This window comes from Eulemur rufifrons, chromosome 7 (genome assembly GCF_041146395.1).
Source record: "Eulemur rufifrons isolate Redbay chromosome 7, OSU_ERuf_1, whole genome shotgun sequence".
Lineage (NCBI taxonomy): Eukaryota > Metazoa > Chordata > Mammalia > Primates > Lemuridae > Eulemur > Eulemur rufifrons.
Genome location: NC_090989.1, coordinates 144,742,119 through 144,886,297, shown reverse-complemented (window position 1 = coordinate 144,886,297; position 144,179 = coordinate 144,742,119). Strand labels below are relative to the sequence as shown.

Below are 144,179 nucleotides of genomic sequence, written 5' to 3'. Positions count from 1 at the left end.
AAATCTTATTCGGCCATCCCCGTTTGAAGAAAAAAGAAAATCAGTGGCTTTTATTCCCCTCAGAACAAAGTCCAAGATTAGAGACGTGGTCTTACCTGCCCCACCTGTACCTGGTCCCTCAAACTCCCAGAAACCTTCCAGCTGCAGCGCTGAGAGCCCTGCTACACCCCTGCCTGCCCTCTCTGCACCTGGCCTCAGCTCCCTCCTTGACGCCTGTCCTCAGCGGGGCCTTCTGCCCTGTACACTGGACCAGCTGGCTTGTTTGACACCACAGTGTCCGCTCCTCTTCGTCTGTGGCACTTCTCCCTAGGTTCTGGGGAGCAGTTTGATAGCTGCGGATGAATTGCAGCTCTCTGGGCCCAGCATGCAAAGCAAGTGACATGGGGTCTTCCTGGCAGATCGGTGAGCGGGTGAACGGGTAAGCGAGGGAGGCAGCCCCAGCGTGTGTGGGCCACGGCCCATCTCGCAGACTCAACCCTGCTCTGTGCCTGGCAGTGACCTGGGGCACATTGGGGTGGGGCTGCAGCCTGGCGTGTCTTTCCTATCTTCTTGGGCCTTGGGGGCAGACTGCTGGACCCCCTTGCCTTTCATGCCTAGCCAGGGCACCCAAGATTAGAATCCCCGAGGATTAGGGTGAAGGGCACTAGAAAGTCGTGCACTCTAAAACGGGAGGCTTGGGGGGGCGCTCCAAGTCTTGAGATCTGAGTCCTGCACCAGCCCCCACAGAGCTAACCACGGCTCTCAGAAATGTGTCCACGGCTAGTGTGTCCCACAAATCTGGGCTGCTGTATGTTCAATGACACCCTTTGGAGGACAGCCACAGCTCGGCACATGCTGGCCACTGCCTGGCCCAGTAAGGGCCCTCCCTGTGGCACGTCTCTCCTCTGGGGTCCCAGAGGTCTCAGCTGCTGGCCTTCTATCAGCTACTGCTGAGAGACATTTACCCATTAACCAGATCAAGCCGCAGGATGCTTTTAAATACACAGAGAAACATCTTTGTCCCCAACTGCCTGCAATCCTAAAGAAAAAACCTCCGAAGACTCACGCAAAGCAACAGGTGAATCTTTGCATTCATGCTTCTGTCAGTGAAGGGTGCGTTCAAGTCTCTTCCCGGGGATGATGGTCATCCCACCTCCCAGAGAGCAAGGGTGCCCCTCTTTGAGGAAGCAACTGCCTTCGGCTTGGAAATGGCCCTTTCCCTACTTCTACCCAGCCTTTTTTTTCCCCCACACTGTGGCAGCTTCAGCCCAAGTGACACATTGTCCAAGAAAGACTTGTGAGTGTTCCCCAAGAGGGACTCTGTGCATGGGTGTGCAGGAAGCTAAGTAGAACTTTTGCCCATCACTGCAGAGCTGAGACCTGCAAGAAACATCCGTGTGAAAGAGGGGTGCTGAGCTCTTCCGTGCTGGATTTATAGAGACTGGTCCAGCACAACCCCCGGCCCCCACGCTATGTAAGAGAACGTGGAAAGCGTGAGGGAGGGAGTTTCCAAAGGAGCCCTCCTTGGGCTGGGGTGCCTGTAGGAAGGGACATGAAAGCTTCTGCCTGGTGGGAGGTTAGCTGGAGCCAGGGGACAGTGGCTGGGCAAGCTCGTTTCCCACCGTTTGGTGGCACAAAGATGAATGGTGTTCCTGTGGGCCAGGCAGATGCTGGGGAAGGTGGTCTGCCTTGAGGTCGATTGATGGGAGCCCACGCAAGAAGGCCGTCTGTGGGGGCAAGGGGATGCCAGCATTAAGAGAGGAGAGGTGGGTCCCAAGAGGAGCTGGGAACACGTTGCCCATATGAAGGCACAACGCAGAGGCTCGGAGAGGATCTTTGGAAACTCCGTGGAGATGCCCCATGGAAGAGCCAGCTCTTAGAAAGCTGACAAAACGCACTGATGGGTGACAAGCAGTGTACTCCTGGAAAGAGCTATGGCCAGCAGCCGCTGAGTGCAAAGACCCCTGGCCTTTTCCCTTACCCTGCAGGGGCCCTGCATGACGCAGAAGCAGCAGAGCCCACGGGTGGGGAGGAGCAACAGAACAAACGCCCCTGCTGCCCCACTCAGGCTAGGCATGGGCTGAGAGTGGGGCCGAGGCTGGGGAGGTCTTTGAAGAGAATGCAAGGTGGCAGCCTGGATTGCCACTGAGGGAGGCTTCTCTCTGTGGGATGGAATGACCTATGGGGCCACTCCTTAGCCAGAGGGTCTCACGCACCCTTCACCCACAGCCCTTTCATCTGCCGGCCTGGGCAGAGTCCACAACTTCACATTTTTGTGCCTCCCCTCCTGTCTCAAACTTGGAAAGGCCTTACCTAGTGTTCTTGTCTGGGTCTGACTGTTTTGGGGGCAGAGCCAGCTGGCTTGAGGGGATCCGAAGAGCCATACCCCGACAAGACTATCGAAACACAAGTGAAGCCCAAGACGCACCCGAGACCCTGGCACAGACGGGGTTGGCGGTGGGTCTCTGGAGGTGAGGAGGGTGAAGCAGGGAGGAGGTCCTGTCCCAGACACTCCTGGGGTTGGGCTCGGTGGCGGGTGGTAGGTGCTGGGGCCAGGTTGTGGTGTGCTGCCTCTATAAGCAAGGCTGGTCTTGTCCCTGTGTCCTTGTGGGTCCTGGCCACGTCCAGGGGGATGTTTAGGCAGCTCCCTGGTGCTGGTGGTCTAGCTCTTAGAGGCCTCCATCAGAAATACGTGCTGCTCACAAAGGCCACCCCTGGGCTGGAGGTTCTTCCTGTGGCGTCCATTTCCTTTGCTGGGGGCACTGACTTGGGGGCCCTGGAGGAGGCAGAAGGCTGTCACTGGCTGTCCAGGAATGGTCCCATGGCAGTGTCTCCCACCATCCCCTGCCCCAAGGTAGGGGGAACCTGACCCATAGCCGACCAGACGTCTATGGGTCTGGAGGGTCCCATACTGGCCTCTTAGCAGCCATGGACTAATGGCGAGGCGGAGGCCTGGGCATACGGAGAGGGGCCTCTGGTGTGAGGCCCAGGGCCTGGCTTCAGAGCAAGCAAGCAGCTCACCGTGGGTGGGGCCCCTGCTCCACGTCCTCAATGGAGTCCTTCAGGGCCTGGCCACGCGTCTCTGGCAGCAGGATGCAGAGCAAGCCGGCCACGATGGGGATGATGCCGTAGATGAGCATGGGGAGGGCCGAGTAGAACTCCTCCAGCAGGATCACGAGTGGCGTGAGGATGCCCCCGATGCGTGAGAAGATGCCCACCAGCCCCATGCCTGTCTGCCTGGGGAAGGCCAGTGCAGGTTGAACAGACACGGTCCCACCTCTGGGCCACAGCTCCGCCCCAGTGTATTCCCTCGGGGGAGCCCAGACCCATTTCCTGCCAGGTCCCCAGCCTCCTCCAGCCCATCCTGCGATCCTGCGCCCTGCTCCTGGCTGCTTCTCCCACTTCCAGGCCTCTCCCTCTGCCTGCTACCCGCCTGCTCACCCCCCAAGTCCCAGGTCAAAGGCTGCACCTCCTGACCACTTTGTCCCGCTGGGCCATGCACAATTAGACGTCTTGGCAAGGCCAGGCCATGGCCTACTTCCATCACGTGTCCTCCACCAGCTTGGGGACAACTTGAGGACTTGGGCTCGATTTCTAGTTGCCCTGTGCCTGCCCCGTTGGCTATTTGTGAAACGGTGGTGGGGGAGGGACGAACAAAGGCAGGGTGTCGGGAGCAGAGGAGCAGGAGTCACAGGGCAGCTCTTACCGGACGACGGTGGGGAAGAGCTCGGCAGAGTACACGTAGACGATGGTAAAGGTGGCAGATGTGGCGATCTTCCCCACCACGGCCAGCACGGTGACCACCACAGGCAGATCTTGGGGACAGTGCCGGTCAGCCTCGGGAGGCTAGATGCCCCAGAACCTAGGTCCTGCCCCCGGGCTCCCACCCAAACTCCTCATCCCCGGGAAGCCCTTACTACTGAAAGCGGAACTGTTGGTCTGGGGTGAGGCAAGGGGAGGGGGCAGCCAGCCTGGTACCTGCTGGGATGAAGATGATGCTGATACACATGAGCCCACCCAGAATCTGGGTCCCCAGCTGGCTCCATTTGCGGCCCAATCTCTGCATCATGAAGATGCTGGAATAGCGGGCAGGCACCTCAACTGCTCCAAAAATTAGCTGGGTCATGTAGATGTCCAGGCCGAAGTCTCCCACTTTCAGGCCCAGGCCGAAGTACACCACACTGGTCGAAAACCTACAAATTACCGGAGGGCTCCGGTCACTGCTGGGTGCTGAGACAGCACTGCACCCAGAGGGAGAGGCTGCCTTAGTCAGCAGTCACAACAGGGACACTGGTGCGGCTAGGGGAGCCTGTCGCAGCCAGAGGGAGCCGCCACTGCACTGACACACACCAGCGAGTGGCAGGCCTCTGGCTCTGTCCACAGGGAGGGGCACGGGCCCTGGGCACTCACCAGACGCAGAAGAGAACCAGGGTCACCTTCCGGAGCTGGGGGTGTCTGAACAGATCCAGGGCATTCCCCGAGGGGCCTGTTTTCTCTGCGACCAGCTGGGAGGAAGGTGCAGAGTGAGGCCCAGGGTGGGTCTCACCTGGGGACACGGCTGGCCAGGGCCTGCTGGAAGTACCTGGCTCAGGAGCTCTGGGGAGAGTTTCTGCCTGTTGACCAAGGCTGCTTTCCGGATCACTTGTTTAGCCTCTTCTATCCTCCCCCGGGTCAGGAGCCACCGTGCAGACTCTGGCAGAGCCCTGTGGGCCAGCAGTGGCCGTGACCTCGGGGCCGGGAGTCCTGCGGAGCTTTCCCAGCAGTTCCAGTGCAGACTGAACCCCACCCCGGCCCTCCCGGGCTCCCTCTCCCAGCCCAGCCTGTGAGCATCCCACGAGTGTGAGTGCTGCACTCCAGCCCCACCCCACACAGCACAGCCAGCCCGGCCGGCTGCTCCCGCCAGCGTCTGCTCACCAGAAGTAGAAGAAGAGCAGCAGGACAGGCGCAGTGCCGGCGATCTGGAAGAGCCTCCAGTTGCGGACGCCATAGGCGAGTCCTGCCAGCGCCATCTGCCCCAGGGCAAAGGGGCACAGGGACAGGACCACGGCCTGCGTCCTCCACGAGGGCCCCACCCACTCTGTAACTGCGGGAACAGAGGGTGAGACTGGGCCAGCCCCTGCCCTCTCAGTCCCTGTTACTCCCAAATGCCACCACGTCAGGCTCAGCAAACGAAGCTGTGGTGCGACCGCCTCGGGTGCGGGGTGCCTGACAAGGCTGGAGGCCCCAGGGCCCAGATACTCACGCAGGGTGACATTACTGAAGGTATATCCAGAGACGGCGGTGGCCACAGCAAAGCGCAGGGCCATGTAGAGCTCAAAGCTGGGCACGAAGGCTGTGGACACGCCGATGATGGCGAAGAGCAGCAGCTGCACCAGGATGGAGGCCTTGCGGCCAATCCTGAGGGAGCAGGGCGCAGGTCAGGGAAGGGCCCCCCTGGGAACCCACCTGAGCCGGGAGCAAGGGAGCCCAGCCCTGCCCAGGGGGCTCCTTCTGACGGAGGGGGCATGGCCTTATCCTAAGGCCAGTGGGAGGGCACAAGGGGGAATCGTGGGCCGGCGCCAGGAGCCTAGGAGCACGCTAGGGCCGGGCTGAGCTGGCCAAGCTCTTACCTGTCGCAGAGGGGTCCGAAGATGAGGGCCCCGACCAGGAGCCCAGACATGTACACTGACTGGGAGGTCTCCTTCAGGTACTGCCGATCGCACACGAGGTTGAACTGAGGCACACACAGGCAGACGTGAGTCCGGGGGCAGCACTGAGGGCAAGTCCTTCCCCACTCAGCCCCCCACAAACCTCTTAGGGCAGATGCCTATGGCTCCCAAAAATGTGCACCATGGCACCCCCGCGTGCCCTAGTGAACTCACTGGGTACAGCAGGATGTTTAAAAGTCAGACGGGAAATACAACAGTACTTGACATTGGTCTGACATCATACAACTACTCAGGAGAGTTCACGGTTTCATCATGAGATCATACCACTTTCCTTTCAATGACATCGTATCTATGGGAAGTCCTGTTTTTGCCGTTGCTGTGAAATACAGGCAAACCGCATATGAAGGCAACGTGGGACAGGAGAAGGTGGCAGCACCGAAGCGCTGGGAGCTGTGCAGAGCCAGGCAGGTACACAGTGTACATCCTATTAGCAAGTAACCGTGTTTATTCAAGGATGAAATGAAAATACTTTTTCTTTCAATTCATGTGGTTTTTTTTAAATAATTCCTAAATCGTTAGTACATAATCACTTGTTATTTGGAGTTCATTCCTTAATACGTAGAACTGTTAGGTATTTCCTTTGGCCCAGGGATGCCATGTGGAATGACTGACACACTGAGGATGCAAAGTGTGGAAACCTCTGACAGACCATTTATTGCTACTTCCTGAGAAAGGGGCCTCTTCCCCACAGCCAGGCACCCTGTGACCCATTTGGGCCTCTCCAAGTTTTCCCGTGTGACTGCAAAATCTCCCTGAAAAGCCCACCATGCTCAGGCAATCAGAATGCTAAGGTGCCTCACACATGCCTTGAGGGAGGCAGTTAGGACAGGGGAGCACACAAACACACACACACACACACACACACACACACACACAGAGGAAGGGAGAAAAGGAGAGAGCAAGAGAGAGCAGCTAGCAAGCAGGAGAGACAGAGAGGAAGAGAGCGTGCACCAGAGATGCTAACCCACTTAGAGACTTACAGAGAGAACCCACTAGACAGACTGGGAAACCAAGAGCAGAAAATGTCCAGGTCCGCCAGCTCTGTGCACATGTCTATGTTATGTGCACACACAGTACCCTTGGCCGCTCCTCACCCCCACCGAGTTCTGGGTCCTGGGGCGGAGTGGGGGGTTCCATACACAAATGTGTGTGCAGGAACATGCCATGTGAGCTCTCCTCCAGCTCCGCAGCCGTGACTGATGCCTTTGAGTGCTTACTCTGCACGGGTACTATGTTAAATGCTTTACAGGCATTGTCTCGTGGAATTCTCACATGGTCCTTGACTTAGTTTCCTGGAGGGAGAAAAGGTTAAGCAGGCAATCCCAGGTCCCACAGCTGGATGGCAGCTGGTGAAGTTGAGACATCTCTATGCCCTAGACAGGGAATGAGTCTGAGTGAAGGCTAAGAGAATGTTTGCTGAATGAATGAATGAACTAATACCTACAGCTAGCTAACTAGCCAATCACCATCAGTGTATTATAATAACCGTTAGCAAGCAATTAACCAATCCAGGAGTTACCATTGTGCTCATGCTTCTGTTCTCCAGGACAACTGTTAATTTTTAAGACCTTCCAATATGTGCCAAAGGATTAACTGACTGCCCCTGGGAACAAGGTGGGGAAGGACAGGAGGCTTGAAATTGTTCCACCCTGTTCCATCCTGTTTGGTTTCTGTCTAGCTACCACAGATTTCCTTTGTAGTAAGATGCCATTTAAAATAACTAATAAGTAAACACTTGCTGCTGTCAGGCTCTGGAGTCAGAATTGAGTGGCTTTGTGTGACCTTGAGCCTGTTGGCTGATCTGTCTGTGTCCTGGTTTCCCACGTACAAAATGGGAATAAAACACGCTACATAGTATCATCTGATGCAATTAAAGATCAGATGGATTAAACACGTAACATGCTCAAGTCGGTGTTTGTCCACGGGAAGCTCTCAGTTCATGTCAGCAAGGATGAGGGTGTGCTGGCCCCTGTGCCCACGAAGGTCTCAGCTGGTGACATAGACACCTCAGACACAAGGGCTCTGCAGGAATGAGTGCCAAGCCACGGGAGTCTTCCAAGGTGGCACCCGTGGGTAACAGCCACCATTTACGACCTCCCTGAGGGCCACATAGCCTTACTCATTAAATCCTCATTCTAACCTCATGGCGGCTTATTTCCACTGGGCAGCAGCAGAGACTGAGGTGCCGAGTTGTGCTCCAGCTCACCTGGTGGTGTCACCTGGCAGACGGCACAGAGATGAGAGGGCTCCAGCTTGGGATGCCAGTCATCACCCTCCCCAGCCCTAACGCCCACAGTGGCTCTGTCTGGGGCCTGCTACGCGGCCTACACAATTCCATCTTCACTTTGTGAAGCACAGTGTATGGTCCCTCCCCTACTCCAGAGCCCTCAGTGGCTCCCTTTGGTCTCTAGGACGGAGCCCACATTCCTCAGCACTATTTCCGAGACACTTTAAGAGGCGGCTCTTGCCTACGTCTCAGCCGCTTCTGTGCTGTCAGCATTGCTCACACGCGCCAGGCGTTTTCATGCTCCACACCCCGGAAATGTCCGTTCTCTCTGCTTCTCCTTCCACGCATTCCTACCTCTTCTTTGGTCCCCGGACAGATCACACTATCATTGCTATTCACTGATGGTCTGTTTCCCTGTCCCCCAAGATTCAGAGTCCGTGTGGACAAGGCTGGGAGTCATTTTGTGTTTTACCAAGGACAGGCACCCAGGAAATGCTGAGCAGGTAGGGTGAGGAGGAGAAAGCCACCCTCACCTTCAAGAGCACACAGTGTATAAGGAAATGTGCTCTTTTCTTTTCAAATGCATATTGTTTGTATTTCAGTTTAAATATGAAGCTGCTATTCATAATGAGGAAACTGGGGTTGTCAGCTCAGCCAGGGTCCTCTGCGTCGGTGTGCAGAGCCCCTCCTGATAGACAGGAAGTAGAGGCAGAAGATCTCACACCAAGACAGCTCCACTCTGGGACCGAGCTTGGGATTATCATGTGATGCAGGGCACAAAGTACCAAAGGTGGACATTCCCTTGGGAGTCACATTCCTTGGGAGGGTGAGGGTGGCAGGGAGCACATCAGGGTAACACAAGAGGGCCAAGGCCCAACCCCAGTGCAGGGACAGTCTAGGTTGATGACTGAGAGTAAAGAGAGGTTCCTGAGTGCTGCCAACACCCCACAGAAAGGCTGAGGCTGACAGTGCATTTGAAATATTTAAAGTGGGCACAAAACTATTTCAGCAATGCAGACAATTAAGTGTGTTGTTGTGAGCAATTGTGCATTGGGAAAGCATATCTCCTGATAGCCTAAAATACAAACAAATTTCCATCTGAATATGCACCATTTCTGACAACCACGCAGTCACAGCTATGATTGGTGCCGAGCATATACACTTGGACTTTGTACACTGTAGGACAAGAGGACCATGGCAGATTGCAACTACTGAGTATCCACAGATATATTTCTAGTTAGTTTTTACTGTTATCTCTGCCCTCATTTGAAAATGTAAAAGAAAAGTGGGTGCTGAGATAACTCACCCCTGCAAAGACTCCTTTCTTGCTTGTCAGGACCCAAAGTGATGTCAGAGATGTCCCCTGTACTACTGAGAAACTTGCCAAGGACAACCAGAACAGACGGAAGCCTGTCACTGCAGAGACTGCGGGAAAGCTGGCCTCCGGCTGAAGGCTGCTGCGTGCAGTTACTGCTCTGCACTCACTCCAAGAGGCCCGAAGGGTGTGCTTGGCAGAGCAGCACCGGCCCCCTGAGCCTGCAGAACCGAAGCAGAGCCACAGGCGTGTGCTGCTGGAACGTCTCTGCACAGCCCTTTCTGCCCAGCTGCTGCCAGCATCACACTGAAAGCAAGGTTTCAATCAAACTGAAGATTCAAAGTTGAAGTTCATTTTCTGGAATCGTGGCAAATGCCCTGCACCGACCCACCTGTCCTCATGCAAGTCAAGGCATATAGGTGTGCCTCCCCTTCCCTCTCCCAGTACTAGCTAACTTTGAGTCATCGTCTATTTGCAGAAAAGCGATCACTGCTAGTTCATTTTGTTGTTTCCACGAAATATTTGTTTGTTTAAAAGCAAGGCACGCTTTTAATCATTGTCAACCATTGTCTTACATGCCCAGTATAAATGTGCAGCTTAATAGCGTGTGATATGGTGAACACAGCCCAAGAGCTCGTATGGACAGGAAATGTGAGGGTGGCGCTACAAGACAGGCATCTCTGGAAGGACTCACGTGCTCTTTCCAGTTAGGGACGTCTGCCTCATCAGGAAGCTGGGGCTGGACTGGGGCGGGGAGGACACTTAACAAATGGGGACATCCCTTATTTCTGTTTTGCATACGGGGAACCCTGGAACAGCCAGTTAAGGCTCTCTAGTTTAATAAAAATCATGGAAAGAGTCTTATGAAGACTCTTGATAAGTGTTAATAGAGATTTTATCGGTTTATTTGGGTTGCAGTTTCCGATTTTGAAAAATGTTTAGCTAATCTCTTCCACCTCCCCCAAATCCTAATTCTTATAGATTCGTTAGTGTTAACCAATGCTTTCTCATGTGTCAATTCTATGTATATGCATTTTTTCAGATGTATTAAACACACAAAAACCAAAAAAAAAAAAAAAAGAGGTCCCAACTCCTTGAAAACATCCCATCCGATTCCTATGCCCTGCCCACCCCTCGCAGGCACACGAACCTGCCTCCTGCTCCCCAGACATACCACCCCCTCCCTGCTGCCAGGCCTTTCTCCTGTACTTCTCTGCCTGCAAAGGCCTTCCTCTCTTCTCTGGCAACATTTTCCCAGTATCTTGGTACCCAGCTCACATACCACCTCCTTTAGGAAGTTGCCTCCTTTAGGAAGCAAGTTCTGGGCCCCAGAGCCTACCCAGCCCTTCATTCTTTGCGAGGGGTCCAGCTCTTGCCCAGACCACCAGGTGTTCTTGTATTATAGAAAGGGAACTAAGTACCTCCTTTCTCTGACTGTTCCCTACATAGCTGAGACTTAGGAGGCTGTGGCTGAATAAAATTGTATGAACAGTCCACATGGGGTGTGAACAAGGGCTAGAGCAGGGTCTGAGAAATCTGGAAGGTTTTCTGGGCTTTATGGCTGATGACGTTTGGTCGGGTTGGCAGAGAGTTGATGAGCACATACAGGCATACCACAACATTTTAGCGCTAGTGAAGGCTGCAGCCCCCCATGGAGGTGATGACGGAGAGGCCACTGAGGGTCAGAGGAGGCTGGGCTGGGCTAGATCCAGAGACAGGAGAGTTCATAGGTTACCTAGCTCTCCCTGTGCGGAAGGGAGGAAGACAGGAGTTCAGGCAGGACATAGCCTTGAGCTGCCAGGGTCCTGGGGGCAGGTTTATAGTCACACATTAAAAAGTGAAAGTCAGACTTTGGCTAAAACATTGTCCTTGAAAGCCTTTCAAAAAATGCTTTTTAAACCATAGGGGTAAAAAAAGTAAATGTTTAATCTCTGGGTGAGAACTGCACAGATATTCCTCAACAGCCCATATGCCTCAGGTTTCTGGACTATCTGTGCTGCCTCCCACCCCTGCAGGGACCTGGACAGCAGGCGTCTGGCATGACAGCCTCAGCTCCACAGTCAACTCACCACGTTGCCCTGGCCAAGTCATCTCCCCACTCTGTGCCTCAACCCCGCTATCTGGGAAGCAACAGAGTGAGACTAGATGTTTTCAGAGGGCCCCTCTTGCTCAGAGGCAGCTGGAGTGGGAATCTTTCTGTTTGTCTGCCTGGATCTCTCCTAAAGGAATGAAGTTAGCAGAACAAATGCTTAGTTATCCACAGGATAAGTCCCAGAGTCATGGGTGCTCTCCAGCACCCCACAGGTAGGCAGGCAGGACCTAGAGAGAGAAGCTGAAATGTAGGAAGCCCAAGTCAAGCAAGCAGGAAGGCAGGCGTGTGGACAGGGAGAGGGATAGCGTGAGAGTTAGGAAAGCACAGAAGATAGGCAGCCAGGCAGATGTGCGGGGCAGACTGAAAGACACAGGAAATGGACGACAGATGAGAACACTGGATAGAGAGAAAGGCATAAAGAAGGAAAACAGGAGAGGGCAGGAAGAAAGGCAGGAGACTGGATACAAGCAAAGAGAGGGACAGACCAAAGACAGGCAAAAATGGACAGACATATAGGCAGGCAGACCAGACAGAGAAAATGACAGAGAGGTAGATGGGAGGCAGGAGGGCCGACAGGCAGAGGACAAAAACAGGATAACTGGCAAAAAGAAAAGCACGCATCCTGATGGCCAACCATGTGAGCATCGGGGCACAGACAGAGACACAGCCAGTGACCGACGGCAAAGGGTCAGGCAGACAGGCAAAAGGACAGCCCTACCTCTTTCGTTAGGGATTGGGGCCTGTTCTCAGGATAGTCCCAGCCCATATCACAAGGCTGCGTCTCGTTGAAGCGGTGGCTGAGGATGTCCTTCAGGCTGGCACCATCGGGGGGTGGCCGGAACATGAGGCAGGGCTCGGGGTTGCCTGCAGCATCCAGAGGCACCCCCAGCGCCAGCTGGTCCGCAGCACTCAGGTTAAGAGTGTGGTTCTTGACCCAGGCCACTGAGCAGTGGTGGGGCTCATCCAGGACCATGAAGACTTGGGCAAAGAAGTAGAAGGCATATAGGAAGTTGGGGATGCTCAGCAGGATCATTAGCCGTATCTGGAAGCGACCAAAGTCACCTATTTCAGCCAGGACCTGCGCAAATTGAGACATGTCTGCTGGTCACCACCTCCTCAGCCTGGAGATACCAGGTAGCTCTGCAGCTTGGCTCTGGTGGCACTGGCTCCTCTGGGTTGTGGAAATAGCTGCATTAATGTTTAATCCAGCCTTGCCCAGCTCCACCTGTCACACTGCGACTCACTAGGTATGGCCTGGGAAGGATAGAATATGATAAAAAACCGAAATAGTCCACTCAGTTTATAGCATCTGAGGATGTTTTATTGACTGTAAGAGATACAGATGTCCAAAAGAGGAACCAGGAGGACCTTCTCAGGCCCAGCGCTTAGGAGTGAGCTTTAGCCAAATGTTATATAGCTTACAGCAGCTCCCAACCCCCTACTTCCAATTACAACATGCTAAACAATCCCCACCCTGCTCAAATGCCCCCCATTACTGTAGAACCAAATTCTAAGAGAAGTCCTTGCAACACAGAGTGACACAGAGGTCCCTTCTAGGGACCAGCCCACACTAGGCAGCGGGGGGAGTCAGGAGAGCAGCAGGCACCCAGCCTGCATGTTAACTTTGGTGGTCTTTCCCCCGCGGGTCTCTGCTGTGTGCTGGTATGCAAAGCAGCCAATCCCAGGAGGCAGCGGGCCAAGAGACACACCAAATGCACAAGTGCACTTCCTTTCCAGTGCCAAAGACAATCCAGGAATACAGAGTCATTACAGAAGAGCCAAGAGTTTCATTTTGAGCTCTACTATAATCAAGATTAGAAAGAACAAAGTAAGAAAACAGGAACACATTACTAAGATAAAAAATAATGATGATAATAATAATAAAAGGATTCAAGTTGTCCCAGAGTGGCCCCAGCCTCCCTAAGCAATCTCAGTGATAACAGAGGAACACAGGACAAAGTCTCCCTCTGCCACAGCGTGTGCGCATGTACACATACACATCTATATCTGCTTGTATATGCATAAGAAACCATCCACGCGTTCTGAATTTTGAACTATTTTAAGAGATGAGCATGGGAGGAGGGAATACAAGGAAGGAAGCAAGGTTGTTGGGGGCAGCCCTGGATGGAGTGTGCCTGTGTCTGACCACCGGGCTGGCATAGCTGCTGGCGGCCTATTCGCCAGCCAGCCCGGGGTGCGGGTCCAGGCAGAGCAGACGGCGGAGGGCAGAGGCCAGGCCAGCCACGTTGTATAAGGAGAATGCTTTGTTCTTGGCCCCATCCCACGCTCTCCCACAAGGCTCGCCGCTGTCCCCTTTTTTCCTCCACCTACCTTCCTTGAGTGTTTCCACTCTCTGAATTGCCTCTGTTGAACTGCCAAGAAAACGGTCACTATCAGTTGCCACTGTTCAGTTTAATGTTCCCCTCATGGGGGAAAACTGAGGTGGAGACACAAGCCTTGTCCTCAGCCTTCATCATCTCCTCACTCAAGTCAGGAAAAGCATTTCTGCTTTATTCGTCTCCAAGTAGACAAGGGAGCTACACCTGGGAGGTAGGAAAACAGCCACGCATGGTGGTGCATGCCTGTAGTCCCAGCTACTCGGGAGGCTGAGGCAGGAGGATCGCCTGAGCCCAGGAGTTCGAGGATGCTGTGAGCTGATTGCATCACTGCATTCTAGCCTGGGTGACAGAGCAAGACCTTGTCGTGAAACAAACAAACAAAGAAAGAAAGACAGAATGATCAGCAGACTCCCAATAGAGGAGTGAGACAGGACCAAAGACTTTCCTAGAGTCAATCTTCAGTTGAAACTATGATCCCAAAATCTTGGCACTCAGGCACTGAATGTCACTGACTGCACTTTACATTCCCTAAATCCTAATTTTTTCATTTACTTCATTCTGTCCTTACCCTCCCTGCTCAATCCTGAGAAGATTGTCAAAGGCTCCCCATGATGCTTAGAGTTCTCCTCTTTGAAGACTCCCAGGATCACTGCAGCTCCAGGGACCTCTCTGTGCTCTGCTGTCTCCCGGACCTGGGAGGCTGTGCCCAACGCCAGCATGCACGCTGGTCTCTGCCTTCCCCGTGCAGCCTAGTTCCCCCTACTGAGTGCCTGCGGGACAGGGTTAGGGTTGTCTCTGGTCCATCAGGGAGAGCCAGGGACTGTCTTCCTCTCCTTGTACCTGCCTTCGTTCAAGGCCACAGCTAAGACCAAAGAGAGGTGTCACAGAGTTTTCTAACCACCAGAGCAGTTGTAAGTAGAATGAATATACTCTCCACATAGGAAGTCTCGGGAAGATCATGGGCAATCATGTCCAGGAGTTCAGGGAGGTGTTTGTGTGTCGCGTGGGAGAGGGAGGTATCTTTCAAAGATCCCCTGTAGGGATGGACTAGAAGGTGTCTCAGATATCTTCCAAATTTGCCAATTAATGATTCTTGTAAATAAAAACTTGTGGTATGATATGGTCTGGATGTTTGGCCCCTCCAGATCTCATGTTGAAATGTGATCCCCAGTGTTAGAGATGGGGTGCAGAGGGAGGTGTTTGGATCAAGGGGCGGATCCTTCATGAATGGCTTTGTGCCCTCCCCGCATTAGTGAGTTCTCTCTGCTCACGTGAGAGCTGGTTGTTCAAAAGAGCCTGGCATCTCCACCTCTCTCTCTCTCGCCACATGACATGCCTGTCCCCCTTCGCCTTCTGCCTTGACTGAAAGCTCCCTGAAGCCTCCACCACAAGCCACATGCTGGCTCCATGCTTCTTGTACAGCCTGCAGAACCACAAGCCAAATAAACCTCTTTTCTTCATAAATTACCCAGCCACAGGTATTTCCTTTACAGCAACACACAAAGGACTAACACAGGGTACGACTTCCGGTTTCTGGTCTGGCACATACAGAGCTTGGAAGTCACCACTTCATTTTAACAAGTAAAAAGCTGAAGGAACTGAAAAATGAACATCTCTTCTTCAACCTGCCAGAAGTCCAGTCACATGGGAAATTGTACCCCCAAAGTTAGAGAGACAGATGGGTGAATACAGAGAATTACAACTTACCAGACCAGAAATCCACAAGAAGAAATCTCTGCAGGAACCAGTGGGGGGATAAGAGCACCCGAATTGTAACAGACTGCTGGAGGCTCAATGTGAACAACTCTGAGAGTTAAAAACTCCAGAGAAAGGACCCCACACTTCTGTGAGTTTTACTTCCAAGATCTGTACTGGGTCCACAAAGTGAAAAATCAAAGAAAAATCCCCTTGTGCTTCCGGCATGGGGAGGGCAAAAGTAACCATTTGAAATAAGCCAGACCATTCTGGTTTTTTTTTTTTTTTTTTTTTTTGAGACAAAGTCTCACTCTGTTACCTGGGCTATAGTGCTGTCATCATAGCTCATAGCAACCTCAAACTCCTGGGCTCAAGCAATCCTTACCTCAGCCTCCAGAGTAGCTAAGACTATAGCTGTGAGCCACCATACCCGGCTAATTTTTAAAAAAAAATTTTGTGGAGATGGGGTCTTGCTCTTGCTCAGGCTGGGCTTGAACTCCTGGCCTCACGTGATCCTCCCACCTCGGCCTCATTTTGTTCTTCTTAATAAGGCCTGCCCTTAACTGGCCTTAACCTAACTGGGAGAGAAATACCCAACTCAAGCCCATTCTAGCCATCTTGTCCCACCTAAGAAGGGGTGGGATACTGAGCAGCACTGGGGAAGTTCACAGCCCGGAGACACAGGCTCACTCAAAGGCTGAGACCAAATCATTGGACTACAGAATGCTTTCCCTCTCCCTACATCTTACCAACGCATCACTAAAGGCCTATTTACTGGAATTCCTTTTACTCAGTACATCATGTCCAGCTTTCAACAAAAGATCACAAGGCATACTAAAAGGCAAAAACACAGTTTGAAGAGACAGAGCAGATATCAGAACCACATTCAAATATGGCAGGGATGTTGGAATTATCAGACTGGGAATTTAAAACAACTATGATTAAAATGCTGTTAGGAAAAACTCAAACTGTTTTCCTCTGCTCTGACACCAACACAAAAACAACACCAAAGACTTCTGTGACCTCAAAATATGTGGGGATTTTTCCCCACCAGCAAGCACGCAATCAGTCCTTCAGGAGACGCCAGCTGGGTTAGGTGTTCTCCAATTCAATTCTAACACTATACCTGGAAACAGCATCAGATCCCACGGGCTGAGGGCTTGGTCCCCAAGACTTCCCCCTACCCCCAATGCAAATACCAGTCACAAATCTAGGCCTCCAGAACTTCTGACTAACTGGCTTCAAGTTAGGGTTCCCATGATCCCTCTTGGGGTTTGATTAATTTGCTAGAGTGGCTCATAGAACAAAGGGCAATACTTACTTACATTTACTGATTTATTACAGAAGTTATTTTAAAGGATACAAATAAATAGCCAGATGAAGAGATACGTAGGGTGAAGTCTGGAAGAGCCTTGAGCACAGGAACTTCTCTGTCCCTGTGGAGTTGGGGTGCAACACCCTCCCAGCGTGTGGATGAGTTCTTGTTCACCTTCCTGTCAGCCTCCACATGTTTAGCTCTCTAGAAGCCCCTGAACCCTGTCCTCTTGGGCCTTTTTATGGAGATTTCATTGTATATGCATAATTGAAGCATGGACACCAGTGTTGAAATGTGATTGGACAAAAATGGTATGATCTAAACCCAGCAAGGCCTGTGTGTTCAGATTCTTCTTGGCCTTTCTGTGCAGCATTCTTTCCTCCAGGGTATACAACAGGACTCCCTCTGGAATGAGGGCAGTTTGACCCACAATCAGATTAGAGTCCTGCTGTGTGCAGGTAAAAGGATGGCAGGAGAAGATCAGAGAAAGTCTGTTTATTGTAACAAGGGCTATGTTACAGGAGACAGGGTTAACAGATGAAAACACACACGTGTGTGTGTGTGTGTGTGTGTGTGTATAGACATATATATCTCTCATAATATGACAGATGCTAAGAGCTCTAGTGGATAAAGCAGATAACATGCAAGAACAGATAGGCAATGTAAGCAGAGAAAGGAAAATTCTAAGAATGAACCAAATAGAAATGCAGAGACCAAAAACATTAACAGAAATAAAGAATGCCTTTGCTGGGCCTATTGGTAGACTGGACATACTTAAGGAACTTTATCTGAGCTTAAAGATATCTTCAATAAAAACTATCAAAACTGAAAGCAAAGAGAAAAAAGGAAAGAATTGGGGAAAAAAACCAATAGAGTAAAATAGCAAAGAACTATGGGAAAATTACAAAAAGTGTAATATATGTGTAATGGGAATTCTAGGAGAGGAAAGAGAGAAAGGAACAAAAGAAACAATGGAAACGACGACTGGGGATTTCCCCCAATTAAATTCAGATACGAAATCACAGATCTAGGAAGCTCAGAGAACACCAAGCAGAATAAATGCCAAAAACTATACCAAGGCATAACATTTTCAAACTACAGAAAGTAACAGATAAAAAATCTTGCCACCTGGCCACTGTGGCCCTACTCCTCTGCACACCTCAGCAGCCCTGCCCACTGAGTGCCACTGGGCCACAGCTCTGCCCCCTGGGTGCTGTCATGGTCCTGCCTTCCATGCACCATGCACCTCCATGGCTCCATCTGCCACTGTGGCCTGATCACCTCAGCTGCTCCCTGCTGCATGCCACCACTGCACCTGGACCTGGGTAGAGTGAATGCCCACAGCCCTGGCACCCCTGGCCACTATCTAAATAGGCTCACCCAACCACCACTGCTACTGCCATGGGGAATCCCAGGTGGAGCAAACTCTCATGCCACCCACCTCTGTGGAGAGGGACACAGAGAGCCCTCCACCTGAGCTTCCAACAGTAGCCTGGGGACCAACCCACCATTCTGCATGAATATCCCCCAGCACTGAATTGGACGGTGACAACCACAGGGATCCTCCTCTCCTTCTGAGTCAGTCCTCCAGAGTACAACACAAGTACACCATCCAGGGACCTCTCCTTCTTTGCACTAAGTAGGAGAGTTCTCAGCAGAGAAGAACAGGTGAACTGCAAATTTATCTGTTTTGAGCTGAGAGAATATGTTTCGGATGAGAAGGAACTAGCATAATAACTTTGAAAACATGAAAAAACAAGCTGTTTCAACACCCTCAAAAAATCACAATAGGTCTCCAGCAACAAAACCCATCCTAAAGGAAAACTGTTGAAATGGCAGAGATGGAATTCAGAACATGGGTGAAAATAAGATGAATGGGGTTGATGACAAAGTTGAAAACACAATGAAACCAAAAAACAATTTAGGATATGAATGAAAAATTCTCTAATGAGATAGATAACATAAGAAAAGATATACTAGTACTTAAAGAAATGAAACAGTCATTTAGGGAATTTCAAAATACAGGCGCAGATAGCTTTACCAACAGACTAGACCAAGCAGAAGAAAGAATTTCAAAGCCGAAGACAAAGCTTTCAAATTAACCCAGTTAGTCAAAAATGTAGAAAAAAGAATAAAGAATCACTCAGAGAAATATGGGACTATGTAAAATAAACTAACATAAGATTTATAGGTATCCCTGAGGGAGAAGAAAAAGCAAAAAGCATGGAAATACTTGAGGAAAACTTCTCTGGTATTGCCAGAGACTTAGCTATTCAGATATAAGATGGTCATTGAACAACTGGAAGATTCATAGCAAACAGGACATCACCAAGACACATAGTCATCAGTCTGGCCAAAGTCAAAATGAAGGAGAAAATCTTCAAGCTACAAGAGGAAAGCTACAATTAACTTACAAAGGAAAATCCTTTGTAGGACTAACAGCAGACTTCTCAGTACAGACCTTACAAGGCAGACAGGATTGGGGTCCCATTTTTAGCCTTCTTAAACAGACAACTGCCAACCAAGAATTTTGTATCCCACAAAACTAAGTTTCATAAATGAAGGAGAAATAAACTCTTTCCCAGACAAGCAAACACTAAGAGATTATGTCACCTGCCCTACAGGAAATATTCAAAAGTGAGCTATACATGGAATAGAACAATTGATACCCACCAGTGTAAAAATACCCCTAAGTTAAAGCTCACAGCTCTTATAAAACAATAGCACAAGGGGGGAAACAAAACAGCAAGCAATTGTTCAACAGGATGAACAGAACAGTATCCCATATATCAATACTAACACTGAATGTGAATGGTCTTAATACTTCACCCAAAAGATATAGATTGGCTGAATGGATGAAAAAATACAACATAAGTATATGCTGTCTCCAAGAAACTCATCTAACCTGCAAGGACTCTCACAGATTCAAGGTACAGGGATAGAAAAAAATATTCCACACAAATGGAAACCAAAGTGAGCAGGAGTAGCTATTCCATCAGATAAAACAGACTTCAAATCAACAATGGTTAAAAAAGATAAAGACAGCCATTATATGATGATACAGGGAGCAATTCGGCATGGAGATATAACAATCCTGAATATATATGCACCTAACACAGGAGTTCCCAGATGCAAAAAATAAATTCTACTAGATATAAGCAAAGAAATAAACAACAGCATCATTATGGCCAGGAACTTCAACATTCCATTGACAGAACTGTACAGATCATCCAGGCAGAAAATCAATAAGGAACTTAATTAGGACTCGAGAACAAATGGATCTAACAGATATTTATAGAACATCTTGGGCCGGGCGCGGTGGCTCACGCCTGTAATCCTAGCATTCTGGGAGGCCGAGGCGGGTGGATCGCTCGAGGTCAGAAGTTCGAGACCAGCCTGAGTAAGAGCGAGACCCCGTCTCTACTAAAAATAGAAAGAAATTATTTGGCCAACTAAAATATATATAGAAAAAATTAGCTGGGCATGGTGGCGCATGCCTGTAGTCCCAGCTACTCGGGAGGCTGAGGCAGGAGGATCGCTTGAGCTCAGGATTTTGAGGTTGCTGTGAGCTAGGCTGAAGCCACGGCACTCACTCTAGCCCGGGCAACAGTGTGAGACTCTGTCTCAAAAAAAAAAAAAAAAAAATCTTAACCCAAAAACTACAGAATATACATTCTTCTCATCAGCACATGGGACATCTTCCAAGGTACGACACACGTTAGGTCACAAAACTAGTCTCAGAAAATTCAGAAAAACTGAAATCATACCGTATGTTTTCTCAGACCACAGTGGAAAGAAACTAGAAATCAATTCCAGGAGGAACTCAAATCTACACGGTCATGGAAATTAAACATCCCGCTGCTGAATGATTCTTGGGTCAATGATGAAATTAAGATGGAAATTAAAAGATTTTTCAAACTGAATGACAAAGGACACAAGCTTCCAAAATCTATAGGATAGAGTAAAAGCAGTGTTAAGGGAGAATTTCATAGCCTTAAGTTGCTTACATGGAAAAGACAGAAAGATCACAAATTAACAACCTCATGTCACACCTCAAGGAACTAGAAAAAGAAGAATAAACCAAACCCAAAGCTGCAGAAGAAAAGAAATAACAAAGCTCAGAGTAGAAGTAAATTAAATGGAAACCAAATAATAATAATAATACAAAGGATCAACAGAACAAAAAGTTAGTTCTTTGAAAAGATAAGCAAAATTGACAGAGCACTATCTAGATTAACCAAAAATAGAAAAGAAAGAACTCAAATAAGCTCAATCAGAAATAAAAAAGACATGACAACTGGTACCACAGAAATACAAAATACCACCCATTGACTATTATGAAAACCTCAATGCACACAAACTAGAAAAACCTAGAGGAAATGGATAAATTTTTAGAAATGCACAATCTCCTATGTTTGAATCAAGAAGAAATGCAAATCTTGAACACACCGATAACAAGTAGCAAGACTGAAACAGTAACAAAAAAATCTCCCAACAAAAAACGCCTTGGACAGATGGATTCACGGCCCAATTCTATAAGACCTACACAGAAGAAATGACATCTATTCTACAGAAATTGTTCCATAACATTGAGAAGAAGGGAATCCTTCCTAATTCATTCTATGAAGCCAGCATCACCTTGAAACCAAACCAGGAAAGGATACAACAAAAAAGAAAACTATAGATCAATATCCCTTATGAATATAGATGTAAAAATCCTCAACAAAGTACTAGCAGACTGAATTCAATAACATATCAAAAAGATAATTCACCATGATCAAATGGGTTTCATCCCAAGGATGGTTCAATACATGCATGCCAATAAATGTGATTCATCATATAAACAGAAGTAAAAACAAAAACTGTATGATTATCTCAATAGATGCAGAAAAAGCATTTGATAAAATCCAGTACCCATTCATAATAAAAACACTCAACAAATTAGGCACAGAAGGAACATACCTCAAAATTATAAAAGCCATAGATGACAAACCCATGGCCAGCATCATACTGAATGGGGAAAATTGAAAGCATTCCCCTTAAGAACTGGAACAAGACAAGGGTGCCCACTGACAACAGTTTTTTTTTTTTTTTTTGAGACGGAGTCTTACTCTGTTACCCAGGCTAGAGTGAGTGCCGTGGCGTCAGCCTAGCTCACAGCAACCTCAAACTCCTGGGCTTAAGCAATCCTACTGCCTCAGCCTCCCAAGTAGCTGGGACTACAGGCATGTGCCACCATGCCTGGCTAATTTTTTCTATATATATTTTTAGTAGTCCATATAATTTCTTTCTATTTTTAGTAGAGACGGGTCTTGCTCTTGCTCAGGCTGGTCTCCAACTCCTGACCTCGAGCGATCCACCCGCCTCGGCCTCCCAGAGTGCTAGGATTACAGGCATGAGCCACCGCGCCCGGCCTTACAACAGTTTTATTCAACATAGTACCAGACGTCCTAGCCAGAGTAATCAGGCAAGAGAAAGAAATAAAGTATGCTCAAATCAGGAAAGAGGTGGTCAAACTATCCCTGTTTGCTAATGATATGATCTCCTAAAGACTCCACGAAAAGTCTCTTAGAATTGATAAATAAATTCAGCAAAGTCTGAGGTTACAAAATCAATGTATACAAATCAGTAGCATTTCTATATACCAAAACAGTCAAGCTGAGTGTCAAATCAAGAACTCAATACCATTTACAATAGCTGCAAAGAAAATAAAATCTAGGAATACACCTAACCAAGGAGGTGAAAAATCTCTACAAGGAGAATAACAAAACACTGATAAAAGAAATCTTAGATGAGACAAATAGAAAAACATCCCATACTCATAGATTTAAGAATCAACATTGTTGATATGTCAATACTGTCCAAAGTGATTTACAGATTCCACACAATTCCCATCAATATACCAATGTCATTTTTCCCAGGTCTAGAAAAATAATCTTAACTTCATGTGTAACAAAAAATAGCCTGAATAGATGAAACAATCTTCAGCAAAAAGAGCATACCTGGAGGCATATTATCTGACTTCAAATTATACTACAAGGCTACAGTAACCAAAACAACATGGTACTGGTATAAGGGTAGAGTCACAGATCAATGGAATGGAACAAAGAACTCAGAAATAAAACTATATAGCTATGACCAACTGGCTTGCAACAAAACAGACAAAAACCTACACTGAGGAAAGGACATATCATTCAATAAATGGTGCTGAGAAAACTGGATAGCCACATGCAGAGGAAGGAAACAGGATCCCTATCTCTTGCCATATACAAAATTAATTCAAGATGGATTAAAGACTTGTATAAATATGAGACCTGAAACCATAAAAATTATAGAAGAAAACATAGGAAAATGTTTTTTCATAGGAAAATCAGCCTAGAGAAAGAATTTATAACTAAGACCACAATAGCAAATATAGCAACAAGAAAAATACATTTTAATGGGACTAATTAAAAAGTTCCTACACAGCAAGGGAAATAATCAAGAGAATAAACAGACCACCTACAGAATGAGAGAAAATATTCATAAACTATACACCCAACAAAGGACTAATATCCAGAATCTACAAAGAACTCAAATCATCAAGGAAAAAAACAAATAACCCCATTAAAATGTGGGCAAAAGACATGAACAGAGTTCTTTCAAAAGAACAGACAAATGGCCAAGAAACATGAAAAAATGCTCAACATCACTAATTATCAGGGAAATGCAAATTAAAGCCACAATAAGATATCACCTTACCCCTATCAGAATGTCCATTATTAGAAAAGTCAAAAAACAATAGATGGCATGGATGAAGTGAAAGAGGAATGCTTACACACTATCGGTGGGACTGTAAGTTACTATAACTTCCAAGGAAAGTAGCATGGAGATTCCTGAAAGAACTAAAAGGAGACCTACCATTTGATCCAGCAATCCCCCTACTGGGTATCTACCCAAAGGAAAAGAAATCACTGTATCAAAAAGATACTTGTACCTGAATGTTTACTGCAGCATAATTCACAATTGCAAAGTTATGGAATCTACCTAAGTGCCCATCAATTGATGAGAAGATAAAGAAAATGTAGTCACACATACACACACATATATGTATGTATTATATATGCACACATGCCATAGAGTATTACTCATCCATAAAAAGGAATGAAATAATATTTTTTGCTGCAACTTGGATGGAACTGAAGAATATTATCCTAAGCAAAATATCTCAGGAATGGAAAAACAAACACCGTATGTTCTCACTAATGAGTGGGAGCTAAATGATGGGCACACGTGGTCATATAGTGGTGTAAAGGACACTGGAAACTAAGAAGTGGGGAGGGTTGGAGGGGAGTGAAGGATATAAACTTATCTATTGAGTACAATATACACTACTCTGGTGACAGGCACACTAAAAGCCCTAACTTCAGCATTATACAATTCATCCACGTAACAAAAACACTTGTCCCCCTTTAATATTTTGAGAAGGGAGGAAGGAAGGCAGGCAGGCAGGCAGGAAGGCAGGCAGGCAGGTAGGCAGGCAGGGAGGGAGGGAGGGGAGGAAGGAGAGGAAGGGGAAGGGAAGGAGGGAGGAAGGGAGGAAGGAAGAATCCTGAAAGAAACCAGAGGGGAAAAACACACCTTACCTACAAAGGAGCAAAGATAAGAATTACATCTGTCTTGGCCGGGCGCGGTGGCTCACGCCTGTAATCCTAGCACTCTGGGAGGCCGAGGTGGGCGGATCGTTTGAGCTCAGGAGTTCGAGACCAGCCTGAGCAAGATCGAGACCCCATCTCTACTAAAAATAGAAAGAAATTATATAGACAGCTAAATATATATATATAGAAAAAATTAGCCGGGCATGGTGGCACATGCCTGTAGTCCCAGCTACTCGGGAGGCTGAGGCAGGAGGATTGCTTGAGCCCAGGAGTTTGAGGTTGCTGTGAGCTAGGCTGATGCCACGGCACTCACTCTAGCCCGGGCAACAGAGCGAGACTCTGTCTCAAAAAAAAAAAAAAAAAAAAAAAAAAAGAATTACATCTGTCTTTACCTCAGAAATCATACAAGCAGTAACAGTGAGTGAGATATTTCAAGTGTTGAGAGAAAAAACCCACCAAGTTAGAGTCCTGTAACCTGTGTAATTATCTTCCAAAAGTGACAGAGAAATAAAGACTTTCTCAGGCAAACAAAAACTGGAGGAATTTGTTGCAAGTAGACGCTACCTTGCAAGAAATGTCAAAAGAAACTCTTCACAGAGTAGGAAAATTACACCAGAAATTTCTGCATAAAGGAATATTGGAGAAGAAATAAGTAAAATAAAAATGTTTATTTTCCTTAACCTTAATTGACCTAACAGATAACAATTTGGTCAAAATAATAATGGCAACAAATTAGATTATCTTTGTTTATATATGTATATGCTTGTGTATAACTGAAATGAATGCATATAACGCAATACAAAGGATGGGAGAGAGGAAATAGGATTATTTTGTACTGGTACTACCTGTGAAGTACCAGTGTTATCTGAAAGTGGACTTAAATTAATTATAAATATTATTGCAAACTCTAGGGCAATTACTAAACAAAGATAAAAAAGTATATCTGGCATATAAAATGGAATCACAAAAAATTATCAAAACTACAAAAGATAGAAAAAGAGAAGACAAAAATAGGTACAAAGAACCAAAGGCAACAAATAGAAAACAGTAACAAATATGCGTTAATCCAACTATATCAATAGTTGATCACTTTACATGTCATTGGTCAAATACATCAATTAAAAGGCAGACTGTCAGAAGGGATTTAAAAAACCCCAAAACCAATTATGTGTTTTCTAAAAGAAACCCCCTTTAAATATAAAGACATATGGATTAAAAATGGAGAAAAATATACTGTGCTAAATGCTAATCCAAACAAAGTGGGAGTAGCTAATTAATATTAACTTCAGACAGAGCAGACTTTAGAGCAAGGAAAGTTATCAGGGACAAAGACGGGCACTGTATAATGATAAAGGGGTCAATTCCCCATGAAGACACAACAACCCTTAATGAGTATGTGCCTAAAAACAGAACATCAAAATACGTCAGGCAAAAACTGATAGAAATGCACGGAGAATCAGGTGAGTCCACTATTACAGTAGACATTCACATGCAAAAAAACTGAATCTACAAACAAATCTACATCCTTCACAAAAATTAACTCAAAATGGATCTCAGACCTAAATATAAAATGCAAAACTATAAAACCCTTAGAAAACAACATAGGAGAAAACCTAGATGACTTTAGGCATGGTAATGCCATTTTAGATATAACACCAAAGGCACAATCCATGAAATAATTGAAAAGCTGGACATCATTAAAATTAAACACTGATGCTCTTTGAAAGACACTGTTAAGAGGATAAGAAGATGAGCCGCAGTCAGGGAGAAAATATTTGCAGAGGACATATCTGATAAAGGACTGTTACCAAAAATGTATATAGAACTCTTAAAACTGCAACAAAAGCAACTGATTTAAAAGTGGGCAAAAGTCTATTATCTATAAATGCGCCTTTAACCTTTCAACCTCACATACAACTAGAGAAATCAAAGCAACACCAGGGTATCATTTCTCCCCTATCAGCCCAGCAAAGTCTGTTTGGCAAGTCTAGGCTTATATAATAAATAATTGAATTCATACGTAGTGAGGGGGAAAGGAAAACTCTTCCTCACAGAATTCCAATTAATAAATATAGAAGAAAATATGGGAATACAAAATCCCCATTTGGCAAATATCACAATAATAACTGTGTTAGGCAAGAATCATTGAAGGATGCTAAGATTAGTGGGCAAACTATGAGTAACAGGATATTTACAGTCTCAAACTATCTCCCCATAAAACAGTAATTAATTACGACAGGAAAAAATAGTAATTTTACAGTGGAGAAACCAAGTAGACACCCTTTAATCCAGTGATTCAAGTTAACATAACCAGCAATGAGACATATTTACAGCATGTGCCTCTTGATGATGCAGCGAACAGCCTGGTGCCAATTTTGTGGTTTTCTTCCTCAAAAGGCACAACCTGAATTTTTTTTTCCTTTTTTTTAGAGATGAAATCTTGCTCTGTCACCAAGGCTGGAGAGCAGTGGCACAATCATAGTTCACTGCAGCCTCAAACCCCTGGGCTCTAGCAATCCTCCCATTTCAGCTTCCTGAGTAGCTGGGACTACAGGCATGCACCACCATGCCTGGCTAATTTCTAAGGTTTTTGTAGACATGAGGTCTCACTATATTGCCCAGGCTGGTCTTGAAGTCCTGGGCTCAAGTGATCCTCCTGCCTTGGCCTCTCAAAGCGTTGGGATTACAGGCGTGAGCCACCTCGCCCTGTCTGTAACCTGAATTTAATCATGAGAAAATATCAGACGAACCCAAATTAAGAGGCATTCTGCAAAATAACTAACCATTACTTTTCAAAAGTGTCAAGGTTACAAGAAATACAGACAGAGGAAGAGTTGTCCCAGGTTGGAGGAGACTAAGAAACTGTAACAACTAAATACAATGTGGGATTGAATCTTGGGACCAGAAAGAGTAGTAGTTGGGCAACTGACGACAAGGTTTAAGGATCAGTCAATAATATACTATGAATGTTAATTTCCTGGTTTTGATAATTGTATGCAGTTATGGAAGATGTTAACATTTGGGGAATCTGGGGGACAGATACAGGGAAATTCTTTGTACTGTTTTTGCAATTTTTTTTAAGTCTGAGATTATTTCAAAATAAAAAGTTAAAATATGGCAGGGAAAAAAAGGGCCAAAAACCTGAACACACCTACCTCACCAAAGAAGATATAATAAATAAGCATATGAAAAGATGGACATCGTATGTCATTAGGCAATTGCAAATTAAAAAGAGATACCACTGCACACCTATTAGAATGTCCAAATCCATAATACCAACAACACCAAATGCTGTTAAAAATGTGGAGCAACAGGAACTCTTATTCATTGCTGGTGGGAATGAAAATGGTACAGCCACTTTGGACAAGTTTGGCAGTTTCTTACAACACTAAACATACTCTTACCATATGATCCAGTAATTACACTCCTTGGTATTTAACCAAATGAGTTGAAACTTCTGTTCACACAGAAACCTACACACAAATGTTTATAGCAGCTTTATTCATAATTGCCAAATCTTGGAAGCAATCAAGATGTCCTCCAGTAGGAGAATGGGTAAACTATGGTACAGAAAATGATATATTATTCCCTGCTAAAAAGAAATGAACTATCAAGCTAAGAAAAAATTGAGGAAACTTAAATGCATATTACTAAGTAAAAGAAGTCAATCTGAAAAAGCTACATACTATATGATTCTATATGACATTTTGGAAAAAGCAAAAGACAGTAAAAAGATCGTTGGTTCCCAGGGGGGAGTGGGGGAGGGAAGGATGAATAGGCAGCACACAGGATTTTTAGGGCAGTGAAAACTATTCTGTATGATACTATAATGTGGGATACATGTCATTACACATTTGTCAAAACCTACAGAATGTATAACACCAAGAGTGAACCCTAATGTAAACTACAGACTTTGGGTGATAATGATGCAGGTTCATCAGTTTTATCAAATGTACCTCTCTGATGGTGAATGTTGGTAGCAGAGGAGGCTGTTCGTGGGTAGGCTCAGGAGATATGTAGGAACTCTGTACTTCCTACTCAATTTTGTTTTGAAACTAAAAATGTTCTAAAGTATAAAGTTTATTTCTAAAAAACACACAAAAAACTTGGGCTAGATGACCTGACCCAAAGGAGGCATCCCGGAACTGAGTATTGCTGCTATACAGTAAGTAAAGCTAAGGAACCAAGCCTTGTGATTTGATCTGATCTTGTTAGAAAGAATGGTTAAGTAGAGAGGCTCAATTTATTCTTGACGCTGCCCACTTCCCTCCACATATACCACAGTCATTTTTAATTAACCAGCACCTCCTCCCGGTCCCCACAATTGTCAGAGTCCACTTTTATAATCTGCTCATCTTAAAAGCAAACTCAAGCAGCTGCCACACGGCATTGTCAACTCCAAGACTCCATAGCCCTGAGCTCTGAAACCAGGACCCAGAAGCAGTTCTATCATGATCCAAGGCCACTGCTGTTGGGAAAGATTATGATCAAGCAGATTACTCATCCAGGAGAATGACAAAAGTACAGAGGACCCTAGAATCTTACCTGAAACCCCACCATTGCAATATCAAAGCCAAGCAGGGACAAGTTCAGCTCTGCTGTGAGCTTTCAAAAAGGGACTGCCAAGGGCTTGAATCTGGCATCCTTCACTTGCCCAACAGCATGAGCAGAACTGAAGATTTAGAAAAGATCAAAGCCATCCAACGAGTTTCACATCCTACCCTACCAAATTTCCTTGGGATGACCTCGTATCTCCCTTTTGGGGTTTCAGTTTCTCCAACTATATAATGGTTTTAAGCTGTTCTAGACAATTTGTAGATCAATACACATATTTTATAATTTATATGTATTTTAGCTTCTATTCACATGCAAAATTAAAGTTAGTACTGATTCCTTGACCCACAACCCACAGCTCCTCACCAACAGCCACTAAAATAAAGCATCCATATACTACTAAGGACAATTTATTCTTTATTGATTAAAAATGAAAGAAACATGCAGTAAAATACAAAGTTCAAAAAAAGGAGGAAAAAGTTGAATATTTTACATCTTCCAGAATCTAGCATGTCATAAGGAGGAATCTCCATTTATTGATACATCATTATTCTATCTTCCAGATTATTAAATAGTATCAGCTGGCTCTAGAATTTGGTTCAAAACTTAAGCAAAAAACCCAAACAAATCCGTTAATCATTTAGAAAAACCAAACATTTCACAAATAGCATTGGCACATATTACTTTGTGCTATAGTTAGTCCCTACTCCAGGGACAAGGGCATCCTGGGGACCTAGCAACAGAGGTGAACCGTAAACCACCACTCCTGGAATGGAGTGAGGTCGCTCACCAGATTACCTGCTGCCCCACCTGGGTAGTTTCTGTTCACTTATTTTCTCAGCATCACTGCACAAGCCAGCAAAGGGAGTCCACCACACATGATGCAGAAGAAGAAATAACACTGTCCTGGGACTTGGTATCTGTCTTCTAATTCCCAGCAGGGCAAACAATAAACTGAAAAGAAAAAGAAAGCCCCAGCCCACTTCTATTTGTCATGCCTGCGCCACTGCAGTTCAAAGGTAATGGCAGGCTGGAGAAAGTGAATGGGGGATGGGCTGCAGCTCACTGCCAGCTGGGTGCCAGACCCCTCCACATAGAAAGGTGTAAGAGTGATGCCACCACCCCTTGGATTCATAAATAAGTAGATTGTGATGGGCTTGTTTGAAACCAAAAAAAAACAGACTCTAAGGTAAGCCACTCACTAGCTGTGTGCCAAAGAGGACACTATCTCTTTTCCATACCTCATTCCCACCTCCCTGTCCTTGCTTCCCCCCACTATGCCTATTCCACCCCGCCCAGTAAAAAAGAGAAAAAGAATAGCTAATGTTTTTCTAGCAAGCTGGTTAATCTTCCTTTCTTCCTCCAGTTCAACAGGCTCTCACCTTTTACCAAGTCTGCTGGGACCTTGAATTTTGATGTCTGGTCTTCTAATCTACCCTCCTCTCAACCCTCATTTGAAATCCATCCCCCATCTCTTCCTCCCCAACATCCATCCCTTTCCCAAATGTTTCCGCACCTAGGGCAGGTGAAGAAAACCCATGACTAAAACTACAAACTCAGAATGAAACAAAAGGTGTGACAAGTTAGTTGTGGGGAAAGCTTTCAGATATGTTCCAAGAGAAAATTAGGTAAAGCAATCTTGTTTATCAGACCAACAATTCTGGAAAGGGCTTGAGTGATTCTATAAAAGGCAACCCTACCCTTTCCAGGGCCCACAGCCTACCTTTGTGTGTCTTTTTAAGGCCAGATTGAGTATTCCATTCATATAAAACTTAGTAGGATTATTAGCAGTTAGACAAAGGCTGACTATGAAACAGTAGGAAAAAAGAAAAGTCAACCGCACTGATTATTCACATATTGCATTATGAGTGCTCTTTTTAAACCAAAAGAATAATTTATATTATTTCTGTAGAAAATCAAATGAACACTGTCTAATCATAAAACCTAAAGGTCACGGCACATGTGGTTTCACTTTCCATCTTGAGTCAGCTTCAGCGCACAGGGACCCCCTCCAAAGGGTCAGTGCAGGAGAGGGGACAGAAGGCAGGCCTCTCTGGCTGATTGTGAGTCTCCTTTATTGCTGTAGAAATCTCAGCCTTGCGCACCCATTTCCTCATGACTTGGAGGCCAGGTAACTTGATTTTCATGGGAGGATCAAGGAGTTTTTCTTTAATTTAATTTGAATTATGATTCCTGTTCAAAAACCACCTCTGGCAAATTCACTTTTATGAGCCATTACTTGTTGTTTTCTCTAATAACAGTCCTAAGTTCCATGTTGAAGGATCCGATGGCTGAAGTTTGGCTACAGTCAGATGTTTTGCACCAGCTGAAGTTAAGGCTAGCAACCCTTTCTGGAGGGAGCAATGAAGAACCGGGTGCCTGAGAGCAGCTTCAGCAAAATGCTTAGAAACACCACGAACAAAACAAGAACACAGTTTAGGCTGCCTCCATCTGAGGCTGTGCTTTTTCCTAAAAAAGGTTGCTAGAATTCACATCAGGTTCAAAGGAAAAAAAAAAAACCACTAAATTAAATTCTCTGGGCTCCAGCTGAACAATCAACTTTCAATTGCTACTTCCAGTGGTACAGAGATATCCCAAGATGCCCACATCCTGGCAGGTGTGGGAGAACAGGCAGGATGAGGAAGCCCAACGTAGCGCTAATTTCCACTTGGGGCATCATTGGAGTAAGGCAAGAATGAGCTGACAGATCTCCCTCCTGGGACTTGAGACACATGGGCCACTTCTCAGACGGAGGAAGATATGGGACATATGGAGTAAGTTTACTAACGGAACTCTTTAAGGGGATGCTGGCCACTGGTGATCCAACTTTTCTTTCCCTGTAGGAAAAAGGAGGAATGATGGCAGGAAGAACATAAAGAAAGACCTCTAAAGCTCCTAGCCGGGAGATTTGTTGCTGGGTTCTTTGGCAGTAGTGGGTTTAGACCAATAGAAGCAACAGAGATGTGCATGTGTGGAATCTCCTTGGGCCGCCTCTTCCAGGGCTGTGGTTTAGCTGATGCTGAGCTGGGCAAATCCTATTAGTTTACCATCATCAGGAATATCCGAGCCTTCAACACCAGATGCCTGAGAACCAAACAAAATGAGAAGCTGTGGCTATTCAGAAAAACAAAATTGCAGGTAGCAAATAAAACTGATGTGGGACAATGTGCAACAGGTATTTCTTCCAGAAAAGAATGGGTCTGGGTACACAGCTAGAGGAAGATTGGCCAATAATTTATCTTGAGAGTAGTCATGGGTTTGGGGCAGAGGTTTCCTGAGAGGGAGCGAGGACTGGAGGCCACTCAAAGGAAGACATCAGCCCAGGGCCTAGGGGAGGCTGAATGAACACAATCCACCATATTTTAATATTCTCATCCCTCAGGGAATATAAAAGCTGGTCTGCAGAGGGTGCTGGTGTGTAAAAGGTTAAGATGTCTTAATAAGGAAAAGGGGATGAATACCAGTTTGAAAGTGACAGATCGATTTGACTGAGGTTCCTCCACAATTTTCTGCAAATTAGCTGCCACTGTAATCATACAAAACAGAGAAAGTAATGAATGAAAAGCTACATAAATCCACTTTCAACCATATTTTAAAAGCTTAAATGGTAGTTAAGAATATTCTGCGTACAATCAAAATGGAAGCAGGAAGATCAAATAATCACTATTCAAATGAAAGTATCTTTTAAACTTATCTCTAAGTAGTACAAGTAAATCTTGAATCATTGTCAAATTAACTTTCTTTAAAATGTTATATTAACCTAGGAAAGACACTTGAGTGAAAGAAGTCTGATCTGTTTATTTATGGATCAGAAAGCCCCAGACCAGGAGTTAACAAACTATAGCAGTTTTTGTTCTGCCTATGAGCTAAGAATGGTTTAAAAACGACAGACACTGCACAAGGCCCACAGAGCCTAAACTACTATCTGGCCTTTTACAGGGGACTGTGTCTAGGGCGCGCCTACCCTTGACAATGGTCTTTTCCTTCAGTAATATGTACCTGTGGCCTGACTGTGCCTTCTTCCTTTCTTATTGCTTTTTCTAGGACTCTAAATGATTTTTGCCCACCTCTGGGCCACAAAGATTAGGAAGCCAAAATAGATTAGATATGGCCAAGTGTACTTTAACTTGTGACTTTTGTCATCATTTCTACTAGTCTCCTAAAGGCCTGGGCATGCTTTCATTTACTATCACTGGAGGTCACAAAGCAAACTCAAAAGTGAAATTTTTAGTTTTTTTGGTAAGGAAATGTCCCCAATACCTGTAATTTTCAGCAAAGCCAAGAACCATTTCCAGAATGATTCAAACTATTCAGTGGAGTAAAAACCTGCTTTTCTAGGTACTAAGTATACAGACAGACTCAAGGGTACAGGGCAGAGCACAGTGTAGTTACCTATTACTAAATCCCTTCCATCGACCAGGCCAGCAGAAATGAGTTCCTGAGAGACACCCTCTGCTGTATCTGCAAGGACAAAAAACAAAGTGCTTTAGTTTTTGTGCATGCATGTCACTGTTAACTCTCAGAGCCAGCATGGGTGTCAGCACTGTCAGATCCAAGCTTACCGCTAAATCCACAGAATCAAGAAGGCAGAAGATGTCCCCCTCCCACACAACGGTTTTTCCTATGACTGGGATTATTTCAAGTGAGGAACTCTCACAGATCTAGCTAGAGGGCAGAATCTATGTGAACCAGGTGGCAAATATCAGCTCAACATAAAGATAACTTTCTTAGTGGTATCATTGAGATGGGTTCAGACTTGTGTCAGAAGAGCACCCAACAGTGATGCTACAGAAGAAAATTCCTATTTTCAAGCACAACCCTGGACCTGAGCTCTCTGTCCTCTATGATGTTGCATGTGGAACATTTCTTGAGCTAATAAAGCAGAATAATTTATTCTCAATTAAAACTTGAGAGAACGAGTTGCACTCTCTTCTCTTTGGGAGAAATTTTTTGCTAAAGTCACTTCCCTTTCTTATTCTGATGGGCTTTCTTCTTACCTAATTATCTCAGATGGTACAATCTGAGCAATGGCTATAACTAGAAACTAAAAAGATGAGGACACAGTATCCCCAATTAACCTCATCTCCAACCAACTCAGCAGTGCTGGTTCTCAACACTGTGCCCCTCAGAGGGAATGGGAGGCCTGCTGAGGAGCGGGTGTGCACACACTTATGTAGATGACCAGCAATTTGAATTAATTCCTGAAAATGTGACTTTCCCTGACTTTAAAAAAGTAAAACAAATATACTTCTGTGTAACTGCATCTGTTCTCTTTAATAGTTACTTGCTAATGATACTGAGATAGCAGCAGAATAAGTGTGATATACAGGACAGATATCTGCTAGCTGCTAGCTACTCCTCAAATCTGAACCATGAGTAATAAAGGAGAGAAAGAAAACAAGCCTTGTTCTAAGGTGAAGTTCATGGCCACAAACAGGGCATGACAGGGCTCAGCTTCTGTGTGAGGAGAGAGGAGAACGTAGGCCTTGTTTCTTCTTTACCACCATGGAGGGCAAGCATGTACAGTGATGAAAGCAAGAACTTTGGACTCTGACAGATCTGGTTTGACCTCTTTCTAGCTGTGTGACCTTGAAGAGTTTACTTTGCCTCTAAGTCTTGATTTTATCATCTACCATATGGGGATAATAATTTTTCCTTAGGGGTCTCTAGTGAGAATTTAATGAGATAATACTTAGCACAATGCCTGGCCTATAGTAAGCAGTAAATAAGAGCTATATTCATTACTATATTATGTAAGGTTTTCTAAATGAGTTTAGTAGGAAAAAAACTGCATTTTAATATTATTCAGATGTTCCCAAAAACCAGAAAAATTTTTATCATCCTTTAAAAGCCAAAACACATCTAAAGGACAGAAACATTTCATTAAATAACAAATCAGAAGTTATTTTGTTTTCAATCTTTTTGATGCCTCACCTCTTCCAGGAGTAAATTCGAATCGAATATCATTTAGTTCTTTCTTTGAATTCCTACGAAAGAAAGCAGAATGTGTAAAATAAGAATTTCTGAATTTATGCATAGAGATTCCATCAACATATATTAGGAAAGCTGTGCCTCAAAGAAAGATTGTTCTGATCCCACAGATCATATGATTTAGCCTGATGTGTTCACACTGTAGGGCTCAGAGCAAACTCAGAATGATCATCTAATTGTCCTACAACCCTTTTAATCCATGTCCCTCTTTCATCAATATAAATATTTCATGCCTTTGAAGAGATTCTTATTATTTCTTATTATATGCCCACTCCCATCCTTATTCCCACTAAGATGAGTATATCAAACAAAATCTGTATGAGCACAGGGAGGTGTGATTAAAAACGATACAGGATGCCCTTTTTCATCCTTATCCCCACTCCTACGTGCCCACTGTGTCTAGGAGAGCACCTTGCCTACCACTGGTGATCAGTCTCAGCAAACTCATAAAATGAAACATATGATATTCCCTCAAATTCCACCGGAGTTCAGGTGAGAATACATGAAATTGGGATAATGAGGAAAAACTTTAGAAGTAGTTTTTAGATAGCACTTAGCGGATAGGCAGGATTTAGGTGGGCAGAGAAGAAGGTAGAAGAATTGGTCCATACGGGCAGCAGAGTTAATATATGACTCCAGAAATTCAAATATAACTGTAAGGCACAGTTATAGTGATCACCGTACTATGTAATGGGATTAACCAGGTAAAATTAGAACATTATATCTAAAGGCAGACATGCCTGATTACTTAGGACCTAAATTCATTTTATCTAAACAATGTAGAAGGCTTAGATCTACTTGACAAATAATATACTTGAGGATATTACTGAAATTGTGCTTAAAATAGAACTACCTATCTCAAATACAACCTGCCCCCAAATGAGTTTCCCTTGCATTACCCTCTCTCTACACCGGTATGTACAGACTTATACTTCTGCATATATACTACCTGCAATTTGCTTTTGGCTGTGTAAGTATATACTACAAATCAACTTCCAACCTTGACTTGATTACCAAGGAGTCATTAAATTTTCTCTTTTCTCAGTATCCTCCCACAGTATCTAAGAGTGCTTTACATTGTCTGTGCTTAATACATGACTGTTCAATCTAGTCTTCCTGAAAGTTGAATAAAATTCAGATCAAAATGTTTGGTATATGTTTAGTGATTGAACTGGCATGCCAGGCACAAATACCTTCAAAGACAACAACATGATAAAGTAGATTAAATGTGTTTCTTATCATCTCTTCTGGTCATATAACTTTAAAGTCTTCATCAGTGAGCATAAGAATCCAGCCTCTATTTCCATAAACGGTCTGGAACATAGTTCATTAAACCACCACTTTCAGCAAGCTAACTACATCACTTAAAAGTACTTTCTCCATCTTCCTGAAGCACACATCAAATAGAATTTTTTTTTTTTTGAGACAGAGTGTCACTCTGTTGCCTGGGCTAGAGTGCCGTGGCGTCAGTCTATCTCACAGCAACCTCCAACTCCTAGGCTCAAGCAATCCTTCTGCCTCAGTCTCTGAAGTAGCTGGGACTACAGGCATGAGCCACCATGCCCGGCTAATTTTTTCCATATATTTTTAGTTGTCCAGCTAATTTCTTTCTATTTTTAGTAGAGATGGGGTCTCACTCTTGCTCAGGCTGGTCTCGAACTCCTGAGTTCAAACGATCCACCCACCTCGGCCTCCCAGAGTGCTAGGATTACAGGCATGAGCCACCACGTCTGGCCCAAACAGAATTTTTGTACTGTATATTAACTGCTATAAGACCTCAAAACCATGGTTTTATAGAGACAAGTGGTATTCTTAACGTATAATTAAAATGGCACAAGATTACCAAGACATCCTATTAATTCAGAACTATTTGAGATGGGATCAGGTATATTGAGTAGGCTTCTGTAAAGGAAAGGTAACTCAATCTGCTTTCTTCATATTTATGGCATAATTTCATTGCTCCTAGCGGTAAGATCAAAACATTCTCCAAATAGCTTTTGCTGCTTCTATCTCTAATGACAACCTTACCGAGATGATGACTAGGAATTCATATATGGAAGGGAGATGAGTCAATGATAATTCAGTGCAATTCTTTTTTAAAATGTTAGTAACACTTTAAACAGACCTCTCTCAGGTGACACTTTAATACTAATTTTTTTTCAAATGCATTTATGTGTAGAAAGAAATCTCTTTAGAGCAATACAACAGCCATAGCTATTCTGACAAGAAAGCACTGGAATCCTAATCCAGCTACCCAGTGAGCAATCTGTCAGGACCTCACTATATGCCCCCACCAAGAACCACCAATTTAGAATACTTGCTGTCAAACAGAGAAGCAGACTAAAAATACATTTAGAAGGTTTCTTTTTAACTTCTAAGAACAAGGCCTTTATTTGTTCTATCACAATCAAAAAGCCCTCCACCTTGGGTTAGTTGATTTCAGAATCCACGGTGTTTATAGGGTCACAATTATGAGACTGATCTTCAGATAAGGCAGCTAATGCTGCTCCCCTAATAACTGCTCCTCAATTATAGAAAATGCTTCCTAACCCAAACTATACTTCAAATGCACAAATTCATCACCATTGGTGTAGAAACAACTAAGAGAATGCATGCATCAGTCAGTCAAGCACCTGTTAACATTCAGGTCTTCACGCTATTACTATTATTTCTGAGGAAGATAATACATCTGTAAGCAAATAACACAACCTAAGAGAACACACAATCCTGTCCAATTACTCTGAGGCATACACTATTCCCGCGTATGCAGAATATTCAGAGAAAAAAAAAATGCCTACTTACCTTAATCTTAGTACTAAGCTGATTGGGATCTTGGTTTCTTGTGAACCTGCTCCTAAAGACAAAGCCTAAAAGGCATTGAAAGGTATAAAGTCATTGCCTGGAACATTAAGTGTGGAGGTGCCTAACGGTCATCTGCAGAGGAATCATCCACTTGGCAGCAATTTTCTTCAACTCCAGCTGAGGTCATCCTAATCGCTAGGACATTCCCTGTTGTGGTGCTGTGGGAGGACGTGTACTCCCAGCAGCAAAGAAAAGCTGAATGTCAGCCTAAGTCAAACACAACTAGAAAGATAATTCTCAAACCCAGATGAAATTCCATACATAGCCACATTTACATTTTGTATTTTTGAGACCCCTGTTCTCTTCTACAAGGGTAAAAAACATGAAGCTAAGTTTCTCACTTTAAAAAATGTGCCAGTGTAGCATATGGCAACACAAAAGGAAGGGCCTGAACCAACTGCCCTTCAGGAATCCATCCAACCCATAGGTTCAGATCTTTTTATGGCTAAACTAATCCTCTCTGTAAACTGTACAGCTATTCCTTGCTTATGGGAGAACATACATTCTATTTAAGTTGTTTATAAAATGAATCCAATCTTTCCATCAGTTTTCTTAAGACAACTCTGTCTTTTCCCTTAGGATAGGCAGAAATGAAAAGATTAAATGAAGTCAGTGCCATTACTAACTGGAAGTGCTCAAAGCAGTCATCTCCAAAGGCAGAACACAAGATCCACTGGGGTGCAAAAGAAAAAAACCCAAAACTTTAATTTCTATTTCTTTTCATCTAAAATGTTAGAAAGAAAATGTAACTTCTAATATTTAATAAATGAACTGATACTAAAACTCTTTAACTATGTGACATAAGGTTACACGTTGCATTCAGCATCTGAGGATTCTAGAGGGCACAGTGAGAGTTGCACAACATGCAGTGGTTCATAGTGGGGCTTTCATTCACTTGGCTGTTTTCAGCGTAGTATGATTTAATAAAGTTTCTGTGTGCCTGATTAAATTGGTTTACAGATTACAATGCCTAGGTGTTAACGAGATCAACCTTCACAAAATTGACAAACATCTTAAAAAGAGTAATAAAAAAAGCCATGGATAGCAGAGAGTATTAATAAGTAATACAAGCCTAAGTGAGCGAAAAGAAAATAGTACAGCCTCTAATTCTCTTACTTTCTGTACGAACTCTATCAGCTATTAATACATTCTGAAGTTAAACATAATAATGATTTAATGCAGAGCTGACAACAAATCAGCCAAAAATTTTTGATGTTTGGAATATTTCCATCATTAACCTATTCTGTTGCTTAAAAACCTGTGTGATCTTTGTACAACTCTCTTATCTGCACATACAAAAACTGTGAAGACATAATTTCTAACTTGTTTCAAAATCTACAAAGACATCAACCTGATTACATTAGGTTGTGTTCCACGTTAATATCTGCTTTTCTCATCTAGCCTCAAGGATGCCCATTAAAAGCACATCCCACTTTACCTGAGCTGTTTTTCCTGGCTCTGCAGGGAGTGGGAGAGAGACTTGCGTTGGCTGTGTAGGCATCTGCCCAGCTGGCTGAGGTAGATGAGCAGAAATCTGTTCTGGAACTTGGAGCAAAGTACCCACAGGATCAGTTGTTGGAAAGAGCTATAACAAAACACACACACAGTGTTGCTTAAGTTGAGTGGAAAGGAAAGCAGGTCTACTGATAGCCAAGTGCACCTTTATGGGGTTACATTTTCAAAGTAATTTTTGTATAGTATACAGTTTTTGTGTATCACTACTTCTCTACTCCAAACGGAAGTCAAGTATTTCTAGGTTTTCCAAATCTTAACAGCTTTGTGAGGTCTAATATACATTTCTCAAAATTCATGCATGGTAAGTATACAATTCAATGATTTTTGCACAATGTATAGAATTGTGCAAACATCACCATGATTCAGTTTTAGAACACTTCCATCACCCCCAAAAGTTCTCTTGTGTCCATTTATAATTAATTCCTGCCTCCATACCCTGCCCTAGGCAACCACTGATCTACTTGCTATCTCTATAAATTTGCCTTTTCTGCACATTCCATAAAAATGGAATCATATAATATGTAGTCTATTGTGTCTGGCTTCTTCACTTAGCATTATATTTATTTTTAACCACATCTATTCCATCCCCTTTGCCCAGCAAAATAGCACCTCCAAAATAAAGATTTAAATATGTAATACAAAAATATAGAAGCTACATTTTTCTGTGTGGGGACTTTTTATTACTTACAAAGACAATCAACCCAATCTGAAATGTATTTTGAAAACAGATGTGAAGTTTAATAACTAACACAGATATTATATACATATTATTTTGTATGTTTGAAATATTTTATAAATTTTAATTATGTAGTTGGGAGAAAAGACTGATGTTAGATACAAAGACAAGTTAAACATTCAAAATTGGCCGGGCGCGGTGGCTCACGCCTGTAATCCTAGCACTCTGGGAGGCCGAGGTGGGCGGATCGTTCGAGCTCAGGAGTTCGAGACCAGCCTGAGCAAGAGCGAGACCCCACCTCTACTAAAAAAAAAAAAATAGAAAGAAATTATATGGACAGCTAAAAATATATATAGAAAAAATTAGCCGGGCATGGTGGTGCATGCCTGTAGTCCCAGCTACTCGGGAGGCTGAGACAGGAGGATTGCTTGAGCTCAGGAGTTTGAGGTTGCTGTGAGCTAGGCTGACGCCACGGCACTCACTCTAGCCTGGGCAACAGAGTGAGACTCTGTCTCAAAAAAAAAAAAAAAAAAAAAACATTCAAAATTATATAATTAGTGGGGGAAAAAAAAACAATGCAACGGCCAGAATGTACAGTTCAAAGAAAAAAAAATCAAAGGGTAAAAATAGAGGCCTAATAGCTGATATTATATAACAAAACCAAGGAGACAGGGTAGTAAAATTTTGTGTTCCTTCAACTTCATACATTAGAAGAAGTCACAAGTTACTCACTGGTTCTAGATTTGTATAGAAAAATAGAACTTTAGGATTACTTTTGGAAATGTTAATTATTAGTACTACTTCAAAAGGATATTTAACTTTCAAACTGTATGCACATATGTTTATCTACACTACAGAAATAAAGGATATGTAAAATAAAGTAATAAGAGGATGTGGAGAAACCGAAACTCTTGTGCACTGTTGGTGGGAATGTAAAATGGTGCAGCCTCTATGGAAAACAGTATGGTGGTCCCTCAAAAAATTAAAAATAGAATTAGCAAATGACCCAGCAATTCTACTTCTAGGTATATGCCCAAAAGAACTGCAATCAGAATCTTGAAGAGATATTTGTATACCCATGTTCACAACAGCATTATGCACAACAGCTAAAAGGTAGAAGCAACCCAAGTGCCCACTGACCTCTGATGAATAAAAAAATGTGGTATGTGTACACACACACACACACATACACACACACAGGAATATTATTCAGCCTTAAAAAGTAAGGACATTTTTGCTACAATATTGATGAATCTTGAGGACATTATGCCAAGTGAAATACACCAGTCACAAAAGGACTAATACTGTATGATTCCATTTATGTGAGGTACCTATAGTACAAATTCATAGAGACAGAAAATGAGGGTGGGGGAGAATGGGCACAGAGTTATAGTTTGGAAAGATGAAATAGTTCTGGAGGATGATAGTGATGATGGTTGCACTGCAGTGTGAACACATTAATACTACTGAACTGTACAATTGAAAATGATTAACGTGGTAAATTTTATGTTATGTGAATTTTTATATACATATATTTTCTAAGTACTTACTATACAGAGCAAAACGTTATATGAATTCTGTCACAAGTTAAAAAAAAACAAAGTATTGAGCATGAGAATATAAGTATGTGAGAACTCATGTGGCAATGATATTTAGGCAAAGGAACAAAAAGACGATTAAAAAGAAAACTTTGGATAATCTGTAAAATACCCTTTCGCTCAATTTCTGAGAAATTATGAATTAGTCAAGGTAGCTGAAGTCAGAAGTAACAAATAATCCTAAAATGTCAGTGGATTAAAACAACAAAAGTTATTTCTTGCACACATTCCAACTCCATCTCTCGCCAGCAGGGGCTAATAAGTTTTACTCAGGGATGCAGGTCATGGTGGCAGGGGTAAGGAAATAGGGAATCATGAGTGGCTCTTCTTTCTAGATACTATGTCATTGGCCAAAGTAATCGATATGGTTATGTGCAATTTCAAGGGGCAAGTAAATGCAATCCTGTCCAAGATGAAAAGCCAGACATATTAGTGAATAGCAGTTCTAATATAAGTTGTCAGACACTGGCCTGTTAAGATGCCAAGGTACAGTATTTATTTTCAGTCTTAAGTAATACAGTTCTAGGTAAACAAATTGTGTACATAATCATGTATATAAATTGGGTATTAAGTACACAAAAGAAGTGAAAGGGCATAGGCAAGAATAGAATTGGTTTAAGAGCCAGAAATGTGTGCTCGTTAGACCAAAACTCAGCTCAGAATGAAAATGCTGCCAGAAGGAAGAATGTATGACAGAATAGACCCAGGAAATGGTTGTTTTCCTTGGGTAGTGAGAATAAGGCAAGTCAGCGTAACAGGATTCTGTTTAGTAGGATTTCCTATCATAGTGACACAGTAACTAAAGAAAATAGAATCTATTTCACGAGAGAAGAGGGTGGGAAAAAAAAAATCCAAAAGGAAAGGTAGCATATGACAAATTCCTGGACAGATTAATGCAAAAAGACTACCTTCTACTTCGAGCAGCCCAAGCCAAAAAACCAATTTATAAAGTCAACCAAGCAAGGGAGAACGAACATTCTGGGCCCTTAGGCCAACTTTTAAGATTCGACCACTATAAAGTCTCATTCTCATCTTGGTATACACATTTTTAAAAAGTGCTTAAAATTAAAACCAAACCAAAACAATAATCACAATTACTTACCTCAGAATTTGATATTGATTCTTTTACTCGAGGAGACTAAAAGAAATACAAAAAGGATGCTTGTTAACTCAGAACTTGTAGACAGTACTTGTAGACAGTCCCAAACTGCAAGTGTGCTGAATCCAAGTCAACTCCATTTAATTCTGATCCATACATTAACTCACTGGCAACTCTAGTGAAAGTTTTCTGGAAAAAGAAAACTGTCCTGATACTATTGCATTTTTTTTGTCTAGGTAGCTTGTAAGAAATGCATCAATGTACTTACAGTATTTTAAAATTCTACAACTAGAAGCTGTATAAGCAAACATAATGGGACTGAGTTCTCAGGCAGTAGCGTGGTCACATTCTTCAAAGGAAAATTCTTTCCACTAATCACGAACATATTAAGTGCGTAAGATCCCAGACCGAAACCTAAACTTTCAAGCTAGTTATCCAACACATTCTCAAAGTAGAGTAATTTTGATTATGGGCTTTAATGGAGAAAACTCTTGAGGCAAAATTAAAAAACAATGATATGAAAGCTGCATTTCAAGAGTCTACTACTATCCTTACTCTTGGAGCTAGGTATTTGGGGATCTGGTATGTAAATAAATGTGGGTTGTCCAAAAATAAAAAATAGTTAGTGGAAATAAATTGATATGCTAATATAAATTGAGGTGAGGTCTCAAGTACCTGGTGTAAATCACATTTATTTGGAAATGAACAGTTGTAATCTGTGTGTATAAAATCTAAGCTAAGTTTATTTGGTAAAGCATAACAGTAGTAATTCTGGATATAGACATTGTAGTTTACCAAAAAACTTACCTCCAAACAAATGTCAATTTATGGTAAATTCTACCAAAAATGGATTTAGTCAGACTTCTTAAAAGGTCAACTTAGGGATTTTTTTTTTAATTTTCATCACCATCTTATTAAGGAGAATCAAGGTTTAGATAATAGCTAATGTAGTACAGCAAGTAAGTGGCCAATCTAAAATCCTTTTTTAAAAACTCTGAAAATAATTTCAAACTTATAGAAAAGTTGTTAGAATAAGAATACTACAAAGTGCACCAGTAAACCCTTTATCCTGATTCATCTGTTATTAACCTTTTTTTCCTCAACTGCTTTATCATTTGGGTGCTCCCTTTCTCTTTCTAAATTTAAGTATTTAATCATATTTTTCCAGCACCATTTGAAAATAAGTTGCACATATCATGGCTGTTTGCCACTTAATAATCAGAGTATGTATTTCCTAAGAACAGAAATATTTTCTTAAATAATTTCACACTACAGTTATCAGCATATTTAACAATGATATAATATTTTAATCTAATTTACTGCCCATAGTCTAATTGTCAGTTGACCCTAATGTCCTTTGTAGCCTTTTGTTTTTCTTCCAGTATAAGATGCAGTCTAAGATCATATATTACAGTTAGCTGTCAAGTTTCCTTAGATTTTTAAAATCTGGAACATCAACATTTTTTAAGAATATAGTCACTCTACCCCTACTATATACTTTAATAGACGTCCCTCATTTGGGGTTTATCTGTTTCCTTATTACTAAACTTAAATGAATTCCCAGTTGGATTCTACACAGTGATCGTGTCCTTCTTAGGATATCACAAGTTCATCTGCCCCTTGTTAGCAAAGTTAATTTTAATCACCTGGTCAAGGAATTGTCCTATTTCTCTAGTGTGTGTGTGTGTGTGTGTGTGTGTGTGTGTATAAACTAGTTTTTCCCTTGCAACTAATAGGCAATCTGTAGGGAGACACTTTAAGACCTTGACAATATCCTGCTCAGCAAAACTTCCCCCTATATTTAGCATCATTGATGATCCCTGCCTGATCCCATCTTTGTGATGATGATTGTAAAATGAGGATTTTCCACCTCCAACACTCCTTCACATTTACCAGTCAGTACTTGGCATTCTACTGTCATGAAGAACTCTCCCTTGGTTCCTCCATTTATTTATGTACTACTTATAATTAATATGGACTCATAGATTCCAACTTTTAAATGATTACTACATTTAATTATTTTAATGGTTAAACTGGCCCAGAGTTGGTCAGTGGGTGCTCCTTCAAGTATTCTTATGAGGTTTTTGTTTTTGTTTTTAATTTTTAAGCATCCTCTCTTTCTGGCAAAAGATAATATTCCAGATTCATCTTATCTTTTCCTTGCCCAAGCCCTGGAACCAGCCATTTCTCAAAGGATTTCTCAAAGGAGTCCTGGTTCCTTTAAGTGGGGAATTGCATTAGAGACCATGATCTGGGTGTAAGGTATGCTTATCATTATTGGTGTGCTTTTGCTTCGAGGCCCCTCAGTAGACAAAAATGAGATATATGCAAGTATACACACACATATATATATACATACATAGGCACAAAGACATTCTCACTGTCTCACACACACACACCCCCTTTAAAAAGCTTGAATTCACACCAAAACCTCCAATTCAAATCCATCCCCAAAGGATTCTTTCTCACCTTGCCCCATTCTGTATTTGTCTCTTTTTCTACAGTGAGAATCCTAGCTCCCAAAAACACCAAGACATTTACTCTTTTGCTCAACCCTACAAATCATCTACAAGAGTTTCAGAACTGCTCTGCATATGCAACCAAGAAAAACAATCCTAGTAAAAGGAGTTCAAGATTTCTCTGAAGTTTTCTCTTTCCCTCATAACTATACCTAAGACTAAGAGCAGCTAGTCAGATACTGTGTTCATAGGTTACCTGAACTAATTCTTCCTTTATATTCTCTTTCAGCAGCAGTCCCCAACCTTTTTGGCACCAGGAACCGGTTTCATGGAGCACAATTTTTCCACGGGAAGATTGGGGGGTGATGGGGGGAAGGGAGGCAGAGCACAGGCAGTGATGCCAGCAATGGGGAGTGGCTGTAAATACAGATATACAGAAGTTTTTGATCACCGCTCACCTTCTGCTGAGTGCGCCCCTCAACCGTTCCTAAGTTTCATGGAAGACAATTTTTCCACGGATGGGGGCGGGGTGCACAGAGGTCTAAGCCCCATTCCCTAACATGCTGCGGACCTGGGTGTTGGGGACCACAGCCTTTCAGCACAGTTCTACATATATATATATTTTTTCACTTAAAATACAATTGTAGACTTCTACTTCTGACCATGTTGGGTAAACAGGGACTAGATTTACCTTTCTGCCTAAAACAACCAAAAAAAATCAAAAAAGATAAAATATATGAAACAAAAATTTTCAAGACACTGGAAATTGGTCAGAGAAAAACAATGATGCCTGAAACAGCAGAAAAACATAGTGAACCTTATCCTACTATACTACCTTGAGAGTTTCCAGGCTGTGGCACAGGGAAGGGGAACCCAGGTGAAATCCAATGAACTGCCTGAACTGAAGAAATAGAACTAAGAGTCCAGGGAGACCAAAGCAGATTAAGTTGATAAACAGTACCAGGGAGGAGAGAGATGCATGGAGAAAGAACCCTAGAGATCTGCAGAGGGTTGCTTTTGAATACTCAGCAGAATACTTATCAATGAATGTGCGTAAGGAAACTAACCGAGACTGAGGCAAAAAAACATCAAAAAAGACTAGAGGGAACAGTGCCTAACACACACAAAGAGCCAGGAACAGTGTCTATTCCCACCAGCCAGACTGGAAAAACTAATAACTCACATGACATTGGGTAGGCAGTGTTCTCAAAAAAGTCTTGTCTCAGTAATGGGGAATAAATAGCTGTAGAATTAACACAGCTCCAGACACAACTAACAAATCACAAAAGCAAAACCCAAAAGGATTAAACTATTTCCAACTAACTTTACTGTATCCCAGAATAAAGCTCAAGATTTATAGAAATACAAAATTATTAGCATGAAACAAGGTAAAAATCACAATGTCTGGCTTCCAATCAAAGATTACCAGGTATGCAGACACAGCCACAATGAAGAGAATAATCAATCAAATAAAATCCATCCAGAATTTTTTTTTTTTTTTTTTTTTGAGACAGAGTCTCACTCTGTTGCTCAAGCTAGAGTGCCGTGGCGTCAGCCTAGCTCACAGCAACCTCAAACTCCTGGCCTCAAGCAATCCTCCTGCCTCAGCCTCCAGAGTAGGTGGGACTACAGGCATGTGCCACCATGCCCGGCTAATTTTTTCTATAATATTTTTAGTTGTCCACATAATTTCTTTCTATTTTTAGTAGAGACGGGTCTTGCTCCTGCTCAGGCTGGTCTCGAACTCCTGAGCTCAAACAATCCACCCGCCCCGGCCTCTCAGAGTTCTAAGATTACAGGCGTGAGCCACTGTGCCTGGCCTCCATCCAGAATTTTTTTAAGAGACAGGGTCTCGCTTTGTTGCCCAGGCTGGAATACAGTGGCCCAATCACAACTCGCTGTAACCTTGACCTCCTGAGCTCGAGTGATTCTCCCACCTCAGCCAGCCAAGCAGCTGGGACTACAGGCATGCACCACCACACACCCAGCTATTGATGTTTCCAATTCAGAATTGACATGGATGTTAGAATTAGCAGAAAAGGACATTAAAATAATTATTTTAACTGTATTACATATCTTTAAAAAGTTAAGTAGAGACATGGAAAAGGTTAAAAAAAAAACCAAACTTCTAGACTATTACAATGCCTGAGATTCTGAAATATAGACTGGATAGAATTAGCAGAAGATTAGAAGTTGCAGGAGAAAAGATAAATGAACTTGAAGGCTAGCATAGAAATTATACAAAATGGAGAGAGAAAAAAAAAGAATTTTTAAAAAATGAAAAGAGAGGCCGGGCGCGGTGGCTCACGCCTGTAATCCTAGCACTCTGGGAGGCCGAGGTGGGCGGATCGTTTGAGCTCAGGAGTTCGAGACCAGCCTGAGCAAGAGCGAGACCCCACCTCTACTAAAAATAGAAAGAAATTATATGGACAGCTAAAAATATATATAGAAAAAATTAGCCGGGCATGGTGGCGCATGCCTGTAGTCCCAGCTACTCGGGAGGCTGAGACAGGAGGATCGCTTGAGCTCAGGAGTTTGAGGTTGCTGTGAGCTAGGCTGACGCCACGGCACTCACTCTAGCCTGGGCAACAGAGTGAGACTCTGTTTCAAAAAAAAAAAAAAAAAATGAAAAGAGAATTGGTGGGATATGACACAATTTCAAGTAGCCTAATATACATGTTATTGGAGGACAGAAAAAATATTTGAAGATATAATGACTGAAAATTTTCCAAACTTGATAAAAACCTATAAAATGCACAGATCAAACAAGCTCAACAAAACCCCAAGCACAAGAAACATGAAGAAAAATACACCTTGGCACTTATAAAGAGGAAATCTTAAAACCGGTCAGAGAAAAAAAGACATATTACTTATAAAGAAACAAGATAAGGATGTCAGGCCGGGCGCGGTGGCTCAAGCCTGTAATCCTAGCACTCTGGAGGCCGAGGCGGGTGGATCGCTCAAGGTCAGGAGTTCGAGACCAGCCTGAGCGAGACCCCGTCTCTACTAAAAATAGAAAGACATTATATGGACAACCAAAAATCTATATAGAAAAAATTAGCCGGGCATGGTGGCGCATGCCTGTAGTCCCAGCTACTGGGGAGGCTGAGGCAGTAGGATCGCTTAAGCCGAGGAGTCTGAGGTTGCTGTGAGCTAAGCTGACGCCACGGCACTCACTCTAGCCTGGGCAACAAAGTGAGACTCTGTCTCAAAAAAAAAAAAAAAAAGGATGTCACCAGATTTCTCAGTGGAAACATGCAAGCAAGAGGATGGTGAAAAAGCATCTTTAAAGCACTGAAAGAAAAAGCCTATCAATCTAGAATTCTATGCCCTGCAAACGTGTCTTGTTAAAATAAAGGTGAGTAAGAGGAATTTTCAGACATAAAACCTTAAAGAAGGCCGGGCGCGGTGGCTCACGCCTGTAATCCTAGCACTCTGGGAGGCCGAGGTGGGCGGATCGTTTGAGCTCAGGAGTTGGAGACCAGCCTGGGCAAGAGCGAGACCCCATCTCTACTAAAAATAGAAAGAAATTATATGGACAGCTAAAAATATATATAGAAAAAATTAGCCGGGCATGGTGGTGCATGCCTGTAGTCCCAGCTACTCGGGAGGCTGAGACAGGAGGATTGCTTGAGTTCAGGAGTTTGAGGTTGCTGTGAGCTAGGCTGACGCCACGGCACTCACTCTAGCCTGGGCAACAGAGTGAGACTCTGTCTCAAAAAAAAAAAAAAAAAAAAAAAAAACCTTAAAGAAATCATTGCCAGCAGACCTACAACACAAAAAAATATTAAGAGAAGTTCTTCAGGCATAAGGAAAATAATACAAAGATGGAAATCTGGATCTATCCAAGAGTCTTTATTATGAATATGTGCTAAATATTGTCAAAGGCTTTTTCAGAATCTATGAAAATAAAAATATGGTTTGATCTCAGCTCTATTAATATTATAAGATTTCCAATGTTGAACCATCATTTTACCCTACCCCATTTGGTCATGGTATATTCTTTTCTTAATGTAAGCTCAATTTAGTTTTAAAAGACTCACTTTCTTAAAAAGAATTCATGATCTCAAAAATGGCTACAAAGATAACATGAAAAATACTGGAGAAAAAGCTACTTATTCTGTGGACAAAGTATATAATTTTCTATGCTGTTTAGATACCAGTGTATGAGGTTATAGAAAGCTATTATAACTAATTCAGACCTACCAAATTTCTTACAGATGGTTAGGCAGTAATAATCAGATATTGAAAGCTATAATTTATCTTTCCAAATATTTGTTAGAAAAAAAATACCATCATCCTCTCTTTCATAGGAAGCTAGAACTATAAGGTTCATGTAGATCTTGCTTCCTCTGGCAGCTTTAATATTAGATTACATTACAGTATCAATTCAGAAAGGAGTCACATGAAAAAGTAAGGAAGAAAGGACACCATAGTCTCACATTTATAATGAAACATTAAACTCACAATTGTATAGAAATGAATGCTTGTATGTTATGTTTTATGAGCATTTCCAAGCTTAAAGCTTAATAAATTTTGCCAATTTTCATTGGCAAGGCCTTTACAAACTTAGCTCTGCAAAAGGACTAGACTCAAAGACCTCATTAGATAAACAAGGTCAAAAAAATTCAATGTTGATCAACAAAGAGTCCTAAGTGCTTTCACCAAAGTAGATCCTAAAAGCAAACAGAGATACTACTGTACCCACTATTCATCCCACAAAAAAAGTCCTGAGTGAAGGCATAATACTGTCAAACCCTATTTCCTATACACACATATTCTTGGGAATGAGTCCTGACAATCAACTTGAAGCAGAAGACGCTTGTCTTCATTGCTTTTAGCAAACACACACACCCCAGACATATATCTAGGATATACCAACTAAAGAAGAGGTACACTGTTCTTCTTCAGGTAGAAGGATAACAGACTTCAGGAACAAAGTTTCTATTGCTAGGCCTTCAAGTTTGCTAACTTTCTCTTCTGCAATGTTTAATTAATCCTATCCAGCGTATTTTTCATCTTAGACATTATAGTTTTCATCTATAGATTTGGTCATTTTTATATACTCTAAATATTATCATATTCAAATAGATGTGCCAGTCCAATTTTTCATGCAGAATTAACTGAGCTCCTGATGTTAATAAGTTGTTCAAGGAAATTCTGTCACTAACAATTGTATTCTTTATATTTTAGCTGATTAAGCTGAATAAGAATCACAGAAAGTTCTAGCAAAATCATACAGTTTAACAAAATTTACCCTGAGTTGTGAAATTGCTGCTTTTCCTTCTTCGCTTTCTTCATCAAATTCATCATCACTCCACTCCCAGCCTCCATCCTCTGTCTTATGAAGACGGCCACTAGAACCTGGTACTCTCCTAACCTGCTCATTAGGAAAGAACATGGATTATGGTAGCGTTTCACATTTACTAAACAGAAAACTCAATCATATTTCTCTATCACTTCAACCCATTAAGCAGATAATCATCTTCCCCATAAGCGCTCCCATACAAGCGCTTCATATATTCTAACCCTCTCTGTTCATAACCTCTGCTGTCTCCACAACCATCAACCTTCCCTGTACATCTATACTCTGTGCCCAAACAACATCAAAATCCTTCTTATGTGAAGTCATAGGTCAAATGTGATTAATCTTTTAATGCCCTGGGACATTTGGGAAAAAAAAAAAAAAAAAAGGTTTTCTGTTCAAAATAAATAAACCCAAGACAAAGAATCTGTTGTTTTTTAAGTTTTTTAATCAAAATTATATTGCATATATTAATATTTTTCAAGCTGCTGTGCAAGTTTTGTTAAGGAAAAGAGAAATCTCCTAACTATCTTCTCCACAGGTGGCAACCACTTTCAACTCATTTTAGCTTATTATTTTAGATTTACATTCATCTCTCTAATGTGTTCCTATCATTATTCATTCATATTTTGGTTTTAGGAATTATCTATGGGACTTCCCACAACAGAAGATGAGAATTTAACTATATTATCAATCCTCTATTCTTTTCTCAAGATATATTGTAATTTTGGTTAGATCAATATTCAGTGTTTGCATAATACAATTATATACATGATACTCACGGCTGAGCCTTAATGTATATTACTTTTCTTTCCTGCATACCTTTTTTGTTTCCCCTGGAGTTAATATTTATTCTCTCTCAGCTGTGTAAATTTCCTCTCATCACATTCAAATAGATTAAGTATTCTATCAGTATCATCTTCTTCAATAAGACTCTCTAACCAAAGCCTCCTGATCTGCTCCACCCTAGGCTGAATTCATGCCAGGTCTGCTATTCCAGATTGCACTCTGCCATCATCCAGAGGACTGTGCTTCCTGGATCACATGACTTCTCTGTTTTAAATTTAAACCCTTTCTTCACTATTAGCATAGTAAATTTATTAAAGCCATGCATTTCTGAACTTATCTTGATTCTATCTCCATACTTCTTTTATACTTTGATTAAACAAACAAACAACAACAACAAAAAAAAAAAAACCAGGCTGGGTTAGGAATCATTTCTTTTCATTAATTTTGAAGATAACTGCTCCATTGTGATCTGGCTTCCAGAAGTATTACTGAGGTCATCATGACTCCTGATCCTGTTTGTGACATTTACCCCCTTCTCTGGAAAATTATAGATTCCTCTTTTTGCCTCCAATATTCTGATCTATCATGGTAATGTGCATTAGTGTTAATCTATTTTTAATCATTGTGCTGAGTACTCAGGATGCTTCATTCTGGAAATTCATGACCATCAATTTTGGAAATTTTTCTTGAATTATTTCTTCAATGATTTCCTTTCTTCTGTTTTTCTGACTTCTCCTTTTCTGGAACTCTTTCAAATGCTGAACCTTTTCATATGATCCTCTTTTTGAATCTGTTATTTATATCTGGGCCTTCTGGCTCTCCTTTCTAGTAAATTCCCTCAACCTTATCCCACAACCTTTATATTGAATTTTTCATTTCTTCTGTTTTCAATTGCCATGAGCTTTTTGTTGGTGAATGCCCCCTTCTTAAAAATATATTCAAAATATAATTCAACACTATATAATTGACCCACTGAAGGTATACAATTCAATTATTTTTAGTATATTCAGAGTTGTGCAACCATCACTACAATTAAAAATTTAGAATACATTCATCAACCCCTCCCTATCCCCACCAAACATGCCACATCCTTTATCAGCCACTGCCCATTTGTTTCCAAAACTCCCAATCCTAGGAAACCACTAATCTACTTTCTGTCTCTACACATTTGCCAATTCTGGACATTTCACAGAAATGGAACCATACATTATTTGGTTCTTTTGTGACTGGCTTCTTTAACATGTTTTAAGGATCCACATTACATTACATCCACATCATAGCATGTATCAAAACTTCATTCTTTTTTATTATTGAATAATATTACACTGTATGGATACGCCACATTTCACATACCCAATCAACTCAAATGATGGACATCTGAGTTGTTTCTACTTTTTGGTTATTATGAATAATACTGCTATGAACATTTGTATACATTTTTTTTATTATTATTTTTTGAGACAGAGTCTTGCTCTATTGCCTGGGCTAGAGTGCCGTGGCGTCAGGCTAGCTCACAGCAACCTCAAATTCCTGGGCTTAAGCAATCCTTCTGCCTCAGCCTCCTAAGTAGCTGGGACTACAGGCATGTGCCACCATGCCTGGCTAACTTTTTCTATATCTTTTTAGTTGTCCAGCTAATTTCTTTCTATTTTTAGTAGAGACGGGGTCTCACTCTTGCTCAGGCTGGTCTTGAACTCCTGACCTTTAGCGATCCTCCCGCCTCGGCCTCCCAGAGTGCTAGGATTACAGGTGTGAGCCAACATGCCCAGCCACGTTTTTGTTTATATGTATGTTTTCAATTCTCTTGGGTATGCCTAGGAATAGAACTGCTGGATCATATGGTAATTCTGTTTAGCCTTTTGAGGAATTGCCAGACTGTTTTCCAAAGTGGCTGCACCATTTTACATTCCCATGATAGTGTAAAAGAATTCCAATTTCTCCACATCTTTACCAACAGTTGCTACTGTCTTTTTTATTATAGCCATCCCAATGAGCACAAAGTAGTACCTCATTAATGTTTTGATTTGCATTTCTCTGATGGCTAATAATATTAAGCATCTTGTCATGTGCTTATTGGCCATTTGTATATCTTCTTTGGAGAGATTTCTATTCAGATCATTTACCCATTTGGTAAACTGGGTTATTTGTCTGTTTATTATTGAGTTGCAAGAGTTCTTTATATATTCTAGATATAAGTCCCTTATCAGGTATGATTTGCAAATATTTATTCCCATTCTCTAAGCTTTCTTTTCAGCTTTTAGATGGTATCCATTAAAACATAAAAGTTTTTAATTTTGATGAAGTCAATTTATTTTTATTTTTATGGCTTGTATTTTTGTTATGTCTAAAAAAGCTTTGCCTAACTCAAGTTCCCACTGATTTACTCCTATACTCTTTAAAGAGTTTTATAGCTTTAGCACTTACATTTAGGTCTACAATACATTTTGAGTTAATTTTTTTGTAAGGTGAGAGGAAAAGACCCAACTTCATTCTTCTGCATGGGGATATTCAGTTGTGCCAGCACCATCTGCTGAAGATTATTCTTTACCCACTGTATTGTCCTGGCCAAATGCTTCTTTTTAAATAGCATTATGTTCACTTTTTATGAATGCAAATTCTTATCTCTAACGAGAGTCATGTTTTATTTAAATTACAGGAAGACAACTTAAATATTAGATTATTAAGTATGAAATGTCTGATTTCCTTAAGTACTAAGTTTGATAGCTGATATCTCTGATATTTCACTTTGACATTTCTTGTTTTATTTTTACTGAAGACACATCCTCATTCTTTCAAATGCACGGTCTGGCTTGTGATTATCTGTCAAATTTGTTTTTAGAGCAATTTTTGTGAAACCATGGACAAGTCAAAAATTTGTTTTATTTTTGAATATGAGTTCCGTGATGGGACCAATGCAACGCAGACAGCTCGAAATATCAACAAAGTGTTTGGGAAGGATGTGGCTAATGAATACACAGTATGTTGATGGTTTGAGAATTTCTGCTTTGGTGATTTTAACCTTGAAAATGAGCCACGTGGGTGACCTGAGACCAGGGTAGATAACAATGAGCTGAAAGCTGTAGTGGAAGCAAATCCATCTCAACCTACGCATGAATTAGCAGCAAGGTTTGATGTTACTATTCCAACAATATTGGACTGTTTGAAAACAAATCGACACAGTCAAGAAGCTGGATAGACAGGTATCACATGAATTACATGAGCATCAGCAGAGAAATCATTTCTCAAAGCTTGCCTTTCTTTGCTGTTACAACTTGAAGGTGAACCATTTCTACATTGTATTGCTATGTATGATGAAAAATGGATTCTTTTTGACAATTCCAAGGGTTTGGCACAATGGCTGGATAAAGATGAAGTGCTGAAACACAGTCCACAACCAAACATTCATCAGAAAAAGCTAATGAGGCCGGGCGCAGTGGCTCACGCCTGTAATCCTAGCACTCTGGGAGGCCGAGGTGGGTGGATCGTTTGAGCTCAGGAGTTCGAGACCAGCCTGAGCAAGAGCGAGACCCCATCTCTACTAAAAATAGAAAGAAATTATATGGACAGCTAAAAATATATATAGAAAAAATTAGCCGGGCATGGTGGTGCATGCCTGTAGTCCCAGCTACTCGGGAGGCTGAGACAGGAAGATTGCTTGAGCCCAGGAGTTTGAGGTTGCTGTGAGCTAGGCTGACGCCACGGCACTCACTCTAGCCTGGGCAACAGAGTGAGACTCTGTCTCAAAAAAAAAAAAAAAAAGAAAAAAGAAAAAGAAAAAGCTAATGGTGTCTGTTTGGTGGTCCAGCATTGGTATTATCCACTACAGCTTCATGAAACCTGGTCAATAGACTACAGCAAATGTCTGCTGCAACCAGTTGGATGAAATGATGAGGATGCTTGCGATTAAGCAGCCAACACTGGTCAACAGACAGGCCAATCCTCTTGCAAGACAATGCTTGACCACATGTTGCACAAACAATGCTGTTCAAACTACAGAGGCTGGACTTGGAAACTGTCATCCACCATTTGCACCAACTGACTACCACTTCTTCGAGGCTTTGCACCAGTTCTTACAAGGAAAATTGTTCAATTCTCAACAATCTGTAGGAAAGACCTTTTGTGATTTCATTGCTACTGTTCTCCAGGCTTCTTCACTGCTGGCATAAACAAGCTACCATTAAGATAGCAAAACTGTGTCAATACTTTAGGTTCATACTTTAATTGTACTGCTTCTTGTTTGAGATGTAATAAACTAAACTTTTGCTTCGAAAAGGGACATTTCATATTTAATGACCTAATAAAATCATAACTCTCACTCTATTTTCTCTGATTTTTTTCCTGTGTTTATTTGTCCTCTATCCCTAATATTAAGAGGTTTTCCTCAGATATCCTGTGATCCTAGATTTCTGATCATATTTTAGAGCAAGAAACTAAAACATTGATTGGAAGCACCAAGTTTTCAAGTAGGTGGAGTTTTCTGACTGTAAGACTCACTACAGAGTGATCTGGGTGGGCATTTCACAGAGGAACCCCCAATGTCAGTACCATTAAGTTTTTCCTCTTGGGCTAGTCAGATAAATCAAATAAAGATCTTCCAATGTCCCATCTAGGGGATAATAAGCTTTAATGCTCATGTTACAGGAGTTGAATGAAGTAATATGACTAGGGGTTCTTAACATTCAGCATGTAAACATTCACTTAAATGCACCTTTTCAGTAAGTTCCCACTATTCAACTGTGGTAACTGTGTCCTTCAGTTCAGAGACCATTTCTTTTACCCTTCTGCAGAATAAACCTCCAGACATCTCCTGGGGTGCAGCATAGAGGGAGAAAGGGGAACCACAGTCTAACTCTATCTTAAGACTTTCAACCAATCCTCCTGGTTTTTAGCCCTCTTTCACTCTCATTTCTGGAGGTACCTGGTACTAATTCCTTGTTTTTTGCGGCTCTGTTGTACAAGGTAGCTCCTAAACTTTCTTTAACACTGGCTCAGCAACTACATTCCTCTGATTTGCCAAATCATTTACCACTAATTTACTGGTATCACAGTTTAGAAAATTTGGTTGCAGCTTTCACTTCTCTCATTTTTTTTTTTTTTTGTCCATTTGGGGTTTGTGCCTTTTCTTTGTGTTCTCTTAACTGTTATTTTAGCAGATAATTTTTGGCAGAAGGGTGGAAATAAATGCAGGTATTCACTGTGCTATTTTTTTGAGGCTCACTCTTCTTTTTTTTTTTTTTTTTTTTTGAGACAGAGTCTCACTCTGTTGCCCCGGCTAGAGTGAGTGCCGTGGCGTCAGCCTAGCTCACAGCAACCTCAAACTCCTGGGCTCAAGCGATCCTACTGCCTCAGCCTCCCGAGTAGCTGGGACTACAGGCATGCACCACCATGCCCGGCTAATTTTTTCTATATATATTTTTAGCTGTCCATATAATTTCTTTCTATTTTTAGTAGAGATGGGGTCTCGCTCTTGCTCAGGCTGGTCTCGAACTCCTGAGCTCAAACGATCCGCCCACCTCGGCCTCCCAGAGTGCTAGGATTACAGGCGTGAGCCACCGCGCCCGGCCTCACTCTTCTTAAATGGATCAGACTGCAGATAGTAAATCAATATGTCTCTTGCCTGAGATTTATTGTAAACAATTATAAGCATAGAGATTTTAATATATATTCATATTTTTTAAAGAATATCATGTGTCTGGAATGGCTCTAGTTATACCAAAGATATAGCAAAGAACAAAAGTACCTGTTCTCATTAAGCTTTTGTTCTAATGGTATAGAAAGACTATAAAATGTCAGATGATGATAAGGTCTTTAAAGAAAAATAAAGTAGGGTAAAGGGATACAAAAGCATGGGAGGGTAGTATTTTACTAGTTAGAGAAAATTATTCTGAGGAAGGGCCACTTGAGTAGAGACCTGAAATGAAGTGGAGGAATGAATTCAGTGAGTGTTTAAACCAGTGGCTACCCACGAGAGTAATCTTCCAGGTCCTGCTCCCCAGACATATGACTTCAGTTGGTTTGGGATGATACTCTTTATGCTGCTTTTTTTTTTTTTCTTTAAGTCTCCAGGTGATTCTGATATTTAACAATGGATTATAACCACTGATAAAGGGAAATAACATCCAAAGAAAAAAGTATAGCAAGTGAAAAGATCCAATGTAGCGGAAGAAATTTTTCCAGAAGGGAAAAATAACTTTAAGTGTAAGAAAAAACTAGAAAACAATAGGTTGTTGGTACTTTTCAAAAAGAACTCTTTAGGAAGAAAAGGGAGTCCCTTAATTACTAGATTGAATATCCAAATTTGCAGAAAAATATATCTCTAAAATAGAGACAAGTTAATTGTGCTTAGTAAGACATCATTTCGAAGTGTTTAATACACTTTTCTGGCTCTTTATTATGTAAAACCTTCTTAATGATATCAGAATTCCCAAGCAGTGAGATCTACGGAAGAGAATACGCCACTATTAGACATAATTATTCTAACTTCCTGGAAAGGCTACCACTATATTTTATATGGTATAGGACCTTTACCTTCTTCAAGTCTATCATCAGCAGAAGCCTACACTGCCCCATTTCCTTCACAGTGGATAAGTCTGCTTTGAGCAGAGAAGTAAGAGTGGGGAAAAGGGAGGATTTTCTTTTCCCTACTGTTCCAGAGGTTCATAAAAGTATCACGGAATGGAAAATTCTTATGTTTTACCCTGAGATCTTAAAGCATTTCTCTATACTCACATTATGACCAAACTTCTTAGAAATTTCATATGCACAAGATTATTTTGGCCTTTCGGCAAAAGCAGGAGAAAATTTGGAGGTCAAAGAGGATACCAGGACTTACATCCAAAGCTATAAATGCTATGTGTTATAAAATTACATCTCAGTTTGGTAGATGGAAATAGTGTTTCAACAGAGTTTAGAATTAATTCACCAATTGCTGTCTAGCATAACTTTTCACCCTAATAGACAGCAGAACAATACCTAAGCATACAGTAGACCAATGATATTTGTTGAATGAACATGTTAAAGAATGCCTTAGAAAGGACTGAAAGAAAACAAATAATACTCACATACCATTAACAAAGTATTACTTAACATATAATTTCAAAATGCAAAAATAAAGTAAATCTATGCAATTTCTCATGAAAACTGAGTTAAATTCCTATTTACCTTTTTAGCTCTTTCAGAAATGGTTGGTGCTCTCTGCAATATTTTTTCTTGAAGAAATTCTTTATTCTGGAGAGGAAAAGCAAATGTTTTGTTCTTAAAAGAAGTTTTTATCAAACCAAAAAAACTGACACAAAAATCACCACAATTAAAATGTGAAATAGTAACTGTTTTATAAAGAGGTATGAGAAAATCCTCCATTCTTTTACTCTGAAGCTCCTTTAGTATGTTACTGCCATGCTTTTATAAACTGACAGAAAATTGAGCTTTAGTGTACCGTATGGACCATTATCTATGAAAAGTTTGCTGTACTAAATTTACATCCTTTGAGATCATGGTTCACATTTCCAACTAAAGTAACATCCCACTATCTGATATCTTTGGGAAATCAGATGTTTACTAATTCAGTAGAAAACCTTGAAATTAGAGTTGATACAGATTGTATTTATGATAGCAAAATTTAGTAATCATTGTTCCTATAAGTTTAACCTGAAATTTAAATTAATTTCCATAAAAATGCATTAACTAAATTCCAAAGCAAGTATCTTAACTACAAAAAATTGTATACATAGTCCCTTGCACAATTATTTTATTAACCATCATTCCTCCAAACATAATCATCTTAAGAAAGGCAACTTCTGAACAGTGAACATAATTTGGGTAATTAATTGAAGCATCATATGAGCGTATATAATCACAAGCTAGAATTTCCTACCTTTGCTTTCTGGAAAAATTTGTGCCTTAACAGTTCTGCTGCAGTTGGTCTAAAACAAGGGAAAAAAAAAAAAAGTGTTACAGTTAATTCAAGTGTCATGTGAGTTTCTACCTTCAAAAATGAGAAAATTATTTTTTCAGCAGCAAAATAAAAACTCAGCATACTCTACTTTCTTTAACCTGCTAAAAAGCAAAAAGTAAAATAAACTTGGTACAAGACATTGAATAGAATAAAAAATTCAAATACAAATGTTCTGATAATTATTGTAGATTCTTTGAAAAATTCATTAGTGAAATGTTTCTTTAGGAAGCATGATTTTAGTGGCTTCCAGTATATTTGCTATTTAATATTATTATTTCGAAGCAGTAAGTTAGATACTATCTAATATTTTTATCAAGCCATAAAAATAAATATATTTAAACTCACAAAGAGGAAACAGACCAAATCAAGCCCTCTGCTTCTTACCACCTGGCTGCCTGCTACCCTTCAACCTAGGTAACTATAGAGTCTTAAAAATAGATTTCACACTTCCCTTTCAAAAAATGAAGATTCTATAAGTAAAGTACATTACCCAAATGTAGCTAAAACTCAGTTTTTAACTCAATTGTACCTGGTCTTATTGCCTTTTGAGTAAAGGCATCATTGTCAATTTTACAAGCTTTTGAAAGAATATCATTCAGAATAAAGAATTCTACACTTAGACAACGGACCTGATTTTGCCTCCCGTGTGATCCTGAGCAAACCACAACTTCTCTAAGGTTCAGTATTACCTGGCAAAGTCCCTAAAAGCAATAGTTCTTAAACACTGCTGTGCACTCAAGTATCTGGGAGGTATTTAAAATTCTCAATGACTGGGCTGTACCTCATACAAATTAAAGCAGAATCTCTGCGGGCAAATTCAGGCATCAGTAGCTTTTAAAAAGCCCCAGGTAATTTCAAAGTGCATTCACGCTTGAGACTCGGTGCCTCAGAGGATTATTATAAAGATGACAAAAGTGAATCAATGTGAAAGTGCTATGCAAAATGAAATTAGACATTACCATTCTCATTTTTTCATTCAGTCGAGATTTCAATATTCTCAATTTGCACAACATTGCTGCTTATCACTCATTCCTTCTTCTCAGTGCAGTTCCTTCTTTCTAAAGTATACCTTATATGAGTTCTTTACATATAGAATGTGACTGGAAAACTCAATTTGTGTGTGAAAAGTATCTTAATTTCATGCTCACTCTTGAATGATAGTTTGAATAGATGGAGAACTCTGGGTTAACAGTCACAGTCACGCACCACATGATGACGTTTTGGTCAGCAGACCACGTATCTGGCGGTGGCCGGAGCAATAGGCTACACCGTGTAACCTAGGTCTGTAGAAGGCTATACCATCTGGGTTTGTGTAAGTGCACTCTATGATGGTCGCACAATGACGTAATCATCTAATGATGCATTTCTCAGAATGTATCCCCATCATTAAGTGACGCATAACTGTATTTTCTCTCAGCATTTCACTAAATGCTGGCCTCAACTGTTGTTACTGGGGAAGTGGTTGTCAATCTACCTGCTAATCCTCAGTTGGTAATCTGTTTCTTGAGATTTCACGTAAGAATTTATCTTTGCTTTGTATCTAGAAGTTTCACAACAATGTATACAAGTGGGGGCAGGAGGATATTGCTTAGAATTTTGGGGAGATGGTTCTTTAATCTGAGGCTATAGGTTTTTCATCAATTCTGGAAAATTCTCAGCCATAATTTCTTTAAATATTGTTTTTCCCACATTCTCTCTAGTCTCTCCTGGTTAGTGCATATTTATGTGTACGTACATATGTGTATGGATGTGCACACACACACTGAATCTTCTCATTGTATCCTCGAAATGTTATCTTTCTTTCATAGTTCCATCCTTTTATCTTTCTGTGCTACATTCTGAGCAATTTCCTCGGTAAAGTGTGATTAAGAGCGGGCACTCTAGAGTCAAATCACATGGGTTGGAATTCTAACACCACCATATATTAGCTATGTAACTTTGGGCAAGGCTACTTAACCTCTCTGTGATTCAGTTTCTTCATTTGTAAAAGAGGAAGATAACAGTGCCATCCTCATAGGATTACTGTGAGAATTAATGAGATGATATATGTTAAGTGTTTACAACAGTGCTTGGTACTTGATGAATCAATAAATAATTATCTTTTTTATTGGCTGTTGTGCTTAACTAGTCCACTGAGAGTTTTTGTTGTGTTTTATTTTAACTTACAAATGTTCTAAATAAAATTTAATTACGGTTTACAAACTAGAATAGATTTTCTATAGCTTCCTAGGGTTTTGGGGTTTTTTTGTTTTTTTTTTTTTACTTTTTAAAAATGTTTTAAGATGATTTTAGATTTACAGAAATTGAAATAATTTTTAGACTTACAGAAGAGTTGCAAAGATAGTACACAGTTCCTACATACCCTTCACCAGCTTGCTGTGTTAACATTTTAGATAACCATAGTATAATTATCAAGAAATTAAAATATTAACACTGGTACAATACTATTAACTAAACTACAGACTTAATTCAGATTTCTCCAGTTTTTCCACTAATATCCACTTTTTGTTCTAGGATCCAATATAGAACAAACACCTTATTGCATTTAGTCTTTATGAATCTGTGACAGTTTCTTAGTCTCTCCTTTCCTTGACACTTTTGAAGAGTACTGATCAGGTATTTTGTAGCATATTCCTCAATTTGGTTTTGTCTGATTTCTCCCAATTTATACTGAAGCTATGAATTTTGGGGAAGAACACCTCATAGGTGATGTGCACTTCTCATTGTATCACCATCAGGAGGAACACAGGTACATAATATCAGCATGTTTTATTAACGGTGAGGTTAACCTTGATCACTTGGTGGAGAAGGTGTCTACCAAGTTTCTTCACTGTGAAGTTGCTATTTTTCCTTTTTCATACTCTATGTATAAGAAACAAGTCAGTGAGCCCAGCCCACACTCATGGGAATCCATTACGTTTTATTTTATTTTATTTATTTATTTTTTTGAGGCAGAGTCCCGCTCTGTCACCCTGGCTAGAGTGCCGTGGCGTCAACCTAGCTCACAGCAACCTCAAACTTCTGGGCTCAAGCAATCCTACTGCCTCAGCCTCCCGAGTAGCTGGGACTACAGGCATGTGCCACCATGCCTGGCTAATTTTTTCTATATATTTTTAGTTGTCCAGCTAATTTCTTTTTATTTTTTAGTAGAGACGGGATCTCGCTCTTGCTCAGGCTGGTTTCGAAGTCCTGAGCTCAAATGATCTGCCCGCCTCGGCCTCCCAGAGTGCTAGGATTACAGGCGTGAGCCACCGCGCCCAGCCACGTTTTAAATTTTATTGTATTTTTCATTTCTGGCAGTGCTCTTTGATTCTTTTGTGATAGTCATAGTCTTTTCTTGTGGTTTTGATCTCTTCTTTTATGATTTTAAATTATTTTAAACATACTTATGTTTTATATCTTTTTTGATTATCATTGCATTATCTAAATTTCCTGGAACACAAATCCTTCTTGTGTCTGCTAACTCTAGTTCATAATGCATTGTTGCACTGTGTGTTTCGTAATTTTGGATTGTGATCTTATCTTCAGTGGAGCATTATGTTTGAGAATCCCATGGGACCTGAAGTTTGGAAGTGTTCTTCCAGTTCTGTGATCATTTCTGCCAAAATAAAACAGTTTGGTGATGATTTTTTTTTTACTTTCTAATCTTGTGGGTTTCTGGATGACATGGGTAGTATATATTTAGACTCCAGACCTGTGGAATGTCCTGGTCAAAGGGCTTGATTATTCAGGAGAGATTTCTGTTGTCTCGTGGTGATGATGGACAGTTTTTACTCTGGTCTATCCTTTTATTAAGGATGCAGATATCTGAAGGTCTTAGCTCTAAGTGGGATCTCAGTTCAAATTCCCACTGGATAGGCCCAAGATCTCAATTCCATTCTCCACATGGGAGTAACAAATCCAAACCAGTAGGTTATTGGAATAAATAGTACCCCACTGAGGGCAGCTACTGGATTAGTTCACAGTATTTCTTCTCTCACTTATAGTTTTCTCCTTATTTCTGGTATTGAAGATCTTTAAGTTTGATAGATTTTATCTGGCATTTTTAGGTATTTGTAACAAGAGAGTTTTGTTCTTTAACTAATTTGGCAAAAGTAAAAGTGTTCCTTATCTTTTTTAAACATTTACTCAGAAATAGAAAAAAAATTCTAAAAACACAAGTATAAACTCTGCTGCCTCTGTTTTTCTTATCCTTTCCAATATTTCCAACAATATATTCTAAAGCACCAGTACATATACTAGAGACATGATCAAGAATGGGAAAGTCTTTTACTTTTGTTGATCTTTAGAGAAACCAAAATTAAAAGAACTCAGTGCTAAGAAGCTGAGTGGAATATATGTGAAACAGAAAAATAAAATTCAGTAAGAACAGAGCCCTAAACTAAGATCAGGACTTTTGGATTCAAGTCCTACCTCTATGACTAGGGTATCGGGTGACCTCAAAAGTAAAAGGTTGTACTTAAGGAACTCCAACATTCTATGATTCTAATTCATAAAGTTACACACATTAGATATTCTTATTTATTTGCTCACTTGCCATTCAATCCGTCTAGTATTGACAAGGAAGCTATTCGAATTTTTGGTTCACTTACTAAAATATCTTCTAACATGAAAATAAGTATGATTGTTTGACCCTAAATATAAATTTGCTGTATTTCTTTTGTTATTAATATTGTAAATGGCATTAAAATATTTATTTATAAATTTTAAATTGCAAATTGAAAACAAACCTCTCCCACTAACCTGGCATTTTATTAATATAGAATTCACAATGTACAATCTTAGAATTATAAAAAATTAAGCAGGAAATAGCTGAACTATTTAGGGTACACCATATACTACAAAGGAAGTAGAAATCAACTCCTATTTCCAATCTAGTGTAATGGTCTCTGTGTACTTTTTTAGTTCTTTTGAATGTGCACAAATAATTCCCTGTGCATGTATGTATGTGATTCTTAGCCTTCCCACAGTGGTTTACATATTAGATTGAGAGGAAAGTAAACTTTCATATTTTACCTTTTTTCTGGATCTTTTTGAAGGCACAATGAAATCATTTTTCTAAATGATTTTCCATATTTTTTCAGCATTTCTTTATCTTGAACACCAGTTTCCAAAGAAGGAGGATCATTTTGCAGTGTTAGCATTAACACCTGTAAGAATTTTCAATATAGTGTAAACTTCTGATGACTCAGTAGTTTAACTAACTATTGTGGTCAAGATTTTTCAATGAACGCAAAACCCCTCCCATGAATACAAATAGATTTTATTTTCTAAAAGTTCACATCTAGATCAGTTGTTTAAAACCCAGAGTTATTTATGTGTCTTCCACATAAATAATATGCCATAGATGGTTGGCTTCCCAGAAGACTCATCCGCAAGGGCCCACTGTACCAGCTTTGCTATATCCTTTAGTTAGAATCCTTTGTTTCTTCTCGTCCCCTTTCCAAACTCTTATATTGCCCAAACTACTGTTAAAATTAAAACCATAGCAAAATTAAAAGTGTAACCTTGCTGACTTTACCTATTCTTAGCACTGTTTTTCCTTGACCCCTTGCAATCTGGCCTTCTCTTCCTAGAACTTCTCAAATATTTCCATCACAGAAATGATGACTGATGTCCTAGTAAACAAAGCTATGTATTTTTTCAGGCCACATTCTTCCTGTCTTCCTTGCAGCAGTTGACAATCTTGATTACTGTCCATCCAAAATTTCTTCCTTCCTGACTTCCATGACAACACACTAACTAGATGCATAGAGAAATAAGGAATTGAGGTCATATTTACGTGGTGGTATTTGGGTGATTTGTTTTTTCTTACATTGTTTGACTCTTTAATAAAAGCACATATCATTTTTGTAAATACAAAGTCAACACTAAAAACAAAACATGGCAATGATCAGACTTACTACTTTCTCTTCTGATTCAATTTATATTTACTGAAATGGAATCAGTAAGACTGGCAGTATTTCTCATTTTGAGCAAGTAAGTTTAGAGGTGTATGTCTGGCTGTAACTGCAGGAGTAACAGCCTACTATGGAGGAAAAGTAAACCTCACCCTTTCCTACTCACCACAACCTTTTAAAAAATTAGCCATTTCACTGGCTATTAAATCTATTAGACCAGCATCACTCTGATACCAAAGCCAGACAAAGACATTACAAAAAAAGAAAGCAGCTATAGACGAATATCCCTTAAGAATACTGATGCAAAATCCTCAAGAAAATGTTAGGAAACCAAATTGAACAGTATATTAAAAGGATTATACATCATGATGACCAAGTGGGATTGATTCCTGGATTGCAACGATAGTTCAAAATACAAAAATTAATCAATGTAATACCCCACATTAACAGAATGAAGGGGAAAAACCCCACATGATTATCTCAATAGATGTAGAAAAAGCATTTGACAATTCAACACCATTTCACAATAAAAATGTTCAATAAACTAGGAATACAAGAAAACTACCTTAACATAATAAATGGCATATAAGAAAAGTCCACAGCAAACATACTTAATAGTGAAAAACTGAGAGCTTTTCCTCTAAGATCAGAAACAAGGCAAAGATTCCCATTTTACCACTTCTATTCAATATAGTACTGGAAATTCTAGCCAGAACAATTAAGCAAGAAAAAGCATCCAAATTGGAATTAAGCAACCAAATCAGGAAAGAAGAAATAAAATTATCTCTCTTTGCAGATGATATGATTCTATATGGAGAAAACCCTAATGATTCCACACAAAAAAATATTAAAACTAATAAATGAGGCCGGGCGTGGTGGCTCACGCCTGTAATCCTAGCACTCTGGGAGGCCGAGGCGGGTGGATCGCTCAAGGTCAGGAGTTCGAGACCAGCCTGAGCAAGAGTGAGACCCTGTCTCTACTAAAAACAGAAAGAAATTATCTGGCCAACTAAAATACATATAGAAAAAATAGCCGGGCATGGTGGTGCATGCCTGTAGTCCCAGCTACTCGGGAGGCTGAGGCGGTAGGATCACTTAAGCCCAGGAGTTTGAGGTTGCTATGAGCTAGGCTGATGCCACGGCACTCACTCTAGCCCGGGCAACAAAGCGAGACTCTGTCTCACAAAAAAAAAAAAAAACCAAAAACTAATAAATGAATTCAGCAAAGTAGCAGGATATAAAGTCAATACACAAAAATCAGTTATACTTCTATACACAAAAAATGAACAATCCCATTTACATTAACATCAAAAAGGATAAAATACTTAGGAATTAACCAAAGAAGTGAAAGATGTGTACACTGAAAGCTAAAAAATTACTGAAAGAAATTTTAAAAGGCATAAACAAATGGAAACACATACTGTACCACGTTTGTGAACTGGAAGGCTTAATATTGTTAAAGTGTCAGTACTACCCAAAGCCATCTATAGAGTCAAAGCAATCTCCATCAAAATCCCACCGACAGAAGTAGAAAAGTCCATCCTAACATCCCTATGGAATCTCAACGGACCCTGAATAGCCAAAACAATCTTGAAAACAAAGAACAAAGCTGGAGGACTGAAACTTTCTTATTTAGAAACTTACTAAAAAAGAGCCCAAAAATAAACCCTCATATATATGGTCAAATGGTTTTTGACAAGGGTTCCAAGATCATTCAATGGGTAAAAGATCCATTCCAACAAATGGTGCTGGGAAAACTGGATATCCACATGCAAAAGAATGAAGTTGGACTCTTACCTAACAACATATACAAAAATAACTCAAAATGGATCAAAGGCCTAAATGTAAGACCCCAAACAATAAAGCTCTTAGAGAACACATAAGGCAAGAGCTTCACAATATTAGATTTGGCAATTTCCTAGACATAACACTAAAGGCAGAGGCAACAAGAGGAAAAGTAGATGAATTAGACTTTATGAAAGTTTAAAAATTTCATGTATCAAAAGATACTATCAACAGAGTAAAAAGACAACTCACAGAATAGAAAATATTTGTAATCATATACCTGATAAGGGATTAAAATCCAGAATATATAGAGAACTCCTACAACTCAACAACAAAAACACAATCATATTCAAAAATGGGCAAAAGATTTGAATAAACATTTCTACAAAGATATGTAATATCTACATGGCAATAAGCACATGAAAAGATGCTCAACGTCACTAATCACTAGAAAAATGCAAATCAAAACTATAATGAGATATCACCTTACACTAAGTTAAAAAAAAAAAAAAAAAGTGTTGCCAGGAGAAATTAGAACCCTTGTGTATTGCTGGGGGGAATGTGAAATGATAAGAGCTGCTGTGGAAAACAGTATGGCTGTTTTTTAAAAAGTTAAAAATATTATTATCATATGATCCAGCAATTCCACTTCTGCATATATACCCAAAAGGATTGAAAGCAGAGTTTCAAAGAAATACCTGTATACCCACAGTTCATAGCAGCATTATTCACAATGGCTACAACACAGAAGCAGCCCAAGTGTCCATCAATGTATGAATAAACAAAGTGTGGTATATCTATACAATGGAATATTATTCAGTGTTAAACAGGAATGAACTTCAGCAATACGCTAAAACATGGATGAATCTTGAGGACATCATTATAAGTGAAACAAGCCAATCATAAAAAGACACATACTACATGATTCCACTTACATGAAGTATTTAGAGTAGTCAAAAATCATAAAGACAGAAAGTAGAATAGTGATTGCCAAGGGGCTGAGGAGAAGAGGAATCAATAGTTATTGTTTAATGAGTACAGAGTTTCAGTTTTACAAGATGAAAAAACCTTGGCTATGTTAATAGATGGTGATGATAGCTGCACAACATTATGAATGTATTTAATACCACTGAACCGTACACTTAAAAATGGTTAAGATGGTAAATTTTATATCATTTGTATTTTCCCACAATAAAAAAACGGAAAGAATGGCAAATAAAGAAAGGCTCTGAAAAGGAATTGGGACTTGAGCTGGAGTAGTATTTTGAATGTGAGCCTCACCTTCATTGGTGGATACTTATGATAAGGAGCTGCCCCGGTAGCCAGTTCAATAGCTGTAATTCCAAAACTCCAGATATCAGCTTTAAAATCATAACCTCGGACCTGCAAAGAACAGAGATGTGCATGATTATATTCACCAGCCTAAAAGAACTTTCAAAAGTTAGCTTCTAATATGTATCAAGAACAATGAAAGTGTTCATAAGCTTTAAACCAATAAAATAATTTAAAGTAGGCAAAAGCTAAATATATTTGGTAATAGAAAAAAAAAAAGAGGCAGCCTGAATAATAGGGAAATTGTTAAGTATGGTATATTCACTTAAACTATATAGTCAATTAAAAGCAACGTTTCTGAATTCTATATGAAAATATAAAAAAACATTTATGATAAAACATGAAGAACACAAAATTGTTTCATAAGTTTTGACACTTTTATAAACAGGTATATAGTCTATTTAAAAAGACTAGAAAGAACTAGAACAAAATGTTTCACAGTGGGGTTTTTGTTTTCCAAAGGATCTGTATTATGGTATTATTTTATCACCTTAATTTCTATAATGAAAAATGTTATAAAGGATGTGAATATTTTCTGGCCGGGCGCGGTGGCTCACGCCTGTAATCCTAGCACTCTGGGAGGCCGAGGCGGGTGGATCGCTCAAGGTCAGGAGTTCGAGACCAGTCTGAGCAAGAGCGAGACCCCGTCTCTACTAAAAATAGAAAAAAATTATATGGACAACTAAAAATATATATATAGAAAAATTAGCCGGGCATAGTGGCGCATGCCTGTAGTCCCAGCTACTCGGGAGGCTGAGGCAGGAGGATCACTTGAGCCCAGGAGTTTGAGGTTGCTGTGAGCTAGGCTGATGCCACGGCACTCACTCTAGCCTGGGCAACAAAGTGAGACTCTGTCTCAAAAAAAAAAAAAGAAAAGAAAAAAAAAAGGATGTGAATATTTTTTAAGTTGTTGGTGTGAATACATTGCCAAATTTCTCTCCTTTTACACTGTCACCACCTCATTATATGGTTATAAACTTTAATTTTCTAGCTGAGCAATACAGGAGCAGAAATAGGTTTGGGAAGTATATATATAAGACTTAAAATTAAGACTCAATAGTATGTGCTGCCTTGCCACCTGATAAAATATGGGGGCCTCTAATGACCTAAGTACAAATTCTCTTTCCCACTCTGCCTCTGTGGATAATGTCCCCTAGCCCAACAATCCTCCTTATCAAATGGAACAGGTACAGTTCCTGCTTATCCCCAAGCAGCAGGTTTCAGCTCACTGCCAGCCAATCACATCCTCTTAAGGAAGCCATGGGGCATCTCACTCTCTTGGTACTATAAAGCATGTCTCCCGAAGCCCCTTTTTGTTCCTTTTGTTCATCAGTGCAACCCCGTGGGTCTCTGAGAGACATGCACCATCCTCTTTCCACAGGCTGTGTGTATATGTGACTAACAAACTGCTGTCAATCTCATCTGTTCATTATCAGGTATTGTATATTCAGCCACTCCCATAACTGTAGGGTGGGAATCTTTCACCAACAGGGTGAACACAAGTGATTAAAACAGAGTAAGAGGCCAGATATGGTGTTTAATGCCTTTAATTCTAGCACTTTGGGAGGCTGAGGTGAGAGGATCACTTGAGGCCAGGAGTTCAAGACCAGCCTGAACAACACAGTGAGATCCTGTTGCTAAAAAAAACAAAAACAAAAAGCCCCCCAAAATTAGTCAGGCATGGTGGCACATGCCTGTAGTCCCAGCTACTCGGGAGGCTGAGGCAGAAGGATCGTTTGAGCCCAGGAGTTTCAGGTTGCAGTGAGCTATGATGTGATGCCACTGCACTCTAGTCCAGGAAACAGAGCAAGGTCCCATCTCCAAAAAAAGAAAAAAAAAAAAAAAAGTAAGAAATGAATTAAGTTCTTAACATACTAAGTTTGATATGCCTATAAGACATTTATGGAAAGCATCCATCAAGACCTAGAAATTATCTATCTGGAGGCTTAGGAAACAAGACTGGACTGGATATAATTTAGAAATCATTAATAACTAGAAGCACAGATGAGAACATTTTGTGAGCATTTGCAGTCAGAGAAGAGAAGAGCCCAAGATAAAGGTTTTGGGAAACAGTGCCATTTAGGAGCAGAAAAGAGAGCCAGAAGAGAAGTCAGAGATACAGCCTAACAAGCAGAAGAATGAAGGAGCTACACTAAGGAAGTGGATAAAGTTAAATTAGTCAACAGTTTCAAATACCACCAATAGGACAAGTAAAATAAGGAATAAGAAATAAGCACTGGATCTGAGAAGCAGCAGAGTTTCCTTAAAGTGATGTGATGAGTGACACCAGACTACAATTGGGTGAAGAGCAAATGGGAAATGGGGATGTAGAGACAACCAGATCTTTAAGAAACAGCAATAAAACTACATGTAAAAAATTAGGTCATCTAAGGCCGGGCACGGTGGCTCAGGCCTGTAATCCTAGCACTCTGGGAGGCCGAGGCGGGAGAATCGCTGAAGGTCAGGAGTTCAAGACCAGCCTGAGCAAGTGTGAGACCCCATCTCTACTAAAAATAGAAAGAAATTAGCTGGACAACTAAAAATATACATAGAAAAAATTAGCCCGGCATGGTGGCAAATTCCTGTAGTCCCAGCTACACGGGAGGCTGAGGCAGAAGGATTGCTTAAGCCCAGGAGTTTGAGGTTGCTGTGAGCTAGGCTGACACCACGGCACTCTAGCCTGGGCAACAGAGCAAGACTCTGTTTCAAAAAAACAAACAAACAAACAAAAAAAAAAAACCAATAAAAAAAATTAGGTCATCTAATTTGTACTAATAAAATTATTAAAACAATCTTAATTATATTATTCCTGAATTTCATAAGTCCCTTGTAAAGTTCTAGAGTGTTTCTGTTTTGTTTTGTTTTGTTTTGTTTTCAAAGGTGGACTAAAGTCTTAACCAAGAAGCAGAGATATATATTTCCCAAAGCTAACCTAGCATACCAAACAAAAGAAAACATTACTAAGTATTCTCAGTTTCATAACAAAACTCTAAACCATTTTAAAAAGACAAAAACACGGTACCTGTTCCATAACTTCAGGTGCCATCCAGCAAGGGGTGCCCACAAAGGTCTTTCTCACTTTATTTCGGGTAATATCTCCACCAGTTGCTAAAAAAGCACTAACCCCAAAGTCTGAAATAGAATACAACAGCAAGGTATTAAAAATACATTAACTATCATCAACAGACAATAATATAATGTAATCACCATCTTTTATGTAAATAGGATAAATAGCCTGACAGTTTTATTTTGGCTGAACTTTTTACTAAATTAAGGCATAGCTTAACAGGTCCCTCACTCCATTCCTCTCCACCCCGCCACATCGTCATCTCCCTAGATTTTCTTTCCTCATTGCTCCAATCCATTCTACATATCACTATCTGATTCATTCATTCATTTTTTAATTATCACTTTGACATGGCCCTTTCAGTTCAAAAAAACCTACAGAATGAAATCCAATCTTTTCAGCTTTGTAATCAAAAAGTTATCAAGAACCTGGAACCAAATAAATTAGAGTTAGTAATCCTACATTCATATCCTAACTTTACCTCTTAATAGATGTGTGACACTTCTAAACTCAGTTCACCTCTCTAACTCTCAGGATTTTCTCTACAAAGTTTTTATCCCACAATACTGGAGCCAAAGTACTTGTCACTGATGAGGACAGCCTGTCTCACCCTAATTCTTCCTTCTCTATAAATAGTCCTGAGCACGTGTCTGTGCTCCCTGACCTTGACCCCTGGGCATAGCTAATTTGAGTCAGGATTAGACACCTTAATCCAAGCTAGGCCAATCACAGTCTCCTGGAAATGTGAAGCTTGAATGGAAAGACAAGGAAATTGAGGGTCACTGGAGCTGAGTCATGCTAGCAGCCGCATCCTAAAGGTCAACAGCACAACTAGGTGCTTGCCCATCCTGAGGCTTAGCTGTTCAGTTGATTCTTTGATTCCGTGTACTTCCCAGTATATTTCAAAAGTTCCTACTTTGCTAAGTTAGCCAGTGCTAATTTCCGATGCAACTGAAAGAATCTTAACTAATATATTGAGGCTTTTATACACCTTATGCAATTTTTATGCACCTTATCTGACTCCCCTTTAGTTTATGTGTATTTCAGAACACTCTGCAGTATGTAAAATGGTTCTATATTTGAAAACAGAATAAATTATGGACAAGTCCAGTGTAAAAAGGGTGATTTTAGCAAGGCAAACTTGAAAATTCCAGATTCAGAAGTCTATAAATTCAGCCATCTTGAAGTAATTATTTGCTCGTCACTGTGTAAAAGAGCAAGTCTACACAATACGGTTTTAAAGAAAAAAAAAAATTTAACAGTTCTCGATGCTCATGAACTGGCAAATATCTAGGAACTTTAAAATGTTGCTCCACTTGTAAAATTAACAATAACAAAAAAGTAAACATTTATTGAAAGTGCATGGGGGGGGAAGTATTATATAATCAGTGCATTCAGCTCTGCCACTAGCTAGCTGAACCTGTTACTTTCGATATTTGTGTGTGTGTGTGTGTGTGTGTGTATATATATATATATATTAGTTCGCTCTGTTGCCTGGGCTAGAGTGCCCTGGTGTCAGCCTAGCTCACAGCAACCTCAAACTCCTGGGCTTAAGCAATCCTTCTGCCTCAGCCTCCCAGGTAGCCGAGACTACAGGCATGTGCCACCATGCCCGGCTAATTTTGTCTATATATTTTTAGTTGTCCAGCTAATTTCTTTCTATTTTTAGTAGAGACGGGGGTCTCACTCTTGTTCAGGCTGGTCTCGAACTCCTGACCTCAAGCAATCCTCCCGCCTCAGCCTCCCAGAGTGCTAGGATTACAGCCATGAGCCACCGAGCCTGGCCAGTCCCTGTAACATATTAAGCACTCAATAAGTACTAGCATTTTTATTACTAACTAGTGGGACAAAGCTACGCCTTAAAATACTTAAATAGAATACTCAATAAAGTTATATATATGTATGTTAGGTCCAATTATGAAATTCTTTAATTTCTTAAAACCTACTGAAAACCTTCAAGTAGTTAAAATATCCAGAATTTCAAATCCAGAATTTAGCCAGGTGTGGTTGTTCACGCCTGTAATCCCAAAGACTCGGGAAGCTGAGGCAGGAGAATCACTTTAGCCCAGGAGTTTGAGGCTACAATGAGTTATGATCACGCCACTGCACTCCAGCCTGGGCAACAGAGTGAGACTCCATCTTCAAAAAAAAAAAAAAATCCAGAATTTAATAACAATCCAGACTTTTTGGATCTGTAGCTGGTACACCTCTGCTTGTTTCCAAGTAGGACTTGCCAATCCTGAAGACTCCAGTTAAAACACTTAGCTAAGGAATGTGAGAATACCCACTTTACCAAAACTTTCCTGTTAAATAACCTGCACAGCTACAATGCCAATGAAACATAATCAATCCAACCATAAAGTGAAGAACAGAAACCAAGTAGCAAAAATGCCATTTGCCTTTTGTTTTAAAATGCTAACTAAAGAGAAACAGTAACTAAAATGTACAAGAAGTCATTTTAGCTCCCTTGTTAACACAATTTCAACTAAAGTACAAGATGGACTTTGGTGCCTATCATGTGATCAAAAGTAATGATCAAGAAAAACAAGGTCCTTGCCTTTGTACAACTTCTAATATAGAACAGGCAATTACAATCCTTTATGATAAATGCTATCTATAATAAGGTCTGAAAAAGTTATAAGCCCTAAAATATAAGACTCTTAAAAGAAAATGTAGGGGAAAAGGTTCATGACATTGGATTTGGCAATGATTTCTTAGATATGATACCAAATTCCAGGCAATAAAAGAAAAAGTAGATAAAGTGGACCTCATCAAAACTGAAAACTTTTATGCATCAAAGGTTGCTATCAACAGAGTGAAAAGCAACCCACAAAGTAGGAGAAAATAGTTGGCAAATTATACATCTAATAAGGGATTGATATCCAGAATATATAATAAAGAACTGCTACAATTCAACAACAACAACAAAAAATCCCATTCAATAATGGGCAAAGGACTTGAGAAGACATTTCTCCAAAGAAGATATACAAATGGCCGAAAAGTACATGAAAAGATGCTTAACATCACTAATCATTAGGGAAATGCAAATCAAAACCACAGTGAGCTAGATACCAACTCATGTCCCTTGGAATGGCTACTACCAAAAAAAGAAACTAGCAAGTATTGGCGAGGACATGGAGAAACTGGAACCCGTGTGCCTTGCTGGTACGATTGTAAATTGGTACAGCTGCAGTGAAAAATGATATGGCAATTCCTCAAAAAATTAAATATGGAATAACCATATCATGCAGCAATTCTACTTATGGGCATATACATACAATGGAATTACTATTCAGCCTTAAAAAGTAATGAAGTTCTGACATGCTACAACATGGATGAACCTTGAAGACATTATACAAAATGAAGTAAGCCAATCACAAAATAACAAATATTGTGTGATTCCACTTACCAGGTACTTAGGGTAGTTAAATTCATAGACACAGAAAGTTGAATGAGGTCACCTAGGTTGGGTGGAGAGGTGGAATGGGGAATTTTTAATGGGGACAGAGTTTGAGTCAAGAGAGATGAAATAGTTACGGAGACGAATGGTGGTCATGGCTGCACAGTAGCAATATTCTTAATGCCACAGAACCATAGACTTAAAAATGGTTAAAATGGTAAATTTTATGTTATGTATATTTTACCACAAGAAAAAAATGGCTAAAATTAAAAGAATGAGCTAAGGAGGCAGTGTTGGCAGGGCCCAGTGATAGACTGAAGGAGAGACAGCACAGTGTTCCCAAATTCCTAGTTCACACAGGTGGCTGGCTATGGTGTGATTCATGCTAGTTAAGGAAACCCATGTCTTCTCTACTCTGTGGCCTGCCTTTTTAGTCTCTTAATAGTGATAAGCCATTTGTTCCTCTTTTGATGAGTAGAAGTTACTAATCATAAACAAGTCAAATTCATAAATCTTTTATGCTAGAGCTTTATCTGACTTGGTTAAAATATTTCCTTATCTAAAGGGCAAGAAGATATTAACCTATATTTTTTTTCTTTTTCTTTTTTATTTCAGCATATTATAGGGGTACAAATGTTTAGGTTACGTATATCACCCTTGTCCCTAATTTCCTTATCTAAAGGGCAAGAAGATATTAACCTATATTTTTTTTCTTTTTCTTTTTTATTTCAGCACATTATGGGGGTACGTTTAGGTTACGTATATTGCCCTTGTCCCTCCCGAGTCAGAGCTTCAAGCGTGTCCATCCCCCAGAGGGTGCGCACCGCACTTATTATATGTGTATGTACCCTACCCCTCCTCCCGTCTGCCCGACACCCGATGAATATTATTACTATATGTGCACTTAACTGTTGATCAGTTAATACCAATTTGATGGTGAACACATGTAGTGCTTGTTTTTCCATTCTTGAGATACTTCACTTAGTAGAATGGGTTCCAGCTCTATCCAGGATAATACAAGAGGTGCTAGATCACCACTGTTTTTTGTGGCTGAATAGAACACCACAGTGTACATACACCACATTTTATTAATCCACTCAAGTATTGATGGGCACTTGGGTTATTTCCACATCTTTGCAATTGTGAATTGTGCTGCTATAAACATTTGAGTGCAGATGTCTTTTTTATAAACTGTATTTTGTCCTTTTGGGTAGATGCCCAGTAATGGGATTACTGGATCAAATGGTAGTTCTACTTATATCTCCTTGTGGTATCTCCATATTGCTTTCCACAGAGGTTGCACTAGTTTGCAGTCCCACCAGCAGTGTATGAGTGTTCCCATCTCTATGCATCCATGCCAACATTTATTGTTTTGGGACTTTTTGATAAAGGCCATTCTCACTGGAGATAAATGATATCTCACTGCGGTTTTGATTTGCATTTCCCTGATGATTAGAGATATTGAGCATTTTTTCATGATTGTTGGCCATACTTCTGTCTTCTTTTGAAAAATTTCTATTCACGTCCTTTGTCCACTTTTTGATAGGGTTGTTTGATTCTTTCTTGCTGATTTTCCTGAGTTCTATATAGATTCTAGTTATCAGTCCTCTATCAGATGTGTAACATGCGAATATTTTCTGCCATTCTGTAGGTTGTCTGTTTGCTCTTGTGATAGTTTCCTTGGCTGTGCAGAAGCTTTTTAATTTGATCAGGTCCCGTTTATTTATTTTTATTGTTACTGTGATTGCCTTTGGGGTCTTCTTCATAAATTCTTTGCCTAGACCAATGTCTATAAGAGTTTTTCCAATATTTTCTTCTAGAATTGTTATAGTTTCACGCCTGAAGTTTAAGTCTGTTATCCACCGTGAGTTGATTTTTGTGAGAGGTGAAAGGTGTGGATCCTGTTTCAGTCTTCTACATGTACCTATCCAGTTTTCCCAGCATCGTTTATTGAATAAGAATTCTTTTCCCCAGAGTATGTTTTTGTCTGCTTTGTCAAAGATTAGATGGCCATATGAGGATGGTTTTATATCTAGGTTCTCAGTTCTGTTCCACTGGTCTATGTCTCTGTTCTTGCACCAGTACCATGCTGTTTTAGTTACTATATCCTTGTAGTATAGCTTGAAGTCTGGTAAATTGATGCCTCCCAATTTGTTCTTTTTGCTTAAGATTGCTTTTGCTATATGGGGTCTTCTCTAGTTTCATCCGAAGTATAGAATTATTTTTCCTACATCTGTGAAAAATGATGTTGGTATTTTAATAGGGATTACATTGAATCTACAGATCACTTTGGGTAATATAGACATTTTAACAATGTTGAGTCTGCCGACCCATGAGCATGGTATGGTTTTCCACCTGTTTACATCTTTTGCTATTTCCTTCCTCAGTGTTTCGTAGTTCTCCCTGTAGAGGTCTTTTATCGCCTTAGTTCAATATATTCCTAGGCACTTTATCTTCTTTGTTGCTACTGTGAAGGGTATTCAGTCTTTGATTTGGTTCTCAGTTTGTTATTGGTGTACAGAAATGCTACTGATTTCTATACATTGATTTTGTAGCCTGAGACTTTGCTAAATTTATCAATTCCAGTAGTCTCATGGTAGAATCTTTGGGGTTTTCTAGATATAATATCATATTGTCAGCAGAGAGATAGTTTGACCTTTTCTGCCCCCATTTGGATGCCCTTGATTTGCTTCTCTTGTCTGACTGTTCTGGCTAGGACTTCCAGCACTATGTTGAATAGAAGCAGTGATAGAGGGCAACCTTGTCTGGTTCCAGTTGTAAGTGGGAATGCTTTTAATTTTTCCTCATTCAGTATGATGTAGGCTGTGGGTTTGTCAAATATGACTTATATCATTAAAGTTGAAGAAAAAATTTTAAGGTTTGGGTGATTATCTTCCTACTGCCAAACCAAACACCTGACTACTCTAGCAGTCTGGGACCAAGCTGAGGTCTTCTCAGATGAACTGCTTGCTAGACAATCCCTGGGTACAGTCGTTCTGGAGTCTTAGCCTGGAGGAGGGGATGTTTCATCAGGACAGCCACCTTCGGCAGGCCCTAGACTCCAGCTCTTATCCTTTCAGCTCTGAAACTGCCAAAAGTGCATTTCTACTTTTCAGATACCTTTTCCTAGTTGACAAATACATCATTTCTCCTAGGACAGAAGGCTTTGTATAATCTCGCTATAGCATATTTATTCTTAAACACAGTAAGTATTCTTGACTATTTTTCCTTTAAAGGAAAGTGCAGAATGCTATGAGAACCCATAGCAGAAGATACTAAAAGGGGTAAGGGATGGACAAATGGAAGGTAATGAGTAATGGTCAGAAAAAGGTCTCAAATGAAGGATGAGTACTAGAAGATACCTTGAAAGTCAGCAGCATCCTATGATGTGCCAACAGAAGATGCTTGAATAGAGATGGTACAGGGAACAGGAGAAAATAAGGATTAAGAAAACATAAAAGTAATGTGGTTCTACTGACCATTCAATCAAAATAAAAAGAAATACTAATCATTACCTGCAATCTGTACTGAACCGTCTTCTCCAAGAAGAATATTTCCAGCTTTCACATCTCTTTAACAAAAAAAAAAAAAAGTTACATATCAAAAACACCTATTTTTTGAGGTAACATAATTTAAATAATTGTTTACTATATTCACACAACACTAGCAATATTTAAGTGTTCTATTTTACATTAAAGGATATTAAGGCCAATAGTAAAATTTTTAAAACTTTAGCCACCTGTACTAGAATCTGAACATTAAACAGAAAGCTACAATAAAGTATAGCTTCTTATAATAACCACAAAATCCAAGGTGATTAAATATTCTCGATTATGGTAACAGTGGCCATAGAATGTGACCCTCACATAATTCTACTTTTGAAATAAACTGATTTTTTCTACACCCTAATAAATGATCAAATTTTTTAAATGATCTAGCATGCAGCTGAAAACAGGGGCTGTTCTATGCCTGTAGCAAAAAGATAGATATAAATTACTCAGATATCTCTATATTTTTATTGTTAACTATTTATAAAGACTCAAGTAATATATGTTACAAAAACCTAAATACCACAAAAAAGGCCAAAGTCCCTTTGAACACTATTCTCAATTCTAGTACTCTCTCCAAAGTTTTCAGCTGTTATCAGCTTGGTTAACAGAATATATACCTTGACGTATGTGGGCTTTTCTCCCAAGACAAATGCCCTTTCAAATCTATAACTTGTTTTGTTGCTTCATGCAACAACATGTCAGTAATCTGGCAAAATTAAAAATATCTAAATCCTAAGAGTAGCAAATCCATTTGTTGGTACCCTACAGAAACTCTCATAAATGTACAAGGAATGTACAAGTAGTAGAAGTTCTACTTCAGCATTGTTTGTAATAAAAAACAAAAACTGGTAACAGATAACCAACAATAGTAGAAAGGTTAAATTAATTGTTACATTCATGAAATAGAATGTCATTCAACAAGTTGTGACATGACATGCCCTCTAACACACATTGTTAAATGAACAAATGAAATGGGAGGACCGGGCATTTTATATAAAACCATTAATGTTACAAACACACACATACTCCTTCCCATGTATACCAAATGGACAGCAACAAATGGTTCCTTTTGTGGAGATGAGTGGGATTGAAGTCAAGGGGAACAGTGTTTTAGTATCTCATGAGAATATACTTATATGGTCATTCTGTAATTAAAAATGAATATAATTAAATAAACAAAAGAAAGGCAGCCCTTGAGGCTAGAAAAGCACACCACTTTATCCTGTCCCTATCCCTTTTTTCCTCTATCTTTAGATATAACCATTCCTTGGCAAATAATGAACAACGGTTCCACAGCTGTGTGCAGCAGCACCGTCATACCACAGCATACAATGTCTTTCCTAAATACATACTGAAGCATAAGGAAATCAATCATGTTACTGAGTACTTTGCACTGTTTATGAACCCAAGCAATTTATAGGGTCACTTTCTCAGACGCTAACTTAGCAGCGCATAGGCCAGTCTGCTTTGCTCCATGAATGTAAAGTCACTGACTCTAGACACTACAAACAGGAGAGAATTGAGGACATTCTCTTTCCTTGGTGACAAAAATCATCCAACTGAGTCAACCACTAACTTTCAACTCCCTTTTCAGAATTCATCTAAAACCAAATGGGGGAAAAGCCATAGTGTAGTGACTCCCTCCTCTGAGTTTCTGCAGCAGGCTGTACTACAGTGCTAGCATAGTGTATTACCTGACCATATTTCTATGTCTGTCTCTCTCATTTCACCATGAGGTAGATCCAGGTGTGTGTCTTAATATATTACTGTATCACCTGTATTTACATAACATTACAATTAGTATACAGGAGGCATCTCCAAGATATTCATGAGACAGATTTAAATAACTACATAGGAGACAACTTGCCTCAAATCCTCTTCTGGAAAGAAATGGACTATTAAAAACAAAATAAAACAAAATATGTCAAATAAACATTAAAAAAAATTATAGACTGTTTTCTCCCTGCTGCTCCATCCCCCACTCCCCACCTCCTAACTCTTTCAAATGTTAGGGTTATAAACTAACACACTGCAGTCAACGAATAGGAACAATCTAACTATCCATCAAAAGACCAGTTAAGCTGTGATATATCCATACCATAAAATACTACAAATACTAATGAATATATGTGTTGATATGGAACAATCTCCAAATGTATTCTTAAGTGAAAAAAGAATACTACATATAATATTTGGCCATTTGTGTTTTCTCTTTAAAAAAAAAAAGGATAGAGAGAGATAAATGCATTATGTTTATATTGGCATAAAGTCTTTCTCAAAGGAGTCATAAGAAAAACGATAGAAGCAATTCCCTTTGGACCAGGGTATTGGGGGTTCAGGTAAGGAAGAGGGCTTCTTTTTAATACTTTATTTTTAGACAGTTTTAGATTTACATAAAAAGTAAGAAGCTAGTGCAGAGGAGCTTCTACACACCTCGCACTCAATTTCCCTATTATTAACATCTTATATTAGTATGGTACTTTCTTATAATTAATGAACCAGTATTAATAAATCATTATTAACTAAAGACCACAGTTTACTCAGATTTCCCTAACATACTTTTTCTGTCCTGGGAAACCATCCAGGATACCATATTACATTCAGTTGCCATTATGCTCCTCTCAGTTGTGAGTTTTTCAGACTTTGCTTGGTTTTGTTTGTTTGTTTGTTTTGTTTTTTATTTTTTTATTTCAGCATATTAAGGGGGTGCAAATGTTTAGGTTACAGACTTTCCTTGTTTTTAACGACCATAACGATTTTGAGGAATAGTGGTCAAGTATTATATAGATATCCCTCTATTGGAATTTTTATGATGTTTTTCTCATGGTTAAACTGGTATTATGGGTTTTTGGAGGGAAAATCATATAAGTAAAGTGCCATTTTCATCAAGTGATATCAAGGGTACATAGTATCAACATAATTTAGCACAGGTCACATTGAGAAGATTTGTTTTCTACCATACATCATTTTGTGCTGTTTGAATTTTTTAGGCCATGTATATGTATTACTTATGCAAGTAATGTTTTACAAGCTTTTGTCTTTCATAACTGAAGAGACAGTAATCCATTTTCAATAGAGTCTGTACTTTGAGTGGCTTCTTTTTCTGACCAATTTTCCAAATAATCAATCCGTATATCCCTTTTGATACCAAAAGTGCAATCTGTAGAACAGTCTCTAGGAATAAAAGCAGAGGAGTATCATGACTCACTGGAAAATCAAAAATACCACATTCTATCCTCAAACAGGGCAACTGACCTTCCAAGGAAAAGATTTGTAACTAAATATCTGGAAATCAATGTAGTTCTCAGTTAAATAACCTTTTACTCTGCCACAAAGAATATCAAACAACTCAGCAGCCTGACAGTTAAATCCTCTATCTACTCTTAAATAGCAACAGTGAGTTTTGTTTTTCACTATTTATTGCCATTTCTCACATGTCACTGTTGCCCCCAAATTACATATTCCTTCTAAAATTAAAAGGACTATCATAGACATGCTTGACTTTCTCATTAATACAGAACACAAGTTTCTGCCCATAACATTTTCATTACTCATCAATAGGCACAGCTTACGGAAAACTTGAAAAAGGTCAAGAGAAGCAATGAATCAAAACCAAAACTGTAATTACACTACATTTAGGCATCATAAACTGACTTAAAATATCCACTATTTCTGTTACAGCTAACCTCTTTAATAGGAAAAATATTTGGGTAGGTAGAAACAGAGAAAAGTATAAATCTAATTCAGAAACCTGTTCATCATAGTCAAAATCTCTAAAGCCTAGAGGCCAAGGGGAAAACACAGTAGAGATGGAAAAAAATTATTTGATCTGAACCACCAGGCTGTATTAGGTGGCTCCACCTGAAATAACAACGAGACTTTTAAAGATATGAGAAGTAGCAAACCTACTAAAAATACCTGTTTCAGCTTCAAAATAACACAACTTTCTCCAAAGCCTGTTTAAGTCTCAGTGTATCACAGAGTTGGTTACTGCTAAAGTGTAAGTAGTGGTTCTCAGCCTTGGCTGCACATTAGAATTACCTGGGGAACTTTTAAAAGGACCAATGCCAAGGCCTCACTCCAGACCAATTAAATACATTTCTGGTGGTAGACTCAGGCATCAATAATTTTTAAAGCTTCCCATATTCCAGTATGTAGCCAAGGTTGAGAGTTTATGATTTAAAGTATGAAACAGAGAATTGTCATTCCAGTAACATGGCAAACTGTGCATGGAAAACAAAGACTTTCATCACTGCTCCCCAGGCCTTTACCCCAAAATACACTCTTCACCCTGCTACACACTTATCTCCTGCTAGATAAATTAGGGGAAAAAATTATCACATAGCTGAACATGAAATAAAGAAAAGAAAATTCTTAAGGTTCAGAAATAAATGATACTTGAGAGGCAGAGCAGTAAGCCCTGAGAGACAGAACAAAGATATTGCCCCAAATGGCTAAGAGGCTCAGGTTTTAAAATCCACACCTGAATAGAAAACATGGCACTGGGCCAGTTTAAGTTTGGGAGCTATAACTGAGACCACTTCATAAGCCAAGATCCTGAAAAACCTGGACCTCAGTGAAAGATACACTTACCAAAGGGAAGCTAAGCTAGTATAGCTTTATTAAAATAAGAACTAATTGTCTTTAATACAAAAGCATTTCTAGGAATGGGTCACTATATAAGAACAAAAGAAATAACTCACCAGGAAGGTAATAATTCTGAACCTGTACATACCTCTATCTTCAATCACAGAAAACTGTAATTCAAAGGGGTCATTACAGTATTGGGTCCCAAAGACAAAGACTGTGCCACAGCTTGCTGGATAGCTTCCAATGCAGCCTAATACTCCAGACCTCCCTCAAAGGATGCTGATTTGCAGGTTAGTGGATATGAAGGACCGGGCAGAATGTTCAAGTGAGGCACATACTGTCTAATGCCTAACAAGTCCAGGTAGGGTGCTAGGCCTCTTTTTAGTAGTGGTGATGGGGACAGGGGAGGGTCAAACAGATAGCAGGTTTTCCTCAATGGCCAGAAGGATTGAACTTTGTGAATCTGCCCAAATAGTCCCATGAAATTTTACTTGGCAAGAAGGCCCTTGAATTTTGTTGCGTCTATCAGCCGACCCTGCTGGCAGAGGTGTAAATAATGCCCAAAGTCAGGTCCACTAACTTGCTAATCAACAGGACATCGGGATATCATCTGTACAGGAAAAGCTTTGGACATCAGACAGTAAAGACACTCTGGAATTTTAAGATGTAATCTTATCTAGTCCAACACATAAGGAGCTTGGAAACCGTCACTTCTGTCCTCATAATGGGAAAAAAGCTAAACAAACTGAAAATCAACAACTCTTCTTTTTTTTGAGACAGGGTCTCCCTGTCGCTCAGGCTGGAGTACAGTGGCATGGTCATAGCTCACTGCAGCCCTGAACTTCTGAGCTCAAGCAATCCTCCCGCCTCAGCCTCCCCAAGTACTGGGATTACAGGTGTGAGCCACTGTGCCCAGCCAACAACTCTTCTTAGATCTGTCAGAGAACTGAGGTCACAGAGCAAACCACTGCCTACAAATTTGTAGAAACAGTAAAACAGAACTACAGCTTACTGGAGCAGAAGCCCAGGACCAGAAGTAGACTTCTGGGGCAGAAAAACTTAAATTGTAATTGACAAATGGAGACTTGGTGTGGAGGAGCTTGACAGTTAAAAACCTCAGAAGGCCCAGTCTAAGGGGAACTCCTACACTTGGAAGAGTTTTACCCTCCTGGAGCCCCACCAGGTTCTCAGGGTATAGATGTGAGAAAATTCTCCTCATGCTTCCCACAGGAGAAGAAGGAAAGTAACCAATTTGAAATGGGCCTTGAGCATTCTGTTCTCCCTAACAAAAACCCACTTCTCAAGAGAAATACTTTATCAGAGCCTAACCACCTTGGTTTTACCAGAACCTAACTCACCTGGGGGAGAGGAAATATTTGACTTCAGTTTTTTCAAGCCTTCCTACCTCACCCTGGGGGGAACTGAGAAGCACTCGTGAAGGCCACAGCGTAGGTGCTCAGGTTCACTAAAAAAAACTGAGCTGGGTGCAGTGGCCCATGTATGTAGTCCTAACTGCTCTGGAGGCTGAGGCAGAAGGAAGGCCCAAGAGTTTGAGGTTGCTGTGAGCTAGGCTGACGCCACAGCACTCGAGTCCAGGCAACAGAGCGAGACTCTGTCTCAAAAAAAAAAGAACATCTGATCCATAAAGCCTAAAATATTTAGTATCTGGCCCTTTTCAGAAAAGGTTTGCCAACCTCTGTATATAATAATGACAGTCAGCATTCGATGATTCTTGTGTGCTAAATACCATTCTAAGTACACTGTATTTTGTATCTGATTTAATTTTCACAACTACTTTATGAGGTAGGTACTATTACATTATCACCCTATTTTACAGATAAGAAAACCAAGGCAAACAGAAATTAAGTAACTTGCCAAAAGTCACCAGCAAGTGACAGAGCAAAGATCTGCATCTAAGCAGTCTGCTTCCAAAGCTTGCTAAGAAAGACTGTGCTTATCAATGAAATATACATTGACTCAGTACCAGTTACATTTTTTAGTCGCTAACTCAATAGAATTTAGGTCTGCCACTGGGATTAATAGTCTTTAAATATACTGTGTTGTCTTCTTTTATTAAATATGTCCACATCTCTATTTTTTTAAAGTCAAAGTATTCACTTTAGAACACCAATAAAAGTATATTCTTTTTTCTAAATCTTTACATATAGAGAATTTCTAGTTGATAGTAAAATTAACCCCAAATACATACTGAAGTAAACATAAAGGTCACCGTCTTTTTTAGAAGCTCAGGCACAAAGAAACTGAGTCTCTGCTTTACTTTGTATGATTGTAACATCTACTTTGTAAAATATATCAGCTCTCATTTAACTAAATGAGTAGCATCTTTTTTAAAAAGTGACCTAAGAGGCTGCCATTTAAAAAGCATTACTTTGAATAATGTCATTGTTAAAAAGGTCTTTGAAATTCCCATTCCAAATTGTCCAAGTTAGCTTATAAGCCACTGAAAATTTTTGTAAGCTTGAGCAAATCCCCTAACTTAATGAAGTTTCTTTTCTTCAACTTGCAAAGTGAGACTAATAATAGTAATATATTAATATTACCCATGAATGTGATAACATATAGATTTTCTTATTTAGGAATTAATTTTAAGAATACAAAATGTAAATATAACAATTTTTTTATTTAGAGATTTTCTTTAGGAATTTCTTCAGATAGGAAAAACACATACTTATTCTTAGGACAATCTCAAGGCAAGAAAAAGCACACTAAGAGTAGGCCTTCCAGCTACAGCTAAGTGAAGAAATAGGTAAATCTACCTCCTTAAAAAGCAACCTTAAAACTGGACAAATATGACAAATGAAAAAACAACCATATTTCATCACTCTGGAAATCAACCTGAGAAGCATTCATGCTTGAAAAACAGCTGCATTTCAGGTAAGGACAGTGGGACACTGCAGTGTTCCAGTCTGGGACTAACCCTACCCTATCATTCCTCAGCCCCACATGGAGGTTCCACTAGGGTAGACAGACCATAATGACTGGCAGTTTCTATGCCACAGTTGAAAGAGGCTCATTTGATTGGAAGAGGTGGGTAACACCTACACCCAGTGACACTGTCAACTGAAGTAACTTTTTGAAGGCTGACCAGCACCAGAGGGTCAACAGTGGCTCTACTAGCCTATGGTTGCAGTCTAGATTGAGATAAAGATATTCCTGGCCAAAAATAATAGAGACAAAGAGGCACCAGCTACTCACATACTTCTAGCTAACCCTGAGGATGTGCACAATGAGTACTGGAGACTCCTAAGTACCTATCCAAAAGTGAAACCCAGGCAAACTGGAAAACAGCCTGAACTTTGAAAATGTTCATTTCTAAACCCACAAAAAGATCCTTCAGTAGAAGATGGATGCCTTAGTCCTTTGTGGTATTTGAGCACAACCTCCACCCATTAATTAGCTGACCACTAGGCTACAAAGACACAGGGCAAACCAGACTTAAAAATAAAAAAAAGAATTTTTTTTTAAAAAAACACAACAAACTAGGCAGAGACATATATCAGTGGATACATACCACAGGGGAGAACAGATTCCATAGTTATCCCAGGCAAGTTAATATAAAAATTTTAAAGAAAAGAACCAAAAGGAAATTCTGGAGTTAAAAAGTATAATATCTGAAATGAAAAATCTGCTAGAGGGGCTTAACAGCAAGTTCTAGAGGACAGAAGAATCAGTAAACCTAAAGATAGAATTATCATTCTAAAGAATATAGGGAATAAAAGATTAAAGGAAAGTGAACAGAGCCTCAGAGACCCGTGGAACAAAATCAAGCATACATATAATTGGAGTCCTCAAAAGAAAAAAGAGAGAAAAAAACAAAAAATACTGGAAGAAATAATGCAAAAAATTTTCCAAATTTGAAGGAAAAACACTAATCTACCAATTCAAGCAACTCTATGAACCAGAAGTAGAATAGATACATAGAGAAAAGATCTATATCTAGCAGCAACACAAACTGTTGAAACCCAAATGCAAAGACAGTATCTTTAAAGGAGCAAGAGAAAAACAACTCGTCATGTAGGGAGAAGATCAATACAATTAACAATTGACTTAACATCAGAATAATGGAGGCCAGGAGTTAGTGGGATGACATGTTCAAAGTGCTGAAGCATAAAACAGTCAACCGAGAATTCTATGTTCAGCAAAACTATCCTTCAAAAATGAAGACCTATTGTTATCACTGTTCTCCCCTTCTACTTACTTAAAAAAAAAAAAAAAAATCAGTGAACTTCAGAATCATGCCACCCAGTTTTAACACTTTCTCTCCCTCTTTGTTGCTGCCATCATTCAATTTCCCAGTTGTTCATTACAACCTTGCCTTCCAAATCATCTTGCCATTATCCCAAGAAACTTCAACAATCACACAGACAATCCATGCAAACCCTGCCTCTTGGTTTACTGACATCATCTCTAAAAACCTTCTCTACTCTACCTCAGTTCTCTACTTTCTCAATTTTTCATCCTGTTATTACCAAAACTGACCCAATTACAAAATCACTAATTCAGGTACCCTACTCTCTAACCATAACCTCCAATTTTTCTAGATAACTATTCAACTACTTCACTATGATTACTCTTTGACTTCACTGATGTATGCATACGTATGCATCACCAATTCACTCACCTGTCTTGATTTTCCATTAGCCCCATCCTGTTTTCTAGATTTTAATCACACTCTGGCAACTGATTCCCTCTTGCCCTTTTGTTGTACAAGTAGCTCAACACCCAAAAAGCACACCTTTACCAAAATTAAAAGGCAAAAACTGAGAAAAAATGACTTTTAACATAGAAAAATCTCAGAATAAAAAAAGCAGTAGGATACCAACAGAAAAAATAGGCAAAAGTCAGACACTTCACAAAAGGAAATACCAACTGCTCCAGATCTATGCTCGACCTCACTAATAATCCAGCATATCAAAATTAACACCATTCTTCATCTACCAAAATTTACAAATTTAAATTTTTGATAGGCAACACTAACAAGGGTCCAATGAATTTACCATTCTCATACACTGCTAACAGGGGCATAAATCACTATATTTGTGAAAAAAAGCAATTTGGCAATCTCTTGTAAGATTCCATAAAATGTGTTTTCCCTTTGACCTCTTATAGAAAGTAAGATTTTAAAATGTTAAAAACAATATAAATATAAAATATTTGGAGAATAGCTCCATGTATCACATAACAACATGTCATATTACACATTCAGGATGTGACTTCAAGAACAAAATAGATTTAAATAAAACTGTAGTGCTACTCCAAATCCAGGGACTAGTTCTGGTCCCAAACCAAATTATATAGGTTTACTTTTCCCTGCTCCTCCCCTTTAAATACACCTAAAATCCCATAAATAATTCAACAAACAATCACAAAAGAACTCTGAAAGGTGAAAAGAGGAAAGCAGAGAGGCCAGGGGCCTCAAGACTTGAGGAACAACATGGCATTAAGTTTCCTGAGTTTTCTACTAATCTATAATCCCAAACTGGGCAATAGAAAGTCCTGAAACACAGAAAGGTCAAGAGACATAGACAAAAAAAAAAAAAAAAAAAAATTCCAAGCCTGCTCTCTCTAGCCAAAGGAGCAGGAAAAGGATAGCCTAGCAAAGACCCAGCAGGGGGTCCCACCCTCAGCTCCATACTTAGAGTTGCAGAAGCACCCACTATGCCAAAACAAGTGGTGCCAGTTAAGATCAGACAGGGCAACTTCATCCCAAGGCCCACATCTAGTGCACAAGGTAGGCCCATACCACCCACACCAGCAGCACCAGGAGGCACAGCTGGCATTTCTCAGACCTTCACCCAGCAGCAAAGAGTGATGCCGGTCCAATGTGTCCCAACTCCTTACCTAGCAACAAAAAGTGGCCCAGTGGAAGAGCCTTCCATCTCCACAGGTAATACCAACAGGGATTGAATGGGAGCCCACTGGTGCCAGATGGCAGCCCACATGATAGGGGAATGCTCACAGACCTATGAGCCCAGCATCTACTTCCAACTCTCCACCTACCAGTACTAAGCCCTGAGAAGTCCACTCCACATCGAAGGATGGCATGAGCAGGAACTAAATACAAGCCCCAGCAATGCCAGGTGAAAAATCAGACCAGAAAAGCACTGCATGGGCTCCAAAAATCAAATTATCACTGGAATCACAGCCCACAAAAGTATACGAGGACCTATATACAAAACCTAAACAGGGCAACTGCCTACTAAAATAGATGATTTAAATAGGATCAAGAGTCTCCCTAACATAATATATAAAATGCTCAGGATATGGTTAAATAGGCCGGGCGCGGTGGCTCACGCCTGTAATCCTAGCACTCTGGGAGGCCGAGGCGGGTGGATTGCTCAAGGTCAGGAGTTCGAGACCAGCCTGAGCGAGACCCCGTCTCTACTAAAAATAGAAAGACATTATATGGACACCTAAAACTCTATATAGAAAAAATTAGCCGGGCATAGTGGCGCATGCCTGTAGTCCCAGCTACTCGGGAGGCTGAGGCAGTAGGATCGCTTAAGCCGAGGAGTCTGAGGTTGCTGTGAGCTAAGCTGACGCCACGGCACTCACTCTAGCCTGGGCAACAAAGTGAGACTCTGTCTCAACAAAAAAAAAAAAAAAAAAAAAAAAAAAAAAAAGGATATGGTTAAATAAAAAAATCACTCATCTTACAAAGAACTCTGAAAAACCTGAAAAAGAAAAGACAATTAACTGACACCAACACTGAGATGAATCATATGCTGAAATTATCTAACAAGAATTTTAAAGCAGCCATCATGAAAATGCTTCAACACGCAATTTGGAAGTCTTAAAACAAATGAAAAACAAAATCTCTGCCAAGAAATAGAAATTATAAAAAAGAACCAAATAAAAATTACAGAACTGAAAAATTATAACTGAAATTCTAAAAATCAATGAATAAGTTCTATACATTAGAGATGATAGAGGATAGAATCAGTCAACTTCAGAACAAATCAATAGAATTTATCCAATTTGAAAAAAATAGGCTGAAAAAAACTGAATCTGAAGGATAATGGTACGATAACAAAAGATCTAATATTTGTATCATAGATTCACAGAAGGAGAGGAGAAAAGGCATACGGTTGAAAAAGTATCCCAAGAAATAGCAGCTGAAAACTTCACAAGTTTGGTGAAAGACAAAAACCTACAGATGCAAAAAGCTTTGGGAACCCTCCCCCTAAAAAAAAATGCAAAAGAAATCCACATCAAGACGTATCATAATTAAACTTCTGAAAACCAAAAGAAAGAAAAAATCTTGAAGGTAGCCAGAGAAAACAACATATTACCTATAAGTGAACACCAATTCAAATAGCAGATTTCTCATCTGAAATTACGGAGGCCAGAATTCAGCAGCACATCCTCTTTCAAGTGCTGAAAGAATACAACTGTCAACTATGAATTTTTATAACCAACTTAACTATCCTTCAGGAATGAAGGCAAAAAAGATATTCTCAGCTGAAGGAAAACCAAATCCAGGTACTAACAGATTTGGATAACACAGAATCCATTACCATCTGAATTCTTGCCATCTGTACTGAATAAACATAAACATCCAGAAACGCCTGAACCATGAAATGTTAAAAAGCCCTTAAAAATATTATCCATTAAAAAAGAAAAAAGCTTTAATAAAAAACTGTTATTTTATAAAGAACTTTTAATAATTTTGGAAAATACTGAAGATATAATGTAAAATTTAAAAAGCAACAGACAAAATTATATATACAGTATTGTTTTAAATATTTTTAAGCACATAAAAGAAAATGGAAAGCAATATTCCAAAATGTTAGCAGTGATTGCCTCCTGATAAGAAGTTAAGAATTTTTGCTATTTTTGTATTTTCCAATTTTTCTAAAGTAGCTGTTACTTTGTAAATACTTCCTAGTGTAATATTACTAGTGTATAATTAGAATTCGAATCACAATGTATTAAAACTAGTGATACAAAGAGTTAATGATAACACTCGAAGACCATGATTAATTCTGTAAAAGAATGGGAACATCCTCAATGAAATGATCTAGCACAAGAGTGTTGTCTTTTACATACCTGTGAATCTGTCCATTTTTATGTAGGTATTCCAACCCTTCCAGTACTTCTCGAAGTATTGTAGCAATGGTAGGTTCATCTAGGACTCCACTTTTGTGTTCCCCTTTTGCCACAATATGTTTAATAATATCCAGAACAGAACCTGAAAACAGAAGGTATAGTCTGCTAAAATGTTTAACTCATTCAATATAATTCAGATCCATTTTAGAATCAAAACATACGTGAAGCTTTTCTTAAATTTAATGGTGTAGGAAAGGAAAAAAACAGCAAATATGAGGAAATATATAAGTTAAAATTAATAATTTATTCTCAGTTCCAATCTAAAACACAAAAAGTAGCCTGCTAATATCCAAATAGTACGTTATGTCAGTATCTCCTTTAGACTTCCAATAAGAATTTGGAAGAGGTAGTAGAGGATATTTAACCACCCCTGAAGAATTCCTAGGTAAACCACGCCCATCAATGACACTCTAGTATAAGATACCACAAACCAGTGCAGGCTTTCAACACCAGATTCAACTATGCTGTGTTGTATGAGTAAAGATGTAAAAACACAGTTGAAATGCAAATCAAATCAGAAATGAAATATTTGGAAAGATCACATAGATATAAAAACTAACTTAAGGGCTAAAATTATTTTTCAGGTTAACAAATTATAGAAATAAAATAGGTAAGGTAAACACAAATATGAAAAGAATAAAAATGGCAGTTCCCTTTAAATAACAGGACAGATATATTATCAATGCCATTCTTCCCAGGATAGGAAATAATACTCCTACTAAAGATTGGTGGGTGAGGGTGTGAAGACATGTACATAGTAATTAAAATTACAGAGTACTGACTACCAAAACTAATAATTATAATCAAAAAAATCGGTCAAGATTCATAAGATTTCTGGCAGTACAATGGCCCATAAAGATCACAGAACTAAAACAAAATAATCTCCAATATTAGAAACTGTGCCAAGAAGTCTAGAACATAACACAGACTACACTAGTAATATTCAATATTCATTTCTTGGCACAAGACCTCAATGATCATGACTAAAAGCAGGGCCAGGCACGGGAGGATCACTCGAGGTCAGGAGTTCGAGACCAGCCTGAACAAGAGCAAGACCCTGTCTCTACTAAAAACAGAAAGAAATTATCTGGCCAACTAAAAATATATAGAAAAAATTAGCCGAGCATGGTGGCGCATGCCTGTAGTCCCAGCTACTCGGAAGGTTGAGGCAGGAGGATTGCTTGAGCCCAGGAGTCTGAGGTTGCTGTGAGCTAGGCTGATGCCACAGCACTCTAGCTTGGGCAACAGAGAGAGACTCTGTCTTAAAAAAAAAAAAAAAAGACTAAAAGCAAAACAACCACTTACACAGTTCTGTTGAAAACTCACTCTCCTGGGTACTTTTACTTCACCCAGTTAAGAATTCCAAATACATGGAAAGAAGTGGTCTAGATGGAATTCTCAAAAACATGAAGGATTGAACACAAGCTTATTTTAGCTCTCACTTAAAATCCACTAACTTATTAAACTTGATTTTAAAAAAGGCATAAACCCATAATGAAAAAAAATAACACGAAAGATAACAGAAGAGAGATGGCAACAATATTCTGGATGATAGAATACAGAAAAAGGAAAAGTAACTGACTAAGCAGAATGGAGAAATCTGAACTTCAGTGCATGTAAGGGATGTGTGCCATTTAGGAAATAGTGATCCTTGTAGAATAGTTTGAAGTCTGGTAATGTGATGCCTCCAGATTTGTTCTTTTTGCTTAAGATTGCTTTGGATATCCAAGTTCTTTTCTGGTTCCAAAGTGTAGTATTATTTTTTCTAAATCTGTGAAATATGGCATTGGTAATTTGATGGGGATTGTATTGAATTTGTGAATCACTTTGGGTAGTATGGACATTTTAACAATGTTGATTCTACCTATCCATGAGCATAAGTTTTTCCCTTTGTTTGTATCCTCTGTGATTTCCTTCCTCAGAGTTTCGTAGTTCTCCTTATAGCAATCTTTCACCTCCTTGGTTATGTATATTTCTAAGTATTTTATCTTCTTTGTAGCTATTGTGAATGGCATTGAATCCTGAGACTTTGCTGAGTTTATTTATCAATTCCAGGAGACTCTTGGTGGAATATTTTGGGTTTTCTATTTACAAGATCATATCATCAGCAAAGAGCAATAGTTTGACTTCCTCCTTCCCAATTTGGATACCCTTAATTTCCTTCTCTTGCCTGATTGCTCTAGGTGGGACTTTCAGCACTATGTTCAATAGAGGTGGTAACAGTGGGCATACTTGTCTTGTTCTAATTCTTGGGGGGAATGCTTTCAATTTTTCCCCATTCAGTATGATGTTGACTGTGGATTAGTCATATATGGCTTTTATAATTCTGAGATATGTTCCTTCTATGCCTAGTCTGTTGAGGGTTTTCATCAAGAAAGAGTGCTAGATTTTGTTGAATGCCTTTTCTGCATCTACTGAGATGATCATATGGTCTTCGTTTTTGCTTCTGTTTGTGCAGTGAATCACAAGGCTATAGAAACCAAAACAACATAGTATTGGTACAAAAATGGAGATACAAGCCAATGAAACAGAACAGAGAACCCAGATATAAAACCATTTACCTACAACCAACTGATCTTCAACAAAGCAGACAACAACGTACACCACGGAAAAGAAGCCGTATTCAACAAACGGTGCTGAAAAAACTGGATAGCCACATGCAGAACAATAAAATAGGACCCCTTCCTCTCATCACTCACAAAAATTAATTCAAGAGGGATAAAAGACTTAGATCTAAGGCATGAAACCATAAAAATTCTAGAGGAAAATGTAGAAAAAACTCTTCTAGGTCTCGGCCTAGGCAAAGAATTTATGACTAAGACCCCAAGAGCAATCATGGCAAGATCAAAAATTAATATTAATAAATGACCTGATAAATGGGATTTGATTAAACTAAAAAGCTTCTGCACAGCTAAGGAAACAACTACAGAGCAAATAGACAACCTACAGAATGGGAGAAAATATTCGCAAGCTACACATCCGATAAACGGCTGATATCCAGAATTTACAAAGAACTAAGCGAATCAGCAAGAAAAAAACCAAACCCTATTTAAAAGTGGGCAAAAGACATGAACAGAAGCTTCTCAAAAGAAAAAAGATAAATGGCCAATAAACATACGAAAAATGCTCAATGTTATTAATCATCAGTGAAATGCAAATTAAAACCACAATGAGATATTACCTTATCCCAGTTAAAATGGCTTCTATTAAAAAGTCCAAAATCAATAGATGCTGGCGTGGATGCAGAAAGGAACGCTTACACACTGTCGGTAGGGCTGCAAATTAGTACAACCTCTATGCAAAACAGTATGGAGATTCCTCAAAGAACCAAACATAGACTTACCATTCAATCTGGCAATGCCACTATTGGGTATTGACCAAAAGGAAAAGAAAACTTTTCATCAAAAAGATACCTGCACTCGAATATTTATTGCAGCACGATTCATAACTGGAAAGATGTGGAATCAACCCAAGTGCCCATCAATTCATAAGTGGACCAATAAAATGTGGTATATGTATATCATGGACTACTACCCAGCCATAAAAAGATGAATTAATACCTTTTGCAACAATCTGGATGGAACTGGATACCATTCTCCTAAGTGAAGTATCTCAAGAATGGAAAAACAAACATCACTATTAAATTAGAACTAACCAATGAGCACACATGTGCACAGAGGGAAGTAAAACTCAGTGGAAATCAACTGGGGGGAAATGGGAGGAGGAGCAGGGCAAAAACCTACCTAATGGATACAATGAACACTATCTGGGTGACAGGCACACCTACAGCCAGGACTCAAGCATTACAAAAGCAATCCATGTAACCTAAAACATTTGTACCCCCTTAATATTTTGAAATTAAAAAAAAGAAACAGTGATCCCTACCCAGAAAGAGTTCAGAAGTATACACACAAAGTACTACGTAAGGGAAAATGAGGGGGGAGTGAAAGAAAGGGTTGAAAACACGAAAACTAGTCAAAAGTTCAGATAAGGGAAAATAAGATTCCCAGATCCCTCTTCCTCCCTGGAAGCCAACCCACTAACACTCCCTACCTCCAGGAGAAGACAAGCAGTTTAGTCTCTAGAGACAATGAACGAGAGAGGTGCCAGACAGTGTTTCCAGATGGCTTTTCCTAATACATTATTACACTGGTTCTTTCCCCTCTCCATTGCTGGGATTCACAGTGGGTGATCTAAAAGGGGAGATGCCTAGGGGAGAAGTTTGTTCTACTTAGTTTAATCAACCACACATTAATCCCCAAAGCAAAGTGATTATACCAATGGGCCACATGTTTCATTCTTCCAAGAAATCCTGGCGACACAAGTACTGCTTAGTATGAAGACATTCATGTTTATAAACACTGATCAAGTTCCATGTTTGTAACAAAGAATACCTAAAATAAGGAATGCAAACGAAAAATTCCTACTGGAAATTAAAAATTAACACAATCTATTCATTTAACAATGAAGCCCTATTATATGTAAAATCTAGGACTGGATGCCACAGAATATGACAAGATATATATGACATGATTGCTTACTTTAAAGGAACTTCCAATCTGGTAGATCAAAGAAATGGTACAACAAAGATTTTAGGGCACATTAAAAAGTTACTAGATCTGTAAAGAGTTTGCAGCAGGAGTTCCTTTTCAAAATTTTAGAAGATTTTTATTGATTTCACATCATCCAATGAGCAACAGGGAAATTAAAGCTATGCACATTCCCAGTCTATGTCCAGAACAGACATTCTGAACAAAGCTTATATAAGAAACCCCCTCTTTCTTTGGCATAACAATTTCTTTTCAGTTTCAGTCTCCTCCCAACAATTTTTGCAGGTGGAAGGATTATCATGCCATGAAGACCTTCATCTTTAACTGACAGATACTGGTTCTGGAAGGTTCCCCCTTCTTATCCATTTGTTTTCTTTGGCATCTTGTAACCTCTAACTAGACGATGATGGTGCTTGCAATCCTCCCTCCTTAAACATCAAAATTGGCCACAGAATAGGCCAGGCACAGTGGCCTCATGCCTGTAATTCCAGCACTTTGGGAGACCAAGGTAGGAGGATTACTGGAGCCCAGGAGTTCAGGACCAGCCTGGGCAATAGCAAGACCCTTAAAAAATGAGCCGGGCATGGTGGCACATGCTCATAGTCCCAGCTATTCAGAAGGCTGAAGTAGGAGGATTGCTTGAGCCCAGGAATTTGAGGTTACAGTGAGCTATGATCAGGCTACTGCACTCCAGCCTGGGCAACAGAGCAAGACACTGTCTCAAAAAAAAAAAAAAAAAATTACATTAAATTCTTCATGTCAACTAAGAGAAAGGAGAAGGAAAAATATACTATGTGCTAAGCATACTGTCACTGAATCACTCAATTAATACCTAAAGAAATGTACAAATGACAGGGAAGGTTATAACAGTGTATACGATATTATGGCCTCAGGCACAATTTGTAAGAAATATTCTACAGGGATCATGAGTTCTCAAACTTTAACATGTGAAGGAATTACCTGGCAAGCTAGTAAAAAATGCAAATTCCCAGACCCTACATACAGATTGTCATTTAAGAGATCTGAGGTAAGGCTTAAAGAGCTGCATTTTAAAAGGCATTTAACAACCTAGGCTACTTTGATGAAAGCTGTCTATTAAAATCTAAGCATTTCTCAGAGTAAAAGCAAATAAATCAAATAATGGAAAACAAAAGTATTTGGTACAAATTTTCTAATAAAGCAAAAAGTTTAAATGTAGATCATCTATTCCCAAAAAAAGATCCGTTCTAAGCCTTCATAGACTGTGGCACAGAATATTTAAAAAGCAATGCAAAACTTTAACTTCCAAGAAAATCATTACTGAATATCAAAATAATATTGACAAAGTAGTGAAGCAGCTACTGGCTTAAGACGCTTGTTAAATCTGACAATTATAGCTCAGTTAAATCAAGTACTTGGTTAACACGTCGATTTCCTCAGTTTACTTCTATGAAAAGATACTTTTTGAATACAAAATCAACTCGTTCAATTTAATTACTGGTATCTCCACCAAGAAATGTTAATCAATCTTTATCCACTAGAGTTATTGTTTGTATCTTTCTGAGCCACAGAAAGTTGGAAAGGGGCCAAAATTTGTTTGCTTTCTCCAAGCATTCCATTTCAGACCAAAAGACATTGCAGAAATTTAAATACCCTCCACTGCTGCTTGAACTTTCAAAGCTGGTCACTAATAATAGCAGATATTTCACATGGATCTTGCTTAGATCAAGGAAGTCCCCATGCATTTTATGTCTTAGAAGATAACAAAATTGAGGGCATTCCTAAATGATTATCAAGACAATGAATTTAAATTAGATCTCTGCATTTCTACGCTTACTCCCTTTAAGTGCTTACAGGTACCTCTTTTTTCCTTTCAGAAGTTTTCTTAATTACTTTGATTTCTAAAACTCTTACACTGCAGTCTGATGCTAATAAATTGTGGAAATAGCTCTTTAGACCAAAAGTGCTTCTAATTTCTAAAGTTTAACTTCCGGTACTAATAAATCCCAACATGCAACATCAGAATTTTAATTAGCAAAAGATAAGAATATTACAGTTATAAGGAGCATTATGAAAAGATAATAGTGACACACTTAAACTTATTTTAACCAGGATGTCCACCTGGTTGATGGATTTACGAGTGATAGTTATTCATTTTATGATTTAATTCGTTTATTGAATTCTACATCAGTACAATGTTGCTAAATCAAAAATATGCTTTTAATATTTTGAGGGAAAAAGTTAATGTGAAAAAGGTCCCTTATACATATTTCTGTTAACTCTGATTATTTATATAATTTTTAATTACTCAAAGGGAGTCCCTGTTTATCAGTAAGCCTCACCCAATGGTCCTCTTCACTTACTTTCTCTGCCCCAGACATGAATCTCCAGCAGTTCTCGAGATACACCATTGTCCTCCATACTGCCTACATCCCCTTTACTGCAGTGTTCCCTCAACCTGGATCATATCTCCCACCCTTCACCTGATACCACCTCCACCCCCTATTTCACTTGGCTAATTATTCTTTAGGTCTCACCTGGACATCATCTCCTAAGGAAAGCCTCTGTTAATATCACCACATTCATTCTCCCTCAGTAAGGTTCTCCTGGAACTTGTTCCCATAGCACCTGGTCCTTCTTCACAGCACTCTACACATTTGTAATTATTTAATTCTCACTTTTTATTATTAGCTAAAAGACCCATGAGAGCAAAGAATTGACAGTTTTATTCACCAGTGTACTAGTGGTAAATAAGTATTTGATGAATGGCATTTTAATTGAGCTATAATCCTGACAGTTTCCTACTTTAAAAAAAAAATTTTTTTAAGCTGTGCTTAGTTCTAGCTTTTGTTTTCTAAATATTGTTTAATGTATCTCTTTAAATGCTTATTCACTTATGACAAAAGATTTCCTTTTCCTTAAAAAAAGATGCAAAATTTTTAATATTTAAAAGAGTTAGATGTAATAATTATGTTGACTCATAAAAATGTAAGTAACTACAGAAAGTTATGACTAGAACATGTTTGAAAATTATCCTCTAGGAAATTTCCTGAGTGCTAGGCTGGAAGAACTGGGCACTGTCCCAGAAAACCTTAAGACGAGGAAGGATAAAGAGCTACATTTAAAAGACATCCTACGTATTTACATGTTCTACCCCTTCTGTGATCAGGACATATGTTCACTGAGAGAGGAACAGGAATTCTTAAAACAAAAAAGTCATTCTGCTTCAGAGTAACAGAAAGGATGGGCTAGCATACAGGTATGGAAGAGAAAATTAAGCAGACAATTTATTCCCCCTATTCCTCAAGACTTTTTTGCAAAATATTAAAAATTTTGTATTACACACTTTTGTAAATTACAAATAAAGAAAATTATGCTATAGGTCATCAATAATGAAAGATACAGTATTACCTAATATTCCCATATCTCTCCATACTGAAAGAACCATGCTCGACCACCATCTTGAAAGGTGGTTGGTGTTAGCAAGGCTTCCAACCATCATATGAACAGGGCCTTTAACAAAGCAATCCAGTTTCTCCAGTGTGTCACTAATGGGATTGAAACAAAAAGGTGATTCTGGCTACACTGAAAAGCATCAAATAGCAAGGGATTATTACTATTAATGAGTAAAATTTCTTGTGTGCCTATTATACGTCAGCACACAATGGTGGATGCTTTACACACATCATCACGTTTATTCCTTACCAATACTCTGAAATGCAGAAAGGTATCCCCATTTAAAAGACAAATAAAAAGGTTGAAAAAGTTGAAACAGTTTTCCCAATGACATATAATTTCCAAGTAGAAGAGGTGAAATTTAATTCTAAAGCCTATGCTTTTTCCTTTACAGCCTCTCTGGGGAAAGAAGGTGAGGTACAGTATTAAAATTGCAAACTAAACAAAGATAGATTTTCTTTTCTGTAATTCTACATTCTAAAATGGAAAATCATACTCCCCCACAAGATATATATGTAAACAAAAACTGACAACACAGTGATGGGAAGGCAAGGGTGGCTCCGTCACTCACTCAGACTACCAGTCTTGCCACCGTGATTCAAATCCATGCCTTGGCAAAATTACTAATTTACTATACAACATGGGCCTTCAAGTAGCCATAACAAAACATTTGTCTATATATGCCAAGGGTCCACTATTTGCAGTCAGCAACACATATATTCTATCGTAAGGATAAAACAGAAATAATTGTATATATATTGCAGATAAAGCACATAAGTAATTATGCTAATACTGGGGACTAAGATTTTCTGTGTAAGAGAAAAGAGATTTAAGTATAATATTAAAGAAGTTTTAAAAAATCTATGATATTAAACTTGAATTTGAAATATTAAGGTCAAATTATGATTTATTTTTAATATACTATATTTCGAAGCTCTAAAAGCAATGATACTGTATTAGCAATGAGCACCCCAAGCATCTAAGCTATGCTTTCTAAATACCATTCTCCAGTAAAAAATATCAGAGTTCATTACAATATTAGCTGATTTTGGGTCTGGGGAAAGGAATGTAAGTGTAAGCTTAGGAAATCTTTGAACCAAAAGGCAAGGATATAATCAAAGATTGGCGGGTTTGTGTCAAAAGGACACAAGAGTGACCCTGAAGGGATTTCCACAAACAAAATTTTGGACAACCCGAGCATCAGAAAGAATAGACTATAACTGCTTGAAAGACATCAAATATATAAAAATCCTTGCATCTATAATGATACTCAAAAAAGTGAAGGCCCTACCCAACCGGAAAAAGGAAAAAAAAAAAGAAAAAAACCCTCTCATTTGCTAACATTGGAGGTAATTATTCTATCAACGTTTTACTCTGAAAATTGGTTGTTCAAAAAAAAGAATCAATTATTCATCCTGCCTTTTCAGTAAGAACTACAGTACAGATTAATCAAAGAGCCCTAGTTGATAAGGCAAATTCCTCTTCACAGAAGAAAGCCAGTTTATAAATGTAAAAGAGATGATGAAATAAGAAAAATCACCATTTTTACAACCTCTGATGAAATAACTGATTCAAACAAGGACCGTTAATGAATGTCAAAATCATTAGACAAAAAGCTTAGGGGGAACTGGATACTCACTGTGCCCAAGTATCATCTCACAGATTACTTGCTAGCTGCAAAGGGAAAAATGTTAACTTTTCCATAGGGAGGCCTGGCTGTCATAATCTTAAGCAAAAAAAAAAAAAAAATTAACATCACTATTAAAGATACAACCAGATAGCAAGTATTTCCAGATGTGATGCAATATAAAGTACACAGCATCACCCACAAAGTATTCTGCCCAAAATTATTTAACTTGAATTTAATCAGGCCTTAGATCTAATTTTTAATACACAAAAAATAGAGGAATATAGATCAAGTTAAATATCATCAAGAAGAAATAATCAGATAAATCCAGAATATGGGACAAGATAATTGGACCAGATTCTTCAATAAGTTTATGGCATGGAAGGAAGGAAGGGAGAGGGAACCATCCTAAATTGAGGGATTTAAGAAGCATGACAATCAAACACAAGGTGTGAAACCTGTCTCACCTCATATACTAGCATCTTCAACAAATACTACATTCTCAGTATCTCCTCAAATGCAAATATCCATGAAAACAAAATCATGATAAAAAAGAAGGAAAATTTTATTAATTTTTCAACCATGGAACTTAGCATTTCATTGTACTCTACTTACCTCCACTTAGCAGCTTCATGACTAGCCACAGTTCATCTTTTACCACAAAAGATGTGTAGTAAGACACAATATTAGGATGATGGCACTGACTCATGGCTTGAATTTCTTTCTACAAAGAAGAGAAAATGTGACAATTCATTACATACAAGTCTAAAACAAACATTGCAAGTTAACAAATCCAAATTTGGGAATCTAAAGACTATGTCACAACCTTTCTGGTATCTCCATGGCTCTGATCTCTTCAAGAATGGTTAAACAAAGAAACTCACTTGGTTTCCCTCAGTCCCTTCTGACGCTACTCCTTCCACTCATTCATTATAGTAGTCATCTGTGAAACTAGAAATATGCACTATTTATCACACCCTGGCACAGCACCACAGGAGGCCTCCACTGGGACACATAGTTTTACTTCTAGGTGCCCTGAAGAATCCTCTTGGGAAATCTGGTTTTATAACTACAAAGAATAATTAGAAATAAACAGAGGGTGTTTTTTTTTGTTTGTATAGGTTTTATTTATCTTTTTTACAAAATATTACTTCATTTAATTTTTGTGAAATGATTAACAGTTCTCACACAAAAGAGAAACAAACTAAAATATGATAAGGTCATAAACTAAATCCAGAGTAGAAACCTGAGCCATAAGTCTAAGCTCACTTTATCTCGGTTTATAAATTTAAATTAGATTTGGTGTGATAAAATCCTTTATAAAGTCCTACATGATTAGAGCCCTGGTTACCTCTTTGATCTCATTCCTAGCCCCCTTCATACACCAGTCCTATAATTCAGCCACAGAAGACATCGAGTGAGCAATACTGCTTCTAACTCTGGACATTTAATCCTATTGCTCCCTTGTCTCAAATACATTTCCCCCATCATCTTAGCCTAGCTAACTCCAATTCTTTCTTCTGTCTAGATTCATTTCCAACCAGCTCCCCAGGATGACTTAGGTGCCCCTACTCTTAGTTTCCAAACACCCTGTATATCTCCTCCCATCATGGTACAATGTACTGGATAGTACATTGTGTCAACTTGTGCAAGGTCTTAAATGTCAGGCTAAGGGTTTTGAGCTTTAACCTGAAAAGCGGGGTACTACAAGGGTTTTCTGACAGGAAACTATCAAATAAATAGGCAATTACAGGATAGTAGGATAAGTTCCACAGTAGTTGGGAATCTACTTTTAAGTACTTGTCTTCATGGAGCTTTCCTGCTGTGTGGCCCAGTTCCTAAGTTTCATGGAAAGACAATTTTTCCACGGATGGGGGCAGTGGGGTGGGGGAGAGCTCAGGTGGTGATGCATGGCCGGTTCCTACCAGGCCACTGACCGGTACCAGGCTGTGGCCCAGGGGTTGGGGACCTCAGTTCTATTGAATGTGGGGAAATTACAGCAGTACAAGGTGATAGGCATAAATCATTTTTTTAAATGATAAAATAACGTAAGACATATTTAGAATACAATTAGTAAACCTGTCTAGGATAAATAGTTCATGCTTTCAACAGACATATACTATTAATAAGTGTCTACTATATCTACTATATACTACACACAGTACTAGGTACCTAACCACCATACTGAGTCCTCATGAAACTTATACTCTGGTAAAGAAGTTTGACAAATACTAACTTACAACACTGAATGATCAACAGTTTGACAGAAGTACTAGACCCTACATGACTTCACTGGAGAGGCACATTAACAAAAAATAGAGTCATAATCATGGAAGGCTTCAAAGTTTTACTGACTCGACACTGAAATAGGAAAGATAAGTAGGTTTTTTTTTTTTTTTTTTTTTTTTTTGAGACAGAGTCTCACTCTGTTGCCCAGGCTAGAGTGAATGCCGTGGCATCAGCCTAGCTCACAGCAACCTCAAACTCCTGAGCTCGAGCGATCCTCCTGTCTCAGCCTCCCGAGTAGCTGGGACTACAGGCATGCACCACCATGCCCAGCTAATTTTTTCTATATATATTTTTAGCTGTCCATATAATTTCTTTCTATTTTTAGTAGAGATGGGGTCTCGCTCTTGCTCAGGCTGGTCTCGAACTCCTGAGCTCAAACGATCCGCCCACCTCGGCCTCCCAGAGTGCTAGGATTACAGGCGTGAGCCACCGCGCCCGGCCAGGTTTTTAAGGTTTTTGATTAATTACCCAGGACCAGATCATAAAGGACCTTGTGTGTTAAATAACTTAGTCTTCACCCTAACAACCATGGAAAGACATCAAAGGTTTAACCATATATACATTTTCATAAATCACTCTGGCTGCAACATAGAAAATAAATGAAGAAAGCAAGGCTAGAGGCAAGGAATCTGTTTAGGCTTTTGCCACCATCTGGGTGAAAGAGAGAGAAATGATAAATAGCTAATTTCTCAGTTCTGATAACTGTACTATAGTTATGTTAACATTAGGGGAAGTTGGGTGAATAGCATATGGGAACTCTGTGCTATCTCAAAATAAAAGGTTTAAAAAGTTAGTGGCAGTATGAATGAAAAGAAAGGGAAGAGTCCAGAGACAATAATTAAGAGGTAAAAACAACAGGATTCAGTGATTGGGGATGTGAGGAAAAGAGAAATCACATGGGAAAGTGACAATTAATGCAGAGTTGGGGTCAAACTGTGCAAGGTCTTAAATGGCAAGCTAAGGATTTTGAGCTTTAACCTGAAAAGGAGAGTATGACAAGGGTTTTCTAACAGGGGACTATCAAAGAATCATAAAATTCAAAGATTAGAATGGCCTTAAATATTTCTTTTCTTCCCTTCTATTCCTTTAAAGGAGGAGGGGGAATCTTCCTCTACCTTAATTCCCCCAAGAGGTATCTTTTCCCCTTTCTTTTCAAAACGAAAAATAAGTATCTAAATGATTTGCAATAGTCTATTCATTCTGATTCAAATTTCCCAGCAGCTTCCTCAACACTTATAAAGTGAATTCCACCCCTTCTAATGAAACTGCTTTCTTGAGTTTCTTGAAAGTCCTTTATTATCTGCTAATGCCAGATTTTTTGTTTGGACTTTTCAGTTCTCCACCTCAGGTTTTCTGAAGCACTTTTTTAAATGGTGACTTTTCATTCCTTCATAAAACTCACTCACCTTGGTTTCTACCACTTACTCTCTGGTTTTCTGTTTACTCAAATGTACACAGTTTTCTTCCATTTCACACAATTCAGTCAGTCCCCATGTAACTGTTAATTTATTCATTCATATAGAATAAACAAAATAAAGCCTCTGCCCTTATGGAGTGCTCACTCTAATAGTAACAAATTTTCCATCTAGGAAATCTGTGTCCTCCTTTCCATTACCAATGCCACTGCCTGAATTTAGAGTCTCAATACCTCTCTGCATAGCCCAGGGTCCTTCAAACCATGAATTGCAACCTATATGTGTCACCAAATAAACTTAGTGGATTGCATTTTTAAAAAAGAAGAGTAGAGAGAATAGAAAATAACAGCACATTTCACATAATTAAGAATTGTTTCATGGCCAGGCATGGTGTATGCCTATAATCCTAAGCACTCTGGGAGGCCAAGACAAGAGGATCACTTGAGCTCAGGAGTTTGAGACCAGCCTGAGAAAGAGCAAGACCCTGTCTCTACTAAAAAAATAGAAAAAATTAGCCAGCCATGGTGGTGCATGCCTGTAGTCCCAGCTACTCAGGAGGCTGAGGCAGGAGGATGGCTTGAGCCCAGGAGTTTGAGGTTGCTATGAGCTAGGCTGATGCCGTGGCTCTTTACTCCGGGGAACAGAGTGAGACTGTCTCAAAAAAAAAAAAAAAAAAAAAGAACTGCTTCATGAAAATGTTTCAGTCATATTAATAGTTATGAATATATGTACATATCTAAATACTGGTTCATAATATAACTATATTTCCTAGTGTGGGTCATCATGAAGAAAGTTTTAAAGTTGTTGGTCTGGACTACAGCACAGCCTACTAACTAGTCTCTCTGACTCTGGTCTCTTATTTCTCTGCAATTCACTCTGCCAGCTGTTATGGAATTAACCCACAAGATGACAATAACAAGTATTGGCGAGGATGTAGAGAAATTTGAAGCCCTCATACATTGCTGGTGGAAATGTAAAATGGTTCAGCCACTTTGGAAAACAGCTTGGCCATTCCTCCAACAGTTAAACACAGAATTACCACATGACCCAGCAATTCCTCTCCCAGGTATATACCTAAGAGAACTGAAAACATATGCACACATAAAAACTTATACACAGATGTTCATCAATGTATTATTCATAAAAGCCAAAAAGTGGAAACAACTCAAATGTCCAATAACTGATGAATGGATAATGTCTGGTGTATCTATATCATGCAATATTCAGCAAAAAGGAATAAAGAACTGATACATACCACAACGTGGATGAACTTTGGAAACATTCTAAGTAAAAGCAGATACAAAAGGCCACATATTATACATTTATATGAGATGCCCAGAATAGGCAAAACTATAGAGACAGACAGTAGATTAGCGGTTGCCTAGGGCTAGAGGAAAAAAAATTATGAAGAGTGACTGCTAATGGGTATGGAGGCTGACAGTGGTGATAGCTGCACAACCCTGTGAATATTCTAAAAACCACAGCATTATATATTTTAAAAGGGTGAATTTTATGGTACATGAATTTTATGTCAATAAAGCTTATTTTAATAAATTGTTAATATAGAACTAAACTTCCTAACACTCACTTCTGATTAAGTCATTTCTGTTCAAAAAATACATATATTCAAAGACACATCCCTCTAACCCGTAGCTATCATCATCCCCTATTGAATAAAATCCTAATTTTTCACCCATTATTTCTTCTTTATGGTCTCTAGTTTCTCTGCTATTCTTTCCTGATTTTAAACCCCTGTCTGGCAGGGTCTCCATCTCTGTCTGTTCAAAGTCTACCCAGCCTTGGTGGCCCAGGCCACAAACATCTCCACAAAGCCCTCCATCTTCAAAACTAGAAGCTCTCTTCCTCCTCCACATTACTTCATACCTTTCCTGAGGCATTTGTACACTCTGCCTTATACAACTGGCAACAGCCTTAACTCTTCAGCTAGACTGTGAGACTCTTGATAGAAGGAAAGACACTTTCTCTTGATGTCCCCCTCAGATGTCTGTCCAATGAATCTAGTGCTAGCATCTACCAGAGAAGAGAAAAATCTCAAAATAGTACACAGTGTGCCTTTCTTACAGAAAGGTCTATGCACACAATCTCTGGAGATAATAAATGTAGTAAGACTTGATAGTTGATTTTCCCATCACACTTAGCAAAGGTCATCCTACAGAAAATATTTTGACAAAAGGAAGGAGCAATACACTGCCTCCTCACTAACAACTGCCACACATGATACACACCTATAAGCCCAGTTTATATCAGCACTCTGGAGAACCCAGAGCACCCTTTCTGTATTATAATAAAGATAGCTTTGAAAATAAATGTTAATATCACAACATCAAAAGTTTAGTATGTTGATCTCACATTCTTTAAGGTAAGCTAAAGCGTTTCCTATCTCTCAGAAATAGAGCCCCTGGCACTCAGATCTCAGTGTCCTGTAGAATAGGTCCTGAAATCATAAATAAATCAGTATTCTTTATATTCCTGATATTTCTTCAGGGCCTAGCGGGATCTTACTTGCTTGTTCCTCTTCCCCTAAAAAAGCCGATTATCTTAAACTTGCTTTACTAAAAGTCACTTTTCCCCACTTTTGGGAATGATAGTACTAGGAGTAATAAATAAAATAACATAATATAACATAACATGAAATAAAATAAAATAAAATAATAAAATAAAAATGCCCCAACGTCATAGCAAAAATATTGCTTTCAAGAATGTCAACTTGGCCGGGCGTGGTGGCTCACGCCTGTAATCCTAGCACTCTGGGAGCCCGAGGCGGGTGGATCGCTCAAGGTCAGGAGTTCGAGACCAGCCTGAGCAAGAGCGAGACCCCATCTCTACTAAAAATAGAAAGAAATTATATGGACAACTAAAAATATATATAGAAAAAAATTAGCCGGGCATAGTGGCGCATGCCTGTAGTCCCAGCTACTCAGGAGGCTGAGGCAGGAGGATCGCTTAAGCCGAGGAGTCTGAGGTTGCTGTGAGCTAAGCTGACGCCACGGCACTCACTCTAGCCTGGGCAACAGAGTGAGACTCTGTCTCAAAAAAAAAATAATAAAAAAAAAAAAAAAAAAAGAATGTCAACTGATAATTAAAAAGAGGTGTTCTTTCTACTTTTGAACTAAGATTATAATCATTTTGTTAGTATTACACAAAGTAGACGGTAATAGACTTGAGTCAAAAAGACCTGATTTTTAATCCAGACTCTATCACTTATTATGATTTACTTCTCTCATCTATAAAATAAAGCTACTACCTATCTCAGAGATGTTTGTGAGATTAAAGTACACTTAAGTGCCCAGTATTGAAAGATGTTTGCTATTATCATCATCATGTGAACTTAGCTAAGTTATTTAAACTTTTTTTTTTTTTTTTGAGACAGAGTCTCACTCTGTTGCCCAGGCTAGAGTGAGTGCTGTGGCGTCAGCCTAGCTCACAGCAACCTCAAACTCCTGGGCTTAAGCGATCCTACTTTCTCAGCCTCCCGAGTAGCTGGGACTATAGGCATATGCCACCATGCCCGGCTAATTTTTTCTATATATATTTTTAGTTGGCCAGATAATTTCTTTCTATTTTTAGTAGAGACGGGGTCTCGCTCTTACTCAGGCTGGTCTTGACCTCCTGACCTCGAACTATTCACCCGCCTCGGCCTCCCAGAGTGCTAGGATTACAGGCGTGAGCCACCGCGCCCGGCCAGTTATTTAAACTTTGAGTCTCTGGTTCTTTAGTCATGAAGTAGTAAATAATAAGACTTTCATTGATCTTAACACTATCCTTATGGATTACATACAATAAATGGCAAATGATAGGTATTCATACTGGGCTTCTCAAATTCCAGTCTTAACACGTAACTTAAACATTTTGTTTTTCTTTAATAGAATTAGTTTACAGACTTCTTTTATCATCACTGCAGTTCAAATGTCCAAGTGGTGCTCTAAGGTATTGCCAGCATCTATAAATCCAAGATCTTCAAATAGGATCTCAATCAACGTTTCCTTCCTAGTGTGTGTTCTCTCACCAAAAGTGCCTCAAGATCACTTCAGCAACCCACTCCTTCAGCTTCTGCTCATGCATTACCAACTCCTAAAGGGATACACTTGTCTCATCTGCTACGTAATTCTATCACCTCTTTTTCTTTCATTCCAATTATTTCCTAATACTCAGTATAGACAACAACAGAAATTAAATCCAACTTGGGAGAGTGAAAAACTTCTGGATGAGCAGGTCATCCTGGTCCTAATCCCTGCCCTTTCTATCACTAGCTGTATATACTCTTAGAGAAACCACTTAATAAAATAACAGTATCAGTTCTTATTTGTATGGCAGGTTAGTTTTCAAATACTGTATCATTTGAGCTTCAAGAAAAACTTTATGAGGTATCCAAAGCAGGTATTACTATTTCCATGGTAATCCAAGGAAACTGAAATTTTAAAACATTAAATGATTTTTAAAACTATCTAATTTCCCTCACTGAGCACTTACTACATACTTAAAACTATTCTGGGCATCACAATACATAAAAGTACAAAACAATCTCTGTGTAGTTACATCTTAATGCCATAGAACACCTCTTACAGCTATTGCTTGGGACTCCCCTTTCTTTACCCTTTCCCTGGCCTTTGGAGAAGTCAAAGCTGCCTGGGGTTCACTCTCTCTCTCATCTTTTATCAATGGTCAGAATACAAACTGGTACTATGTTTCTAGGAGGCCAAACCTTTTAAAGGATATTCCATCTGACCCAGAATCATAATTCTATGATATTATTTTAAGGAAACAGAGAAGCAAGCAAGTGTTGTTCATAACAAAAAAAGAGGGAAACAAGGTAATTATCCAATACCAGAGAACAGGTTAAAAAATTGTGGTCTACCTAATTCAATAAAACACTACACATACATTAGAAGTTATATTGATTCATATATACAGACACAGAGTTCTATTGTAAATTAAAAGAGCAAGTATACGATTACATTATCATAAAAATACAGATATTTAAATGTTCACAGTTTGAAAGATTATATAGCAAATGTTATATAATCCTCAGAGTAAGAGGATTATATCAAATTTTTTCCCTTCTACTTATTTATATTTTATAAATTTTATGACAGACATTATTTATTATTTAAGAAATCACAAAACTTTTTTTTAAAAGAAACATATCAAAAACTTCAAGTTATTTCCCACTCTGATATGAACATATATGAGAAATATCAGATGTGCATACCAGGAGTTCATCCATGCTAGTTTGACATTTCTCAAGATTTATCCGTTTGATTGCCACTTTCTCCTTTTTAGGGGTACAGTAAGCTGCTTGGACCACAGCAGTTGCTCCACTCCCTAAAAATAAAAACATAAATGAGTAAATAGATGGATATATAAAACATGACATTTCTAATTCCCACACAATTTGAAGAGAAGAATAATCCTTATGAGTAACAAACAGATGCAGAAAAACACTCTAAAAGGTGCCAATTAAAGCAAAAGCTTCAACCACTTCATATTCATTGTCAATAAACACCAGTGCAAAAAAAATTCAAAATTGCTGGGGTTCCAGTTCTAGAATATGATGGCATAGGATCACATTTCCCTGCTCCCCTCCTCCAAATACAACTACATATACTAAAAGTAATTCAACAGACCATCATAAAAGGACTATGAAAGGTAGAAAGAGAGAGGTAAAGTAGCCAGGAAACTCAAGACTTCAAGAAAGCACAGCGAGTTTGCTGAGTTTTCTCCTACACATCCCGGAAGGAACATCAGAGAGGCCTGCAACCTGGTACCAACAACAGGGATGGATGGATGGATGGAGAGATAGACAAACAATAAATGAGAAAACTCTGCTCTCTGGCCAAGGGACTGTGAAAGGGGTAGCTCAGCAGAGACCCAGTGGGGAGATACATTCCCTGGTCCCCATTCAGGACACTGGTGGGCCCAGTGCATCACAGCATCAGCGTGGTCTTCACCCCACATGTGAAACAGTGGCAGGCCAGATTCACCACAGTGGCAGCTAGGTCCCTGTCCCACACCTGTGGCAATGTCAAGCCAATCTGCCCTTAGTAGCAGCAGAGTCAGGGCCCCACATCCACCAGTCAGCCCAAGTAGCACCTGTAGAGATGGAACAGGAGTTCCAGTGGTGATAGAAGAATAAAGCAGAAGAGAATAGTACTTTAAGACATCTGAAAGTTAAATTACCATAGGAATTACAACTCACAAAAATAGGACAGGAACTATACACTAAACCTAAATAGGGTAACTGCCTATTAAAATAGAAAAATTAAATAGAATCAAGAGTCTTCAAACATAATAACCTAAATGTCCAGAACATAATAAAAAATGGCATGTCATACAAGAACCAGGAAAAACACATCTGCATGAAAAAAGATGAGAAAAGACAACCATACTGATCCTAACATCAAGATGAATCAGATGCTGGAATTATCTTACAAGAATTTTAAAGCAGCCACCATAAAAATGCTTCTACAAACAATTACGAGTTCTCTTAAAACAAATAAAAAATAGAAAATCTCGGCAAAGAAACAGAAGTTTGTGTGTGTGTGTGTGTGTAGTTTTTTTTGTTTGTTTGTTTGTTTTTGAGACAGAGTCTCACTCTGTTACCCGGGCTAGAGTGCCGTGGCGTCAGCCTAGCTCACAGCAACCTCAGACTCCTGGGCTTAAGCAATCCTTCTGCCTCAGCCTCCCGAGTAGCTGGAACTACAGGCATGCGCCACCATGCCTGGCTAATTTTTTCTATATATTTTTAGCTGTTCAGAGCATTTCTTTCTGTTTTTTAGAGACGGGGTCTCGCTCTTGCTCAGGGTGGTCTCGAACTCCGGAGCTCAAACGACCCTCCTGCCTCAGCCTCCCAGAGTGCTAGGATTACAGGAGTGAGTGACCGCGCCCGGCCAGAAGTTTTTCTTTTTTCCAAGTACCAAATAGAAATTATACAACTGAAGCACCCCATTACTGAAATAATATTAATACATTTGCTGGATAGGTTCAATAGTAGAGTGGAGATGACAGAGGATAAATTCAGTGAACTTGGGGACAGGATCAATAATGTATTCAAGCTTAACAACACACAGAAATCAGACTGAAAAAAAAAAAGAAGAAGAACAAAGCCCCAGGGAGTAGTGGGATAACAGTAAAAGATCTAAAATCCATGTATTATGTATTAATAAAAAAACCTGTGAATATGTTACCTTATATGGCAAAAAAAAGGACTTTGAAACAGATGTTAAGGATCTTGAAATGGGAAGATTACCCTAAATTGTCTGGATGGGCCCAATGTAAATCACAGAAGTCCTTATAAGTGAAAGAAGGAAGCAGGAAGGTCAGAGTGAGAGAAGACAAGACAATGGAAGCAGAAGCTGGAGTTACATATGAGCCAAGGAGCAAATACTGATACATGCTACATGAATGAAGGTAACAGATAACAGACATCTTCTAATACATAGATGTGTCCACTAATTCTTTATAATATTAATTTTCACAAATGTGCTATCTAGTGATATTCCTTTTAACCAATATTAATTCTCAAACCAAGTATTCGACTCCTAGATAATCCAACATTGATTAATTTGTTTTATATATACAAAACTCGAAACATCAGCTTTATTTTTTTATTCATGTTTAACAGACTTTTATTGATGATTTAGGGTACTGGGGATATAATATAGCACAGAACATCAGAATATTAGCCTTTATAGTACTAACCATTTATTGGCCATTCCCCGTCACAATGTCTCCACATTGTTGACCTTTCTTAAACTAGACCTATTCATGCTGTTCTCCTCTCCCTTCCAAGGCCCCTAACTCCTACTCCAGGAGCTGCTGCCAGACTCAAAACTCTTTTCACTGAGCATTTCACTCTTCCTTTGTTTTGCCCTCACTCAAGCTATGGCCCCTTTCTCAAACAAAAAGCCCTAATAGCTCCAGCTGCCTAACGGATAAGGCACTGGCATCCTAAGCCAGGAACTGTGGGCTCAAGTCCCATCTGGGGTGCCATTTAAAAAAAAAAAAACAAAAAGCCCTAATATTCCTAAACAATACAATTATCTACCAAGGAAATGAATCATACTACTCTACTAGAAAGCAGAAGCAACTTAAACATCAGCTTTAAATACATTAATTAATGGCATGTCTTACATAAACCAAAACCATATTGGAGTTAAAAATACAGATAAGAGAATATTTGATTTTAAGTTTAGATATTATTTCTTAGTCATTATTAAACACAGAATTGGTTTCTCTAAAAACGAAACACCAAACCTAAGTATTATCAATCATAATTGTTTATATGCTAAAGTATCTTTCTTTCACTCCAAGATTCACTCGCTTAAAGAACAAATCTCCCTAGGAGCAAGATATTAAGTTCTCATGTGATTTAACAAATGACCAAATGACAAGTTGCTAACGTTTCCCACACCCAATGATAAAAAAGGACTTGCAGGCTCCAGTTCTATTCTAACAATCACTTTTATCCATCTTTACATTATCTTCCCAAAACAAATGCATTGTTCGGCAATTGAAAAATATTTTAAGGTTCTAACATGAAGGATTATGGTAATGCTGTAAAAACTCACTGCTTTCAACATCATTAATTCTGAATAGCCAATGATGTTCTTTCATTAGAAAAAAATTTACTTCATAGAAAATAGCAATTAATAATGTAAATAAGACAGGAAAGAAAATCTTAAAAATTTATTCATAATTATTTTAACTATTCTCCATTATTTTGCAAGAATCTAATAACACAGTAGAGATACAAATAAAAAATATTTCACCTCTTCTTTAAAGCAGGCTCCTTAATGAAGAGTTTTTTACTACAAGCTAATTTACAGGGTTTACCATCATTTTTCTTAGCATAAATAGAATCAAATAGGAAACATCAGTATGCATTGCACATAGTAAAGATAAATGTTATTTTATAAAACTATTACTTCAGTATAAATATACATGCACAGGAATAAAAGGCATCTCTTAGGAATGGTTTAGTCAAAGCATGAAAGCTACTTCCCTAATGCCCTTGACTAAGCACTGGCCTGATATGAAGACTAATACAATAGAAAATTTAAAAGAATTTCCAATAAAACAACCTAATTCAGGCTTTCACTATTGTATACTGGTGTGCGTCCTCAATGCCCCACTCTTACATCTCTACTTCTTCCACCCTACTTCTGTCCTTTCCTAGTTAGTTCTTTAACTGCAATGTTAGCATATATTAATATTAATCCACCAGAATGCATTAATGTACAAAAATGTGGCTGAGCTTTCTCCTAAAATCCTTCAAACTGGATAACTCTACCCGCCTTGAGACAGAAAAGGAGCTGCCGAAGCATGAGGTAGACTAAAAATATTTTTTCACAGTCTCTACCAGACCCAGAAATTTAAGAAAGAATATAAAAATGGATCTTATTCTTACCTGTGAAGAAAAGATAAATCAAATGAATCAAATCAAATAAACATATTTTCTTCCAAATTTTGGCCAGTCATCACTATAACAAGTATGTATCCTAAAGATTTTTTAAAGTATTTTTTAGTAAGGTTTTGCATTCACTAAAGAAAAGCACTAGCCCAGACTATTCATTCTGAAAGACTATGGCATATCTACCTGAATCATAAAAATATAGGAATTTATAATTTTGTAAACCCTTTTTCTAAATAATGCCTCTTATCAGAGTCGTGTTGAAAATTAAGGCTCCTAGAACTGGAGAAACAGCTATAAGAATAGTCCTCATCATAAAATTCTCCCTACATAAGATGAAAATAAAGATACACTGCCATATGCTTTGAGTAATTATTCAAGCAGCCTGATGGTTTTGCAATGAATCATCACTCGCTCTCCGGTTCACTCTGGTGATCTCCCATGTCAGCGGATGGCAACTCTTTCCTTCCAGATGCTCCTGCCAAAAATCTTGGAATCATCTTATCTCTCCTTTTTCCTCACATTTAATCCAACAGCAAATTCTCCAACTTTAAAATATGATATATTCAGAATCTGGTCACTTCTCACCATCTCCACTGCTACTTTTCTCCCGTGGATAACCTCTCCTTCCAGCCCTGTACCCTTATAAAACTATCTTCCACATGGCAGCCCAAGTTTTAAAACATAGGTCATATAAAACCTCTGTTCAAAACCCCATAATGATTTTCAATCTTGCTCAAAGCAAAAGCCAAGTTTCTACAATGATTTACAATCTGACATCAGGACCATGCATCCTTCTCACCTTACCTTTCTGACCTCTTCACCTGTCTCTTTACCTTCTGTCCCACTCTGCTCTAGCCATTCTCACCTCCTAACTATTCCTTAATCACATCAGCATGCTTCTACTTCACAGTCTTTGCTCTTGTTCCTTCTGTTTGGAACAAACTTCCTGAAAATAACCACACAGTTCACTTCTTCACCTCCTTCAGGTCTTTCCTCAGATGTCACCTTCTCAGTGAGGCTTTCCCTGGCCTATTTAAAATTGCAGTCCCACCTCCATTCCTCACAGTCTCTAACCCTTTTCCCTGCTTTAGTTTTCTCCTTTATCACCTCTAGATTATAAACTCCATGAAAGCACGGATTTTTGTCTGTTTGCTTCACTGTTTTATCTCCAGCATCCAGAAGAGTGCCTGGCACGTAACAGGAGTTCAATATTTGTTGAATGGATTAACCAATCAAGTAGTGGAATACATTTTCAAGAAAAAAAAAATTACTTGTTTGGGGTAAAACAAACACAAAAACAATCCAGTCTTCATGAGTGTTACCTCATTATTACCATGATGAACATTAAGATTTACTGAGCACTCACTGTGTGTGCCAAGTCTATGCTGAGTACCTTCCTTACTTACATTTTCTTTTTTTCACCTAACCGGCACAATAATCCCAGGAGTTAGGTATTACTAGTCTTACAAAGCAATGTAAGTAAAGCAGTAAGTAAGGTAAGACTTAGCTCCTACAGTTAGTAAAAGTTCTGACTTTTAGGGCCTTGAAACCAAAACTACATGATGTTAGTTCTTAACTGGTAGGCAAATGCCTCTTCAGATTAAAGCTAACATTTATTAACTGATTACTATGTGTCAGGTTATTTACTTGCAAAATGTCTTACTTAGCTATTTTAATTTTTTAAAAAATTTGAGGCCAACATTTTTAGTTGCTTATACAACGCACAATTTCCCCTTCTTCATTAATAAGAGAACCCTGACCTATTTTGTTTGAAGTAATAATGTGCCAAGTTAAAAAGCTTCATTTCCCAGCCTCTCTTGCAAATGACCAAATTACACAGTTCTGGTAAATAAAATAGAAGTGGAAGTCACTGAGTAAGGCACCCAAGAAATCCCTCTGAAAAAGAACCAACTCAGCTGTCATGTATCTTTGTCCTTTTCCCATATTCTTCTGGCCTACAACACAAGCATGAGGCTAGAGGTGGTGAAACAACTTTAAGAATGAAGTCACGCGCTAAACATGTTGGCATGAAAGAAGACTAAGAGACTGGGTGCCTAACAGCACAACACCTAGGCTGCCACCTCCAGTCTTTTTGTTATATCAGGGGAAAAAAGTATTTTATTAAGCCATTATTATTTCCATTCTCCATTACATGCAGACAAACACAAACCCTATTTGATTCAAATCCCCATGCTGGCCTCACTGAAAATGTCACCTTAGCTGAGTCTCTCAATCAGGGAAAAGTGTTGCTATTAAGCAACACTCTATTCAGAGCATGAAGTCCTTTACATTTATGGAAGGGATAGAGGTGAGGCCCTGGAATCTGTATTCAGAAACCACTGCTTTAGATTCAAAATGTGTGGCTAGTGAACTATTAATGAAAATTAAAAAGGAGAGAGGGGAAAGTAAAGAATAGAGCTAGTGAGTTGCCTTCACCGAAGTGTCAAAGCTAGGTGAATCATATCTTACTAAAAAAAGATCTTAAACCTAGTCTGAAGTTTTCAATTTTGTAGTCTGCAGTAAATAGTAAATATTTACTGAGACTTTTCAAGATGCATGACAATAAAAGTCACATGGCACAGCCCTTGCCAGGCAGGTTGTCCTCTTTGCCATCACACTGTATTGTTGGCAACACCGTGGTGGGAGGGCCTTACACAGCTATGCTACGATGTCCAACACAAATCCCTGAATCCATCTAAACTTGAATGAGACCTGGAACCAAGAAAAAAAATATGCAGTGATATTCCAATAAACATTAAAAACATTCAAAATATTTAAGTGTTACAAGATTTCAAATCACATAGTGTTTCATATTTCATGACAATACCAAATCCTGGGAAATGTAAGGAAAAGAAAAAGAAAAAAAAAAAGAAAGTCAGAGATAGTAAGAGCTACCATTCTATGGAGCATTTAATATGAACCAAATAGTTCCCACAATTGCACTCAATCTGCATAACAGCCTCAAGGACACAGGTACTATTATCCCTAGTTTACAGAGAAAAAGCTGACACTAAAACCAGTTATATAATTTGTACAAAATCACATAGCTAGTAAGAGGGAAAACGAAGATTTGAATCCAGGTCAGTCTAACCCCAAAGCCCATTCTTTTACAGATGCTTCAGCATATGTCAAATAGAGTATAATACATGCTCAGAAAATTCTAATGCAAGACTAAGGGCTAGGAATTAGCTCAAAAATACTGAAAAGATCAATGAGTAATTGTGAGAATGATACAAACACCTTTTACAAATAATCATACTCAAAGAACTTCAAATCTTGCCAAAGCATGATTAAGATGATACAATTCTTTAAAAGGCAGTCCTTTGAATTCCCAATCCGTATGCTTTTAAAATGTTCCTAGGAAGAGATTTTTCTTTTTCCTGCAGAGTTTTATCGGAAAGAGGGAGAACAAAACAGAATGTGAGAAACAACCCATAACATAGTTTTAAGTAGAAAAATACTACATTTCAAAAATATGTATGTGTTTTGATGAGGAAGAGACACCATTACACTGATTTTCCTAGAATACAATCCTTTGAAAACAAAATTTAAATGATCCCAATCTCTTTTTTCTAGACTCCAATCATTTGTCTCCTGAAAAAGTTGAGTGTAATCTGAAGAAATCACAAAGATTCATTTTGAAGACTATAGCTTATTACGAAATACTGTTTTTCAAATATTTTGGTATGGAAGCAAAGTTAGAATAAGAATACAATGCTTTATTGAGTCTTGCTACTTGTTACTAGGCTGTAGTTCAAGGAAAAACTTTTCTCCTCCCTGCTGGGAGGATGGACTGAAAGAGTGTGAGGTGTGGAGTAGAACGATCTGATAGGTGTGAACACCTATCACACTTTTTCACTGTAAGGCTATTTCCCCTAATCTGTGGGACAATGACCCCCATCTTCCAGTTTATATCCAAAAACCAATCAATACAAATGGAGGAAGAAGGATCCTGAATTAGGCAATGGGAGCACCGGATGCCAACATTGGCTCTACCATTAATTAGTTATATGGCTTTAGGCAGTCATTTTACCTTTCTATGTTTCAGTGTCTTCAACTTTAAAACAAGGTGATTCACCTTATTTCATACTATAGAAAGAAATTATATGGACAACTAAAAATATATAGGAAGAAAAATTAGCCGGGCATGGTGGCGCATGCCTATAGTCCCAGCTACTCGGGAGGCTGAGGCAGGAGGATTGCTTGAGCCCAGGAGTTTGAGGTTGCTGTGAGCTAGGCTGATGCCACGGCACTCTAGCCCGGGCAACAGAGCGAGACTCTGTTACAAAAAAAAAAAAGAAAGAAAAAAGTTAAATTTACCATAAACCCAGCAATTCCACTCCTCAGTATATACCCAAAGACAATGAAACATGTTCACAATGAAGACTTGATGTGACTGCTCATATACCCTTATTCCAAATAGTCAAAAAGCAGAAACAATTCAATGTCCATCAACTGGTGTCCAGTAAAAAGGAACTGTGTACTGTTATACTCTACAAAATGAATGAACTTCAAAAAATATTATGCAAAGTATTAATGAAAGAAGCCAAACACAAAAAAACCACATATTCTGCGATTACATTTACATGAAATATACAGAGAGGGCAAATCTATAGAGACAGAAAGTAGATTTGTGGTTGCCTGGGACTGAGGGTGGGAACTGGGAGTGACTGCAAATGAACATGAGGCATTTTTCTGGAATGATGGAAATGTTCTAAAATTGGATTGTCGTGATGACTGAACAACTCTATAAATTTACTAAAAAAATACTGAATTGTACACTTTAATCAGGTAGATTTTATGGTATGTAAATTATACCTCAATAAAATTGTTTTGAAAGATGAAAAAATATTGTGCTAAGTGAAAGAAACCAAACCCAAAAGACCACATGTTATATGATCCCATTGATATGAAATGTCCAGAAAAGGGAAATCTATAGAGCCAAAAAGTAGATTTGTGGTTGGCTGGAGGTAGGAAGAGGGATTAACTGTAAACAAGCACAAGAAATCTCATTGGGGTGACGGAAATATTATAAAACTGGATTATGGTGATAGTTGTACAAAACAGTAAATTTACTAAGAATCACTAAATTTTATACTTAAAATGGGTGAATTTTATGGTATTAAATAAGGTGGTCAAATGACATTGGAGTTCTCAACCTATTCTCTATTCTCATAGACCACTTTGTGAATGTGATGAACACTAACCCTATTTTAGAGGATTGAGAGACTCCCTTTTGCCCACTCACAGACATCCTATAGGTCTGAGGACACCTTAACAAACCACTAAAACTCTAGAGCCCTTGCAACTCCGAAATACTATGTCACCTTAACAGCAAAAGCTTTAAGAATGACAACCATCCTCTTCACCCTAGAAAGATGTACACACTACCAGAAAAGGAAGGAAAATACTTCTAAAATGATAAGGAACCTCTTCTTTACTTTTCTGACATCATTTTGGAATCTCCCATTTAATCCTTTCTTTCAATAGGAAACTCTCATTGAGGGAACCAGAAGCAATCAATCAGTCAAGACAGAGACCTAGTCTGTCTTTAGAACCAATCAGTACATGCCAAAGACCTAGCATGTAGCAAGGGCACAGACCCACCAAGTGGCTTAAGGAAAACGATGTGATATCTTTCAGATAAAACTTAGCCCAGACTGTTTTAAAAAGAGAGGGAAGTAAAATGAAAAAAATAAATTTGACAAGATTTCTTCCAAACACAGACACATTGCAACAAACACTGACACCCTCAAGGCAGCGAAGGAGTCTTCAGTTGGTCTTTGTTATAAAACTAATTTTAGGGCAGGATGCTGACAAAGTAGACAATTCTCCTTCCTCCAATACACAGGAGTCTGCTCATGTCAGTTGGATTGAGCCTTGTTTAGCTATACCCACCCCCTTTTGATTTCCAAGGTCACTGGGTTATTGTTATCCAACAAATACTCCCCTCATCCCCAGTCCTCAACCTTCCCCCAATCAGTATGCTTCTCTGGGAATTACAATCCATGTTTGTGCAAGTTTTGGTCTCTGCCAACTGGTATTCCTGGACCCCCTTCAAATCTACTCCACACAGCAGCCCCATCTATCAGAGCACATTAGAGAGCTGCTTGAAGCCCTCCAGTGATACTTAAAATAAAACTCCAAAATCTTTACCATGGCTGAGAATGTTCCTAAGTCCTCCCTTACCTCTCTATCTTTGCTAACCTTTGTTCATTCAGGTCCTAAAACGCATCAGGCTCTTTCCCTCCTCAAGGCCATTGCATTTCCTCACCCCTCAGTAGGGAAAATCTTCCCTAGGCTCTTAAGACTCACTTCGCATCCTTCAGGGCTCAACTTAAATGTCACGGCCTCAGAAAAAGAATTTTCCTTGAAATCACCCTAACGAGGTCTCCAGGTTATTCTCTATCAGACTATCTTGTTTATCTTCTTTCTAGCACTTGCCAAAACCTGTTCAATTCTTTTTGTCTACTTATTTAATGTCTACCTCCCTGACTTGAAAGTCAATTGCAAGGAGTCAGAAGTTGGGTCTACCTTGCTGAGTCCAGTACCTGCAGCTTCATCTGGAGAGGATCCCCAGCTCCACCCAGCAATGTCTGGCATTTCGTGGCACTCAAGGGGCTCTCGCGTGGATGCGGGAACGAACTAAAGCGCCCTATCCCACAATCCCAGAAATAGGTGACTGTGCCCACAACTCCAATATCCCCTTTCTCAGTAGCCTCGAAAAGGCCTGTCCCACACTCGCACTATTCTTCTTCGCTTATGTTCACACATCTGTCAAACATGTACACAAATCTCTCATGAGCCCCTCACGCCCCACCCCGCCTCACAGGCGCGCGCCTCGAAACCTCCGCCCCGTTTCACACGCGCTCCACGACCCGGGTGCTTCATGCACACGCCCTACAAACCCCCTGGCCGCACGAATTCCTGCGAGCGCAGCGCTCCCCCAAGCTCCCGCGGTTCCCCACGTTCCCGCGTGTCACCCGCCGCCTAGCGCGGCGCCTCCCCCCTCAGCGGCGCCTGCTCTCACCGATCACCTCCTGCAGCTCGTAATCGTCCCTGTTGATGGACCAGGGTAGGGCGCTCGAGTCCTCCGACATGACGGCAGCAGCGCCCTCGGCTCTCCCTCAAACTAGCTGACCTCTCTAGTCTCCTCGCCGTGCGGCTCCCCACCCCCAACTGCCGCCGCCGCGCCCCCACCAGCCGCCGCCAAACAGCCACGAATCGGACTGCGCCGGGGCACGGGGTCACCGCACGGCAGAGCAGCGGGGGCTCAGAGCTCCGGCAGACCTCGCCTCCCGCTCCTCCGCGTCCGGCACTCCCTGGCCCGGCCCACACTCGGTTTTCGACCTCCGCAGCAGCAGCGACAGAAGCTTCGCCTGGGCCCAGCCCCTCTGTCCCGCCCTCCACCCGAGCCCCACGCACGGGCCAAACTTTCCCTTCTCTCTCCACCTGCCGGCACGCAGCGCGATGACGTCACCGCGCCAGTCACGCCCCACCTCAGACCCTCCTCCAGCCGACATATTAAGTGTGGCTGGATATGCAACGAGCAAGCTGGAAGCCCGAGAAAGTGGAAGTTGACGATGGAAGGAAAGAAATTCTCAGGAAGCGGTTCGGCGAAGGGCATCGAAAAGCCATTGAAGAAACTAATGTAACACAGAGGCAGTAGCCACACTAAACATGGCAACCAAAGAGGTACCAAATTGAGGGGGCGGAGCCACTTCTAGCGGCTGGGGCACGTTGCCGCCTTCGTCATCATATTCATTGGTTTGTTTGAGAAGGAATCAGGAAGGCAATAGGTATGTGTGGACGTCAGTTATAAGTTAGTCCCGCCTTCAGCCTCTGGGCGCGCTTCCTCTCCTCAGGACTCCAGTCTTTCAACAGCCCCGGTACCCTGCTCGCTTTACCGCTTCCTGTGGCGTGACGTCACGGCGTAGCCGTCACACTCTCGAGACGTGCAAACGGCTCCGCAGGGTGTGGAGAAGCCCGAGGGAGCGGCTGGGTGGGGTAGCCTTTGGGTGTGGATAACTGCCAACTAGGATAAAAGGCCTTGGGCTACCCGCGGAGTGGAGCCGGAAGCTTGCCCCGTGACACTTTTCAAGGAGGACGTTCTCCCCGCAGCGCTTGTCGCGGCTCTCTCTCCCGCGGATCCTTCCCATGTTGGGCAGGGATGGAGTTCTGGCCTTTCTCTGCTTTAGGTCAGGAGTGCAAATGAGCACTTGCCTTGAGGGCCTGGGGAAGTTGGTTTTTTCTCCCTGACGCGGCTTGGGTTATGAAACAAGTGAGAGTCGGCCCACGCAGTTTGGGGTCTATCAAGGGCCTTGGTTTTTGTTCACTCTCACAGAACTTCAGTTTTGTCAGGTTGACTACGTGGGGCCATTGGAGAAATGAATGAGCTGAAGACTGTGAACATGCTTGGTAAGATGGAAAATAGAGCATCGACAGGTTAGGGGTAGGTGCAAAACTGTTCTCTTTTGAACTCCTTTCAGTCCAATAGCAGTCATTGAGCAAAAGACCTTAACCCAGGCCCCGCCAAGCTCTGGAAGCCTTATGCTGAGCTCTGCCGTGGGAGGTCCATTGACTATGAAGCCAAAGCAGTCAGCTAGAAGATGCTAGCAGTTTCCACCTGATTGGTAGGATTGGAGAATGTTTCATGGAGGAGGTGGCATTTGGACAAGGCCTTGCAGAGTTAACCTGATTTGAACAGGTATAAATTGAGAGAATAGGCTACTACAATCACAACAAAGGTGCCACAGTTCCAGGAAGCATAGTACAGGCCTTATAGAAATTGGTTTTGATCATTACTCCTGACACCTAATTTACTGCAGGTACTGCTTCCTTTTTTGCAGGAATGGGGATCCACTATCAGAAAGGAGCTAAATCTGATGGTAAAGATTAGAAATCTCAAGGTTGTACCAATAGAAAAGTCCATAAACCAGAAATTCTTAACCAGGGATTGTTGGGCTGTGTGGACCATGGACAAACTTGAGATTTTTTTTTTATACTCTCTTGAAATTATATACATAATAGTATATACTTCAGGGCGAGATTTTTGGCAACCTTCCTCCTTCGTTTCTTCCTCTTCCCCAGTGAAAAGGAGCTACTAATCTAAGGGTGAAAATTCAACATGTTAATGGGCATTCTTGGTGGGCACGGCCGCTCTACATTCATTAATGGATTCTCTTCTACTTCCTGCACATACACAGCTTGATAGATTCTGCAGATCTGTTCATTTTATTTCCCTTGTCTCCTTGACTTTCTTCACATGGCCTGGGAGAGGTTATGATCCCATGATTTTAATGAGCAAGGAATTGGTGGCTGTTTGAGGCCAGAGCCCAAACATCAACCTCTTTCTCAGCCTATGGAGTATCTTCCATGTGATAGTATTATCATAAACACTGGGTCTACAGTGCTGACCAAAGCAGAATTAGTTCATGTTTTCGTGGATTGTACAGTCTGGTTGAGAACAGTAAACAACTAAGCAAATCATGTAGGAAAAGGCAAGTATACTGTGATAGAGAATAGGGAGCCAACTACGCAAAGAGTACATTTGACCCTGGACAACATGGGTTTCAACTGTGGGGTCCACTTGTACACAGATTGTCTTCTGTCTTTGCCACTCCTGAGACAAGACCAGCCAACACCTCCCCTTCCTCCTCAGCCTACTCAATGTGAAGGTGATGAGAATGAAGACCTTTATGATGATACACTTCCACTTAATGAATAGTAAATATATTTTCTCTTATTTATGATTTTCTTACTATATTTTCTTTTCTCTAGCTTACTTTATTGTAAGAATAGAGTATATAATACATATAACTACAAAATATGTGTCAATCAACTGTTTATGTATGAAGTCCCCAACCCCCGGGCCAAGGGCCAGTACTGGTTTGTGGCCTGTTAGGAACTGGGCTGCACAGCAGGTGAGTAGTGGGCAAACAAGCAAAGCTTAATTTGTATGTACAGCCACTCCCGCTCCATGTCACTCACATCACCACCTGAGCTCTGCCTCCCCCGCCCCCTGCCCTGGTCTGTGGAAAAATTGTTTTCCATGAAATTGGTCCTGGGTGCCAGAGGTTGGAGACCACTGGTTTATGTTATCGGCAAAGCTTCTAGTCAGCAGTAGGCTATTAGTAGTAAAGTTTTTGGAGAGTCAAGGTTCAACTGTTTTTTAAACAGAGCACCGTGGAATTTTTGGCACTTTTGAAGCTTTTAATAAAGTAATACTTTTATTCTTATTATGCTGCTGGTCCTTGTATATGGCTCCCTTAGTAATTTTTGAGGGGTGAGGGGGAAATGGAAGGTAGGATGATTCTGGAACCCTGGCACTTATATTAAAATTACACCAAATTCTGTATAGGTTTCTTGAAAGTATGGCATATTTTCCTAGGAAGAGGGACCTTGTTTTTCCTCACATTTTCAAAGGAACCCCTGTCTTAGTTTGGGTTCCCCCAAAATCAGTCTCTGAGACCAGGATTTGGGTGCGAGTAGTTTGTTTAGGAAGTGACTCCATGAAAAAGTCTCAAGTGGAGAAGTGAGACAAGAAAGGAAGGACAGTGGTTAAGGGTGCATTAATGAGGGGTCACTGGGCCACTGAGTTTAATCCTGCTGTGAACCACCTGGGAAACTGTGGCGCACACCTCAGAGCTGTCCCACTGAGAGGCAAGGGAGCTGAGGCGTTAGCCCACCAACCCATTTCCTCTTTGAAGGTCAACACTCCTGCACGTCTACCCAGCTCAGTGCTTGGAAAAGCACCCTCCTAAGGTCACAGCAGATACAGCAATACTCCAGCAGATACAGGCAGTCCTCCTCCTGTACTAGAAGTCTCTGAAAGCAAACTCCAGAGTAGGCCCAAAGGATGTGAGCCTGGTATAGACAGCATCTACTACTTAACCTAAAAGTTAAGAATCCCTGTCTGGACTAAGAAACCAGGAGTGAAAGTATATTCATGCTTCCCCTTCTCAACTTTGTTGCCTTTAAGTGTGCTTTGCTGTTAGCACCTGTAGGACAGAGAGAAAAAAAGCTGATTTCAAGACTAGTGATGCCTTGAAGTGGGTAATTACAGCTTCAATAATTCAAATTTTATAGGCTCCTTTAATGAAATAAACGTTTGAATTCTAGAAATTAATGTGTACCCCATGTGAGAAACATGAATATAAAGAAAAGCACAATTTTATATCTCTATCATGAGCTGATTTTCTCAGCAGTTTCATGTCAGTACCAAGACCAACTATAGACTGCTAGAATCTGTTCCCTCCCACCTATCCCTTATCACATGTCACAGGAAGTGATGTTATCCCTTGTTATGAGAGGGGACAACAGCCATACCTCACATAGGTGTGCTTTCTGCTTTGTGCCTGGAGTAGCACCCCACAGAGGCACATAGTCAGGCATGGTGTTGGTTAAATAGATTAAGTGTGACAGTAGAGGAGACATGAACAAGCCAGGAGTCTAGATCTAGGGGAGAAACTGAGAGCTTGGCAAACCCAGGAAATGAATGTCCAAGGTGACAGGCACTCAGGACCTGCAAGAAATAGGTAGATGTAAAGATTCATAGGGAAAAAAAATCAGTGCATGCAACAAATAGAGTCTAGGCATCAAGCTGGGTTCTGGGCCAGAAAGGAGCTTCACATTCTCCCAGGCTGGCACCATGCCAACTTGACAAGCTCAAGCTGAACTGAGCGAAAGATGGGAAATACTTAAATGAACAGGTTCCCAGGTGCCTGCAACATTTCAGACACTATCTCTTGAAAGTTTAGTATGCCTGAAAACCTACTTCATTAGAGTTTTATTGTGGCATTATTGTAATAGGGAAAATTTAGAAACAACCTATATATCCATCAAGGACTGGTAATTATTTGTATATATTAGGTTATTAAGTATGGAATGTCTGATTTCCTTAAGTACTAAGTTTGACAGTTGATATTCCTGACATTTCACTTTGACACTACTTGTTTTTGTGTGTGTGTGAAGGTGTATCCTCATTCTTTTTTTTTTTTTTTTATAACATTCTTTTTTTTTCCTCTAATTTCTTTTTTTTTCAATTTAATTTTACAGAATCATAGAGTGTAACAGTATATCTTGTTAGATACAGTATGTCCTCATAATGTATACATTATTTCTTGTACAATGATATGAAATAATATGGGAAATATTCATGATAAATTATTAAGTGAACAGTGCAAGTTAAAAACAACAGTTTCATATTTTTTTCCCCACCCCCCCTTTCCCGAGTCAGTACCTTCAAGTGTTACCACTCCCCAAACGGTGCGCAATGCACTCATTGTGTAGGCATACCCCCATCCCCTCCCCCACCCCCCACCTCAGTCTGATGTCCAATTGGTGTCGTTCCCCCTCATTCTTTCAAACACACATTTTGGCTTGTGATTATCTTTCAAATTTTTTTTAGAGCAATGGTTGTGAAACCATGGGTAAGTCAAAAATTCATGTTATTTTCGAATATGGGTTCCATCATGGAACCAATGCAGCACAGACAGCTTGAAATACCAACAGTGTTTGGGAAGGATGTGGCTAATGAATGCACAGTACGTTGATGGTTTGAGAAGTTCCATTCTGGTGATTTTAATCTTGAAAATGAGCCATGTGGGTGACCTGAGACCAAGGTGGATAATGATGAGCTGAAAACTGTAGGGAAATGAATCCATCTCAACCTACGCATAAATTAGCAGCAAGGTTTGACGTTACTATTCCAAAATATTGGACCATTTGAAACAAATGGGCAAGGTAAAGAAGATGGATAGATGGGTTCCACATGAATTAAACGACCATCAGAAGAGAAATCATCTCGAAGCTTGCCTTTCTTTGCTGTCCATGACATAAAGGCCAACCATTGTGTATTGTTATGTGTAATGAAAAATGGATTCTTTTTGGCAGTCACAAGTGTTTGGCACAACGGTTGGATAAAGATGAAGTGCCAAAACACAGTCCAAAACCTAATATTCATCAAAAAAGCTAACGGTGTCTGTTTGGTGGTCCAGTGCTGGTATTATCCACTACAGCTTCATGAAACCTGGTCAATCGATTACAGCAGATGTCTACTGCAACCAACTGGATGAAATGATGAGGGTGCTTGTGATTTAGCAGCCAAGATTGGTCAACAGAGACAGGCCAATCCTCTTGCAAGACAACGCTTAACTATATGTCACACAAACGCTGCTCAAACTACATAAGCTGGACTTGGAAACTCCCTGTCATCCACTGTATTCAGCAGACCTTGCACCAACTGACTACCACTTCTTCCAGGCTTTGGACCACTTCTTGCAAGGAAAAATGTTCAATTCTCAACAAGCTGTGGAAAATGCGTTTGGCAATTTCATCGCCACTCGCTCTGCAGGCTTCTTCCCTGCTGGCATAAGCAAGCTACCTTTAAGATGGCAAAACTGTGTGAATAGTTTAAGCACATACTTTGAATAATTGTACTGCTTCTTGTTTGAGATATAATAAACTAAACTCTTGATTTGAAATCGGACATTTCATATTTAATGACCTAATATGTGGAACATTTCAGGATACATGAGAAACACATGTATCCTGTGTAATTAATGCTAGCTGAAGTAACAACCTAAACATCTGGATGGTTTAACCCCAAAACTTACTTCTTACACAAATAAAGTCCAATGTAGAGTTCCCTGGTCCCTCTTTTTCAAGCAGAGAATCAGAGATTTGGGCTTTTTCCATCTTGTGGCCCCACCATCTTTAAGGGCCTCCTTGGAGTCCTCCACTGAATCCTGTGCATTCAGTCAGTCAGTTGAGAGAACACCACTAAAGCAGGCCAAGACTGGAAGTTGTATCTATTACCTCTTCCCATGTTGTGTTGGTCAGACCCAGTTGTCTGACTCCAACCTAAGTCAAGGAGAACAAGAAATGGCTTCTGTGTGCTCAGGAAGAAGAAACAGATGGAATTGGTGAACATCTAGCCAATCTCAGCTAACTTTGGTTGCTTCCAGGCCAGGGGTACTGACTTGTTGAGGAAAAGGAGCAGAAGCGTACACCCTTTTGTACATTTTGGATTTTGTAAATCCAAATATTGTTCAAAAAAAAATAAAAAAGAGATTGATAAAATTGTGTTTCATCCATACTATGAGATATCGTACAACAATTAGAAAGACTGAAGTGGATCTGTACATACTGGAATAGTATGATCTATAATTAAGATAAACAAGCAAGTTGTAGAATAAGTTTTCTACGTGTATGTCAAATATATAAAATAAGGTCTAGGAGATACATGGAGGTGAGGTACATATTTTCTTTATGTGTATTGTTTGAACTCTTTATAAGGGGAAATATTATATAACACTAACAATGTAATTTAAATTCTTTAAAGCAATTTACTAATATTGATTCCACAAGAATATTTTGGGGGCCAATAAACCTCAGCTGCATTAATAATCAAGAAAATGTAAATTAAAACTCAAATGAGATATCATTTGTCTGCTCAACAATAGGCAAAAATTAAAAAGCCAGATAATATTAGTACTAAGTGTTGGCCAAGATGAGGAACAACAGATGCTCTGATCCTCTGCTAGTCTTTTTTTTTTTTTTTGAGACAGTCTCGCTCTGTTGCCTGGGCTAGAGTGCCGTGGCGTCAGCCTAGCTCACAGCAACCTCAAAATCCTGGGCTTAAGCAATCCTCCTGCCTCAGCTTCCCGAGTAGCTGGGACTACAGGCATGCGCCACCATGCCCGGCTAATTTTTTTTTCTATATATTTTTAGTTGTCCATATAATTTCTTTCTATTTTTTTTTTTAGTAGAGACAGGGCCTCGCTCTTGCTCAGGCTGGTCTCGAACTCCTGAACTCAAGCGATCCTCCCACCTCGGCATCCCAGAGTGCTAGGATTACAGGTGTGAGCCACCACGCCTGGCCTCTCTGCTAGTCTTGAATGTAAATTTGCAAAGTCTTTGGAAAGCAGTTTGATAGTACCTAGCAAAGTGAAAACTCTCCTCCCCTGCAGCCCAGCAATTCCACTCCTAAGTATATATCCAACATAAACTTTTGTACATACATTCGAAGTAATATATACTAGAAAACCTACATCAACATGTTTTGTAATGGCTAAAAAAATAAGTAAAGGAAACCACCCAAATAGAATGTAAAACTATTCATGCAGTAGATATTATACAGCAGCAATAATATACTACAGCTCTATAGAATAACTTGGATGAATCTCAAAACAATGCTGATAGAAAGTAAGGGAAAAATGCATGGAATATGATTGCATTCACAAAAATATCCAAGAAAGTTATCTTAAGAAGAGCAAGGAAACAACACAAAAAAATTCAGTTCAGTGATTAAGTGTAGGGGGAAGAACGTGGTGCAGCCAGGGTAGGGCACACAGAGGATTTAAAAGATACAAGTAATGTTATATTTCTTAACCTGAGTGATAGGTACACAAGTGCCCAACTATTCTTAAGTGTTTATGTGTTCTTTCTAAGTATTTCATAATTTAAAGTTTGGTTTCTCACAGTTCAGTAATACTAGTGTGTCTGGCACACCCACTCCTGCCGTCCCCTTTCACACTGAGGGGACTTCTGACACTCTCCATTTGAACCCAGTCTCACTGTGCCTCCCTCAGCCCCTGTGCTCAGGCCATTCCTCCTTCCAGGAATGCTGCTTTTCCTTTCATCCACATGCCCAGGTCTGACCTGCTCTGCTAGGTTCAGCCTATAGCCCACCTGCCTCTCCCAGCCCCCGCCCCTTAAATGCTTTTTCTGAGATTGTTCCAGCCCTGAGGGCTGTTGTGTACACTTACCGCCTCACCCAGACAATTTCTGAGCACTTAGCCTGCCCAGCAGTGTACCCATAGTCTTCTCTTTTTGTGAATATTCTGTATTTCAAATTAGACTGTGGGTGCCCTGGTGTCATTTCCCTGGTGAATGGCAGTGGGGCACCCTATGGCTAGAAAGGAAGTAAAACATTTTTTGGGGGGTTTGCTCACCTTAAGCCCTGGCAGCACAATGACAATCTGGAAATTTATGAAGAGCTGCTTTTCTTCCCTTTTAAGGAAAATTTGCAAAAATTTATACACCAGTTAATTCTCAAACTTAGGAGTATAAGAATCTCTGAAGGGCGGGTATAATTTATAAAAACATTCAAAACTACAGTATCCATCACTGTCTAAACACAGGAACTGAATACTCATATTTATCTTCTGATAACTTGATATTCCCCCTCTCTGAACTCAGGAACTGAATAGATTGAGACAGCATGGAATGGATGCCTAATTTCAGAACACAAATTCAGATAAAAAGCCCAATAAAAATCTTCAGAGCAACAGTTAGATTTAAGTGCTTATCATGTGCCAGGCAATGTGTGGAGGGATATAAATACCTCATTTAATCAGTAAAATAGCCTTGTGAGGTTTTTATGCCAGTTTTACAGATGAGAAAACAAAGTCAGCAAGGTTAAGAAACTTGCTTCTGGAAATTCCTGGAAATGCTCAGCATAGTAGTACCTGGCTTATTTTGAGTGTTGAATAGGTGATAGCTGCTATTTATTAATTGGTAGGAATAGAGTAAGAAAGCATTACAGAGACAGAGGTTGAGCAACAACACTGCTATATGGTTTGAGTCAGGTCTGCTTATGCAGGAAAAACAGGAAAAACAGACATCTGCATGATGTCATTCACACCATACCATGCTGCATCATTGCTTGTCCATGGCACCGCCTAATTTCTTATTGCAAAATCTGATTATGGAAATAAAAGCTTTCTTATTGATTCCCAGTGGATTGTGGAGCCTTGTTTGCCTTGTTTTTGCCTTCAGTACCCAAGCTGAATGAGTAAATTAGGGTTTAGGGTCTACCAAGATTAGGCCTCTCTGCCTGTCTGAGCATTGAGTTGGAAATTTTAGGACACGAAGAAGGAAAAATAAAGTGCCCTTTAGTCTCTATGGAATGCAATGCACAAACATTGATGAACCATCCTTCATGTTACAGCTGTGAGCAATATACCTGATGAGGAGACCATCTTCTATTGTTCAAGGGGACCTGGGCCCCAGAACTAGTGTCATTTCCCTGGTGAACAGCAGTGGACCATGACATAGGAAGGAATCCCTATACCTTAGAGCAGAGTCTAAGCTCTGACAACCCCATCCAGCAGGCAGAGAAGGTGTTATTCTATTATTATCAGATTCTTCTGGTTCAGATAGTCTTTGGGGGTAACTTGGTCTCTCTTAGGTAAATGCTAACCCAATTAGCACCCTCCTCCCCATACTATCCCCCCCTCCCCATTGTCTTTTGGGCAAGAGTATAGTAAAGCCCCACATTGACTCCTTACATAGAATTACATGAAAGTGTCCTACAGAATGCTCTGTGCAAGAACTTAACCCCTTCAATTCCTAGATAGAGAAAGTTTCCCTGTGCCCCTTGAAGGCATGGGGAGGTATTGTAGAGGCTTGTTCAGAGAATGAAAAGCCTGCAGAGGTGGAATTTTATGCCTGAAAGAAAATGGTTAAAACTGTGGACTTCAGTTCTGGGTCCTGGCATCGCATTCCAAAGGCCATACCAGGCCTGCTGCAACTCAGCAGGTGACACATAGGAACTCAGGTATCAGAACAGGCCAGCCACCGCATGACAGAGTCAGAGGACAGAACAAGGACCTGCTCACAGAGATCCAAGATAACCTTTCCCTCCACCACAAGGTCACATGAGCCTCCTCTTTCCCACATTCTCAGGCACCATCTTAGCAAGATAAAGAGGGAAGGGAGTTGGACCTAAAAAATAGCGCTTACTTAAGAGAGACCAAGTTATCCACAAAGACACTGTTTGAACCAAAAGAATATTGTTAATTGGCAAGCCTAAATTTCTCCTTCCCACCCAGCAGGGTGAGGGCTCATGGGAAAGATTAGATTACGGAAAACAAAGTAGCTACGTTGTTTTTGTACCTCTGAGTTATAGGGTGAGTAAATGTGCATCCTTACTCTAACTTTGTGCTTTAAACTATAGGCCAGATATCGAATGTGTCCAGTTACAGCCATCCTGTCGGTGAAACTGGAAACACCCACACAGCTAGCAGGGGAGCTGGAAAGGGGGGCCCTTGTGACAGGAGCAGTAGTGATCCGGGGCAGACTATTGTGTCCAGCGTTCAACAGCACAGGGGGCAGGACTCACAGCAGAACAGGAAGCAGGCCATCAGTGGACACGGAGGGGCTGTGGTTACATAAGCGCTGCGGGGGTGGGGGAACAGGCATGTGACAAACCCATTTGTCAGTTAGGACTCTTGGTTGTTCATGACAGAAAACCCAAACCGCGTTAGGATGCCAGCATTCCTGGTGTAACAATGGCCAGATAGAAATCTGTTTCTCTCTGACATAAAAGTCTGAGTGTAAGCAGTCCTGGGCTGATAGTTTAATTCCATAGTGTCAGGGACCCAGTCACTTCCCATCCTGTCTCTGCCATCCTCATCACATAGCTTCTAGCTCCCACAACCACACCCACATTTCTGCAGCGTGAGGCAGGTAGGGAAAGTAGAGAGCACACACCTTTCTGTTAAGGTCACGAACTAAAAGTTGAACGTATCATTTCCTCTTACATACCATTGCTCATAACTTAATCACGTGGCCATATGTAGGGCCTTAGTTATCTATTGCCACAAAGATGATATGTGACAAACAACCACAATGTATCAGTGGCAGACAGAGTAAGCACTTATTTCATGATCAAGTGTCTGCAGATCAGCTGGTATTTGGCTGATCTACATCGCAGCTGGGCTTGGCTCCAGGCTGCAACTGGGATGCAGGTCTGTTCCATGTGTCTCTTATCTTCTGCCACCAGCAAGCTACCCAGGACATGTGCTCCTCATGGAAATGACTTTCATAGTAATAGCAGCACACATATGCCTTTGTAAGTCAAATACATACATTAGGAGCCATGTGGAGAAGGTGGAATTAGGGCAAGATTGGTGACCTGGCACAGGCCTGAGCCCACTCCCTTCTGCATTCTTCTATCCAGGGTCAGGATGGCAAGATGAAAGCCTGAGTCCACCCAGTTCTGCAAGCAATATTTAAAGTCTTTGCTTGGATCATGTCTGCTAGCATCTCATTGGCCAATGAAAATCATATAACCAAGCCCAACATCCACAGGGCAGGAGATACACTACTTCCATGAAAACCTATAAGGAAGGAAGGATGAAATGTTCTATAAGCAATAATCTAGTCTACCAGCCCTAGCTACACAGGACTCTGAGATATATGGTCTTTAACAGGGTGGTCATAAACCTAGAGGCTGGGGCCAGTCTCTGCTACAACATTTACAAGTCAGGATGCTGTTTTTACTTCCAGTTTAATGGAATCATTGTTGTGTCCCCTGATGAAAGCATCATTCCATATGGCACTAGGATTCCCAAAACCATCAAGCCCAAGATTGTAGAGATGGGAAGCACAAAAATTCCTTTATGCTTTATTTGATGTAACAGTGAGTACACAAGTGATTACACCAAATAAACTACCTTTACCCATTATTTTCTGCTATGGTTTGAGTGTGTCCCCCAGAACTCATGAGTTGGAAATTCAGTCCCTGGTGTGGCAGTGTTGAGAGGTGGGGCCTTTGAGAGGTGATTAAGTCATTAAGAGGGATTAATGTCACTCTGGTAGGGCTTGGTAGATTCTCCTGAATGTGAGTGAGTTCTTGCTCTCAAGAGACTGGATTAGTTACTGTGAAAGTGGGTTGTTATAAAATGAGGCCAGCCCTCATGTTTTGCCCCTTTGCACATGTCTGCTTCCCCTTCTGCTTCTCTACCATGTTATGACACAGCACAAAGCCCTTACCAGAAGCCAACCAAATGTGGCCGCCTGATCCTGGATATCCCAGCCTCCAGAACTGTGAGACAAAATAAGCCTCCTTTCTTTATAAATGTCTCAGTCACAGATATTCTATTGTAGCAACAGAAAATGGACTAAGACATTTCCCAAAGCCATGAATTCTGCTTATGGGAGAGAAGACACCAAATATTGGCTGCTGATTTAAGGCTTATGAACCAAGACTTAAATAGATCAATCCAATATTCTATCAAATCATCTTTTTCTGGATGATAGGGCATGTGATAAAACCAGGAATTCTAAGACTGTGAGGCCACTGTCACACTTTATTTGCCACAAATGTCCCTTAGATGGAAGCAGTGTCATGTGAAATACCATGGTAATGGATAAGGCACTTTGTGGGTCTATAAACTAATGGTACTGATAGAAATACTGTAGGCAGGGGAGGCAAATCCATATCCATGTTATGTGTCTATTCCTGTAAAGACAAATAACTTCCCTTAATATGTTGAAAGAGATTCAATAACCAGGAGTTTGGCTGGTTTCTGGGCTTGGCACAGCCTGAATAAAAAAACTTGGCACTTAGCAGTACTTAGGGAAATGGTATAGCACTGAATGCACATGTTACAAAAGAAGGAGGGTGGTTGCAAATCAAATGATCTTAGCTTCCATCTTAAGAAATAGAGAAGGGGGGGTAAATTGAGCTCAAAGCAAGCAGAAGAAAAGAAGTAATGACAACCAGAGTGGAAATTAATAAAATAGTATATAAAAAAAAACAAGAGAAAAATCTGTAAAACCAAAATCTGGTTCTTTGAGAAAAAAGAATCTATAAAATTGTTAAACCTCTAGCCAGATTGGTCAGAAAAAAGAGAGAGAGAGAGAGAGAGTAGACACAAATTACCAATATCAGGAATGAAAGAGGTGACATCATTACAGTTTTTACAGATATTAAAAGGATAATATGAAAATATTATGAACAAATTTATGCCAATAAATTTAACAACTTAGATGAAATGGACAAATCCTTTGAAAGACACAAACTATCAAAGCTCACTTAAGAAATAGACAACCTGTATAGACCTATATCTATTTAAAATTTTGAATTTGTAGTTAAAATCCTTCCCATAAAGAAAATGGTGGCAGTGGCCAGGTATGTTGGTGAGTGCAAGTCTATGTTGTTAATGCCATACATAGTCTCCTTCCCTGTCATCATGGCCACTTGGTAAATGGGCCTATTGAGCAAGCACCAGATCATCTGTGAAACAGGCCAACTGACATACACAGGTTGGGTCATCTTGTCCTCCTGATAATTGAGAGTCTCAACCACAATAGATGCCCTTAGATGAGCATTTATGTGGAACATGAATATCTTTATATTTTGCATTTTGGAAGAAGTCCATACATGTATCTTTTCCCTATACCTCCTTGTCACCAATATTCTAATCTGTTCTTTCCAAATCCCTGACCAGCTGGCCAACCTATTAGCCACTGCCCACGGATCAAGTTAGATCTGTACCTCAGGTAGATCTGCAGTGGAGTACTGCCCACTAGAGTGCATCCCTTCATCACTTGCTTTTGAAGCCACTCTAGAGTGGGCTGGGCTGCAACAGTTACCCAGCTGGTTCCAGCATACTGCGTAGGTTCATGTCTAAAAGAGTCCTATAATTTCTTTTCTTCTGTTAACTGACCATATATGTTCCCTCTGAGGACCTAGGTGGTATATGGAAGGAGACAGTTAGCCGGTGGGATTGGATATGAGAGAAGTTCACTGTACCTTTGGAGCTACTCAGTATATACCATTTCCATTTACAATGGCAGACTGATATACCTGTCGAATTCTATGGTTCAGTGGACCAGACAATACTCAGTTCATGACACTTACTGTGGGTTGGTCGAATCTCTGCATGTCTTGCCCCCTACCTTTGCTTTGCCCCTTGTGCTACCAGTGATGATTTGTGTTTCTGTGATGACACTGAATGACATGGACTGCCAGGATCCAGTTTCCCCTCAACAAAGAGGCTATCCATGCCCTCCTCATATACATGAGCAACTCAAATCTGGAATCCTATTTTAAGGCCAATCCTGATACCAATTACTATAACAGTCAGATATCAATGGGAAACAAAAGAGATATTCAAAATGGATAATTTGAGGACAGTTTAATAAAGGAATTATTTGCAAAGGCATGGGCATGGTATAGGGAAACCAAAAGGAATAGTGCAGTACTCTAGGGCTGGCAACCTCAGGGAGCCATTACCAGCCCTATGCCTGAAGGAGCAAGGGGACAGAGGACTACTGAGACCAGAGTAAAGAGATGAAGGAGAAGGCTGCCTGAAAGTAGCTGTAGCCTTTTGCAGAGAGGACTAGTTGGCCCTCAGCAATCCCATAAGAAGAGAGACAAGGTAATAAATACCCTGACTTCATTCACTTCCTGATCTCTGATCTCCCACTGGTGCCTCCCAGTGGCCAAGCCCAACAGGAAGCCAGCAGGCAAGGGAGCCTGTTGATGTAATCCTTGAAGTCAGGGCACAGAGCCTGGTGGAGAACAAGGGGACGAGATGTCTAGGAGAAGACAGATAATATCTAGCACACAGCCCAAACTAGTTTAAACAAACAGGGGATTTGCTGGCTCACATATCTGGAAATTCCAGCAGTAAGGCTTGAAGCAGGGGCTCACATGATGTCATCAGTATCTGGTTTTCTTCCATTTATGGGCTTCATACACAAACAGGCTCTCCCATCAGGCTCCGAAGTGGCTCCAGAACTTGTAGCCTTTTTCATTCAATCACAGTGGTATCTACCAAAGGATTCTTTGTGTCTCACTGACTCAGATTGGGTCATGTGGCATTCCTGAACCAGTCATAGTGCTTGGGGGAAGGAAGGGTGCTTCTTGGTTTAGGTTTGTTTCTGGAACTGGGGCAGAGGGAAATCGTGGGATGGAATGTGAATGAGGAGGATTAATGTTGACGTTGAGTAGCCAAAACACCATGCACCCTGTATCTCTCTTCCCAAATACGTGGGGCAGAGCTTCTCAACCTTTCTGTACCTATGAATCCCTTGAAGTTCCTACCAAAGTGCAGAATTTGATTAGTTAGGTCTGGAGTAGAACGTGGGAGTCCTTACTTCTAATAGGTAATGTTGATATTATTGGTCCATGAACCCCACTTTGAGCACCAGAGTCCCATAGAAGCATAATCTAATATGGTAGCCACTAGTTGCATGTAGAGATTTAGCACTTGAAATGTGGCTAGTCCACATGGGAGATGTGCTGTAACTGTAGAATACACACTGAATTTTTTAAGACTCACACAAAAAAATGTAAAATCTCATCATTTTTAAACAGATTCCGTGTTAAAATGATATTTCAGATATATTGGGTTAAATAAAATATATCATTAAAGCTAATTTCACCTGCTTCTTTTTTACTTTTTTAATGTGGCTACTAGAAAATTTTAAATTAGGTAAGTGAGCCAGATTATATTTCTGTTGTATATTCCTGCTTTAGAAAGAGGTGACTCTTGAAGTAGATGAGGCTGGTGTTCTTAAAAAACATTCATTTTTACTTATGGATAAGCAACCAGAAGAGCCTAACTAAACCCTTTGAGACTTACCTCATGGGTCCTTGGACTTGGCCCACCCTCAGGCCCTCCCGACCTCAGGGTTAGGTAATTGCAAATTGAATTGATGAATGAGTGCTTAGGACAGGGGACCCTGGAATGGTACATCTATTCCAGCAGTCACTTCATTTCTCATTTTTGTTTGAGCAGTTGCCTGAAGCAGAAATTACAACTGTGTTTATCAACTTCTCTAATCTACCTTGCATACAACCACTGAACTCATTTTCTCCACACTCATGTTTTAACAGTTCTTTTCTAACCAGACACAATCCATGCACCCTGTTGCAGCCCAAATTTCCAGGGTCTCCAGTCATCCCTACTGAACCTGAAGGGTTTTGTCCTACCAGTCTATTCTCCACCCTTAAATGTGCCTCTCTTTCCATGTCTGCTTACATTATTCCCTTAGTGCTTGAATCTCCTTCTCCCCATCTTGGTCCCTACCCTGACAATTCCACCACCTTTCAAAGCCCACCTCAAGGTCATCTGCCACCAGAGGCCTTTTGAAGATCTCAGAGGCTTGTCTTCAGAACTTGTAGGACACAAGGTCTTTGGCACAAGCCAGCCCAACTTCTACGGAGGGCTCTGTTGTCTAACTCTCGAGTTATTCAGGTTTTCCTGCCTTTGTGCCTGGATTCTTCCATTCGGTTTTGTTATAAGTTCCTTGACAGAGCCATGCCTAGCTGATCTTTACATTCTGCTTTTGGCCTGGACCAATGTAATGAGTAGATCCTCAAAAACCAAGCTGGTTCATTTTCCCAGGATAAAATGAAATGGTGGTTAAAAATACATATATTTTACATGTGCATAAATATATGTTATCAACGATTGCTTTTATAATGAAAAGTATTCTTTTTTTAAAAAACAAGATGGGGACCGGGCACGGTGGCTCACGCCTGTAATCCTAGCACTCTGGGAGGCCGAGGCGGGTGGATCGCTCAAGGTCAGGAGTTCGAGATCAGCCTGAGCAAGAGCGAGACCCCGTCTCTACTAAAAATAGAAACAAATTATATGGAAAACTAAAAAATATATATAGAAAAAATTAGCCGGGCATGGTGGCGCATGCCTGTAGTCCCAGCTACTTGGGAGGCTGAGGCAGTAGGATCTCTTAAGCCCAGGAGTTTGAGGTTGCTGTGAGCTAGGCTGATGCCACAGCACTCACTCTAGCCAGGGCAACAAAGTGACACTCTGTCTCAAAAAAAAAAAAAAAAAGTAAAAAAAAAAAAAACCAAGATGGAAAATTAAGCTTTAGTGATTGCATAAGCACCCAGGGGCTTTTGTTTTTACTTTATTTATAAAATTAAAATATTTACAATTATATTAATTTTAAATTATTAATATAAAATATTAATATTTAATATCAACACATTTAAACATCAACATTACTAAATTAAATCAATTTAATTTATTAATTAGTAAATTAAATAACATTCAATATTAATGTTAATACAAATTAAAATATATTAATTATATCAAATTTAAAAATTTTTTAACTTCTTATTTTGAGATAATTATAGATTCGCAGGAAGTTGCAAAAAATAGTACAGAGAAGTTCCTGTATCCGTCCCACAATTTCCCCCAACAGACACATATTATGTAATTATATTACAGTAACAACATCAGGAACTTGACATTGCTATATGTGTGTGTAGTTCTATGCCATTTTATCACATGTGTAGATTCGTGTAAACAGCACCACAGTCAAAGCTCTACTATTTTGCCGTCACACCCACTCCCTTCCCCCTATCATCCTTAAACCCTGGCAATTAATAATCTATTCTCTATCTCTATAATTTTGGTCATTTCAAGTAGAATTTCATTTCAATTTATTTACAGTGTTTTGAGAGTATCCCTTCTTATAGATTTTTTAGTAGATGCTCTAGGTATAACATTATATGTGCATTTATTAGATGCTCTAGGTATAACATATGTGCACTTATATGTGCTCATGTAAGTATGAGCATTATATGTGCATCACACTTATACTATGCTGACATTTTACCAGTTTCAGTGAGATATAGAGGCCTTTCCTTGCTCTCAGTCCCTTTATTCTCCCCTGTTTATAACTGCCTTAAATGTTTTCTCTACATAAATGGAAAACCACACAGACAACACATGCATGGGTGCTTAGGATGGGGGACCTGGAGGGGTTTGATATTTTGAGGAAAGAGGAAATTCTGGGGAACCCAGAGTCCTTTCTCACAGCCAGTAGTCATTTCGCTTGTGAAATCGCCTGAAGTAGAAATTACCACTGTGCTTATCCACTTCCTTAATCTATCTTGCACACAACCACTAAACTAATCTTTTGCTTAAACCATCAGATATAATTTCAATAATTCAAGAAAAGAAAGCATACTATATTTACTCATATTTTTATTCTCTTTTGTTCTTCTTTCTTTTTTTTTAAACACTGACTGATGGAAATGTTCTTCCTTTTTAATATTGCAAGATTCCTTCTTTTATCATTTCCTTTCTGTTTCAAAAACTTACTTTAGCTATTCTTTTAGGATAAGTCTGCTGTCAACAAACTCTCATAGTTTTTCTTCATCTGAGAATGTCTTGATTTCCTCCTAATTCCTGAAAAATATTTTTACTGGGTATAAGATTTTGAGTTGACAGTTCTTTTCTGTCAACTTGAAAAATGGTGTGCCACTGCATTCTGACTTTCAAGGCTTCTGATGAGAAATCTGATGTCATTCAAATATTTTTTTCCCATTATTGGTAAGGCATCTTTTCTCTCTGGCTCTGTCTGGCTGGCAATTTTTGTTTGTTTGTTTGTTTTTGGTTTTCCCAGCAGGGATGGGGAAGCTGCAGCCTTCTGATTTCAAGATTGTTCTTTTTTAAGGACCAAAGGAGACAAGAAAATCTTCATCTTTCTCTGCTGCACCCCTTTTAATAACAGGATTTATTCTGTAAAATTTGGATTCAGTCAAAAGGCTGCACTCAAGGATCCAGAAGGCCACATGTGGCCCCGAGATTGCAAGTTCCCCACCCCACCTGAATTTCTTTGAGTTTATTTATCATAGTTGGGGTTTGCTAAGCTTCTTGAATCTGTAGGTTTATGTGGGGTATGGGGGTCATATTTGGCCAATTTTCAACCATATTTATTTGAATACTTTTTTAGCTCCAACTTTTTTCTCGTCTACTTTTGGAACTCTGGTGACATACATGCCAGACCTTTTTTTACAGTCCCACAAATTCCTGAGACTCTGTTAATTTTTTCCCTGTCTGTTTTCTTTCTGTTGTTCAGACTGGGTGATTTCTATTATTCTATCTTCAAAGTTCGCTAATTCTTTCCTCTGTTGCCATTTTACAATAGAACCCATCCAGTGAAGTTTTTTATTTTTTTTATTTTTTATTTTTTTCAGTTCTAAAATTTCAATTTAACTCATTATATCTTCTATTTCTTGCAAGGATGTTCCTTCCTGGTCCTTTGCTGAGATTATTTTTTCATTTGTTTCAAGCATGTTCACTATTATTATACTGGCGGCTTTAAAATTCTTGTTGGATAATTTTAACATCTGTGTCATCTTGGTGTTGAGGGTCTGTTGATTGTCTCTTCTCACTCAAAGCGAGATATTCCTGGTTCTTAGTATGACAAGTGATTATCAACCCTGGACATTTTGGGTACTATGTTATGAGAGTCCAGATCTCATTTAAATCTCCTGTTTTAGCTAGCCTTCTTTGACACCAAACCAGTGCTGTCCAGTGGAGGCATAAGTTCAGGTTACTCTATTAACATCCCAGGGTAGGGATGATGGGAAAGAATGGGGAGGATGCCTATTACTGCTGGGAGAGGATGAAAGTTCAGGCTGCCCACTAAGTTTCTGCTGGGAGGAAGAAGGTAACTTGTTGCTGCTTCCCACATGGCCTCCACTGACATGGTGGAGGAGCACATTACTGCTGGGCAATGGTGAAGGTTAGGCTCCTCATTTGCCCTTGAATGGCAGGGTGTAGATACTATTACAACTTTTTCTGTGATTTAGCTGGAGTAGAGTGGTTACTGTCTAAAAGTTTTCTTTCTTGCAAGGTTGCCCCTTCCTTGTCCTTTGGCTAGAAAGAGTAGGATTTCTCTCTCTCTCTCTCTCTCTCCTTTCTCTCTCTCTCTCTCTTTCCTTTGCCCGTACCCATAAGTTTCTGGATTGCTGCCTTCTTCAGGGCTCAGTCTGAGATCCATGAGGCAAAAAGAAAACCCTGGGAACCAGCGCTATTATCATTCCATGGGTCCCAAGGTTCGTAATCATTCTATCTTTTTCTCGCCACCTTTCAGAGTCTCCTTATGTTTGTTCTATATATAATGTCCAAGGTTTTTTTTGTTTTTTTTTTTTTTAGCTGTATTTAGCAGAGGGAATAGGAAGAAGTGTGTTTACTCCATATTGTCCCAGAAACAGACATCCCCAAAGGCATTTAGAACATTTATTCTGCATCATCTGGCAAGTAGCAGCCAGTGGGGATGATGTTCCCCTGAACTGATGGTGAGCTCCATCCTCTTCTACCCTCACCAGCCCAATGGCCTTGCCTGAGTTCTGCTCTGTGATTCTAAGTTCACCTTCTGGAATTTGGAATCATTCCAGCCTAGCTTGAGCAGGCATTCTCCAGTTTTCCACTGTTTGCCAATTTCTAGCCCCAGCACTCAGATTTCTCTGTCAACAAGAGGCCCAGAGAAGCTACTGCTACATTGTTGAGGGAGAGAAGTCCATTCACATCTCCCTGGCTGGCTGAAGAGCTATGGTCCCCTTCTGCCACAAAGCAAGGTTCCCAGCATGGCTGCAAAGGCACCGTGGCAGTTCTCCCTTTGCCCAGGGTCAGTGAGTATGGTCCTTTAGATTCAAATGCCATGCACTTCATGAGAATCTTTTTTAGGTTCAAGAAAAATATTATGAGTTACAGAAAATATTCTTGGAACACTTTTTTCAAACCTTAAAATCAGCCAGGTGTAGTGGCTTATTCCTGTAATCCCAGCACATTGGGAGACTGAGGTGGGAGGATCGCTTGAGGCCAGGAGTTCAAGATGAGCCTGGGCAACATAGCAAGACCTCATCTCTACAAAAAATTTAAAAAATTAGCTTGGCATGGTGGAACATACCTATAATTCCAGCTACTCAGGAGACTGAGGTGGGATGATCACTTGAGCCCAAGAGTCTGAGGTTGCAGTGAGCTATGATCATGCTACTGCACTCCAGCCTGGGCAAAAAAGTGAGACCCTGTCTCTAAAAACAAACAACCAACAAACCCTTAAAATAAATAATGTTTTAAAACCAATTGCCACAAATGAGATTTTCAGATGTCTGAGAATATATTGTCAAACTTTCCTTCCACCTCCCGTCCAGATAGGAACAGATAATTTTCTATTTCAGTAATTCCTAATTAATGATTTTAAAATACTGTACCTACCTTAGGGAGATGCAGCAATAGACACATTTGTCTACAATAATGCTTGTACCTTTTAACTGAAAACATATTTTTTATTACAAAAAATTTCAAACACATAAAAATTGAGAGAAGAAATGAACCTCCAATTTAGCAACTAATAGATGTTCACATATGCTTCATATATCTTTTTTAGTTTTTCTCAATTTTTTTAAGTATTTAAAAGCAAATTCCAGACATCAATCATTTCAAAACAACATGCTTCATAATTGGTCTGTAACATCTTTGGAGGTTTCCTTATATAACCACAACACTATTATCACATTTAACAAAATCAGGATAATTCTTTGGCATCATCTAATACTCAGTTTCCCCACATGTCTCAAGAATGTCTTTTTTTAATCAGATGTATAGCATGCAAATATTTTCTCCCATTCTGTAGGTTGTCTATTCAATCTATTGATTGTTTCCTTGCTGTGCAGAAGCTTTTTAATTTAATCAAGTTCCATTTATTTATTTTTGTTGTTGCTGTGATTGCCTTTAGGATCTTCATAAATTCTTTGCCTAGACCAATACCTATAAGAGTTTTTCCAACCTCTTCTTCTAGAATTCTTATAGTTTCATGTCTTAAGTTTAAGTCTGTTATCCATCGTGAATTAATTTGTGTGAGTGGCAAGAGGTGCAGATCCTGTTTCAGTCTTCTACATGTGGCTATCCAATTTTCCCAACACCATTTATTGAATAGGGATTCTTTTCCCCAGTGTATGTTTTTATCTGCTTTGTCAAAGATCAGATGGCAATATGAGAGTGGTTTTATATCTGAGTTCTCTGTTCTGATTCATTGGTCTAGGTCTCTGTTCTTGTGCCAGCACCATGCTCCTTTAGTTACTATAGCCTTGCAGTATAGCTTGAAGTCTGGTAAAGTGATGTTTCCCAATTTTTTCTTTTTACTTAAGGTAGCTTCAACTATTTGGGGCCTTTTCTGGTTCCATATGAAGCATAGAATTATTTTTTTTTGATCTTCAAAAAACAACATTGGTATTTTAATGGGGATTGCATTGAATCAGTGAATCACTTTGGGTAGTATAGACATTTTAACAATGTTGATTCTGCCAATCCATGAGCTTGATATGTTTTTCCATTTTTTTACATCCTCTGTGATTTCCTTCCTCAGTGTTTCATAGTTCTCCCTGTAGAGGTCTTTCCCCTCCTTGGTTAAATATATTCCTAGGTATTTTAGTTTCTTTGTTGCTATTGTGAATGGTATTGAGTCTTTTTTTTTTTTTTTTTTTTTTTTTTTTGAGACAGAGTCTCACTTTGTTGCCCTGGCTAGAGTGAGTGCCGTGGCGTCAGCCTAGCTCACAGCAACCTCAAACTCCTGGGCTTAAGCGATCCTACTGCCTCAGCCTCCCAAGTAGCTGGGACTACAGGCATGCGCCACCATGCCCGGCTAGTTTTTTCTATATATATTTTTCAGTTTTCCATATAATTTGTTTCTATTTTTAGTAGAGACGGGGTCTTGCTCTTGCTCAGGCTGGTCTCGAACTCCTGACCTTGAGCGATCCACCCGCCTCGACCTCCCAGAGTGCTAGGATTACAGGCGTGAGCCACCGCGCCCGGCCGGTATTGAGTCTTTGATTTGATTCTCAGCTTGACTGTTGGTGGTGTATATGAATGCTACAGATTTGTGTATGTTGATTTTGTAATCTGAGACTTTGCTGAATTTTTTTTTTTTTTTTTTTTTTTATCAATTCCAGGATTCTCTTCGCAGAATCTTTGGGGTTTTTCTACATATAAGATCATATCATC

The 144,179-nt window shown here is 39.9% G+C and overlaps 2 protein-coding genes across 2 annotated transcripts; both read right to left on the bottom strand.

Annotated features, from left to right (window-relative positions):
• Positions 1-2,011: 2,011 nt before the first annotated feature.
• On the bottom strand, positions 2,012-12,417 carry SLC22A13 (solute carrier family 22 member 13). Its single transcript, XM_069473441.1, has 10 exons — positions 12,040-12,417; positions 5,589-5,692; positions 5,222-5,376; positions 4,894-5,062; positions 4,562-4,682; positions 4,390-4,484; positions 3,958-4,172; positions 3,686-3,794; positions 3,001-3,216; positions 2,012-2,755 (listed from the first exon to the last, which is right to left on the bottom strand). Exons 1-10 carry the CDS (start codon positions 12,415-12,417, stop codon positions 2,662-2,664), a joined length of 1,656 nt encoding a protein of 551 aa, XP_069329542.1. The 3' UTR covers positions 2,012-2,661.
• Positions 12,418-29,341: 16,924 nt separating this feature from the next.
• Positions 29,342-121,045, bottom strand: OXSR1 (oxidative stress responsive kinase 1). The gene is made up of 18 exons (XM_069475544.1): positions 120,644-121,045; positions 109,411-109,523; positions 101,092-101,200; positions 90,805-90,946; positions 78,109-78,164; positions 71,149-71,258; positions 68,076-68,177; positions 64,126-64,259; positions 59,029-59,077; positions 58,317-58,382; positions 50,319-50,441; positions 42,606-42,641; positions 39,153-39,299; positions 37,655-37,719; positions 34,796-34,848; positions 33,254-33,322; positions 32,323-32,387; positions 29,342-31,945 (listed from the first exon to the last, which is right to left on the bottom strand). The coding sequence occupies exons 1-18, from the start codon at positions 120,711-120,713 to the stop codon at positions 31,871-31,873; spliced, it is 1,584 nt and encodes a 527-aa protein (XP_069331645.1). The 5' UTR covers positions 120,714-121,045; the 3' UTR covers positions 29,342-31,870.
• Positions 121,046-144,179: the final 23,134 nt, after the last annotated feature.

Coding starts and splice junctions, on each gene's coding strand:
- SLC22A13 (XM_069473441.1), bottom strand. CDS start 12,417: ATGTCTCAATTTGCGCAGGTCCTGGCTGAAATAGGTGACTTTGGTCGC. Junction 3,795..3,957: donor CATCATCTTCATCCCAGCAG/GTACCAGGCTGG, acceptor ACTGTCCCCAAG/ATCTGCCTGTGGTGGTCACC. Junction 3,217..3,685: donor CTCTTCCCCACCGTCGTCCG/GTAAGAGCTGCC, acceptor GGCCTTCCCCAG/GCAGACAGGCATGGGGCTGG.
- OXSR1 (XM_069475544.1), bottom strand. CDS start 120,713: ATGTCGGAGGACTCGAGCGCCCTACCCTGGTCCATCAACAGGGACGAT. Junction 68,178..71,148: donor CACCTGAAGTTATGGAACAG/GTACCGTGTTTT, acceptor TGTTCTTTGCAG/GTCCGAGGTTATGATTTTAA. Junction 39,300..42,605: donor AATCAATATCAAATTCTGAG/GTAAGTAATTGT, acceptor GTTTTGTTATAG/CTCTTTCCAACAACTGATCC.